Here is a 127,197-nt window from a genome sequence, read left to right on the forward strand (position 1 = left end):
TCCCCCTGGGCTGGCATAAGTGGCCCACCCCCCCTTATTGGGAGAGAGACTTCTCCCCCAAAGATTATGCAGAAGCCTCAAATGAGACATACAGGACAATGGTTGCCCTTCTCAAGATGCGTCCCCACCTTTCTTCCAGAATAATAATTAGCATCTAAATATAACAATGATCTGACTGGGGAAGAGGCACAGAGACCTATAGACTTAAGCTCAAAATGTGAGGATCTCTACCGTGTTCGTGCCCATCAGAGAACAGAGGGCTCATAGAGACGCTTTCACAGCCGAGCGGGAGGCTATGCATGGGCCCAGCAGCATGGGCTTCCTCTCGTCAAGACCGACATAGCTACCGCCACTGCTGACTGTCCGATTGGCCAGCACAGATGGATGCTGAGCTCCCAGTTGGATACTATCCCTTGAGGAGAACGGCCGATGTCATCAGACCCCTTCCAGGCTGGGAAGTCCAGTAATTCACTCTGAGCAGGATTGGCATATGTGCCTTTCCTGCTCACAGTGCCTCCATCAGCGTCACTGTTCGAGGACTCATGCGGCGTCTGATCAACTATACAACATTGCTTTAATGGAGACTCAGCCGTAGGCATATGACCACAGGACTGACCTACAGTCTGACCACACACCACTCCATTTAGAAGCTGCCAGCCTGATAGAGCCATGGAACAGCCTCTTGAAAGCGAGGATGTGCAACAGTTTAGACATGACACTGTGGGGTTGGGGTGCTAACCTTCAGGATGCAGTATATACCTTAAGCCAATGGCCATGGTATGGTGCTGTGCCCTCAGTAAGCAGAATATATGAATCCGGGAGGCGAGAGGTTGAATGAGTTGTGACCTTACTCATTATCACCCTCTAGTGACTTGCACGGGGCATTGTCTTCCCCATCCCTGCAACGTTAGTCTCAGTGAGTCCAGAGCTCTTGGTTCCCAAGAGGGGAGTTTCCACCAGGGGACATGGTAAGAATCCTACTTAACTTGAATCTATGCCACCTGCTGCTGCAATTGGTCTTTAGGTTGTACCGTTGTTATTGTCTCCCACTCATTCGAGATACCCCTCCTTCTCACCTTCTGCTGGTGGTGTGCACAGTGGGTGTCCCAGACTCTTCTCAGGCTATTGTTCTTTCACTTGCCCATTTACAGTTACAGCTGGGTGTGGCGGTATTGGGGGATGTCCCAGTAGGTCACCTGAGCATCAAGCACGTTCCTCTCAGATGCTGTTAGGTAACAGCCTGACCTCGTCACGATGATTACGATCAATTGCTTCCTCCAGTGTGGCCACTGCTTTCTTTGCCTGCATGTCTGCTGTCATGAGGATGGAGTGGTTGTGGGGCTCCTCAGGCTGGTAGTGGTAAGGCCTGAATGGGGGAAGGCAGTGAGGTGGGAACTCTCCTAAGAGCCTCAGCAGTTTCAAGATGAGACAGTCACGGAACAGATGAGTATGCTTTTTCTGGTGCTATTGGTTAACATAAAGGAGTTAAGCTAATAGTATTTTCCTAGCCAGATTGCACTGAAAGCTTTGAATTCTGAATTTAGTTTTATCCCTAATTTTCAAAACCCTGGCCGTTGAAAGGTATGTAAAATGAGAAAAACCACTGTGCCAAAAGGTAACAGGAGAGCCTGTCTGCTAATCCTTAGCCACAGGTCTAACTGTGGTTCCCTTGACTGGTCCCTCAGGGTCTTGGGAGTGGGGGGAGTCTGCTTTAGTATCTGTGAGCCATTTACTATCATACGTAAAGATTGTTTGCTGATTTGGGGGGAATTTCCTTTTAAGTCTAGATTTGGTTACTTTCATTATTTTATTATTTTATTGTTATTCAGAATGACTTGATGTACTCTTATGATAAAGAAAATAAGGTCTGGCAAACAGTCTTCTCTTGTGAGATTGTGGGTTATTTTAGATATCTGACCAATTGGTTTTCAGTATTTTAAGCTTCATTTTCGGATTATAAAAAATACATATGCAGCTTATAAAAAATTTAGCGTGTAATGAAGCAAAGGACAAATAAAAATGCAAATCAGACATAACTGGAAATAACCACTGTAAATATTTTACCTCAAACGTTTTGTCTATAGAAATGCATATTTTTAAAAAAATTAGAGCCATACTACACAAACAGGTTAGGGGTCTTTATATCTTAGTCTTCTTGAAAAATTCCTATTAAATTTCTGGTGAAATGGACAAGCTCTGACTGACCCCAACTAGATACCTCAGCTTGTCCTACCACCCACCCCCGTGGGTCTCTTACAACTCAAAACATGTGATGGCTGCTGACTGCTGAGCTTGGAGGTGGTTTCCCAGTTCTCAAGTTTCCTGACCTCAGCTCCTAGCAGCTCTGAACATCCAAGACAACAGGCTCAGACCGCCCCAGAAGCTGGCAAAGATTTTGACAAGAGAAAACACACTTAAAAAATAAATAAATAAAAGGTGCTATGAGAATGTGTGCAATATGAAAGTTATTAATTGAATGCTTAGGAGTGATTCCCTTCCTCTTGGCCAAAGGCAGGTTTGCAAAGGAAATGGACACTTTAGATACAGACCAGCCCTGATGTCCACATTTACACTCTGGGACACCAAACAAATGATCCTAATCCAGCCTAGTACCTGTGGAAACAACCTGGAGATCTCTCCTGTCTGTGAGCTCTGGAGAGCTACTGGGAGGGATTAGGCATAAAGTGACCCCAGGAGTTAACTCCTGGAAGGCAGAGAAGGAGCTTCGTTAGCCCCATAGCACAGTGGTTAAGAGTTCACAACTCAAACCCAGCTCTGTGTTTTTGGATGAATTACGTCACTTCCTTGTGCTTAAGTTCTTGTCATCATTTATTTTATAAAATGCAGGTAATACTGTATAGTCTTACTGTGGGAATTAAATGAGATGAACCTTTCAGACTAGTGCCTAGATGGCTGTTTACATATTATCATTAGCAACTAGTTACCCACATTTGTTCCTCCAGGGAAGGAAAGGAAAGGCTTACCTGTAATCTTAAGACATGTTTCCACCCCACTGACCCCAAGTGAAAATGATGTACTTTAGTTCATGTGATAGAGGTGGTCCTTAAAAAATTTTGCATAATTGGGGAGCCTGGATGGCTCCGTTGGTTAAGCGTCAGACTCACGATTTCGTCTCAGATAAGGATATCAGGGTCTTGAGATCAAGCCCTGGTTAGGGCTCCATGCTCAGCGTGGAGTCCTCTTGAGACTCTCTTCCTCTCTCTCTGTGCCCCCCTCCCCCAACCCCCGCGCTTACGCACGCGACCTCGTGCAGGCATTTGCTCTCTCTCTCAAAAAATAATAAATCTTTTAAAAAGTTTTGCATAATTGTAAGGAATAGAGAAAAATAGTTTGAAAGAAAAAAATAGTTTGCCCGTTTGAAATTCATGGGGTAAGGAGCGGCCTCTGAACAAGTGAGATCTACAGTGGTCCTATTATGCCATCTAGTGGACAGCAAGGGAAAGGTATGGTCTTACCTTCAAAGGTCGTAATTTACCCAAAACGTGTTATATTGATGAGGATAAAAACTCACTAATGGGTTCACTTGTTAATAAATTTCATTCAATTTTTAAACCAAAATAAAAGATCAGAATTCTAAACAATAAGTGCTAAAACTAAATTCCCGAAACCATTTAGGATTTATGTGATGTATGCTAGAAAAATCATCCACTGAAGGAAAAGAGAATATACACCAGTCCTTACTAGCATGAATTTTCACCGCCCACCTTTCCCATTCTTCTTATCCTTCTTCACCAACATTTTTATGCTTATTCTGGTACATGGACAGACACTCAAAGTATACCTTCCCAACACACCACTGGACCTTGACTGGTACCAGAGCCATTCTGCTCATTTTCCAAGAATGCAACCACCATTTAAAATTTTGCTGTAATCAAATTGAATATTTTTCAAGAATCTATGTGTTTGGTTTTGTTTTCAGTGTGTGTGTGTGTGTGTGTGTGTGTGTGTGTGTGTGTCTATGCTCTGTTTCCTTTTAAAGGCATTTATTACCTTTGTAATTTGTTTCCTCCTCCAGATACTTATGAGGATGAAGACAATGGCAAACGAATCTCCCCCAAAGGTGAGTAATAATAGCATACCTGTAGTACCCACAGTTGTTCTGAAACCTTCTCTTTAATATTATTGTAATCACTATTAACAACAACAGGTGTTATTTATTAAATTCCTAAGATGTACCAGACATTTTACTTTATAAGCCCTTTTGCTAATCTTTATATCAAAACTACGATAGATATTATTATCCCCATTGTTATAGACAAGAAAACTGTTGCTCAGAGAGGCTAAGTGGCTTACCCAGGATCACACAGCTAGAGAATGAGCGACAAAGTCAGAACCACGCTCAGGTCTCACTGAGCCCGAAGCCTCTGCTCCTACCACTGGACAATGAGCTTTCATTTATTCACTCACGGGATCTGCCAGACCTTGAGCCCAAGATTCTGGGGTCTCCTGAGTGCTGTCACCTCTATAGGACCTAAGACTTAGTCCCTAAGACCCTAAGAGCCCATGGCCAGTGAATCCTGGAGGAAGGGCTTCAATATGCAGATGACAAAAACGCAGCAAAACTCAGACTGGGAGCTGCGCTTTTGTCGCCTGCACTTCCAGCTTTGACTGAAGGACGTCCTCCAAGGTTTGCTGGTTCTGAGAATGCTGAGTCTCTTCCAGGAGCCGGGGGGGATACTGGGCGAATAGGACATAGTCTCTCTGGCCAAGAGCCCCGGGACCCATGGGGGAGACATAAGAGGGCTCACCCAGAGCAGCTGCAGTTTGTGTCAGAAGAAATTCTCCCTTGTAGGGTCTAATGATGTGATTGTGGGTGAGCCCACCACCTCCACAGCCCCTCTCCTCCTCTGTCTCCCAGGATAGGATAGAACACAATAGAGGTGCCTGGATGGCTCCATGGTTTAAGTGTCTGCCTTCAGCTCAGGCCATGATCTCAGGGTCCTAGGATTGAGCCCCTGGTTGGGCTCCGTGCTCAGCAGGGAGTCTGCTTCTTCCTTTCCCTCTGCCCCTCCCCCTCCCTCTGCCTCTTCCCCTCCTTTTAACTCTCTCCCTCCCTCTGCCCCTCCCCCTGCTTGTGCTCTCTCTCTCTTAAATAAATAAAATCTTTTGAAAAAAAGAATAGAACACAATAGAATAAAGTAGAATAGAATAATAGAATAGAATAGATCAGATGAGGACATCATACTTGTAAGGGGAATGTTGTTCCATAAACTTGTTTTCACTTCAGAGATGTATTATGTGTGTACACTATGTTGGATGTAAAGTTGGCATCTCTCTGTGGCTGCACTCGAAGAAGTATGGAAAACTCTGGTCTAGACTAAACTGGGGGCATCCTCCACCCCCACCTGTGGTACCAGGAATGAAGGAAGCCATGTGTGCTGACAGTCCCCAGCAGGGAGGTGGCATCTGCCTATTGTCAGCGCTGGGAAGATCATTTCTCTTTCCAGGCTCAGGCAGATCCTTCCTGAAGGCAGGGAATGGCCTAGGTGACCTTGAAATAATGGTCAACCTGTGGCCAAGTGTGTGAGAGGTCCTCTGTCCCAGCCCTGTGCCTGGCTGAGGGTCCCCTTCCCCTCTGGCTAGGCCTGCAGGAGAGGGGAAAGCCGCCACCAGGGCCTGGTCATTATTTTACCTCAGGTGCCAGTTACCTGCGGGGTGGCCGGAACTGGCTGTCAGGTCTCTCAGTTGCAGCGTTGCCCTCCCCCTCAGCCCTGCGGGCCCCAGACCCTGAGTGCTCCATGACTGCCAGAGGCCTCAGAGCTGGACCCACCCCTGGTCTCCCAGGGGGTAGCTCTGGGCTCTTTGCACCCCTCCGCCCTTCGTCTGGGGCAAAAGGAGGAGCAGCCCTTCTCTTCACACAGTGGGGTGGGGAGGGGGAAATGTGGTCAAGGGCAAGGTCTCTGTTTCATCCCTTATAGCCTTTCAGCAAGACTGCCCTTCCTCATCCTCACTGTCTGCTCCCCGGTGTAAGGGGGTCTGGGTTGGATGACTGCCCTACAGAGGAGACTCTGGGTGTTATTGCGGATGTCCCCGAGTTCCTTCTGGAGGAAGGCAGTGAGAGGCACCTCTGTGAGCCCTCCACCCCTCACCCTACCATGTCCTGGGACTGGAAATTAAACCAGGTTTGCTGCAATCTGAGAGCACTCTGTCCAGCTGCCTTACAACTCTCCAGCATCAGGCGGGGCCCCTGGAGGTCTGCTCCCCGTTTTGCTGGCACAGCCCCCACTGATCTGCTCTGGGGAGAGCTCTTGGCCCCAGAACGCAGCTTGGGAGGCCTCTGGGCAGCAGGTCAGGGAGTTCCCACATGTGCACTTACTGCTCACTGATCTGTAACTGTGCCACCACCCCAACCCTGGGCTCCTCTAGGATTCCTGTGTCCAGAAAGCCCTCGCTCCCCATGCCCTGCTTATGCCCTTCCAGGCCTCACCCCAATCCCTGCCCTTGCATTGTCACCTGAACAGAAACTTGGTCCTGCACTCAGATTCCTGTGGGAATCTGCTGCTCAGCCAGTCAGCCAACAGAACTTGGCCAGATGATTATTCCTCTCTCATCTGTTTCTCATCTGTAAAATGGAGCTAAAGCTCTTTGCAAGGTTATGTGAAGCTTAACTTTTGACAAACCGGCATTCCAACAGGCACGAAGCAGGGCTCAGTGTTTGGTGGAGGTTGCTGTTCTCCTCAGTGTCTAGCAGCCCCAGCACATGACAGGTGCACAGTGGCATGGTGCACAGTGGCATGACCGGTCAGCTAATGAATCAGTTCATTGGAGAGAGAGGCAGGATGTGCTTGTTCCTCTAATTTCCCATGGGGAGAGCAGTGACAGAGGCTACCAAGGGAATGGGAAATGGGCAGTAATCAGAGGAGAGAAAAGGGGCAAGGGGAAAAGAATGGAGAGAAGAAGGATGGAGGCCAAGAAGGTTGTCAAGCACAAAAAGACGACCATTTTCTTGGGGGACAAGGAGTAGGGCTATGAACACCATGTAGACATGTCTTCTCAGTCACGCTTACAGAATTTTGAGCTGGAAAGGGAACCTGAAAAACACAGACCCCCCCCCCCCCAGGTGAGGCACTCCAGATCCTGGGAGAGTAGGAGTTAGAGATGGGGGAGAATGGGTTCTTGGGGACAGGCACTGCCTGGGACATCTGGCCATCCCCTCTCCTGTACAGCAGGCCAAATTCTTCCCTTTCTTTCTCCAAGGCTGCTCCAGCAGGGAGTTTATCTCAATGGAAACCTTTGAGGAGCCTGAAGGTGCAGAAGAAATGGAAAAGGAGAGCAGCGCTCTGAGTGTAATTTATTTTCTTCTTACCTCTTTCATTTTTCTCCTTCATTCCTATTCATCAGCTTCTCTTGCCTCTTCCTCTCCCCCTTTCCTCTCTCTCCCCTTCCTCTCTTCCCTGTTTTTCCTGATTCTCACCCAGAAGGACCAGACCTAACCCAGGAAGCTGAGGTCACTGGATCTTCAAAGTGCCTCAGACCCTCCCAGCCTAGCACGGCCCCGTCTCCTTAGCAATGCACTAGTTTCTGGTCATAAATATGGGGCTCCTGCTGGGATCCCGAGTGGCCCCCGTGGGAGAGCTAGGGTGGGCCTCAACCTGCCAGCGGGAATCATCAATTGCGCCTGGGCACTCCTCTGCACTGCCAATTCTGAGGGTGCACCACTGTCCCCTCCCTTACAGCTATCCGGACTTTTCCAGTTGGACGACAGTTATGAAACGTGTTCCTCCAAACCTGTCCTGGAAACAGGAGAAAGTATCCAGGGGAAAGAAGAAGTTGGCGATGAGGACATGTGAGTGTGAAAGAGGAAAGAACGGGAAGCGGATCTGTTAGCCATCGCTCCTCTGACTCTTCTTGGAATTTCAGGACAACAAACAAAACTAAGCCAGTGTCCACTGGCTTGCTCGCCCCTGCGGGGGAGACAACTAGTTTGCGGGCAAAAGCAGTGCGGGCGAGGGAAGGATGCCTGAGGACCCTCTCCCCAGAGAACAGACACCGGTTCCAGACCACCGCGGCTCCCGGCTCCGCCGAGCGACCCCAGGCGGCCTTCGTTCTGGGCACAGGCTGCGGCGGGCGCCGGGGGACGGGCCCACCCTTAAATAGGGAGCAGCCAAGGGGCCTCGGACCCTCCGCATCTGCCACCGTGGCGGGGGTTGGGGGGGAGGGGCCAGGACCGCCTTCCAGGAGCCTGAGGAAGGGTCCACTGCCTGCCCGCGGAGCCCACCCTCCGGGTGCGGGCCGCGGAGAACCTGTGAGCCGCTCTCCATGCGCCTGCGCGAGCTCGGGGCACTGGGCACAGACTGCCGCAAACTCCGGGGCTGCTCCGCACGCGCCTGCGCGAGCGCCGGGATTCAGCGCAGACTCCCGCGAACCTCGGAGCTGTTCACACGCCTGCGCGAGCGCGGGGACTGGGCGCAGGCACACACGAACCGCGGAGCTGCTGTACACGCGTCTGCGGAGGTTAGTGGAGCCCAGCCCTGGAGGGCTCCGCCCAAGGTTTCTCAACGGTGGCACTCTGACTTTGGGGGCTGGATAATTCTTTGTTGGGGAGGGGAGGGCTGTCTTGTGCATTGTAGGATATTTGGCAGCATCCCAGGCCTCTTCCCACAAGATGCCAGCAACATTCCTCTCCCACCCGCTCACCCAAATTATGACAATCTTTCTAAAAAATGCCTTCAGACATTGCCAAATTTTTCCTGGGGTGGGTGTGGGGAGATCTGTTGAGAATCTCCTGTCCGAGCCTTGGAAGAGCCGAAAGTCTACGGGGCAGCCCTGTGCTGTTCTGAATCTCCACAAGAATGTTCCTGTGGTGTTTGTGTTACTTTGTTCCAGAATTGATCCTTTCAGAGAGGGTTGGTTCCAAGTTAATGTCTGAGGTATTTCTTTTTAGATTTTTCGGTTTTAAAACTAGTTTCAGTTATTTTCAGTTATTTTTAATTTTTCATTTTATTAGTTAATTTTTAGTTAATTTCTATTTTTAGTTTTCTAGTTATTTTATAGCTTTAAAGTTACTTGTTTATAAATTGTTTTCAAGGTTATTTAGTTTTTGAGTTATTCATTTTCAGTTTCTTATTACAGTTATCTTAAGAGTGATACATTTCCAAACTAGCTTTAGAATTATTTTAAATTATCTTTATAATTATTAATATCTGAGTTATTTACTTTTATAGTTATTCTGTTTTTTAGTTATTCGAGTTTTTGAGTTATTTATTTTTACAGTTATTTAACTACTAAAAATTCACTGTGAGTTTTAAAATTATTTTAGAATTATTTTCAGAAGAAAGTGTTTTTAGTTATTTTAGAGTTTTTTTTCCTTTGTTAGAGTTGCTTATTGTCGTAGTTATTTATTTTTAGTTATTTTAGATTTGTGGTTATTAATTTTACATTATTTATTATTATCTTTTAGTTATTTGGTTTTAAATTATTTTCAATTGTTGCATTTTTGAGCATTTACTGAATTTTTTATATTCAGAGTTTTTGAGATATTTCATTTTGAGTTATTTTCAGTTATTTATTCTCAATTATTACTTTTCAGTTACATCTTTGCCACTTAAAAATTTTTTATGTTCTGTATTTTTACTTATTTCATTTTGAGATTTATTTTCAGAATTATTTAATATTGGAATTAGTCTGGGGGATCCAAACAAGAGACATGACATCAGTTATTTTAACAGAGAGAATTTAGTATAAATTTGTTATCCAGCTATTGAAGATTTTAAGAGGGAAAAAAAAATGATAATGTGATATCATGGAGATGTTAACTGCAAGAAGCAGCCACCAGCCCAAGGGCTGAGGGAGCAAAGGGAAGAGATTGGAGGTGGCCCTGCATAGCTGGGTTTGACTCTCTGAGGAAGAAGTGCTGCCCCCCAGGACAGGTGTCCCAGGAGCTGGAAGTTGGTTTGGGAGCTGGATGCAGAACTCTCGGTGCAGTCAGCTAGTGCTGGAGTCTCTGAAGAGCAGGGGGAGGGATGATGAGGCTGGTTATGGAAGTATTGGGAAAATGGCATACTGTAGCCACTGGAACCAGCTGTTGTTCTCACGGTGCAGACTAGTTGCTGGGGGGATGCTGACAGGAACTCAGGCGCACAGAGGTCCCTCTCCCCTCTTCCATCCTCTGGTCAGTCTGCTTTATTGGCCAAGCCTGACAGGGAGCAGCTGGCAGTGGAAGTGAGTGGCTCCAGGCCACAAAGCAGAGATTAGAAGGGTGGGCTGAAAGCCGAGAAATCATGGTGAATAACCAGCACACTGACCTCTGGAGCTGTTTACTTGAGTTAGTTTTGGATTTAGTTAGTTTTGAAATTGTTAGCGTGATTTAATTTCAACTTTTCACTGAATGTGGGATCTGGTTAAGTTTTTGGTTTCTGGATTTGTTTCTGGAATGGAGTGGGAACTTTTTAAACACCTGAGGACTGTCTCCCATGTGACTCAAGAAAATCGCTTCAGAATTCAAGAAAACAAGAAAACAAAAATAAGTATCTCACCTTGTTCATAAAGAAGCCCTTTGACTTTGTGGCCAAAAAAGGGCAGAGACTAAGGGACAGACCATCAGGGAGAGGCTTTTCAGCAAAATTGTCCAACAGAGTGTTATTTGAAATTTTTCAGAAAGTTGTGTTGTGGAGCTACCTTCTTGTGCCGCTTTCCTAACAACAAAGTATCTTTCTCGACGATGGAGTGTGTTTCATATTTGTAGACTACAATATTGATTGTTTAAACACTAAAATAAAGTTCTTTCCAAACCCATAGGAAATCTTATTTCCTTCTACTTACATTATTTCCAACATACATTATTTCATTTTGGCCATAGAACATTTATTTATTTGTTTGTTCATTCTACTCAATACCTATTTCCTGAGCACCTCTGTCCTCAGGAAAGTGCTGGCATCAGGAGAGACCAGAAAGGCATGAAGATGAATGAGAAGCTCTCAGTACAGTTGAGGGAGACAGATGTGGAAACATCATCACAACACAGTGTGATACATTCTTTGGGGGCACAGAACCCTGCCACTGACTTCCTGATGTAGTCAGTGATGACGTGATATCTGGGCTGGGTCTCCTGGAGCAGGCGATTTCTCCAGGTGGAAAAGGAGAAGGACATCCTGGTTGTGCACAGGCACAGAGGCGTGGAGGAGCAATGCATGGCAGGGAGGATGCGTTGACAGAGGCCACTGGGCCACAGGGTTCAGAAAAGCACTAACGTTAGGGTTGGCCCTGGTGCTTGACAAATAGGACCTCAGTTGGTCCTCACAGCCAGTCTGCAAGAGAGTTGGAAGCAATCTCAAGAGTCAATGCTCTTCCTGGCCTTCCTGTTCCAATCACAGCCTAGAAGGTCCTCTGACTTGTCATTCCTGGAATTCTTCAACTCATTTCTGGCTTTATCCTTGGTCCATTCACTTCTCCCCACTTACCCTTGGAGGTGAGTCCCTCCCTCCTTTATCTTTTGATTCCTGCCTCTTAAACATCCGTGGGGAAGGAGGAGGGTTGAGACCAGCTGTGAGGTGCAGGTGCGGCCAGCTGCAGAAGAGGCAGACAAGAGCAGAGGGGAGCCGCTGTGGGGTCTCCTAGGGTAGTTCTGCAGACGAGCATGGTGGCAACTGAGCTCCTGGTGAACCAATCATAACCTGCAACTGCAAACAACACCCCTTGAAAGTTTGTGGGGGTGCCTTCCCAAAGTGGGGAGCCTGCCTTACAACCAGCCAAAGCTTGTGAATCAACAGATTGAGATTTTTAAAAGCACACAGAGCCCTTTGCTGCATTAACAGCACTGGACATGTCTACCCAGTCAAAAGAAAGTATAGTCTTTCACAATCTATGATGGCCTATTTTCATACTTTTCTATAGAACACATTCATTCAGTCTTGAATATGTCTCTCAGCATACTTCTCTGCTTTGGCTCTCTGGTCGTCTTATCAATCACCATATACATGTCTCAATAAGAATATGTAAGAACTGGAGCTGGACAGAAAAATCTTCTAGATTCTATTAGAATTGTCAGAAAACCCATCACTTGGATCCTCTTAAACACTTTGATCATTGACTAGCCATGTGCCCACTACAGAAACAGCCCCAAACTTTCCCAATCCTTTGGACATCAGTCATTTTGTGAATCTGCAGAACCAGCCACACTTGGTGCTGGTAAGGTACGAAGTGCCTACCCCCCCCCCCCAGGCCTCACATGAGGAGCGTCTCCAGAAATCCTGCATCACAGATGGACGGCCAGAAGAACCATTTCAGGACCAGTCATCATTGCTGATGCTGCCCCCAGCTGCTCTATGGTAGCCTACTGTGACCTTCCACTCTGGCTCCTTTGGTAAGCGCCACACTGCTGCTCTGCTTATAGGTGTCCTCTGAGAGAAACAAGAAAAAAAATAAAGGGTGGCTTTTTATGTGAGTGAAACTTATGTCATCTTTCTGTTTGAGTAAATGGAAAAGAATTCAAAACCATCAGATAAAATCTTCCAGCCTGTTATTCAAGTCGTCCACAGCTTTATAGAGTTGCCCGTTGCCCACTAGAGGGACTCATTTCAACGTGTGCTGAGGACTGGGCATGCTGCGGCCTGACAGGAAGGTGCCCAGGCTGGAACCAGCCCTGGATCTTGGAAAGCGGCCTGGAGTCTGAGTCCACACTCGAACACTAGCCATGCCTTCTGAAATAATTAGACAAGTTAGAGATCCTCTAAATCAGCATTTCCCAGAGCATATTTTGCAAAATAGAAGAGTGTAAGAGTTTCATGAGTTAATCCCACCTTGAAAAAATTTTTTAATATATTTTTAAAATACTATGTATTCTATTTCTCATTTGGTTGATCCCAGTTAGTGAATTAAAAGATCTGAGAACTCTCATGAGGTAAGTCTGTATATTTTTGTTAAACATGATTTCCCAAACCTGTTTGACCACAGAATCCTTCTCTTTGTGGAATATAACATTCCTTGTATATTAGTAAGGGAAAAGCTGCTGCAACAGAGATCCATCCGTATAGTGCCTTAAAGAATATGTATGTCTCACAGAACAGCCTGGATTGTGTATGCAGCCTGCTCTGCTCCACACAGTCATTGGGTGTCCCAGGTTCTGGTTTTTCCACCATCCTCTAGACCTTAGTCCTTGTCTATGTTGTCAAAAGCTTGTCTCAGGAATGCCCAATTTCCAGCTTGCCGGTAGAAGAAAGAACTTGGAAGATTGCAATGTTTTAAGGCCTAGCCTACAAAATGTCACACAGTGTATTTTCTTATATTCCTTTAGTAAAAGCCTTCTTCCATGGCCACACCAAGCTATAAGAGGGGTTGGAAACCTAGCCAGGAGGCTGTTGCTCAATTGCAGCTTTGACAACTATGTGTCACTGTCACCCAATGAGCCTGAGGCAAAGCAGGGACTAGAATCCAGGTCTTCTAACTCCTAGGCCAGGATTACTACACTATCATCTGCTTCCTCAGACATGTTTCAAGAGTCCCAGGGTTACTGTCAGATGAGGATAGAAAACATAGCTTCACCAACTCTCTATAAAATATTTGTCAGTTGCATCTGTAATCTGGTATTTTTTATGTATGGATTAACTTTCGAATATGGCTATTTTTTTTAAAAGATTTTATTTATTCATTTGAGAGAGAGAAACAGAGCACAGGGGAAAAGGCAGAGGGAGAAGGGGAAGCAGGCTCCCCGCTGAGCAGGGAGCCCAACAAGGGGCTCAATCCCAGGACCCTGAGGTCATGACCTGAGCTGAAGGCAGATGCTTAGCCATCTAAGCCACCCAGGTGCCCCTCAAATATGGCTATTAAAGTAGAAAAAATTGTAAGTTTATATTATATTTTAATGTACCAGAGAACACATATTGTGGGAATGAACAAACATAAGAGGAACAGAGTAGAGAATCTTGAAATGGACCCAAATTCCTCTCAGAATTTAAAGCATGAAAAAAGACATTTCAAATTAGTTTTGAACAGAAAAGATGAATTATGTGTGAAAGTGGTGCTGGGACCACTGAATAGCAATATGGGGGGTGGGGAAGAAGGATAAGTTTTACACCAGCCCTTAAAATGATTCATATTGTTCAACTATGTGACTTAAAGAAATCATGAAAATCAAAACATTTAAAAATAATTTTGAATAGAGTAAAGCTTTTCTCAACAAAAATGAAAACAAGAAGCTATGAAAGAAAAATCTTGACAATACAGGCTATGTAAGAGGCAAAAACTTATATATAGAAAAAAGGAACAGTTAAAAACTCAAAACATACATTTCAAAACATATGGTAAAAGACTAATTTTCCTTGATATAGAAGGAGATTTACAAATCAATAGCAACAATAGAAAAATTGGGCAAAGGACATGAATATACACGAATTGAAAATAAATTCAAAATTCAACAAATATATGAAAAGAAGCAAAACAATGATACTCTTTTCATTACCAGACTGTCCAACATTTAAAACTTTGATAATACTTAGTGTTGGAGAAGATACAAGAAAATCAGCACTCTCATAGACTGATGGTAAAAGTATAAATTAGTACTAGCTTTTTAGAAGACAATTTATAATAGCTTTCAACAGTTTAAAATATGTATATGATTTGATCTAGCAATTCCACTTCTAGGAATTTATTTGAAGGATATATCCATACAAATGAACAAGGGATACAGATGTTCATTTTAACATTATTCTTTTTTTAAGATTTATTTTATTTATTTTACAGAGAGCATGCAGTGAAGAGGGGCATAGTGAGGGAGAGAGAGAAACACAAGCAGACTCTGTGCTGAGCACAGAGCCCAATGTGGGGCTCGATCTCATGACCCTGAGATCAGACCTGAGCCAAAATCAAGAGTTGGACCTTCAACGGACTGTGTCACCCAAGTGCCCCTTAACGTCACTTCAGGAAAACAAGTAGTGTGAGATGGGGAGCACCCTAAATGTCCATGATAGTGTTAAAATTTATTCCCAAATTGATACTTCTCTCTTCAAAGGGCAGAGTCAAATTATCCTTCCTTTGAGTGTAGGCTGTACTTGTGACCCTAATAAAGAGAATGTGGTATAAGTGATGGTAATTGACTTCCAAGACTGGGTTATCAAAGCATTTTGGCTTCTTCCTCATTCTCTCTCTTGGATTACTCCCTGTGGAAGAAGCAAGCTACCATATTGAGAGGACAGTGAAGCAACTCCATGGAGAGACCCATGTAGCAGGAACTGAAGCCTCCAGCCAACAGCCAGGTAAATGAGCCACCTTGGAATTAAGAGTCTCCAGCCCTAGTCAAACCTTCCGATAGTATTAGCTCCTGCTCATGTCTTGACTAAAACTTCATGAGAGACTCGGAGCCAGAAGAATCCAGCTAAGGTGTTCTGGAATTCATTACCAGAAGACCATGAGATAATAGATGTTGTTTTAAACTGCTAAGTTTTAGGGTAGTTTGCTAAACAACAATGGATAATAAGTATATTACATAATAAAAAGCTGGTTAATAAAGTATTGTACTGGTGTACAATCGAACCCTATGCGGTTGTTTAAAATAGTCTTCCGCCTGAGATGTACGAAACTAGAAAGAGCACTGTCCTCATACTTACAAGATCAAAAAATCTGGAAAATACGCAAATTCACTTTTCTTGGACCTGTGAAAGAGCTCAGCTCCTGGGACAACCATGTAACCTGAAATCTAAGAAAAGGCATCTACAGAGAGATGGGACTCCAGCACTTCCTTACCTGAAGCAGGCACTGCTATACACTAGCAAGGAGAATTTACTTTAATGGTCTAATATGAGCTTGCAAGAGAAAATGGAAACCCTGGGGGCCACAGATACCATGGAAATTTGCATCCACTTGCAGACTTTTCTCCAATAACCCCACTGGACACTCACAAAAAAGATTAGCAGGAGTCCTAAGAAAGCAACCTTCTTGTCACAGACTAGGAGAGGGGAACATCAGTTGGTGCAGGAAAAGCATGAAACCATGCTCAGATCCTTTTGCCCGTCCTTCCTACAGAACAATAACAGAACCAAGTGCTGGAGAAGGGGCAATAAACACTTACACCCTTAGGGGGCTGGTAAATGCAATTGCAGCTGAGGAAAGACAACAGAATAAAAACCAAATCTCTCATCCTCGGGGGAGGCAGGAATATGTGCCAGGCCCAGAGCTGCTGGGGGAGGAGGTACTTTGAAGACCACGAACAAATTCCCACCCCAAGACCTGGGGGCATAATGCCTGCCTGACTGAGGAGCACTCACCCTTCAGCCCCAGGCCAACTGACAACCATTGGCCAACAAGCAATAGTAGACTACGGTGGGGAGAGCCACAGTGCATGCTGAGAGGTTGTCTGACAGACACCAGGAAGACCTAACCTGAGGCTGGAGCAGACACTGAGGAAAACATTTGGGCAAACAAGTTCATACCCTAAACACAAGTAAAACTTGAGGAGTGAGAAGTGTGTGGTGTACCTAAGGGTAACTATAGCAACAAGAAACCAAGGATCTACACCGAAGAATGAAGACTTCTCTGACAAGAAATCATAATCACATGAGTAGGTGCAAAACTTTTCCCCCCTATTATTTATACCTCTAAAAAGATAATTGACTGCTTAAGTAAAAAATAATAACAATATGTTGTGGAATGTATAATAAATACAGAATTAAAATGTATGAAACAATAGAACTGAAGCTACGAGGGAAGAAATTGAAGTATACTGTTGCAAAAGTTTCCTTATTATGTGTGAAGTGTTATTGAATCATTTGAAGGTACATTGTGATACCTTAAAGTTATATACTATAAATTCTAAAGCAAACACTAAAATAATACAGTTATAACAAATAAGCCAAAGAATGGGATAAAATGGAATTTTAAAAATGCAGCTAATCCAGAAGTTGGTAGAGAAAGAAGAGAAACAAAACCAAGAAGAGATAGGAAAAGTAGAAAACAATTGCCAAGATGGTAGATAGAAACATAACCAATCTTATGGTCTAAACACTTCAATTAAAAAGGAGCGATTATCAAATGGATATTAAAAAAAAAAAAGACCATCCTTGTGTCCTGCTTTAAGAAACCCAATTTAAGTATTGTTAGATTAATTAAACAAGGAGGCCATTAGACTGAGGTGGCTTTAATGCCTTAGTAGTTTAGGCAAGCAAACCAAAATCTTTGCCTATAATGCCTCAAGGTTAGGAAACTGATACCTAAGTACAGCCAATCACAGACAGCCAGCTCGATTTTCTCAAAGAATGCAACCATTTCGGCTATAGCCAATCAAATAATTTCCTTGCTTTGCTTCCACCTCTTCTCTATAAAAGTCTTTCCACTAACTCCTGACAGTGGAGTGTTCCTAATCACTCCTGGTTTGGCACTGCCCTATTTGAATTGATTTTTGCTCAAATAAACAAAATTTTTAATATGCCTCAGTTCATCTGTTAACAGTATAAAGACACAAATAGATTAAAAGCAAAAGAATGGAAAAAGATATACCATGCTAACACTAATCCCGCCCCAAAAAAGCCAGAATGACTATGTTAATATAAAACAAAGTGGGTCTCAGAACAAAAAATATGACCAAAATAAAGAAGATCATTAATAAATTATAAAGTAGCTAATCCATCAAAAGGATATAGCAATCCTGTTTATACATCAATAACAGAACCTCAGAATACACAAAGCAAAAACAGAACTGCAAAGAGAATAAACAAATCCATAATTATAGTTCAATATTTCAACTCCTCTCTTGTAAGAATTGATAAAACAATAGAAAAATGGAAGAATATAGAATACTTGAATAACATTATCAACCAACTTAACCTAATTAACATTTACGGAACACTGAATCCAACAACAAAAGAATACACACATTGTTCTTAAGTGCACACAGATCGTTTATCAAGACAGACCTTTGTTATGGGCTGAATTGTGTCATCTCCTCTCTGCCCGCCCCCCCCCCATGTTGTGTTGACCTTAGCCTATTGATAGTGATGCTATGGGCTAGAAATGTCTGAGGCACTCACCTGGGCCATATTACTCATAGAGAGCCCCCACAGACATTTCTCCCCATAGGGGTCAGTGTTGTGACTGGACAGGCCCTTGTGGTTCTTATTATAAGAAGTACTTCAGCAAGAAACCATCAGGGAACTTTGAGGAACAAGATTTATTACTCACAAGTCCTAGAGGGTATATGGCATATCTGATGCTGGGTGGTTCAGTTTCCACATCAATAAAATTGGAATTTAAAAAATCTACTTTGAGGGGTGCCTGGGTGTTTCAGTTGGTTAAGTGTCCAACTCTTTTTTTTTTTTTTAAGATTTTATTTATTTATTAGACAGAGATAGAGACAGCCAGTGAGAGAGGGAACACAAGCAGGGGGAGTGGGAGAGGAAGAAGCAGGCTCATAGCGGAGGAGCCTGATGTGGGGCTCAATCCCATAACGCCGGGACCACGCCCTGAGCCAAAGGCAGATGCTTAACCGCTGTGCCACCCAGGCGCCCCCTAAGTGTCCAACTCTTGATCTCAGCTCAGGTCTTGATCTCAGGGTTGTGAATTCAAGCCCCACATTGGAGCCTACTTTTAAAAAAAGCGAAATCTACCTTGAAGAGTGCCATATGTGTTGCACAGTGCCAGGCACATAGTAGAGATTCCTTATATGGAAATAATAATAATAATGATAGCAGCAATAATACTATTGCTATTCTCCAACTCTCCACATCCTCTACAACCTTCAAAGTCTCTCCAAGGTCCAACAACCACCAGGTCATCTCTGACTATTCCTTTCCTCATCTAGTATAGCTCTAAGCAAAAAACAATTGATCAGTCACTCTGGCTATTATTGTATATTAATAAATATTGTTTCTCATCTAGGCATCAAGCAACTTGAAAATTTATATAATATTCTAGTTTAGAACACCTCTTCAGCAATAGTACAGCGTAGTGCTTAAAATCCTAGACTCTCAAGCCAAACTGGATTCACAACCCAATTTCTTTATTTATGACCTAAGTGATTAGGCAGGTCATCTAACCTCTCAGTGCTCAGTTTCCCCATCTGTCAAATGAGACAGCAACGATAACAGTGCCCAGATAGGGTGGCTGTAGGACTTAGATGGAGTAAGAAGAGTGTCTGGCATATACTCTCTGCTTAATTATTGTCTGTAGAATAAATTGGCCAGAATATTATGCAGGTAGTTGCTAAAATTAGATCAACTGACACACATTAATCTTCACCTTCCACCATAAAAATCCAATTTGGAAACACACTACTCACTGGTAAATTTGCTTGATTGGAGTGTTTAGAGGAACATAGTAAGATCAAATCATTGTAGCTAGCCTAAGTTGTTTTTCAGGAAATTGAGACTAAGCTGAAAGCCCTAAACGTAGGAATCAGGAGAGTATCCTAATATACTTCCTAAATGTGTATTCTTCACTGGGACTCACAGTCCTAAGAGATAGACCATCATTATTCTGTCTGATTAGTAGAGGAAGGAGATAGGACATGGAAAGGTTGCTTTTCCAAGATATTGAGGGTTTTTTTGTGTGTTCCAGGTAAGCTACCCAGGAGTAGGCAATATCATCCCTATTAAACAGCAGAAGAAACCGAGGCTCCAAAACATTACCCAAGGTCATACAACTGGTGACCAGATTCAAACCCGGCTCTCCCTGACTCCTAAGCTCGGACTCCTTATGGTCTCCACAAGGTGAGGTGGCCATGGGCATAAAGCAGGGTTACCTCAGACTTTTTGTGGCTACACACGGAGACAGTGTTCTTGCCACTGAGTTTTCAGACTCCTGCTCACCTTCATGACTGAGGGGTTGGTTTTCTCCTGGCTGAGAGAAAGGTACTCAAGATCTTAAAGAAAAATGGAGACCCAGCTTCTGAGAGAAGGAAGCTGGCACCGCCACAGATCCTCCATCTCTTGTGGGGAAATGGTCTCAGATGCCCTTCACCTCGGCTGGAGTAGGGGGAGGGGTGTTCCCCACCCCTCGCAAACACTGAAGGCAGAGGTGAGAGTGGCTGCTTTCACACAAGGGCCACTTCTGGTTTCCCTCCCCACTCAGCCTACACCTCAGGAGGGCATTTCAGCTACTTGTCATAATGAAAGTGACGTTGGTTTCTCTGCCACAAATGAATAAGGGGCAAAGAGAGGTATCTTTGTTCCTGGAGCCTGCCCTGGAATTCACCTCGTGCTACTGAGAAGACCGAGAGGGGCTGAGCGTGGCCGCTGAGCAGCAGCAGAGCCAGCTCCTGGTGAGGCAGCGGTGGTCTCTGGCTCTCCAGTCATGCCCTGGCGGCTTTCTGCAGTGGTGGTGCTCTTCCTGTCCCTGGCTGGTGAGTGACACCCGTGGCTTTCCGTGGTGACCCTGCTACCTCTGGTCCTATTCAATTCAAATGCATTCTAGTGCCACGGTCCAAGGGGAGACAGGACAGACCGGAGAGATCGCTGTACGGTTTCAGCTACTGTGGGTATTTGGCTTGGGATACCCCCTCATTACCTTAAATGCATGGGGCATACTTTCATTTTTTTCCCAAGGGCTTTCACAGTTTGGACTTGTTTTCCATGAGGCAGAGTAGATGTCAACTCCAGAAGATAGTGACACGGTACCTGGTTCCCGAATGGGTTCTGGGCACCTTATGAGCGAGAGTTTTGGAAATCACTTAGATTTAAGAGATGGAAACCTGAGCCAGACTTCAGAAACGGGGCTCTTGCTAAGCACATTATGCCTTGCTTTTCCTGTTTTTCTCAAACAGAAGGGCTATGTTTACATTATAGAAACAGTGAACTGTGAAGATGAATGGGATGTGGTCTGGCAAATTGTGCCATTTCAGGGAGGGGTAAGCCAAGGAGTCAAGATTTTTTTTTTTTTTAAATTACTATTATACTTGAGGTCAGAGAAGCTGTCTGGGAAACTGGGCTTTTAATGATTATTTTTTGTGCCCACCCCCTGCTTTCACAAGCATTTTCTCTCTAGGATATTGAGTCTCTTGTGCTGTTACCTAGTTGCTGGTTAATTTACAACTCCTTCTAGAGGCACTGAGTTGAATATGTGAGGCACCCACGTGGCCCCGCTTACACGCTCAATGGGGGGATGCAGAGGCACTGGATTGTGACATGAATTGTCAGGAAAGTTGGGTGAGGGTCAGGCCAGCCTAATCCTGGCTGTTTTAATTCTGCCACATTTTCAGAAATAGAGTTCCACATTCTTCTGGAGGCAAAAGGCGAAATCTAAGCTAATAAAAAAGCAAAAGATCTCAGTCTAGCAGTCACCCTCAGTGACCTATGAGCAGATGACTGGCAGATTCAGAAATGCAGTGAGCGCTCAATAAATTCCCGGGAAGGTGGAGAGGAAATACCTCCATTGACCTCTCCTCCCTGAGCTGCGGATTCTCCAGGGTGGACCGAGTGAACGAAGCGTGTGAAGGGTCCCTCATTTTCCAGATGAGGGTACTGAGGCAGGTTAACAAATTGCTCGTGGTCACTCAGCTAGCGAGTGGCAGCCCTGAGTTTTGCATCCAGGAAGCCTGGTTTCAGGGCCTTGCACACAGAGGTTCAAGACATACTTGTGGAATTGGAGATGAGCAGAAACCATCGGACATGTTGGTAGGAGAGACATAGCTTCTAGGTAAACTAGCTCTGTAATCTTTATCCACTCACTCTGCTGCCCTGGTCTCAAATTCCTCCCCCACAAAATGAGGGGATTTAAATTTGTATCAGTTACGTTTAGATTCAACTGCTCCTAATACACAAATAAGAGCAAAATAAACAAGATAAATGTGTGTTTCTCTTTCATGTGAAAACGAGTCCAAAAGAATCCGTAATAGGTCCGGTGTGGGAGCTCATTATCGTGGACTCTCCGTCCTATGTGTGACTCCCACCTGCAAGGTCTTTTCATGGTTCTAAATGTCTGCTGGAGCTCCAGCCATCACATACAAGTTGCAGGCTGGTTTGAAAAGGAAAGCAGAAAGGCAATAGAGAGGTCACGTAGGTGATGGAGCCCCCTTCAAGCAGCATTCCGGGAAGGCCCACATAACCCTAACACTTCTACTGTTCTGGCTCAAATGCAGTCGCACATTCCCACCCAGCTGGAAAGGAGTCTTGGAGGTAGGGTTCTTTATTCCAGGCAGCAAGAGCTCAGCTTAAATTTGTGGTTCTGTTACTAAGGAAAAAGGGGAGGCTGGATTTGGGAGTAGTTAGCCAGCAGTCTGTGCCACGGGGCTGGAGCCACTTCTGTATGAGGGTTCTCTTTGAATCTCAAGTCCCACAGAAAGTAACAGAGGTAAGATTTATATTTTTTTCCTAAAAGATTGAGGTTGAATTGTGAAACTGTAAACATCTTACTAAGGGCCCACCCCTGCTGCCTCACACATCCAGAAACAGTCTTCCTGCTGCACCTAGCTGGGGCTGCTTCAGCTCCTTAGGGAGGTGTCAGAGAAAGTATTTGAGGGCTAAAATTCATTTCCCTGCCCCTGGGTGTGGCCAGGGGGCTCCATTTACTTAGCACCTGTGTTTCCAACTGCAGACAAAGTGCAGCCTCCAAGACCTGTCAGGCCTGTTCCCAGCTGGCCCCTCACCTCACCTCCCTCCTCCTTATGTTCCCATCATGCTTACCCCCTTGCTGTTCTCCAGACCTACCAGGCTCTGAACACCTTGTATCCCTACCTGGGATACCACTTACTTTCTTGTCTGCCTAAAGAATTTGTCTTGGTGTTGGATGCCCCACCCCACCTTGTGTACTCAGGGCCCCCTTCTATAATAACGCTTGTCACACGCGGGAATGTGGTCCACTTATGTGTCTGCCTCATAAGGCTTTGAGCCCCTGAAAACAAAGACCCAGTGCCAGGCATGGAGCCTGGCTCAGAAGAAGCTCCTACATATCTGTTGAATTGGGTGTGGCAGGGAAACCAAACAAAGGCTATTTGGGAAGGACCAGCCATCCGGAAAGTACCTAGAGAAAAAGCCCTTGCATGGTCTCTGACTTTCCCAGGGCTGGCCTGGTGAGTCATCTCTCAGCTCCTTCTGTGGGTTGTAGGGGAATCCAAACCTTCTCCAACCTCTTCCTGCAGCTCATCATCTAGAGGAGTCCAAGCAATGGGTCTAGGTTCTGGGGTACTTGTTTACGGAGTCTTCTGAATCCTGGAGAGAAGACGACAGGGGATTTGGGGTGTAGGCTTGACAAATCAGCATGTGAACCCCTGGGCTGTGTTGAGTAGAGGAAGGGTTGAGACGGATTCTGAGCTAGCCCTGCCCTTGCTTCTGCCCACTGCTCTCTTTGTGGGTCTCAGACAGACTGGTGAACTTAACTAAACCTTTACAGAGTCAAAGGTCCTGTTTAAGAACTGTGACCCAATTTTGACAAAGATTGGTCATATATGTGTGGTCATATACATAGACTTTATAAAATATTTTTCAGAGCATTATTTCTATGAACTACCTATCATATGAACTTTCTAGAATGTATTATAATGCACGGCATACCTACTCCTGTCAGTTTTCCATCTAATTATCTGCCCATCTTTTATACCCCACACTTCTACAGGGAGATGGGAAGGAGAGGAGAGAAGCCGCAGAGGGGAAGGAAAAGACTATTAGAACAATATTTCCCAGTTCTATCTGGGAACACACTCTGGTTCAATCTGTAATACAATCTGACAATTTTGGTCCAGCCTCCTGCTGGCCCAGCTTTCTGCCTACCACAAAGCCACACACTATATCAAGACACCATGACTGCCCTCACCTCCAGCCACCCCACAAATACTTCCTGTACCCCAAGTATATCTTGATGGGTACCAGGAGTCATCTTGTCTTGTTTGGGAGGCTGTGCATTCATGAACGCAACGTGCTTTTCCTCCCTTGTTTGAGTTCATTTATCACTACTGAGAGAGGACTTTTCATTACATTATGAGAAAACGCCCCCTTTTAGAGGGTGTGTTACTCAGTTGAGGATATTCTACTCAGTTGAGAAAGGTTTGCTTTAGCTCATAAGCATAAACCATGCACAGTGAGATTTTATGAAGGATCTAATGATCCTTTTGATCTGAATGGAACAAAAGGAAGTGGTTTCCAGTCTCCTAGAGTTGTCTACAGCAATCTTTGCTTACCACTACAAGATATTCCTGGAGAGTACATCTGCGAGTGAATTCTCTTTCTTCAGAGAAATAGTATAAACCTAATGGAGTTTTTGTTGGGGTCATGATGGAGGAACCAGCAAGTCAGGTTTAGGCCAAATGAATTGTGAAAATAAATATTCCACAACTGTCAACCTTCATAACAATCTTGAAAGGAAAAATCTTGCTCCGAGGTCTACAGTGTAGGCATGAAGTTTCCACATACAGTGATTTTATGAAGGCTTACAAAGGAAACTTACAGCCCATAAAATCCACAACTCTCAAGTATCATACATTTTGAATTATCCAAATGAACATTTTAGATACAAAAAAAGACCATTTAGTAATAGTCTCACATAACTTAATGTCATTAATAAGCCTTTCTTAAAGGTTATTCAAAGCAATTTGAACTGGTGCTTTGTCTTTCTCATTTTTCAAGCCAGCTATGCAGAAATAATTCATAAGCATTACTACTGAGCTTGAAGTTAGAACTTTTCTTCTGGAAAATAATCACTATTTTATCATATAAGCTTTTGAAAGCCTCACCAAAGACCAGCATTATGAGGGTCTGGCAATTTGGCATCCCTGGAGAGGCACCCTGCTATTCTCTTCTCTGCTTTTGTCTCTTCTCACCATTCTTCCCAGTGATGTGTAACCACCTCCATCCACCCCAAATCAAAGGGCAGGCTTTGGTTCAGACAGGGGCTCAAGTTTCACCTCCAAAATTTACTAGGTGTCTCACCTCCAGAATATACTAGTTGTGGGATTATGGTCAAGTTGATGGGGTTTTTCTAAACCTGAGTTTCCTCATCTGAAAGGTTGATAAAGATAGAACCCATCAGAGGGTCTCTAAGAAGAGGTTGTGAAAGATGACCCTTGACCTGAGGCCTGCCATGTAGTAAGTGTCCAATAATTTAGACATTTCATTGCTATTATTATAGGAAAAGTAACCACTTAGAAATGTAATGAATGAAAGAGGGAGACAGTAAAGGAGTTTATGGATGATTTTGATTAGATGTGAAATTCAGGACTCTAAACACCAGCATAGAGTGATCTGCTTTCCCTTTTACTCATGTTTTCCCAAGTCACTGGCCAGCACTGGGGAGCTCCAGCTCAGTAAGTGTAAATACGATGGGCAAATACAGTGAAACCACAACATTGAAGAGACAGAGCCATCTCTCAGTGTGCCTGATCATAAACTCTCAAGGAACATCATTTGCATTTTCTTAGTTTTCCGATTTTCTATGTGCTTGGGAAGAGGCAAGAACAGAACTTTTCTGGTTGAAAAAGAGTCAGAGGCCTTCCACCCTTAAGAAATGTCCCAGGAGAGAACCTGTGACAATAACACACACTATAGGTATGCTTGATGGTCTAGGAAGACTTCACTTAAACCAACTTGTTTGAGCCTTACAATAATCCTAGAAGGTCTACAATGCTATCATCCTCATTTACCCATCCAGTTATCTATTCATCCAATTCAGATGCACTGAACACTTTCTATGCATAAGTAGTGGTGGTGAAAAAAATACACGCCATCTCCACCTTGAGGTTCCTTTTAATCTAGTGGGAGAGATGCACAATCCATAAATAAGCCAATAAATAAACATATAATCAGGGCTATCATTCTGCTGGTACACACTGTGTGGCCTGGCTTACTATTAAATATGTTAATATCATCCCCTTATATAATTACAAGTTGTGATTTGTGCAGTGCAAGCAATGAGTATAACACTGTGGTGGGGAATTGTGGGGTGGGGAGCTAGTTTATATAAGGATGTCAGGGAAGACTCTTTGAAGAGCTGGCTTTTAAGCGAACTACGAAGGACAGCCCACCAGATTCGTCAGAGCAATTATGGCTTAATTTTCTTTCCTACGTAAGAAAGCCTGGGCCGTTCAAAAGGTGAAGTGAAGAAATGACAGGAACTGGTCTAGCTTTACAAAAACCGACTGCAAAATAAAAGAAACGAATCTCCCATCATTGGAGGTAATTATGCATCAATTGGATGAACATGTGGCAAATATTCGTAGGTACAATTCACACATCAGATTAGGGTTTGGACTAGATGATCATTAAGACCCCTTTCAAACCCAGGATTGTATGATTGTATGCAAACTACACAACTCTGTGTAAGTCTTTGTTATCCGGAACTGTCTGGATTCTCATGGGAAGATGGAGAATGAAGGGGCATCCACACTTAGATATCTAGCTAAGCACGACCACTTTGCCGTGTTAGTGTCACACCCCGTACAGACAAGGGGGCTGGACACAGGAGAATATCTGCAGTATGATCACAACCCTGTAAAAAACATGGCAGCAACCCAAACTTTTAAATTGTGGTCTTGTGGTAGAATCTTTGGTCATCTTCATTGTTACAGCCTTGTGAATTTCACCCAACTCTAACTATATGCATATTCCTCATTAAAAGTAAATAGGCATGTTTGGAAATAATAAAATAAATCCTATTTATCTTCAAAAGAATTAAAAGTAGAACTACCATGTGATCCAGCAATCACATTTCTGAGTGTATACATATATATGAAGGCAGTAAAGTTAACTATCTCAAAGAGAAAAGTAAATACAGAAATGCATGTTAATTTGTAGTGAAGAGACATTAAAATGGAGGTAGGGGAAGGACTCACCAATGTGAATTCTTAGTGTGGTAACACTTTTGTTTCTTAATTTGCAGTGATTTTGCATTATGGCAGTCAAATGAGAGCCAATGTGTTTCCAGAAACAAGGGACTACCCACCTACAACAGCAGCAACAGTAGAGGCCCCAGCAAAACCTTTCCTGCAACTAACTCACCAAGTCCCTAGCCAAACTTTAGCAGCAGGATCAATGGATGGTCACATCACGTCTCAAAGAGCTGCCCCGACCTCCAGCTCTGAGCCCCCAACGACACACACAACAGCAAAAACTGTAGGAACAACTTCTTTGATAACTACAAACAGCACACCAACTACCAGCCCAACAGCCCACACCCTAATCACAACCTTGGCCACACTCAATAACTCACACACAGCTGCACCAGTCACTGAGGCTACAGTCGGCCCCAGTGCAGCCCCAGGTTCACCGCCAACCACCATCCCTCCAGTGACCCATATGACAGGAACCAGCCCATCCACTATCAGCCCCACAACTAGGAAAACCACCCAACCCAGTAACCAGACCGCCCTTCCAGCAACTTTGTCCACCCCACCACATAACAGCACAACCAGTCACAAGTCTGCTCAACCCAGTCATGCCCCCAGCCCAACCACAGCTGTACACAATACCACCCAAACGGCCTCGCCTGCCACCACAGCTTCCAGACCCACTCTTGCACCTCGGCCTTCGTCAGCCAAGACTGGAATTTATCAAGTTCTAAATGGAAGCAGGCTCTGTGTCAAAGCAGAGATGGGGATAGAGCTAATGGTTCAAGAGACAGAGTCGGTAAGTTGGGGCCATAGGACTGTAACACTGCCTTAAAGAAGTGTGAGTGCAGTGTGTCTTGCTAAGAATAGACATTCCCCTGCATCTTGTGTCTTTTAATGAAATAAACAGCTGCAAGCTCCTCTTTCTTCAAGGTGCTTCATTAAAAGATGAATCTGTTTTAGAATACATATAAAAATAGAAACTGATAGTGACTAGTTAGCAGAAGGCATGCACCAAAATTGTCACTTTGCACACCTCTCACTTTTAGCCAACATGGGCAGAACGTTGGGGTGTGTCCCATGTTGCCTCCAGCCCGGCCCCACACCTCCTGATGACTTTGAGCCCCAGCAACTGTCCTGTGAAGTGAGGGGTTTGGCTTCTATGGTCTCCATGGTTCCAGCCGGCTGTGACATTAGTATCAAAAATCCAGGTTAACAAGAAGATTAGAAGGGGTAGGGGTGGGGTAAGATTATTTGATTTACTAAAGGAATCATCACAAAAATAATACGTTCTTTTGTGGAAGTTTTATGAAACTTCCACATTCAGGTTTTCATTTGAAACAGAAGTACATTAGGCAGCAAGATCTTTCCTGTAGTACCTTGTAACACGTTTAATAAAAATTAAATTCCATGCAGGGTATCAGGAATAGACTGGCTACAAATGTTCTATTGAGGAATTCTTTCTGTGAAAGAACTCCTTCTTTAAAAAAATCTTTTGAACATAGCAGTTTGGAAGTGAGAAGTGTTTTCTGGGGACTTGGAAATTTTCAAGTGAACACGCACTAGACTTGAGTTTCAGGATCACTTACTAGCCTGTGCTCCTGGTTCCCTAGCTAGAGTTTTCTTCCATATCTCATTGATCTGATCTATTTTATTTGGTTTAGGTTTTTTCACCTCAGAGATACTTCAACATTGATCCCAACGCAACCCAAGCCTCTGGGAACTGTGGCTTCCGAAAATCCAACCTTCTCTTGAACTTCCAGGGCGGATTTGTGAATTTCACATTTACGAAGGTGAGGGCTGAGCTCCTTCATACTAACTGGCTCTAGCATCGCTTTCCCTTTCCCTCACCCTGGGGCCCAGTGGTGCAACCCCACACTTCACTTCAAGTTCCAAAGGAAACAGATCTCAGAGGCTTTTGAGATATTCCCTGATAAGAATGAAGGGCATGGAGATGGAGAGGAGGGAAGTGTCGACATCTTATGTTTGCCTCCTAACCCCTTCAGCCTCCTCCATGCAGCCTAAGAAGGGCTTCAGTGCCTCTTAGGGGAGACTTGGCCTTGGGGAACCCAGCCACAGGTGCCCTTTGCAAACCACCCAAAGGAGGAAGTTATACAGATCAACAGACCCATTGAAATTCCCGGTGGTCACACAGAAACAGGATTATTCTCAGACCAAAACCAAATGTCACGATGGGTTCTTTCCAACTGTGGCAGGCAGGATTCAGGGCCTAACCGGGCACTGGGTTCTCCAGACCATATCACAAAAGGGATGGACAACAGAGTGGAGTGGAAAGACTATGGACATGAGGTCAGAGAGTGTTGGCTGAAATTTGACTCTGTCACTTGTTCTTCTTGTGACATCAGGCAAGCAACTTAACCTGTCTGAGCTTTATTTGAACACTTGAGAAATGGGAGAAGGAAATTAAAGATCACCTCTGTAAAGAGCATTGTCCAGTACTTGGAAAGTAGATGTTCAAGAGCCAGTAGCTATGATTACAGTGACTCAAGTGGGTATATGTCTTGGGGATACAACGTTGGTCATCCCACTCTCAAAGGAGAGACTTGTCCCTGCTTCTCCCAAAGTGTGGTTCAAATAGGCCAAGTAAGATCTGGGGAGCAGGTTCTGAGATGACCCTTGCAGCTGGGACTTGGTGTGGGCCTCCTTCCTACTTGTGGAATGTGACCCCTGAAGTTAAAGGGGTTTTGGGTAGCAGAACTTGGAGAGTAATGAGCGTAGACATTGGCGTGAAACAAGTCAAGACTGGCTCTCAGGGGCGCCTGGGTGGCACAGTGGTTAAGCGTCTGCCTTCGGCTCAGGGCGTGATCCCAGCGTTCTGGGATCGAGCCCCACATCAGGCTCCTCTGCTATGAGCCTGCTTCTTCCTCTCCCACTCCCTCTGCTTGTGTTCCCTCTCTCGCTGGCTGTCTCTATCTCTATCGAATAAATAAATAAAATCTTTAAAAAAAAAAAAAAAGACTGGCTGTCAGCCATAACACTGATTAGCTACATGATCTTGGACTATTTGGGGCATGTTTTCTTGTCTATAAAATGGAAATAATTACTTGGGAGGATCAGAAGTGGTATATGTAAACTGTCTTGCACCATGCTTGGTACATAACAATGTTCAATAAAGGGTGTTGATGTTCTTAACTTAGTGTCGAAGGCTTTATCCTCCTGTGCATACGGTTCTCCTTAAGGTAGAAATGCTCTTGAGAAGTCAGGGGTTTTCTTTCAGTATCAAATGGGAAAAACATATTCTCTCACCCCAGAAGAACATTCTGGAAAGAATATGTGCTCTACTTCTGGACAACCGAGGTTAACCTACAGAGGGGTCAGGAATTCTTTTAAAGTCATGTCAGCAAAAGAGCAGAGGGTACAGGCATAAGTATCTATGCTTTAGTTCAGGGCTTGATCCCACCCAGACTACTGCCTGTGTGAGTAACTGTTGGAAGGAAGGCATTCAACTCCAGGGTTTGTCTGTAGCACGCAGTGGTCATTGCCTTAGGCAGGCCCACAAGCAGGAGTTTCTTTGGCACCTTTCAACGTCTCTTTTTGCTCATTTCCTCTGTCTCCTTTCCAGTGCCTTCAGACTGGATTCTGTTTGATCAAACTCCACCCAAGGGTTGAACCCCTGCCTTTTTGGAAATCTCTGTACCTCCAGAGGTATGGGCAGGAAATGAATACTGAGATAGAACTAGAAGGACCAGCAAGGCCTTTCTCTCTTCACCCACCTTCTGGAAGGAGCAAGGAGAGTCACTCTCCGTGGCCCCAAGTTTGCAATAGCTGCTTTGCCTGAGCCCTGCCAACCAAAGTCACCGTATTCATTTCATTCCCCACCACCAATTCCTCAAGCACCTACCTTAGCTCTACAACAAGAGGGAAGCAAAGAACCTTATAGAGAGTAAAAGTTCCCATCAGCCTTAGTTCTTCAGAAGTTCCACATTTTAAAAGAGAACTTGTGTAAGCTGAAACAGTGACCACAAATTCAAAGATTATAGGGGTTAAGTATAAAACTTAAGGAGAGAAGTAGGCCAGTAAAAAATTTTTTCCCTTGAAACAGGTGGTCTTTCTTTTTTATTTTCCCACTTTTGATGAAGACTTCATCTTCCCATTAAGTCTGCGTAAGAAGAACATTGGAGAATGAGATGACAGAGGCAAGCCTCAGAAGAGAGGAGACACGAGGCAGGGGTGGGGAGTGCCTGTCCTCCCTAGAGGGGGCAGCCACTCCTCAGCTCTGGCTGGTGGTGCCAGTGGCTGGGCTGGCATCCCTCCCTGGGGACTGTCACTGTCTTTTATGGTGGACATTCATTCTGGGTGACTGGGTGTACATTCTGAGTGCCTGCTGCCCTACTATGTCCGTTGTTGAATATTTTACATATCACCTCTCTCAGGTGGTCACAAGAAACCAGTGTTGTCAGATCTTCTGACCATTCAAGACAAGGCAGAAATCCAGATCTTTTTATTTTTAAATGTTGGCAACACATTTTTTTTTGAAAACTTGAACAAAGCTGGCCAAACAGAACACAGTTGTAAGCCAGATTTGGTCTGTGGATGCTCTGCCCTAACAGGTGGTCTGTGTGAAATGCATTTAGGCAGGAAAGCCATCCAGTTTCTTCTACAGGAGAAAGGCTTCAGCAATTCTGTCAGCCACTTTTCAAAATGTTGCTACTCTCTAGACCAGTGCTTCTCAGCAGCAACAGTATTCATATTTGGGGCCAGATAAGTCTGTGATGGGGGCTATCTTGTGCCTTGTGGGATACTGAACAGTATCCCTGGCTTCTACCTACTGGATGTCAGTAACAACACCCAGCCCCATTGGTGACAACCCCAAATGTCTCCAGACATTGCCAGATGTCCCCTGGGGGAAAAATCACTCCTGGTCAAGAAGCACCATTCTAGAGAAAAAGAGAGTCTTGGAAAATAGTTTTTGTTAGTTATGACCTCATAAATATTACAAATGAGAACCAGGTTGGAGAATGGTAAGTGGATGCTGGTGAGCAAGCCTGAATTAACAATTTATTAGTAGGAACTTCCTGAGCATCTACCGTGTCCTGAACACTGAGCTGGACATTATGGGAGAAAATAAAGGAAATATAGGTATAGTTCCAGGTTTCAAATCATGGACAATAATATGTAATTTTTAAAATTGAAATACTGCCAATGACAGAAATGTAAAGAAAAGTCTGCCTCCCAAATTGTCCCTTGACGTTGTTCAATGGAGACCTAAATTATCCATGTCATTTCTATGTGACCGTGGACAAGTCTCTAGCTCTTTCTGAGCCTGTTCACTCCTCTGTAAGATGGGGCCAACCACCACCTATTTTGTTGGGCTGCTGTCAAGGTGAATCAGGCTAGTGGACATGGCAATCCTGAGTGTGACGTCTGGCCCATAGTGGCTTTAGGAGAGGTGGGTTTCTTGTCTCATTTCTCTTATTTCATTTTTTAAAGAACTGAACACCTTTCCATGTCAGTGTCTCATTTGATTAAGGTGACAAACCGAAAGTTGTTAAGGCTCTCCAGGTGCGAGACAAGTAGACCTCCCTTCCCCCACTCCCCACAGCTTCCTTCCTGCTAGGGTAGTTGGTCGTAGAACATCGTTCAGTAACTTTGTGTAGTTTATTTTTCCAGCTCAACACTACCCCTGGCTCTCAGGGCGGCTCAAGGCTTCCACCCCTGACTCAAGGATGGGACATGGGAGAAATCATTGGTGGGGGGGACACTGGGCCAGGCAGCGTTCTGGCCAGCCAAGGTCTGGAAAGCGAATGCTGCCCACCGCCCTGGTGTTTACCCAGAGCCTTGCAGGGGTATTTGGAGCGCTTTTAACTTAGAGACTTCAGAGAACTGTCATCAGTGTTCAAACGCGAATACCCTCAGAGTGCACTATTTAGAGCTTCCCCGGTATGCTGTATTATTTCATGCCCTGTTTTCCCCTATGCTTTCCCCTCAGCCTGGAATGCCCCTCCCACCCCTCAGCCCCTTTTGCATTCATGCTTTAAGATGGCTCGATTATCTTCACCCTGTGAGGTCTCCCCACTGCCCCAGCCCCCACCTCCATCCCAGGTAAAACTGGGAGACTTTCTTCTTTTGGTTTCCTGGCCCTCCATTGGTTGTTCCCGACCTCCATTAAGGCACTTATTGCACATTTTGCTGTCTTGAAGGCGTGTCTGTGATTTACTCACAGCGCCCAGTCCTGACTTTGTACATAGTGTATCTTTAGCAAATTGTTTGATGAGGAAATGAATGAATAAAGGAATAAATCTAAATTTCACAGAGACTCTTGGCCAAGCTGCCAAAAAGTAGACCAGCAGCTCTAAAGAAACAGTCTCTTTGGCTTCCCTTTGCTATATACAGAGCAAAGGTTTCTTGACATAGTCACAACAATGCTGAGCAAAAAACGCCTGATTAATGTTGAAGACCAAATCTACATCCTGAACATCTGTGACTATGAAACTCCCACAATGCATTTTGCTGAAGTTAGGACGAGGACCCTGCGCCTCAAGGTCGTTGATATGCCTTCCGGGGCAGGTTGATTGGCTGGTTTGCTCTGGACCTGGGCCTTTGCTAAGGAGGGTGTTTAGGTCCCTTGGGGAATTAGGGCCCCTTTGATGAGCTATTGCCAAGCTCTTAGATACTGGCGATGAGGAGCCACTGTGTCAGCATCCCATCTGTTGAAGGGTGGGATGGGACTGGTGCAAGTGGTCCGTTCCCATGGACACACTGTAAGAGCTGAAGTACCACAGTTAGCTGTTAGGGGTCCTCAGCCCCTTTTGGCAATGCTGATGGGAACACAAAGGATTTTCACTTTGTTTTCAAGAATCTGGCATGGTAGATCTTTGTCACTTGCCAACCCGAACCCCAAGAAAAACATCTGGCAGAGACTCACTTTGTGGGCATCAAAGGAGAAAGCAGAGACTATAAACTGCATAGTAGGTAATGTTAGTTTCAGAGGTAGAATTTAGTGATTCATCAGTTGCATATAACACCCAGTGTTCATTACATCAAGTGCCCTCCTTGATGCCTGTCACCCAATTACCCCATCCCCTGCCCCCCCCAGCAATCCTGTTTGTTTCCAAGAGTTCAGCATCTTTTACAGTTTGCCTCCCTCTCTGTTTTCCTCTTATTTTATTTTTCCTTCCCTTCCCCTATGTTCATGTGTTTTGTTTCCACATATGAGTGAAATCATATGGTATTTGTCTTTTTTGCTTAGCATGATATCCTCTAGTTCCATCCACATCATTGCAAATGGCAAGATTTCATTTTTTGATGGCTGAGTAATATTCCATTGTATGCATATACCCCATCTTCTTTATCCATTCATCTGTCAATGGACATCTGGGCTCTTTCCATAGTTTGGCTATTGTGGACATTGCTGCTATAAACATTGGTGTGCAGGTGCCCCTTCAGATCACTACATTTGTATCCTTTGGGGTAAACACCCAATAGTGCAATGGCTGGGTCATAGGGTAATTCTATTTTTAACTTTTTGAGGAAACTCCATACTGTTTCCAGAGGGGCTACAGCAGCTTACATTCCCATCAGCAGTGTAAGAAGGTTCCCCTTTCTCCACATCCTCGCCAACATCTGTTGTTTCTTGACTTGTTAATTTTAGCCTTTCTCACCGGTGTGAGGTGGTATCTCATTGTGGTTTTGATTTGTATTTCCCTGATGAGAAGTGATGTTGAGCATTTTTTCATGTGTCTGTTGGCCATTTGTATGTCTTCTTTGGAGAAATGTCTGTTCATGTCTTCTGCCCATTTCTTGACTGGATTTTTTGTTATTTTGGGTGTTGAGTTTGAGAAGTTCTTTATAGATTTTAGATACTAGCCCTTTATCAGATATGTCATTTGCAAATATCTTCTCCCAGTCTGTAGGTTGCCTTTTAGTCTTGTTGACTATGTCCTTTGCTGTGCAAAATCTTTTTATCTTGATGAAGTCCTGATAGTTCATTTTTGCTTTTGTTTTAACCAACTGATTTGCTCTGCGACTTTGTTTTTCATTGATGCTGGGAACTGGGAGTTGACAAGCTGTGGCCCCAAACCAAACTCAGGCTGCCAGCAAAAAATGTACAGTCTGCAGCCTAAGAAGGACTTTTACATTTTTAAATGGCTGGTGGTGGTGGAGAAGATTGCATGGCACATGAAAATCATATGAAATTCAAATTTCAGTGTCCATTAATGACTTTTTTTGGAACGTGGCCACACTCGCTTGTGTACATCTTGGTCTATGGCTGCCTCTGTGCTACAATGGCAGAATTGAGTGTCAGCTGCACAGAGCCATGAAGCCTAAAATATTTATCATCTGGCTCTTTACATAAACAAACTTGTCAACCCCTTTTATAGAATAAACTTCAGTCCTACTACCATTCAAATTATGCAAATTCTGAACTTCTGAGTCAAAAAATAAATGCTTTGTTCTAATTTAAATAAAAGACAATTTCAGAGTGCCTGGCTGGCGCATTCAGTGGAGTGTGTGACTCTTGATCTCAGGGTTGTGTGTTCGAGCCCCACATTGGGTGTAGAGATTACTTAAAAAGAAAAAGACAATTTTATTTCTATTCTATTATTTCTATTTCTATTCCAAAACTCTACAGAAAAAGTGGGCACAATTGTCTAGATAAGACTCATTTGGTATCAGTAACATAAAGTATACAAAATTTAGAATCTCAAGGTAACTAAACATCTGCCTGCACTTCTGTTTGCGCGAGTTCACCTAACAAATGCTTTTCCTTTATCCTAACCATGGACGTAAGCTCAGGCCTGGGGACATTTGGCTAATAGAAGGAAACCTGGGTGTGGGCTCTGGACTCTGTCCTGTTGCGTCATTAAGGTGAACGCACAGTGGGGCGCCTGGTTGGCTCAGTCAGTTAAGCATCTGCCTTTGGCTCAGGTCATGATCTCAGGGTCCTGGGATCCAGCCCCACTCCAACTCCCTGCTCAGTGAGGAGTCTGCTTCTCCCTCTCCCTCTGCCTCTCTACCTGCTCATGCTCTCCCCCCACCCCCAAATAAATAAAATTTTAAAATCTTACAAAAGGTGACCTCACAGTGAGTGTGAGCACTCTGTCATCCACTTTGGGAGGGCTCACTTTTGGCATTAACCCTATACAGCCCTGGTTCTTGAGGAACAGGAACGGCTCTTCCTATCAGGACCTTCATGAGCATGTGACTTGTGCAGTCAGCTGGGCCCAGGCTTGGTTTAAGCTTTGTTGTCACCTCTTGAAATTCTTCAATGATTTTTGAACAAGAAATCCTACATTTTGGTTTTATAGCAGGCCCCACAAATGTTGTAGCTGGCCCTGTTTCCGATAGATGGTTAAATACGGACAACTGCATTTCATGAAATGTGAAAGAAAGCTCTTGCACAACGAATTTTTTTGTCCATACTCACATATCCCATGGAAGAAAATGTAGGGCAGGATCCTGTAGACCAGATTTTGCTTTGTGTCATCTACAAACAATGTGAATTAGAGGTAGATGCTTAACTCCTCTGAGCCTCTTTGTTCTCAGCTACAGATTGGGCTGATAATATGTATTCTGTCTCAGGGGCTGTTGTGAGGATCAAAGGGGGCAATGTAGGTGAAAGCATGCACTTAGTAAACTGTGAAGCCTTTGTAGCAATACAAAGCCTTTCCTTATGTGAAGATAGATCAAGGAGATGCCACAGGAAGGGGAAGATTCTAGGAGGTCTCCTATGGAGCTCGGAGCTGGCCTTACCACTGTTCTCCTGCTGCTCCTTAAAGCTATCTCACACTGCAACCCATGCAATTTCAAAAAACAAAGTCATGCTCATGTCACTATCCTGCTTAAATCTCATCAGTGGATCCTCTCTGCTCTTAGAATAGGGCAGGGGTCTTGTATCAGTGACTTTGGGCCCTGAGGTACAGGTCTCTTACATGCTAAAAAGGACCCCAAATAAAGAATAATCTGAATAAATGGTTTGTGAAAGTGACCAAAGAAGGGCCTGGGTCACAGATGTTCTCTCTAAAACAAATGGATGGTCCAAGCACATTGTTCACCTTGCCTTTGAGACCCAAGACTGAGCACCATGAAGGAAGGATCCACGTCTTATTGTTCGTCCAGGACCTAGAGCAATGTCCGGTCTAGAGTGGATATAAGAGAGGTTAAATTCTAGATGTGGAGACAAGAAGCTTGGGGGGGTCATACCTTCCCCTGTCACCTATTAGGGCTAGGACCTTGGGCAAGTCAGTGAGCCTCTATTTCTTCTCAGAGTGGCTGTGAGGATTACATAAGGCGTGGCAGAAAAGTGTCTGCTCCAGTGCCTGGCACAAGGTAAGAAGCCAGCGTGTGGTAGGTGCTGTTCAGTGAGTTATAGGATCTAGAGTTGAGTGTATCAGTAGCAGTTACCTTACTAAAACAGTTTGTATTTTTAGAACCCTTACATTGTGCAGGGAATCATTTCATATACAAATAATACACAAATGGACTTAAATGTAGTCAAGATTATTATTGTTAAATTTCTTTATGACTTGACTTGGAGCTTCTAAAGGTAATTCTATTTCGGATTCTGATTTTCGTTGCTCTTCCGTTTTTTGCACCTCTTACTTGTGGATAGTTCTCTCTTTCTTTTTTTTAAGATTTATTTATTTGAGAGAGAGAGAGAGCATGAGAGGGGGAAGGGTCAGAGGGAGAAGCAGACTCCTGCTGAGCAGGGAGCCGGATGCAGGACTCGATGCCAGGACTGCAGGATCATGACCTGAGCCAAAGGCAGATGCTTAACCTACTGAGCCACCCAGGTGCCCTTGTGGATAGTTTTCTAATGAATGTTTACAAATAACTAAATCGCCTACTTTAAAAAACCCCAAAACCTCCTTTTTCAACTTACCCTTCCATATCTCAATTCAATTCCCTTTAGTGTTTTACACCCTTAGTCTCTCAGGAGGTTATAGAGCTGTTTTGTAATGGTTTGTTTGTTTTGTTTTTCCAAAAGGACAATCCCTGAATAAAATATGGGACACTGCTTAATATTTCTGAACACAACCTCCTGGGGTCCTCTTCTAGAGAACACCCAGCGATCTCAGAGTAAACCATTTGTTTCCAGAATTCCTCATGGTGGCCCCATCTAACCATTTTGGAGACATGAACCCTTTAATCTATTAAAGCAACTGATACCCTCCCCAGGAAAATGCATGAAAAATTTTGCACGCGGTTTTTCCCAGAGAGCTGCTGAGCCCCATGAAGTCCACCCATGGTAGCCTTAAAGATCAGTGGCTCAGGGTACTTGGGTGGCTCAGCTGGTCAAGCAACCGACTCTTGGTTTCAACTCAGGTTGATCTCACGGTCATGAGATCAATCTTAACATGGAGTCGCTCCACACTCTCTCTCCCTCTGCCCTTCCCCTCTGCTCTTTTTCTCTAAAATCAATCAATCAATCAATCAATCTTTAAATGCCGAAGCTCTTCCTGACTGTAAAGAAAAAAAAAAAAGATGAGTGGTCTCAGTTTGAATCTCTACCCTAAGATATACATTACTAGTAAAAGCATAATGTATACCCCTCCAATCTCTCCACCTTCCAGATGTACATGCATTTTAACAGGAAGAAACTTGGCCCAACTGAAGGGACTTTGGACTGGTGGAATATGAATTTTAGGCTCTAGCAACAAATATGCAATAGAGAAATTTGGGACCAGGAGTAAGCCATTACTTATTTATTTATTGCGTGGTGTATTTATTTTTTTGAAGTTTTCAGACACAATTATGGTTCCATACCAACATATCCCCAAATCCCCATATCAAGGATTGAATAGCTGGAATCCTGCCTAAACAAACTTTGTAAAGCAGGATCATAAGCACAAAAACTGATGGCTCAAAGGTTAACACACTGCTGTTTTGCAGGATGAAAACTCGTATTATATCAATGAAGTGAGAGCCTATTTGACAGTCTCAAATCCAGGTAAGTAGTTAGAGAAGGCCACTCCAGCAGCAACGATACTGTGCCTCTGGTTAGCTCATTTTTCAGCCCATTGAATTTGCTAATCTTTGATGCAGCTTTGGAGAAACAGACTGAGAGAGTAACCAGGAGAATGCACTCCATCTTGGCATGCTTCCATTCGCTCATCTGCTCATGAAGGAGGCTGGACTACATTATGTCAGAGATCATCATCAGCAACTCTGAAGAGTTTAGTGACTTTGGGAAAGATTTGCTAGTGATGGTGCAGTTTCTTCTGTACTCTTGGAATCATGCCTTCATTCTACAAAAATGGGGTCAGTGCCAGCGAGGTGCCAAGCCCTGTAAGAGGCAGTAGAAATCCATATTAGCCAAACATATGATCCCTGCTGTCCTGGAGCTTACGTTCTAGAAGTGGGGAGAGGACCGTAAACAGACACATTAAATTATAGTAGACAGTTAAGTAGTATTAAGTTCTATGAGCAAAGCGGGAATGGGGGTGGGAGAGGACTGGAAAGATATTTTTAGGTAGGGCCTTTGGGAAGCCCTCAGGGTCTCTCTGAAGGGGTGAGACTCAAGCAGAGAGATATCCCCATTTGGAGGCATCTGGGCCTGGGGAAGCTTTTTTCAGGTGGCAGGTAGAACAGATACGCAAGTCCTTAGAAGTGAACATGTGCGTGTGTTCAGGGAGTGGCGAGCGCCACTTGTGCCTGAGAGAGAGAGCAGAGCAACAGATCAGGTCTGACGCATGTCCAGCCAGAGCATGTAGGGCTTCCGGGTAAGGCAAGGTGAGGACTTTGGATTTGAGTTTAAAGCGTAAAAGGATGCCATTGGAAGGGTTATGTAGGGAAATGGTAGATCAGATTTACACTGATAAAGATTCAGTTTGGTTGCTATATAGAGAATGGCCCACAGTGGGGCCAGTCGAGAGAACTGCTGTAAGGTTCCCATCCAGAAAAGGAATGCTCCCAGTCAAGTCGGTGGGAATTGCTCAGAGGGCTCAAACATTTCTCTGGAAAGCCCAGACTTCGATAACAAACCATTGCTGGGCACCCCCTCTGTGCCGGGTACTGTACCAAGAATTTTCATGTCTATTTCCCCCTTTTTAAAATTCTATCTTTTGACGGGCTTAAGCTTATCTTATTAAGGAACCTATACTAAAGAAATTTGACAAGAAATGAAAATGTGGAGAAATGTCTATCTAAAACATAAGATATATTTTATTGATATTGTTCAAGAGGATGTTGACCATGATTATTGGCTGAAAGTAAGTAAGATGTCATAGTTGACAACTCATTTTCATACATAGTACCTCACTTAGATATGTGTACTCTAGAGGCTGGGGAATAAATATTGAGAATGCTAACACAAATTAGCTGATGTTATCACAAGGCATGGACTACATTTGAGCCAGGAGAAAGGTAGTAGTGTCTCAAGAGGCAGGGGAAGGCAAAGTCAGACCAGAAGCTAAGTTAGAGGCTGAGAAAGGGGATAAAACAATTCTAGGTCCCAAAAATCCAGGCTCAGCCGTGGCAGGAGGAGCTGTAGGAGCCACGGTGGTGGTCATTTGCACGTCAGTGGTGGCGGTGGCAGTGGCAGTATTAGTGACAGTAGTTAGTTGTAATTATAGTGGTAATGACCATTGTAACGTTAGTGGGAGTGACTGTAGCGGACTACCCTGGGATATAACACGTGCTGTAGTGGTCTACATGGATAATTCAGTGCATGATGTAGGACATTTGCATGTACATATGCAAGAGTCTACAGTAAATTGTACAGTGATGGGCAGGAAACACAATAGTGTCGTGGTTAGGATAGCAGGCTCTGGAGTGAGATTGCTTGAGTTCAAATACCACTTACTAGCTGCAGGCTTTAGGCAAATGTTTTCAATTCTCTGACTCTCCATTTCCTTGTCTGTAAAATGGAAACAGCAGAACCAATCTTAAAAGATTGTATGAAAATTAAACAGGACAGGGGCGCCTGGGTGGCTCAGTCGGTTAAGCGGCTGCCTTCAGCTCAGGTCACGATCCCAGGGTCCTGGGATCAAGGCCCACATCGGGCTCCCTGGGGAGTCTGCTTCTCCCTCCGACCCTCCCCCCTCTTATGCTCTCTCTCTGTCTCAAATAAATAAAATTAAGAAAAAAAGAATTAAACAGGACAGTGCATGCAGAGTACTTGCGTGGCTCCTGGCACATAGCAAGCTGACCCTTAATGTGGAAGGCTACCTTAGACACAGGCAAACACACCCACAGAGGCAGGAAAGGAGGGAGACTTTCAAGCTCCCCCATTAACAGCCCATGGGTATTCCTTTCAGGCACAACTTTGGTGAATTCACAAAGGTCCATAGTCTGGTCCTCAATCGTGGGAGCTGTCAGCACCCCCTTTGTATTCTGTCTCTTCAAGGAGACACTTAAACCAAGGTCATGAAACTGATGTATAAAATCCAAATGCAAACGTGTGCGTTTATCGGGCAACTATTTCTTACAGTAATTGCCAAGGGGACTAGACAGCAGCGTCCCCTGGCCAGTGAACTTTCTCCCATTCAATAAGCCAAAGTATAATCAGAAGGGTGTTGCGTGAATGTAGAATTAGAGCAAATGGAGTTAATTATACGATGAAAATGTTTAACCCCATCTGCCTTGAAGCGTATGCTTCCCTAAAAAGGCTATACCTCTCATAAAACAGTGCCAGTCCTTGAGCAGGTCTCTCTCTCCCCAATGGCACTCAGGTGGGCAGAGATGAGCCTCTCCCTTCTCTGGGTTCCCATGGATTAACTTGTCCTTCTGCTATCTTAACACAGTCTGGTACCATGCAGATGTTCTACGTGGTGACTGCGTATGTCTGTTCTGATTGATTAAGGGTTCATGTGACTGTCACAGAGAGCAACCCTACTTCTCTCTTTTCTGAGGTTCTTGTGGGCATTTCTCTGTAGTTCCCAAGCCCTGAAGATAGTCCCCACCCACTCTGCTCCAAATGAAACAAGACAGCTGAAGAAAAAGTTCCTAAAAGTTCTCATTTCAATGTTATCACATTCTCACTTAGGTGAGTTTGCCCCCATCTACTTTATAATACCAGAAAAAAGTCCCCGGGGAGCACCGAGAGTGGGTCTTCATGAAGAGAAGGCAGACCTCGTTAAAGCCACATCTAAAGGAAGGCCATTCAACTGCACATGGGCCACCCAGTAACAGCTGATCCTCAATGGATATATGCCAACAAGTGTCTATATTTCATCCTTCTGTTCTCAGAGACAGTTTACCAAGGAACGAAAAGTTCTGTGGTGATGTTTGAGACTGTGGTTGGGCATTCCTTCAAATGTGTGAGTGAACAGAGCATCCAGCTGTCAACCCGGCTTCAGCTGAAAACAATGAATGTCCAATATCAAGCCTTTGATTTCGAGGATGACCACTTTGGAAATGGTAAGTCAAGCCTTGATCATGTCGCAAACATAAACTTCAGAGACCCAAGGGTAGTTTCAAGTTGTTTTCTGTGTGTGCAACTGTCAAAAGGGACAAGAATCCCATGAGCTTCCTACAACAGTGTGATTCCCCAAAGCGTTTAGGGCCAAATTTCTCTGGCCAACTTTCCCTCCTGCCTTTCCTTTGAGTCAATACCAACCTCAAAATTTGGACACTTTAATCCGTTCAAGTCCACCACTCTCCCACAGCAGGATACATTCTCCTTGTATGACCACAATACATAGTCTGACTCCTCAAATACACACACACATACTCAATCAAAAAGTCAGAACATACCACCTGCAATGTTCCCTTTCCAAGCTGTTGAGTACTGGGAAACTCAGGTATAGTTGGAGACTTTAAAGATCCTGAGTAGTAGTAATATCTGAAATTCAAGATTTCAGAATAGATTCTTTCCCACTTATACAGGGAAAAGAGAAAATTGCAATAATTCAAGATAGAAATATATTCTGTTGGGCCCCCTCTTCTCAAATTTGAGCTCAATTCCCCTGACTAGAGCTTCCTTGCAGCTGGTGTTAGTTTCTATGCAACTTCTGCTTTGAGTTCTAGCCACGACAGAGGGAAGCAGGTCCTAGGCAGAAGGCCAGGGACAGACCAGGGTGACTTTCTGAGAAAGCCCTTTCTTCTCTTCTGGAAAAGTGGGATATAAAGATTCCTACCTATGTCCAGGAATTGAGTTTCAGTTTCTAAAACATTCCTCTCATAATAACTAGGAACATTATGAGTACCTCTCAATTTTCATAAATAGTTTTAGCTAGAAGTTTAGCTGTAAATTAAATTTCTGTGATGTGAATCCAACTTCTCTTTGAGTTCCATTATAAAGTTGAAGATGTGCCTACACAAAACTTTTGATATACTTGCTGGGAAGCACTGAGTAGAGGAAGGATTAAAGTGTTGCTGGCCTCGGCCTCGGATTTCTGTAGGTTTTGTCTGAGTCTTCAAATCTCTGCCTCCGTTTTGGACCTTTACCACAGTGCTAAGATAAAAATATTAAAATGTCTTAGTAAGCGTGGGCCCCACTTTGTCATCTGGTCTCAAAACTTCCAATTTGGGGAAACTTAAAAATTCATGATGAAGGTTTGAAAAGCCTCTGTAATTCATCATGTGATCTTAAAAAATAAGGTACACACTCACTCTTCCTCCTCCTCTGAACTTCTGTGAAGCAGGAAGTGAGCAGGTAGGAAACCTAGTAGTGGCAGAGGTGAGAAATAAAACCTTTCAGCAACATACACCTGGCCTCTCAGCAGCACCCACAGGAGATGTAGACAATTTATCTTTTCATTTTTTTCCCTCCCTTCCTCCCCCTTTCATATAACTCTCAACCTCCCACATTCTCAATCCATTTGAGGGAGTGAAAATCCCAGAGCCTGTAGAAGGTTTCTCTGGTACCTGGAGCCCGAGGCTGTCCAGCAGTAACCTCTAAGAAGCAGAGTCTGGCGAGAAAACTTCGGCCATGCAATTTGGCGCAGATGTCTGTTGCCGGAGTTGGGAAAGCATGGCCCCAGAACTTACCCAGGCTTACAGTTCTGATCCTGACTCTCTAGACCAAATCGATGTTTCCCAAAGTTGGATCTGTCTTCCAGCTGCAACAGAATCATCTGGGCCCCACCTCCAACCCACTGAATCATAAGTTCCTGGGTGTGGGGACAGGGTATCTGCAATTTAAGAGAGCACTGCACACTTCAGATTATCGCATTGACTTTCCCTCCTCGTTTTCACCTATCGGTGTGTCTGAGGCAGCAGGTGGGAAGCCCAGCAGCTCCCCCCCGTTTCCTTCTCTGCATGGCTGAGGCAGGTAGAGGCAGTATCACTTCCCAGCGTTGTGGCCAGCCTGTAACACCTGTTACTCTGACTTCAATTGCAGCGGATGAATGCTTCACTGACAGAAACAGGAGAGAAAACCCTGTGGCCGTGGGCCTGAGTATCGCAGTACTGCTTATCGTTTTGCTAACAGCGTGTCTGGTGGCCAGCAAGAGGCCCAGTAGAGGATATGAACGCATGTAAAGCCCCACCTTCTTCAAAATGTGCAAGGTTAAGGCCTTGGGAATTCTGGCTTCATATTCAGCCTGAAGTGAAGGGATCCATTTTTCTAGTTGCCTATCCCACCCTCCCGATCTGATTAGAAAACCTGGCTTTCCGCCGCTAGGCCTTCGGAAGACTAACAAAAACGTAGCCCCATCTACTTTCTCCTATTGGCACAGGGAGGCTGTGCCATAGGGGCTTGAATTCCACCCTCCACACCTGGTAGTACAGGTCTGGCTTTGAGAATTAGGGACATGAAGCAGGGACAGGGGGAAGGTGCTTGGGAGAAGGAGAAAGCAAATACCTAAAGGGAGAATTATAAGAAAGACATTTTCAAAGTGCACTGATTTCTTTTACACATTTTTAAGAGTCTCAATATCCAGTTTTTCAAAAATTTTAGTTTTAAAAAAACAATCCATTTCAAAATTGATTCTAAAGTGATTTTAAATTCCCGGTTTTTGCCCAATTCCTGATTTACTTGAATTATAGAATGGTGTTAACAGACTATTATTTTTAATAACTAGATAACTAGATAACATCCCAACATTTCATTTTTTTTTTTTAATGTAAAGCACACACCAGAGATCTTGGCAAACAAGAGGCCCCATAAATATTAGTTCTCCAATTTCTTCACCTTCATCTGTTGTCTGTCTCCTTAACATTTTTTTTTTTCCTGCTTTGTCTCTGTTTTTCTTTGATCCTTAGTTTATCCTTGTAAATTTGTTAATCTGGGCTATTGTGGGGAGGGGATGTAAGCAAAGCATCAAAACAACCAGGGACTGCAAACAGGGCAGGTAGATCTACCCCAGATTATTACCCACTTTCCTCTTAAGCAAACATTTACCAAAAAAAAAAAAAAATCATAAGCCAGGAGATTCCTGATTGAGAGAGATTAATATATGGAGGAAAAATTCTATCAAATATGGCTTAGAATGTTATTCATTCATGGTTTTTTATTATGTTGTTTAAAGAGGAGTATTGAGGAGGCAGCTGGCTGAGCCTGTGACTCTAGATCTCACCTTGGATCTTGAACTCAGGGTCCTGAGTTCAAGCCTGACCTTGGGCTCCCTGCTGGGTGCAGAGCCTACATTAAAAAAAAAAAAAGTAGGAGAATTGAGGGGTTTTTTGTTTTGTTTTGTTTTGTGTTTTTTGGAGAAAAGGGACAGTATGGGCTTCTGGATGTTTCTAACTGCTTTTACGAGCAGAAGTGTTCTTGTTCTTCTATAGTCGCCAGAGGTGCCATCCCTTGTTTTTTAACAGGGAGTTTATGACACTTGGCAACAGCTCTATAACCACTGCTTATCTAGGGCATGTTCTGGCTGTCTCTGCAAGGATTTTAGCTCTCTCCACTTTCTCAGAACTGAGGGGGTGGGGAGGGCACGCAGCAGCTTCAAGAGCGTTTCAAGAGCCCCTAAGACGTTTGGAGTGTTAGGACATTCCTGTTTCCTCCTTACAGCAGGAAATGTTGAAGAAAATCTGGGCTGTGAGGACCCGGTGTTCCCCAGAGTGACTCAGGTTTACCAGCGAGGGCTTGCTTTTGGAGAGATGCCATCTCTCTCCAACTCCAGCAGGCCCTCCAGCAGGTCCTTCCAGCAGGTCCCTCCAGGAGGCATCAACAAATACTCGGCTCCCCACTGCCGTTTCCAGCTCCGCCTCAAGCGTACTGGAGGGCTTCTATACCGCAGAGCACGAGCTGCTTATTCACCGTGCCACTGACCACCCTGTAGGATGACTAAAGGAAGCTTACTGTTGTAGTGTGTGGGAATTTCCATGGGAAAAGCCGTGGAGTTAAAATCAAGAAGAGAGGGGTAAGGCAGTTCATATAAGTGCAATTCTCCTTTCTACCGTCTTCAGTGAGTTCTTTGGAGTGGTACCTGCAGCAGTCTTGTTATCTACACCCCCCCCCCCGCTAATTATCTTTCAAATTGCCGTGAATTAACATTCTAGTAAGCGCAAAGGGCAAAGGTTTCGTTTGGAAGATTAGTAAATAAAGCCCGGATGCGTTCCTGCCCCGCAGCTCTGCCCACTTTGTGCAGGGACTTCCGGGGAGGGTCCCGGATTGCGACTGCGACGCGCTGCTGGTCGGGAAGTGGCCTCCTCCGGCCCGGATTGCTCTGGTGCTACTTTCAGGGCTGCAGTTCCAGGGGTCCGAGGCTTACTGCAGAGCGCTGCTGGTCGCATTCTGGCCCCCTTCCGAAGGCCTGCGGGGGGCGTCTGCGAGCCTCTCCGGCCTTTAGTGCACCTGCTGCTTGCGGGTCCCGCGGGTTTCAACTCCATTTTTCTCTTCCGACGAGGGTAGAGCATCCTGAATTCACCCCTCCCTCTACAGCCCGCCTAGAGACCGCCCACCTGGAGATAACCTACATCATTTTGATGTATTTCCTTCGCATAAATATTGTTTTACAAACCGAGCATGCGGAGTACACAATTTGGAATCCTGTTACCTGTACATCATAAGCATTTCTCTATGCTATTAAAGGTGCAAACTGTCATTATTGTGGCTGCTCTGAATACGCTATCAACATTATATAAAAATTTACTAATTATTGTGTTGAGAATTTTTATTGTTTTAGGTTTTCACAAATATATTGTGATTAAAGAATTACATATGAATTACAAAACAGATAAGACATTGATTAACCAATGTGTATAAATGTGTGCCTGAATTTTGGTTTTGCCTCGTAAACTGTTTAAAATGGTTATAATTTATTCTGCAGTACTGATTCTTAATTTTTAAGAAAAAAATTGAAACGAAATACACGTAGATGGTTTAAAATTTGTTTTAAATATTACAGAAATATATGAAATGAAAAAGTAGATTTAAAATAGTGACTAGAATTTTCCTCACAGAATTTTCCTTCCTCATGATCTAATAGATTGGGGGGCAGTGTTTAAAATCACGAGTAGCAGTCAAGATACAATCTAATGCAATAAACTGTTTAAACTGGTGAACAAAAAAGAAACAAGATTCAGAAGAACAGTTGAGAGGACAGCAGAGCTAGGCTCTGGGCACCTGCTTCCCCCAACACACTCACCAGGAAGCCATATGATGAGAGAGAAAAAAATCTCGTGAACACTTACTACCATTCCTAAAACTGGAGAGAAAAAGACTGGTCATTTCCTCTCTTCTCATCTAGGAGTAGTGAAAATGGCCACTGGGAAGAGTAGGCAGAGTAAACAGAGACTGAGGGAGGTGAACTGGGGAGCCAAACCCAAATCACTGGATACCCCCAGACTGTAGCTAAGTCCCAAGATACAGAAAAGAAGATAGAATCCAAACAGGTAGTTCAATGGGAAACATTAACTGATCTCAGACACGGGGGAAAGAAAGACCCTAATTTACCCAAATGATATTAAAGGAAACGCAATGTCATGGATGAGATGCTCAAGAACGAGCAAGATGAGGGTCCCGCCTGGCTGGCTCAGTCGGTGGAGCGTGCGACTCTTGATCTTGGGTTTGTAAGTTTGAGTCCCACATTGGGTGTAGAGATTACTTAAAAAAAAAAAATCTTAAAAAAAAAAAAAAAGAATACGCAAGATGAAAACAAGCTCTATGACCACTATGCAAAAGTACTGCAGCAAAATAACAGAAGAATAATATTAGATCAAAATATGGCTATAGAGTTTTAGCTTTGCCAGATGAAAAATGTTCTGGAAATGGATAGTGGTGACGGTTGCACAAAAATGTGAATGTACTTAATGTCACTGAAGTGGACACTTAAAAATAGTTAAGATGGTAAAGTTTGTGTTATGTATCTTTTACCTCAATTAAAGGAGGGAGAGTTAGAAAGGAATATAGTTGACAAAATACAAAGAAAACATAACTTCAGGAACAGAGAGAAATCCCTGACAATTGGTTTTTGCTGAGAATCATTTAATAAGAGCGTGAATTCCATATAACCAGAGCTCATGGATGAAATGTTATAATGAAAGAGTGAGGTGAAAGGGAGATTTCACTCCTACAGGTGAACAAATTGAGTATCAAAGTAACACCCAATAATAAATAGAAATAGTAAGAGGCAGAATTGATAGAGCTGAAAAGTGAATTATCTTCACAGAATAACGGAAATAAGCAGTTAATGCAGCTAAAAATTAAGATTATGACATTATAGGGCAGCTGCTAGGTATGGAAGATATTCAGATCAGCTAAAGCAAGGATAATTGGTGCCTCTGACGTAGCAAGTTCAAAAACAGAAGGAAGATAAATTTGATGGTTTCCGAGATTTTCTTTAAGATAAATAATTGAAGTTGCAGATTGAAAGAGCATAGTGTGTCCCAGGAAAAAAACTGACACAGAAGGCTTAGCATTAAGATACATCCAAATTAACTATAGAACTTTAAAGATACAGAAAGAATTCTTTAGACATATGAATTCTCCCTCCCCTCCCAAAAGAGCAAATCACCTATAAAGGGGAAAGTTAAATTTGGCCTCAGATTTCTTTACAGTAACATTTAAACTCAGCAAATAATAAACCAATGTCTACAAAATCCTAAGGGATAGAAAGTGTGACCCCAAATTATTATTATTAAGACAGCAGGCTGATATCCTCAAACATGAAATAATTCAAAGGATATAACACCAATGAGTTCTTCTTCAAGATAGTGCTTGACAATGAAATTTGATAAGAGCAGAGAGAAGCCACATTATAAACAAGGATATAAACAAATATCTCTCAGAAATAGAGAAGCCACATTTTAAAAAAGGCATTTTATCTATTTAAGTAGTTAAATATAAAAAGCATTAAACGACCATGGGTCTGTAAATCTATCATAGAGTTACACCTTCTTGTATATGAAATGATATATAGACATGGTTATTCATGACAGCATTATTTATAATAGCAAAAGATTGAAAACAAATGAAGTGTCCATCAGTCTGGGACAAATACACCCCACAACAGAATAGAGTTATAACAAAGAATGAGAACATACATATTTGTGTATGTATAGGAAACTTACCCAAAATATATTGTTCGGGCACCTGGGTGGCTCAGTTGGTTAAGCATCAGACTCTTGGTTTCAGCCCAGGTCATGATCTCAGAGTGGTAACTGAGCCCTGCCTCTGACTCTGTGCTCAGTGCAGAGTCTGCTCAAGATTCTCTCTTCCTCTCCCTCTTCCTCTCCCTCTGCCCCTCCCTCCACTTGCTCTCTCTCTCTCTCAAATAAATACATAAAATCTTCAAAATATATTGGTAAGTGAAAAAAACATAATGCATGATAATAGTGAGAAAAGGAGGAAAAATATTTTTTTTCATTTTTGCTTGTATGTGAAACATTGGAAATATATATAAAAAGCCAAGTAGTTACAACAGGGGTGGGGGAACTAAGATGGGGCAAGGATGAAAGTGGAACTTCTCAATGTACAGCTATTTGTAGTATTTTGACTTTGAATTGTGAATGTGTTATATACTTGAAACAAATTTTTTCTTAAAGATTTTATTTATTTATTTGACAGAGAGAGAGACAGCCAGTGAGAGAGGGAACACAAGCAGGGGGAGTGGGAGAGGAAGAAGCAGGCTCATAGCGGAGGAGCCTGATGTGGGGCTCGATCCCAGAACGTTGGGATCACGCTCTGAGCCGAAGGCAGACGCTTAACGACTGCGCCACCCAGGCGCCCCTGAAACAAAATTTTTTAACCATAGGAATGACAGTTATCAAATAGAATTGAAATAATGTAAACCCAAACAATGATTTAAAAAAATAACATATCTATTCAAATTTTGAATTTGGAAGAAGAGAGATGGAAGGGAATCTGCTTGAGCTCATCTTTCAAAACACTTCAATAGATAATGTCTAAATTGGAAACACAGAGTTTAGAAAACACATAATGTCTGTCATTTACTTCATAACCCTCTTAATGCATTTCATAATCCCTTAGTGTGTATTTATAATCTCTTTTTTAACCTTAAAGGGATCTTTTATGAAACAATATCTCCTGTGACAAAGATACATTTATTCGAAGTTCGGTAATTGTCCCAGTTTTGTTTTAGCTTTTTTTCTTCAATGAAATCAAGTTAAACGAAATACAGCAATTTTGGTAAAATAGCCCTTGCGTGATCCTATATTAATACAAGTACTTGTATTTATTTTTCTGCCCATCTGTGCTTGTAGTTGTATAGAAGGATGCCTGAAGTTATATTGGTCCATGTTTTAGCAAGAATAATTTCTGGGCGGGTAGTTTTAGGTGATTGGTTTTGTGAGGGGTCCCAGAGAAGGGCGGTCCAAAATGTCCCACAACGGCATATTGATTATTTTGAATTGGGAAACAAGGACACTCATAGAACTTCCTCTGTCACCATGAAAGCAAGAAATAAATCTCCCCTATGAAAGCTACCCTCCCTGTGCCAAGAAGTAAAAATACCTCCTTATCACCAGAGAAAGGAACTTTAAAGCCAAGAAGGCTATAGAAACAAACCCTGCTATTTTTTACTAATCTGCCATCTCAGCCCAAATTCTACTTAGAATTCCTTACAAATTAAACCTCCCAAACATCTGTTTTCTTTATCCTGTCAAATCTTCACAAATGTATTATCTCTTTGTCTAAAATGTGTCAAAACTGCCTGCCTTAGTCATCTTTGGGTGTCAATTTCATTATTGGCTCTCTGTGCATACATAATAAAATTTAGGTTTTTTTTCCTCCTATTAAACTGTAATTCTTAAACCAGTTGGCAGAATCTTGGAGGAAAGAAGAATTTTCTTCCTCTCCTACAGTTTTTACTTTTTTGTGAGCTTTTGTAAATCATGTTAATTATTTATAATGAGAAAATACAATTTTTTAAAAAATAGGATGATGTTTAAGCATTCATGTGAGTGCATGCGTGCAAACACACACACACACACACACACACACACACAAGAAGCAAATGCCTTCAAGGTTTGCAGTGATTCATTCAAGTGGAAGGACTGTGGTGATTAGAAAATTATTTTCTTTGTGTACTTTTCTGCATTTTAAAAACATTTAAACAATGTGACATTAAATAGTATAAACCTGTATGGAGGGTAAAAGTTGCTCTCTTCTCCCATCCCACCCCTTCCCCAGCATCTTGCCTATCTTTTTATTTTAGGCACACACCCACATTTGTTTGAGTTCATGCAACCCTCCGCAGACCGTAGGGAACTTCCCTGCTAGCACACTGAGATCTACCATATTCTTTGTAGTGGCTGCACGATATTCTATGGTACGGATATGCCATTTTAAATTTTTGATAGATATTTAGATTGTCCGTTTTGTTTTCATAAAATGAGATTATTGTAACATACCTTTGTGTACTTACATGAATTATCGTGAGTATAAATTCCTAGTGGTGGAATTATTTTAGGGTATGTGTTTTACATTTTAACATTTTTGCATTTCTTTCCAAGTCATTTAAATCAAATTAACTTCTTAATTTGTTGATGTTCTTTTTTATATAAGAAATAGATATTAATATATATATATAAAACAGGGGTGCCTGGGTGGCTCAGTCGGTTAAGTGTCGGACTTTGGATTTCAGCTCAGGTCATGATCTCGGGGTCATGGAATGGAGCCCTGTGTGGGGCTCTGTGCTCAGCGGGAAGTCTGCTTGAGATTCTCACTGTCTCTGCGCCTCCCCCTCTTACGTGTGCGTGCTCTTTCTCTTTCCTTCTAATATAAATAAATAAATATTTTAAAATATGTATATATACGTAACAAAATTGTTTACTCCAAAAGGGCTTATCATGAAAAGCAACATTTCTCTGTCCTTCCTTTAAGAAACAAAGTACTTTTAACTAATTTTAATAATTTCTTATGGTAACTATCTCAATAATTCTTTTTAAAAATGTTAAAAAGCTTTCTTATTTTTTAATTTATTAGCTTTAAACTACTTATTATGGCAGATAAAGACTTCATACTCTCACACCATTCCTTGTATGGTTATAGCATTGTTTTTTGCTAAGTTAATAAGGTATATATTATCATAATTATGTAAATATTGTCCACTCCCATGTCAAATAGTGCAGGACAAGCACGGTTCTTGTCTTAGACAGATTTGTTGTTTCCTGGAGTCTCTATCATTCGCTCGCCCCTGGTCCCTCCCGATTCTTTTTTCTCTGACCTCAAGTGAGAATTGATCCTTGATTCATTTTTATATTGTTTCATGCAAGAATCTCATGGATATATTCTCTTATCTGTCCTTTTTCTTATGTTATCCAAATATTTGAAATTTTGATTAAAATTTTTCTTTGCATGCTGTTTAAAACTGAGATGATATGATGTTTTACCTTATAAATCCTTGCCCTCACCTTGTTCTTCTTCCATCCCATTCTCCCCTTAGCCACCTATAGGCAATTACTTTTAGTGGTTTATCATGCATTCTTATCCTTCCAGGTTTTAAGTAAATGCAAGCACATATATCTTCATTTCTTCTTTATTTACACAAAACATTGTAGTACTATATGCATTTTTCTTTGCATTGCTTTTTCCCCCCTTAACATATACTGGAGATTTTTCTTTTCTTTTTTTTTTTTTAATTCAAGTTGATGCACAGTGTTACAGTAATTTCAGGTATACAGCATAATGATTCAACTTCTCTATAGGTTATGTTATGCTCACCACAAATGTAGCTACCGTCTGTCACCGTACATGCTATTATAATATCATTGACTCTATTCCCTATGCTGTGCCTTTCATCCCTGTGACTTATTCATTCCACAACTAGAAGCCTGTATCTCCCAGTCCCCTTCACCTATTTTGCCCATCCCCTCAACTCCTTTCCCTCTGGCAACCAATAGCTTGTTCTCCATATTTATAGGTCTGATTCTGCTTTTTGTTTGTTTGTTTATTCATTTGTGTTGTTTTTTTAGATTCCTGATATGAATGGAAATAATATGGTATTTGTCTTTCTCAGTCTGACTTCTTTCACTGAGCATAATACCCTCTAGGTCCATCCACGTTGCTGCAAATGGCCAGATCTCACCCTTTTATGGCTGCATAGTATTCCATTGTGTGTGTAATACCACATCATCTTTATCCATTCATCTATTGGCTCTTATCTAATCTTGAATAAGATATAGATATAGTTTTCTACTTATTTGTATTCAATCACATTCCTCTTTTCCTCAGGGCTCTTCATCTTTCTCCAGTTGAGACTGATTACATTTTAAATGAACTGAATGAGCACTCTCTAATGAAATAAAGAAAAAAGTTTTGACGAATTTACAAACTTTCATTTTTCAGCTCTCATGAATATTTAGGTCTGTTTTCTAGTATTTTTAGCTCATTAAAAGCAATTCAAAAGAACGTTAAGTATAGCAAAAATGTTTTACATTTTTGAAAACATGGATAAACATCACATGTTTTCAAGGGATCGTGTGTAATCTAACAACAGTCTCTTTTACGTAAACACATTCTACTTTGCAGAGAGCACACCTGGAAGAAAGCAAGTCTAACAATTATTAAATATCTAATAATTGCCAAAAGGATAAGGTTATCTTATTTAATCCTTCAACAATTTTATATATTACTTGCTTACTTTATGAATGAGGAAATGGCAAGGTTCAGTAACTCATCCCAGTTCACACAGTTAGTGGTGGAATTAAAAGTCAAGGTGGGTTGTGTGTCAGCTATACTCCAATTAAAAAAAAAAAGTCAGGCTTGGGTTTGACTCCAAAGTTCATATACTTCCCCCTCTAACCTGCTTTCTGGTCTGTCCTCACCAAACCTTACCCGCTATGTTGTATTTTTTTCCTCTCTCTCTCAGTGGATGAGTGTTCGTCTGACTACACAATTGTGCTTCCTGTGATTGGGGCCATTGTGCTTGGTCTCTGTGCTGTGGGTTTGACTGTCTATGGAATCCGCCTAAGACGTGAATCATCTGGATACCAGAGAATCTAATTGGTGCCCTGGGGAAAAGAAAACAATGGAGTCTAGTGAATTCTTTCATCGGTTCCAGGATGTTGGGGACGTCCCTTAGAATTAGTCCTTCCAGAGATGTAAACCACCATCTTTCACAAAACCCAAGTCATCCCTGATTGAAGTTCAAGCAGCAAATCAATTTCTGCATATTTTTGTTCATTTTATGAAAGATCTAGTGAGCTGTTTCAGAGTATTTTCCAATTTTCTTCAAAATATTTTAACCATTCTAAGTCAGTCTTTGAGATAGATTAAATTAGCATAATGTATGCAAAGTGGTATATGCTTCCAAGTTATAAACTAAAATGTCAATTGTAATTAATGCTCCCTGTGCATATTGGGGATTTTATTTTATCCTCCATCTTTCCCATTAAAAAAATGCCTCTGCTTTGTCTACAAAATGGACTTCTAGTGCATTTACTATCCATGTTTTATATGATATACCTATGTCTGATGACCTACTTGCTTCCTTTTCCATTTAAAAAAAAAATCATCAAAAAACCCGCCATATCACAGGTTGTCTAGGTTTGATGTGACACCAACAAGAGGAGCAAATCAACTTATAATCTTGAGGCCTCCTCCTGCAGAATCACTAGAGACTAGGAGTTCGGTGGCTATGGACAACAGAACTCACTAATAGGCAAGAAACAATAGCCCTTAATTTTTGAACACATCTATGCCAGACACTAGGCTGAGTTTAGATACAAGCCATAAAATTCTCACAACTTATAGTTGAGTAAACTCAGGCTTAAGGAAATTAATCACTTCCATGTCGCCCAGCTCACAAGTGGCAGAGCCAGAATTTGACGGCCAGTTGGTCTGGTGGCAAGCTCTCTGGACTTTTCACTACACCAGTGACACTGAGCGCTGCCTGAAGCCTCACCAACACATGCTCCTTTTTCACAGAGAAAATGAATTTCTCCAGGATCATGAGAGATTAGAAGACACGAAAGGAGGACTTGATAGGTAATGAAATAGCCAATCTTTAATAAAGGTCTCTACCGTCTTGAAGGAGACTGAGGGGCTCTGAAAAACAAGAGTTTCTCGTTTGTATGGGATTGTGCGGCTGTGGCTCAAAAGATAAAGGAATGCAGGAAACTTCTCAAGTCATTGGAAATAGAGAAATCTTCTAACCGCCAACCAACTCTTCTTCCTTGAATGTAGATCCCCCCCTTGTGGTAACTTGCTTCTTCTGCACTTTTACAGCCACATCTATTCTAATTCACTTTATTCTGTAGAGCAACCCGCCAAGAATTGTACTCCTGCTTGTTCTTCCAACTAAAGGAAGGAGCTAAGTCTGCTAACACAAAAGACCACATACCCCTAGCATTCTTTAGGAAAGGAATAATTCAGGTCACCCTGGAGGACATGTTGACTTTCCTGACTTGTTCTCTTATGAGTGAATAGGGTTGGCAAGATCCTCGGTTTAGTCTTAATAGAGTATTGGATTGTATTAAAAGTTTTTATAATAAAAAACTTTATTTTGGGGATGAATTTATGTCATTCGTGTCTTATGATTTGATTTTCCTGCTATAAAAATTTTTGTTTACCATCGTAGTTGTGGTTGTTGCTTGAATAGATAAGTTAAATCATCTTTCTATAATTATTTTGTTCTATTCTCTACTGTCACTTTACTACTAACTTGGAAGACCTATTTGAGAGAATCTGAATTTTTGAGAGGAAAACCACATCCAAGTTGTAAATTAAATCTCTCAACTCTTAGACCAGACTGACTAGATTACTAGTTTACTTAAGTGCTGCCACAGTTTATCCATCCATTTATTCAATCAATGAACCAACATCAATTAAGGACTTACGAAATATCAGACACTCTGGTAGGGGCTGAGATAAATGAGAAGTCCTGTATTAGCTGTATTAGTCCTGGATAGATAGGTAACAAATTAACCCAAAACTTAGCAGGTTAAAACAACACACATTTATTATCTCACACAGCTTCGGATGCTCAGAATTCCTGGAGCAGCTTAGCTGGGTGGTTCTGGTTCAGGTTCTCTCACTAGGAGGCAGTTAAGCTGTCATCTGAAAGTTTAACGACGGCTGAAGGATCTGCTTGCAAGTTCACATTCTGCGGCATATCTATAGGAATGCTCACAACATGACAGCTGACTTTCTCCAGGTGAGTGATTCAAGAGAGAGAGACTGACCACCTATTCACAAAAGTTACATACCATCACTTGTATTGAATTCTATTGGCCACACCAACCATCTCTGGTATAATGTAGGAGTGAAGACCAGGAGAGGTGGAAATCAAGGGGGGCCATCTTGGATACTGGCTACTCCAGGTCCATTGTCAAGGTTGAATTACTGGTTTACTTTTTTTTTTCTTTTCTTTCTTTTTTTTTAAATTTTTATTTTGTTATATTAGTCACCATACAGTACATCTCCAGTTTACTGGTTTACTTTTTGGGAGCAATTCAGGTAAATAAATTCCAGTATGTACACTAAGAGAAGTGGCTTACTATGGAAACTATACAAAGGGTAATGAGGGCAGGGCCCTTTCCAGCCTGCTACCAACTCTGCCCCAAGTATGGCACCTCCCCAGGGGAGCAGCCTCTCACAACCTCTGGTGCTGACAGTTCATTGACCAGTCGAGGCTCAGGCATACTTGCCTTTTCACCAGCGCTGGCTGTGGGCCCATTGCTCTACAATGTTAACTGATAGCTTTGCCTCAAGGATTTGTTAACTCTTTACCATAATATAATCCAAAGAGATCTGGACCACACAGATATCCCACAGGACATCACTCTGAACCATTACTTTGATGACATTATGCTAATTAGCCAGGACAAGCACAGAGTGATTATTCTGTTGGAAGCCTTGGTAAGACATATGTATTCCAGGAAGTAGGAGACAAACCCGATGAAGCTTTAGGGACTGACTAGTTCACTGGAGTGTTTAGAGACCCAGGGGGTCAGAGGCATGCCAGATATCCCCTCCAAAAAACCATACAGCTATTTTGCATCTTGCATCCATCCCACAAAGAAGAAACCATAGAACCAGGTAGGCCTTTTTAGGGTCTAGAGGCAACATTCCACAGCTTGGAATATTCCTCTGGCCCATGAGCAGGAGAGGGCAGTACAGCAACTCCAGGCCGTGATGCAATCCGCTCTGCTGCTTGAGCTATACAATCAGGCAAACCTCATGTTGGAGGTATCAGTGGTGGGTAAGGGTACATGGCATTTTTGGCAAACTCCCGTGGGAGAATCGTAACACAGGCCCTGAGTATTCTGGAGGCCATGCCATTTGCTGGAGAGAAATAGATGCCCTTTAAGATACAGCTCTTGGCATGTTACTGGGTCCTGGAACACTTGACTTTGGGACACTGTTACCACATATCCAGAATTGCCCATGTTGAGCTGAATTCTGTCAAATCCACTAAGTAATGAAGTCAGTTGTAGAATGGGTAATAGGACAGAGGTCAAGAAACTATGGCTCTTGGTTTGGTCACCCATTTTTGTAAATAAAGTTTTGTGGAGTATAGCCATACCCATTTGTTTATGTATTGTTTATGGCTGCTTTACAACAGCAGAGTTGAATAGTTGTAATAGAAACTGGTCCACAAAACTTAAAATATTTACCATCTTCCCATTTATAGAAAATTTGCCAAGCCTTGGGGTAGTTATATGTTTAAATTTATGAGAAACTGCTGAAAAGTTTTTCCAAAATGGTGTTTGTCTTTCTCTAACTGGCTAATTTCACTTAGCATAATGTCTCTCCGGGTTCCTCCATGTTGTCACAAATGGCAGGATTTCTTTCTCATGGCTGAATATTATTTCATTGAGCACATTTATCCTGCATCTTCTTGGTTCATCCAGTCGATGGACACCTTGGTGGTTTTCAGATCCTGGCTATTGTGAATAAGCCTGCAATGAAGATGGAAGTGCAGATATCTCTACAAGGTACTGATTTCCTTTCTTTCAGATACATACCCAGATGTGGGATTGCTGGATCATGTGGTAGTTCTATTTTTAATTTTCTAGGGCACCTCCATACCGTTTTCCAGCATGGCTGCCATTTTACATTTCCACCACCAGTGTGCAAGTGCTCCCTTCTGTCTACATCCCCACCAACATTTGTTATCTTTTGTCTTTTTGATGATAGCCACCCCAACTGGTGTGAAGTGACATCTCATTGTGGTTTTGATTTGTATTTCCCTGATGAGTATTGATGTTGAGCACTTTTCACATGGCTGTTTGCTATTTGTATGTCTTCTTTGGAAAAATGTCTATTCTGGTCCTTTGATCATTTCAAGTTGGGTTGTTTTGTTTTTGCTATTTTTTATAATTAATAAACAGCATGCATCACTTTGTTTTATTTTTTTTTTAAGATTTCATTTATTTATTTGTCAGAGAGAAGGAGAGAGAGAGCACAAACAGGGAGAACAGCAGGGAGAAGGAGAAGCAGGCTCCCTGCTGAGCAAGCAGCCTGATGTGGGACTCGATCTGAGGATCCTGGGATCATGACCCTAGCTGACAGCAAACACTTAACCGACAGAGCCACCCAGGTGTCCCTATTTTTTGCTATTGAGTTGTATGAATTCTTTGTATATTTTATATATCAACCTGTTGGCTTGTAACCCTCCTGGAAGCTTCCCAGGTGCCATCTAAAATCAGCCCACAATGTTCTCTTGCATTACGGTTCTTTTTTTCTTATTGGTTTGTGGGAGTTACTTATATAATAAGGAAAGTAGCCCTTCATCTGTGATAAGAGTTATAAAATTATTCTCAGTTTACTGTTTCCTTTTTCCTATGTATGTTTTGCTGGATGTGAGGGCCATCTGGCTGCGACATCTGTCACCCCATTGATCGCCAGGGTTGGTTCCGCTGATCTGGCTGGCTAGGCGGGTGTCCCCTTCCTCCTCACCGCTCCACGTGCGTCCCTCCCGAAGCTGTGCGCTGGGTGGAAGAGGATGACCTTCCCGGATAGAGGTGGACTGTTCTTCCGTCAAGGGTATAAGAGTAGCTGCGCTCCCCTGCTAGAACCTCCAAACAAGCTCTCAGGGTCCTATGTATGTTTTGCTGTGCAGATTTAAAAACAAAACAAAACAAAACTGAATTTGATTAATTTTCTTTTATAGTTTGAGTATTATGTTACACTTAGAAAAACCTTCCCTCTTTTAAGATCTCTCATGATGTTTTCTAGCCTCTTTTATGCTTCCATCATTTACATTAATCTCTTATTCTTTTAGGACTTATTTTGATTTTAGGTGTGAAAAGTAAGGATTAAACTTTATTCCCCAGAGAGCTAGCCACTTGTCCCAATACCACTTCTTGAATTATTGAGTCTTAAAATCTAGAATGTATGTTGAATTTTACTAATGACCTGTTAAGCATCTATGAATGTAAGATTTTTTCTTTTAAACTATTAATAAGTTTAATTAATTAACTATATGAATATTGAATCATTTCTTGTAACATCATCCATTTCATCCAAGTTTTCAAATTTATTTGCTTAAAGTTGAGCAAAATTAGTCTCCTACAAATCTATAATTTGTTTTCTGTATCTGTGACTTTTTCCCACTTATTTTTTTTAATCATGGCAAGTGTGCATTTTCCCCCATTTACTTTGATTAAATTAGTTAACTACATTATTGATTTCTTTTCTAAACATCTGGATTTATTAGTTCTTTAATACTGGTTTTCTTAATTCATTATTTTCTTTTATTGTTACTAATTTCTTTTTTTAAATGATTTTTTATTATATTATGTTAGTCACCATACAGTACATCCCCGGTTTCCGATGTAAGGCTCGATGATTCATTAGTTGTGTATAACACCCAGTGCACCATGCAATACGTGCCCTCCTTACTACCCATCACCAGCCTATCCCATTCCCCCACCCCCTCCCCTCTGAGGCCCTCAGTTTGTTTCTCATAGTCCATAGTCTCTCATGTTTCATTCCCCTTTCTGTTACTAATTTCTTTATTCTGCTTTCCTTATGTTTATTTTTGTGTATTTTAGCCCTTAAATTGGATGATTATTTTACTTCCACTATGAATTTGCTTATGAGCCCTGCTTTAACTATGTCCAAATAAGCGTCTCTATGCAATGTTTTCATTTTCTAGTTATTCTGTAATTTCGGTTTTGACTTCCTCTACTTCCCAATAGTGCACTAAAACACTTATTTATTTTTATTTATTATTATTTTAATTTTTTTGGAGAGAAAGAGAGCGCTCCCTAAGGACAGGAGGGGGTGGGTGGGGGAAAAGGAAGAGAGAGAATCTCAAGCCGATTTCGGGCTCAGCAAAGAGCCCCACCCTGAGCTCCGTCTCTGGAGCCTGAGATGAAGCATGATCTGAACCAAAACCAAGAGCTGGAAGCCTAACCCCCTGAGCCACCTAGGCTCCCCTCAACTAAAACACTTTTTTAAAAACTCGGGTATTTTTAACTTTTTAAATTTTATTTTAGTTATTTTTTTTCCTTTCTTGAGAACACTAGAAAATTGTGTGTTTTGCTCTTCAGCCCATTTGACTTTTCCCCCAGGACTCCGCCTCCACCACTTTCTCACGGCTTTAATGATAAAGGTCAAGAGGCGGGTTCTCCTTAAAGCGCGAGGAGAACGAAGGAACCCTGCGGGCCAATAGAAGAAACGGCAACCCAGGACCCTTGGGTGCTAAGGAACGTGAGGGCGGACCCTGCGTTCCGTAGGCGCCACACCCGAGGGGCAGGAGAAGCAGGGACCACACCCCCGCGGGTTCATGGCCGATTGACCAATCGTCGCCCCCGACGCCCTGCTCTGTTCTTTGATTGGTTTTGAGAGAGACGCCCCCTCCACGCTAGAGAGGCCTAGCGCCTGACTCAGACCCGGACGGTGGCCCGTGGAGGACAATAGGCTTGCGAACCAGAGGAAAGGTGGAGCAGCGAGTGGGAAGCCGCTGGTGTACCCAGGAGTCGGAGAGCAACCGGGCTGTGGGGACATGGCCGCAGCCTCTGCGGTGTCGGTGCTGCTAGTAGCGGCGGAGAGGAACCGGTGGCTGCGAGTCCCGAGCCTGCTGCTGCCGCCTAGGTAACGTGAGGTGGAGGGGTGATGGATCTCTGTCTGGGGCGGGGGGCAGGAGTGGTGGTAAATGGACTCCTGCATGCCGCGAGAGGCGCTCAGGGACCGAGGGTGGAGGGGGTGGACGGGACCAAGAGAGCACGGAAGGAAAACCCCGGCCCCTTTCGGGGTGTTCTGCTTTCAGTCTGGACATCGGGAGGGGGACATCTTCACACCCGGTGCTTGCTTTTCCTCCCCTTTTCCCATATCCGCCCCGCAGCCCTCTGCCTCTCTATTTCCATTTTTGAGGCGCGGGGGAGGGGTTGAGCTGGGTCGGCCACATCCACACTCCGCTCACTACCGCGGAAGGAGCGACGTCCGCACAGCTGCTACCGTTAACATGGTGCGTTCTCGGCGTTCCCTCTCTGGAAGTGGTGATAATCCCGGTTCTGGTGAAGCCCAAAGGGGTCAACGACCTGCCCAAGCTTACCAAGTAGTAAGAAATGGAGCCAGGACGCCCTCAAGCCCCTTCTCGTTCAGCTATCCCCGGTCAGGTGTGTCCAGTTCAGACTCTTGGAGTTCTTTCTCATTGTTGGAATGGATCAAGTTAACAACTTCTGTCAAAAGTTCTTGGAGGCAAGTTAACTAACCTGACTCCGGATCAGTTTCAGATTTTGAGCTATAAGCCTTATAGACAATAACTTTGACGGTGAAGACACTCTCAGGTTCCCAGGTAGCAGGCTTCTCTAGCTTGCTTTGCCTCTTCATCCTCCTCCTTCTCACCTTCTCCTCCATTCTGGAAAGACGGCATAGCTAAGTGCCGAAGGGCGCTCAGACTGCAGTCAGAAGCCAGGGATCTCAGCTTTGCTACTCGCTAGCTGTGTGAGCAACCTTGGGCGAGTTACTTAATGTCTCCGTGCTTCAGTTTACTTACCTAGGAGGAGATGATACTATTCCTAGAGGAGATATTAGTATCTAGGATTGTGTGAATTCAATGCATTAATAATACATGGAAAGAGGCTCAAACAACCTGGTGCCTATGAATCAATCCATGAATGCAGCCTTTGCAGACTTCCATTGGGGTCAAGTTTTTTACTTGCTTTTGTTTTCTACAAGTTACTGTAGAGGTATTTAGATTTCAGTTACTTAATTGTAGGACTAGCCCCAGAGTAAAATAAGATAGTTGGTGAAAGCAGCATTAGTGCTTTTCTCTTTCTCCTCATTTTTCTTTTCTTAGGTTTCCAGGGCTCTTCAAGATATTACACAGACCCATTTTCTCTCTCTTCCCTCTCCCTCTCAAATCTTCCGTACCGTGTACAGAACTGTTCTCAAGTAGCTGTCATCCTGGAAAATGTTAGAGTTGTTAATGGCGTAAGGAATTACAAATCTTACCGTTATAGTGGGTGGTTACATGTCTTGTAATGATTCTCTAGTAACTCAGAGAAAAGAAATCTGGTGGTGGAATTCTAGAAATGAGAATAAACTGATAAAGAAGTTACCTTGAATTAGGGTGGAATTATGGAAGGAACTTCTTAATTTTGTTTTTTAAGCCATTGTTTTAAGTTGTAGCTTAGATAATGGTGAAAAATGGAATAGGTCAATCAAAACATTGTTGGGATAGAGGATTATGTTAAGTGGTGTGTATGTATGTGATTGCCGTGACTAGAATGGCAAAGAAAACTTTAGTTCAGCAGTGGCCTTGAAACTTAATCAGAGTCTTAAGCTGGATTTACCAAGAAGCAGCCATTTAAACTTTAACCAAGATCTGACAGAACACAGGCCACATTCACTTTGGGGACAAAAAAGTATAATGCCTATCTGGTGTCAGCTAAAAAGAATACATTGGGAAAACAACAAATTGCAGAAGGAATTCCACCTTCGTCTTTCCCATCCGTATCTGGAAGATCTGGCAAAACTCTGGTTATACAGAACTTCCCATTTTAGATATTTACAAAGCAGGTGATAAAAAGCATAATGTAGCTTAGATACTATGCAACTATGTATACGTAGCTTGTATATACTGTTTATATAACTAGGTAACTGAATAGGACTAGCATTTCACTGGGGTGGAGGTGCAGGAGGTGGGATTAGTGGGTCCCACAGTCATTGGCCTCTGAGGTACACTCAGTCAGACACTGACATCCATCCAGGGCTGCTGGGAAGACCCACAGCTACGGCACTTGAGTTCCACAAGACGGCTTCCTCAGGAGGCTACTGCTTTCCCACATCTTTCCAATTCCACTGACCTCATTCTCTTGAGCTTTTAGGAGAAATATCATTTTTCCTTATCTTTAAAGGTATCTTCTAGTTCATAGCATCTTCCCCTCACATTCTTCAGATAGGGTGTGTATGTATGTGTGTGTGTGTGTGTGTGTGTGTGTGTATATTTATTTATATATATATATAATATATAAAATTTATATATATATATATTATATATATATATTTATATATATAAATATATATAAATTTTATATATTTTATATATATATAATATATATATATATAAATTTTATATATTATATATATATATAAATAAATATACACACACACACACACACACACACACACATACATACACACCCTATCTGAAGAATGTGAGGGGAAGATGCTATGAACTAGAAGATACCTTTAAAGATAAGGAAAAATGATATTTCTCCTAAAAGCTCAAGAGAATGAGGTCAGTGGAATTGGAAAGATGTGGGAAAGCAGTAGCCTCCTGAGGAAGCCGTCTTGTGGAACTCAAGTGCCGTAGCTGTGGGTCTTCCCAGCAGCCCTGGATGGATGTCAGTGTCTGACTGAGTGTACCTCAGAGGCCAATGACTGTGGGACCCACTAATCCCACCTCCTGCACCTCCACCCCAGTGAAATGCTAGTCCTATTCAGTTACCTAGTTATATAAACAGTATATACAAGCTACGTATACATAGTTGCATAGTATCTAAGCTACATTATGCTTTTTATCACCTGCTTTGTAAATATCTAAAATGGGAAGTTCTGTATAACCAGAGTTTTGCCAGATCTTCCAGATACGGATGGGAAAGACGAAGGTGGAATTCCTTCTGCAATTTGTTGTTTTCCCAATGTATTCTTTTTAGCTGACACCTGATAGGCATTATACTTTTTTGTCCCCAAAGTGAATGTGGCCTGTGTTCTGTCAGATCTTGGTTAAAGTTTTGTAACCTACTCTATCAATAGATATCATGGAACTTAAAAATTGTTTTAGACCTTAATGAACTTCCTCCTAGATAAGACATCTCAAACAAGTCATTTAGCCTCCTGGTTCTCCATTTCTTATTAATACAAGGACTCAGCTTATTGTGTACTTTGAAAACTGAGAAGTATCTTCAAGAGCACCTGTTGGAGTCTCCTGTCTTCCATGAAGACACTGAAGTTTGAGTTGGAAAGTGAAAATTGGATCTTGAGAGAGGGAAAAAATCTTAGATGTTATCATGGTTACCATACCCTCCAAGGCTCAACCCCTCTGACAAAATCTTAGTATTCATGTTTTTGCATTAGGGGGCCATAATGAAAAAAGACTGGAGAAACACTGATGTAAAGAGACTTGCCTGGGGTCACCAACATTTGGTCGGATTGGTCGGAGAGGGCTCTCCTGGCCCCATCGCCAGCATTCTTTCTGCTACCTTTTTTTTTTTTTTTTTTTTTAAAGATCCTGTTTATTTATTTGACAGAGAGAGAGACAGCCAGTGAGAGAGGGAACACAAGCAGGGGGAGTGGGAGAGGGAGAAGCAGGCTCCCAGCAGAGCAGGGAGCCTGATTCGGGGCTCGATCCCAGGACTCTGGGATCACGCCCTGAGCTGAAGGCAGACGCTTAACAACTGAGCCACCCAGGCGCCCTTCTTTCTGCTACCCTTGATCAGCTCCTTCTCTTTACTTCTCTGGGCTTAATTGTTCAAACCTGTCTTATCAGGGTTAAATTAGATTGGTATTTTTCAAGCTGTAGTTTGACCAGTGTATTTTATTTAATAAACTGGAACAGACCAGAGAGTATCAAAACGCAGGGAAAATCTTTTGTCATGAAACTTCTGTTTTGTGTGTGTACCAGCATGTGACGTCAAATACAGTTTTTACTTTGGGTTCTAGTCAAAAGAGTTTGAAAAAGCTGAACTGGATGTTCTTGAAGTACCTTGACTTTCTAATTGTTGGTGACTCTGTGGCCAGATGCCAGGCTCTGGACAAGCAGGTTAGGGGATCTATTCAAAGACACGCGGTGCCAGGGAGAACAGCCAGAACTGTAACTTCCGGTTTCTAGAGGAATTTTCTTCCCGCTTTCCCTAGAGGAAAGTGTTACGAAGTCACTGCGTAGGCTTCAGGCTTAACCAAGGTCATATCTGGACTTGGTTTCAAGTTTTTAAAATTTTGGTTCTTTTGAAACAACTGATCTTGTGTACCCTGTTTAATTATAATTCCATTTGGATTCACTTGATAGGAGATGCACTTGGAAGCAGAGATCCATGAAGTATGCGACGACCACAGGTACTGTCTCTGCTCTCCTTGGCTTCGCTTCAGATTGCGAAATGTCAGATTCCTTAATTTGCGTATGTAGAATCAGTTCTCCTAGACTTTTGAAGTTTGGGATTTTCATGATCATTTTCTTAGTAAGTATTGAGTCATGGTTTCCACCTCTTTTTATGTCAAATCTCTCTTGTTGTTGAGTCTAAACTATATACAGAAATAATTGAGAACATTTAAATATATTTTTGTTATTTCTGCCTCTTTGATCATCTTTAGTGCAGTGAATTGCAAAGGCATAACTGTGATGGTCTAAATCAGTGTTTTACAACAGTTCTGTTAAGTAGCAGAATGTTTTTTCAAATAAAATGTTACATGGAATTCCCAACTCTGAAACACATATAAGCGTAACTGCTGGTTGATTGGATGCAGCTTCCTCCCCGCGACACACTCATGCATACATCATCTCGGTAGCTCCTGTGACAACTCAGGCTCTAGAGATCCCTACAGAAAAACCTTATTTTAAATTATATAACCTTCTTTTTTGAGAACAATAACTACGATAAACTGCCAGGGAACATTTATTTCATGTGTGATGATGGAAGTGCATTTGTTCATCGTGATGACTCTGGTGCCAGTGAACTGGCACGGTCCTCACTTATATGGCAAGAGAACCACACGTCCCTGTGTACGTGTACAGGGGCTAGAGGCAGTGGGGCGGAGTGACTGAGAGTTCCGATTCTGGAGTGAAGCTGACGTGGGTTCAAATCCTGGATCCACTATTTCTTTTAGCTGTATTATTTCAGGAAAGTAGTATCTCCTTGAGTTATAATTTCTTTACCTTTAAGATTGGTGTAATATTAATAGTATCTACTTCATGGGATTACTGTGAGGATTTAAGTCCAGAGTGAGTCTTCAGCACAGGTTCCGAGGCATAAGTACTTACGAAAGATTAATTACTATTAACTATGATGGGGGCTTGGGGCTATTGACTTTTGGCATTTCAAAGCATCTTTTCATTTTAAAGTTGAAAAAGCTTGATAATTTAAGAGTTGATGTTAATAGGGGCATCTTGAATTTCAGTGAAGAGAAAAAAAAAAGGCATTAATATTAGTTAAAATGGTTATTTGAGGCCCTGCTATGTTGATTTTACCAAAACAAACGTTTATCGGCTGGTTAATGTCATGGAATGTTTATTTTGCTTTCTCATTCTTTGCTCTCCAGTAACGTTTACGTATGATTTTCACGGTGTTTTAAACAGGACGAAACATTGCCAAGCTCCTCATTGCAAACCGAGGAGAAATTGCCTGCAGGGTGATACGAACAGCCAAAAAAATGGGTATACAGTCCGTGGCTGTGTATAGTGAGGCCGACAGGAATTCCATGCATGTTGACATGGTACGTTGTTAAAAACTGAAAGTCAAATTTTGTAAGTGATTGGATTTTTTTATTGTGTTGGTATTTTACTTCTTTATGTGGACAGTTTATGTTTGCTGTGTTAACAGGGCATAAGTGGGTAAGTTCAGTCATCCCCGTGGGGAACGTTTTCCAAACATAACATCCGTTGAACTAAACAGTGTGTTTGGTTGTGTAGTTGACTTACGGGCAAAGTCCTGTCTCATCAAGGGTTGGTTAAGACAGTTCAGAGACAGATCATACTTTGAGTAGCGCATATCTGGGTCCCCAATGTACTAGAAGGATCCAGGTTCCAGTCTTAGCAATTACTACTTACTGGCCAAGGGATCTTTGACAAGTCACTTAATGTTTCTGAGCCTGGGCTTAACTATAAGATTATAACTAAAAGGATCCCACTCCCCTGAGTGTTACCCACTTGTTACTAGCTATCATTCACCAGCCAGAAACAGCCATGGATGAATTCAACTCTTGGTCTTCCCTATGCCTGCAGCAAGGCTGAGCAGCGACAGAAATTCGTGGCTTTCAGCACTGCATGGCAGGCCCGTGGGCTCCCTGGCCACTTTTCTCTCATTCTGTGTAGTGACCGACTCAAACCTGCTTGGCTCCATTCCAGCCTCCGACTATCCCTTTATCCACCTATTCTCAAGCCATGATCCTGATTCACAGAGGAGGAGGTGCCCTTCTTCTGTTTGCTGCGCCTGCATCTGGCCTTGTTCCGTCCAAGGCTAGTTGTCTTCCTGGGCTCTGCAGTCCTCCTCTTACCTTTTTTTAAGCATCTTCCAGCTTCTGCTTTTCTCGCTGGATACTCTCACTCTGGATCATTTCGTCTCCTCCTAGGGCTTCGCTAAACACTTCCAAATTTCTATTTCTATTTCTAGCTCAGACTCTCTTTTGAATGTGATACAGGTCCTTCCAACTGCCCACTCGACATCTCCGCGTGGATGTGTCACAGCTACCAAGCTAACATGCCTGAAGTTGAACTCATGACTTTGATTGGAGTGAAGCTGCTTTTCCTTCAGACTTCCCTAACCCAGCAGATGGCAACACTGTTGCCCAAAAAAGCCATAATGCCAGAGATCTGGGAGTCTTAGAACATCTTCTGTCTTCCCACCACTCTGCATCTTTCCCTTCCCCAGTTAGGCAGTCACCTGGCACTGTTTATTATTATTTTTTTAAAAGGTTTTATTTATTTGACAGAGAGAGAGAGCAAGCATGAGCAGGGGAGCAGCAGGCAGAGGGAGAAGCAGGCTCCCCGCTAAGCAGGGAGCCCGACGCAGGGCTCGATTCCAGGACCCCAGAACCATGACCTGAGCCAGGTCAGACGCTTAATGACTGAGCCACCCAGGCGCCCCTAGTGCTGTTTATTCTGTTACCCAAACACTTCTTTCCACTTCTTTCTGCTTCTACCACTGGCACCGGTAGTCAGAGCCGCCATCACCTTTGCCGGTCCGGGGCCACAGCCTCCTCCAGGTAGTCCCCCTGCGTGCATCTTGACCACCTCCATGGTATGTTCCACACTGCAGCCAGGCCAGTAGCCCAAAACCAGGTTTTTCTCATGGTGCTTCTCTGCTTAAATGCCTTAGACCTTTTTATCGTCTACTGGATTAGCGAGAATTTAACAGATGGATAGTATCGTTGGTCATAGCGTGGTTAATAGTCAATATGTTGATGGAAAGGTATGTTGGTGATACCATTTCAGGGGTTGATTAATGAGGAGCTATTAAAATGTCGTATCCTTCGTCCAACCCTGTACACATTCCTCTAGATCTCAGTCCAGAGACACGCTCGCACTTATGTGCAAATGAGGCGTGTATGGGAATGCTGCCAGCATCCGGCTTTTTGCCATTATGACCTAAACGTCTGTTCAGAGAGCTGTGGGACCGCCATCCTGCGGAACATTATGCGATTGTTATAAAAACTGAGGTAAACGTATGTGCACTAGCAAGAAGAGAGCTCCCAAGACATCCTGTTAATGAAAAAAGCGATTACAGAAGTTTGATCCTGTTCTCATAAAAACTAAAACTGTATGTGTTGTGTAAATATATACAAATAAATAGGAATATGGATGTGGAAAAATATGTCCCAAATCGATCATAGTAGTTCTGTGTGGAAGAGGTTTGAAGTGAGGGAGGGGGCGATGCCTTTGTGTCATTGTTCACATTCTTTAAAATAAGAAGGGATTTGTGTTTTTGTGAAATTAAAAGTTTAAGAACAAAAAAACAATACCCAGAAAACCTCATTATGTGTTCCCTTGGGAGAAAATCCAAAGCTTTCACCTCCCAGGAGGCCCCCTGAAACCTGTGCTCCCTGGTCTGTCCAGCCATGTCTCTGGACCCTGACCCCTGGCTCACTGGGCTCCAGCCGCACAAGCCTCTGTCCCTCAGATGGGCCAAGTTTCTCCCCAGCTCTGGACCTCCATATATGTTGCTCTCTTTGCGTGGGAGGCTGGCCCTCCCCTCCATTCCTATTCCCAACTCCACATCCTCCCTGCATTTGCCTGGCCAAGTCCTGGTCGTCCTGGAGGAGCCCCTGCCCTTCCCTCCCAGCCTTTCCCTGAGCACCCTCAGGCCTGATCAGTCCCCCTCTTCACCTGCATTGTGTCCTTTGTGTTTCCTTCATGGCCTTTATCACAGTTGTCATTAAGTGTGTAGATGTATATCGATGTCTGTCTCTTCCCTCCAGGCAGGGACATTTGTTTACCGTAGTGCAGGCAGCTCCCAGCTCAAAGCACAGCACGGAGCAAGCACTCAATAAGTCTTTGAGTGAATGAGTGATGTTTTCTATCCCGTCTGCTTTGAGGGCTGCTGTGATTATGTGAAAGTTTTAAAGGACAGTATGAAGTAGTTCACAAATGTATAGAAAGAGCATTATCATCATATCAGGATAATTATAAACTTTAGTAAACTTCATAATTTTATTTCTTGCTGTATACAACAGTCATATATTTTGTCTCTTGTCAAATTGTACACTTTTGGCACTAGGTGCATTTAAGATTGTTATTGTTACCAATGATGATACTATGATTAATGCCTGTTGCTTTCTATCCTAAAGACATTTTATTTCACTCTAGTGTTTGGTTTATACATAAAAATCACGTTTGGGCATCCTCTTCATGCGAAAGATTCCAAACTGGCTTATTTTGATAGCAGACGTGAGCTGGTCCTTCTGTTCCTTAATTCTTGCATTGTTCTTGGGGAGCCAGTCTTTATTTATGATAATCAAATGACCCTGAAGCAGTTCTATCGTTTTTTTAGTGTGTGCTAGCTGTGAGATCTTTTAAGCTTGTAATGTTCCTTAAACAGGCAGATGAAGCGTATTCCATCGGCCCCGCTCCCTCGCAGCAGAGCTACCTTTCTATGGAGAAGATCATTCAAGTGGCCAAGATCTCCGCTGCCCAGGTAAGAGTCATGAAGAGATTTACAATGCAAAAGGAAGAAGTTTTGTACAGTTTACACAAAAGCACTTACCATTTTCAGAACTCATTCTCCATTTTTAGCCATTCCCAAGATGTTTACGTTTGATCACTCGTTGTTGTATACTAGATATGTCCCTTATTCCTCAGTCGCTTCACCTTCGCACTGAATCCTTTGCACTTTAGATCTTTTGGAAAACAGGTAGAGGAAGGGTTTAAATTATAAATTCAAATTAAGAGGGAATTCCGTCCTTCTACCATCAAAACCAGAGCCTAGGAATATCGTCGGATCCTTTGTGGGAAATAGATGGTGCTATAAATTCCAAGAAAAAATATAATCAAGCAAGAAATCTGTGTACCTTTTGACTTTCCAGTCCCATTCTACTCCCAAGTCCCAGTCCACTCCCAAGTTTTCCAGTCTCCCAGGTTCAAAACTCCAGTATTATTACATCAAAATAAAATAGGAACCGACTTGTGTGGAGTCTTCATTTGAAATTTCTTCAGAAGTAGTTCTTTTTTTGGAAGATTTTATCTATCTATCTATCTATCTATCTATCTATCTATCTATCAGAGAGAGTGTGTGCACAAGCAGGGGAAGCAGCAGGCAGAAGGAGAAGCAGGCTCCCCACTGAGCAAGGAGCCCAATGCGGGACTTGATCCCAGGATCCTGGGATCAGGACCTGAGCCAAAGGCAGACGCTTAATTGACTGAGCCACCCCGGCGTCCCAGAAGTAGTTCTTTTTAATCACACAACCAGACCTTATGATTTCTCATCTAGATTTCTGATTCTCAGCTGGTTTCCCTCCTTCTAAGTCCATTACCTATCCAGTGAGTTCTCCATACTATTTAGACAAGTGTTTCTTAAACACTAATTTCATTATTCCCTGCTCTTTTTTTAAATAACCTCACCCTTTCTCATTCTGTCCCCTAGTGAGTAAATCTTCAGTGGTTACAGGTTAGAGTTCAAACTTGTTAGCCTAGCATTTAAGAGTGTCCATAAAGAAATATTACAGTTAAGAATGTTGTAAGTGGTGGAGAAAAATAAAGCAGGATAAGGGGATAAAGACAGGTTAGGAGATACTTTAAAATAGGGTGGTCAGTAGAGGCCTTTCCGAAGAGGTGACAGTTGAACAGAGACCTTGACTGATGAGGAGTCGGCCATATGAAGAATTTGAAGAGCGAGATTCAGGCAAATGCAATTGCCAAGACGCTGAGATGAAAACAAGCTTGGTGTTCACGGGTCAGTTGTATTCAGTGTGGATGGAGTAAAGGCAGTGAGGCGCTGTCATTCAGGATCCATTCAGGAATACTGAGATTCCATTACATATTTCTTTTTTTGTTGTTTTTAGGAGAGAGTATTACCACCTTCATTTTACAGATGTAAAATCTAATGCACAGAAGGTTACATGATACCCCAGATCATCTAGTCTCGTTAATCAGAAAGCATGGTCCATGGCATTGATTGGGAGCTTAGTAGAAATACAGACTCTTAAACCTCATCTCAAACCACTGTAATTTACATTTTTATGCATAATTTGCATTTTTATTAAGATCCCCAGGTACCTTGAAAGCAAAACTTATTATTGAAAGAGAGGATTAAACAAGAGTCTCCTGACTTCCAGCCCTATGTTAGACCAGGCTGACCAGAACTTTGTTGCCCTGCATTTTGGTAAAAGGGAAGATATTATTTAATCAGAAATTTCAATTAATTAAAAATAGTTTCTTGTAGAGGCATCTGGGTAGCTCAGTTGGTTAGGTGGCTGCCTTCGGCTCAGGTCATGATCCCAGGGTCCTGGAATCGAGTACCATGTCTGGCTCCATGCTCAGCAGGGAGTCTCTTTCCCTCTGTCCCTACCCCTGCTCAAGTTCTCTCTCTCTTTCTCAAAAAATTAAATCTTTAAAAAAAAGTTTCTTGTAGGCCAGCCAGCTTCCTTATTTTATCATTGTTTTATAATCAGATATTTCTAATCAGTTATTTCCTCAGAGGTGAAAATCTCCCCCCCCCCTTTTTTTTTTGAGAGAGAGGGAGATAAAGCAGGGGAGGGGGGTGGAGGGCAGGGATTGGCAGAGATGGAGGGAGAGAGAATCTTAAGCAGACTCCGCACTGAGTACAAGCCCGACCAGGGCTCAATCTCATGACCCTGAGATCACAACTTGAGCTGAAAGCAAGAGTCAGATGCTTAACCGACTGTGTCACCCAGGTGCCCCTAAAATCTTCTCCCTTTTTAATGATTGCTGAGACCATTTTTCAGTTTAAATAACAACCCTGTAGCAAGTGAATGATATGTTAATTCTGGGGAATTTATTAACTCTGTGTCTATCTCGATTAGTCTTATGTTACATGCTATACTAACAAACGATGAAGAAAGAATAAATAATTTTCACACACTTTGCCTGGATATTCACGATTTGAGATGGCTTGTAAACATGACCTGTAATGTTTGTAAAACAAAGAATAGCATCAGAAAAAATTAGTAGTATGGGACTATTATTGGGGATAGGGGTTGGAATTAAGTCAGAAAACTTAGGCCAAAGAAGCCTACTTCAGTTCTTCCTGGAATCCTGATCAAAAAGGAAATTTGGTGGGTTATGATTGACGAGGCTCTCTAATGAAAGGATACTTGTTCGGGGAGCAAACCTTGCTTTAACTTTAAAGAAGAAACTTACTGATCTTTCTGATATAGGACTTTGAGTAACATTAGTCTAGTGGTTTTGAAAGAAGGTTGCCCAAAATGTAGAACTGTCAATGTAGCCGTTTTGACTTAGGCATTTTTACAGATGCTAGAGTAACATTTGCACATGAGCCGAATCTCTCGTGGTTTGCCTGCTGACATGGCTAACTGGAGAGACTCTAGAAAATGTAATGGTTCTCTAGTTCTCTTGATTGTCATTTGTCTCAGACCTTCTCTGCTTGGGAAAGATGGAGTAGTGAGTGCTGGCTGGAGATTAGAATCGCCTGAGGAGCCTTTAAGAGACTGTTGCCACAGTGCCTTGGGGGAGGGCGCTGTGGTTACTGGAAGAGAGCATATAGGGGTCTCGTGGAATACTAGTGATATTTTGTTTCTTGAGCTGCCTCCTGGTTACACAGGTGTATTCAGTTCATGAAAACTGTTTATAAAAGCTGTATACTTACGACAGGCACTTTTCTGTATGTGAATTATTCTTTAGTGAAAGGTTTAAAAACACTTTTATCCCCTCAGTTGACAGCATTAGTTCCTGAGCATTAATGTTTTGTGAAGTGCTCCAGTTTCTTTTAACCTACCACAAGCAATGAATAACTTTATTACAGGCATTTCAAAATCACTGATAGGTAACTTTAATGAATATTGCAAGTTATTTAAATGCTGGTCATCTGTGTAATTGACCAAAAGGAAATCCATATGTTTAAGTATCGGAGATGTGGACAGGAAATTCTGGGTAATAAGAATTTAAAGAGTATGGCTTGTTCTCTCCACCAAGGAAAGGGCACCTCTCATTTCTGCTTGGGAGCAGAGCCGACAACAACTTTGGATCTGTACCTGTGCTTGAAAAGTACAGCAGAAAGGTTACAAACTAAAAGCATGGAATAAATTATTTTGGCAGAGATTTAAGGATAGGAGATGACGGTTTCTGTCTTTATTGTTAATGGCATGTTAGTACTATGGAATGAAGGATCTAAACGGGCTTGCCATCCTGGGACCTACCAGGGTGAACTGGTGGCTAAATACCTGCCCGATGGCTAGAGAAATTAGCCCCTGGTAACAGTAGTAGTATTGAGTTTTCCTTTATTATATATTCAAATGCTCAAGTATTTGGATTTGGCTTGGATATATTAAATTGTTCTTCCTAAGATAAACTAGTTAAAACTTCTTGAGGTCGTTACCATAATGTGTGGCTGGATTTTTTTTTTTTTTCAAGAAGGTAGGTGCTTTTCTTTTTAGTTATGAAGGGAGAATATCTAGTTCATCAGAGTTCTATTGAATTAACCATCTGTTCAAAAGAAGGGAAGCTAGCAACACTTTGAAAATGAAATTAAGGAAACTGTTATATTCACAATAACATCACAAATACTTAGCACTAAAGTTAGCAAAATCGGTTTAAGATCTATGCATGAAAACTGTAACACATTGCTGAGAGGAATTAAAGAAGTTCTAAATAAGTGGATAGATATATCATTGGAAGAATCAGTAGTGTTAAGATGACAATTCTTTCCAAATTGATCGGTAGATTTAAGGCAATCTTGATCAAAATCCCAATTGGGTTTTTTTTGGTGAATATTGACAAGCTGGTCCTAAAATAGTCCAAAGGTCTAGTATATAGTGAAAACAATTTTGAGGGGTGCCTGGCTGGCTCAGTCAGTAGAGTATGCAACTCTAGATCTCGGGGTTGTGAGTTCAAGCCCAATGTTGGGTACAGGGATTACTTAAAAGAAAATCTTTAAAAAAAACAATTTTGAAAAGACAATGAATTTGTAGGGCTTAGACTCTCGGATTTCAAAACTCATTATAAACCTGCAGTAACCACAACAGTATGGTATCAGAAGGAAAAGTACATATATCAGTGCAACAGAATGGAAAGTCCCAAAATAAACTCACACATATATGGTCAATTAATTTTTGAACAAAAGAGCTAAAGTAATTCAGTGGGAAAGATAGTCTTTTCAACAAATTGTGCTGGAACACAAATTGGATATTTATATACAAAAAGATAAACCTAAAATCAGCAATAAAAAGGAAAGAGGTGCTGATACATGGTAAAAAATGGATGAATTTTGAAAATATTGTGTTCAGTGGAAGAAGGAAGCCAGTCACTGAAGACTGTATGTATTGTATAATTCAGTTTATATGGAGTGTCCAAAATAGGCATATCTATGGAAACAGAGTAAATCAGTGGTTGCCTAGAGCTGGAGATATGTAGGGAATGGAAAATAACTGCTAAGAGGCATGGAGTTTGTTTCGGGGGTAATGACAAGTTACGTTATTAGATCTTACTCAGTGTCTTAGATTACGGTAATGTTTGCCAACTCTGTGAATAATACTATAAGTCATTGGGTTGGCTAAGGTTATGGTATATCAGTTGTATGTCAATGAAGATGTTTTAAGAATGCAGTATCACTATGTACACACTAGAAAGGCTAAAGTCAAAAAGACCGATAAAAACTGAGGGCTTCAGAGGGGAGGAGGGTGGGGGAATGGGATAGGCTGGTGATGGGTATTAAGGAGGGCACGTATTGCATGGTGCATTGGGTGTTATACGCAAGTAATGAATCGTGGAACTTTACATAAAAAACTAGGGGTGTACTGTATGGTGACTAACATAATTAATAAAAATTATTATATAAAAAAAAAGACCGATAAAACCACATGTTGGCAGGGATATAGAGAAACTTAGAACCATCATGCATTGCTGATGGAAATGCAAAATAGTTCAGCCACTTTAGAAAATGGCTGGTTTTAAAAAGTTAAATATATACTTACCATATTTGACCTAACAATTGCACTCCTGGGTATTTACCAAGAGAAATGAAAAATGCGTTTACATATGTTACTTGTATATGAGTGTTCATGACAGCATTATTCAGAAAGTCCAAAATTGGAAAAAAAAATCCAAATGAATGGATAAATAAAACGTGTGCTATCCATTCAGTGCATCAACAAATATAAAAAGGTCTATAAAAAATGAACTACCCAGGCACCCGACAAGGGTGAGCCAGAAAATGTTATGCTAAGTTAAAGAAGCCAGACACATAAGACTGTGGACTATGTGGTTCCGTTTATATGAGATTTCTAAAAATGGCAATTATAAGAGACCAAAAGCAGGTCAGTAGTTGCCTAGTTCTGGGAGCAAGGATTAATCAATTATGCGTAGGGCACAGAGGAACTTATTCAAGTGACGGAAGTATTCTACAACTGGATTATAGTAACAGTTGCATAGTTGTATAAATTTGCTGAATAAATCAAACTGTAAATGAGTGAATGTTATGTACTATAAACCATAAAAGAAAAAAGCTGTTCAGACGTTGGAAAGACTGGGATGTAGACCTGTCTCGCTCTGCCTCGCATAAATAATATTTGACATTTCATGTAAAATTACTAAAATTGAACTTTGGTTTAAAAAACATCAGACTGATCAAACTGACATCTTAATGTGATTATCTAGCGTTTTGCTGTTTGCTGTCACTAAGATGTGGGTGTTCTATTCATATGAGTTTCCCAGATGTCTGAAGCGTACCCCTTTAATTTTGAAGCATAACTATTCTTTGGGGTTTTCTAAAAAGATTTTATTTATTTATTTATTTATGTATGTATGTATGTATGTATGTATGTTTGTATTTATTTAGTTATTTTAAAGAGAAAGAGAGGGCACGCACACAAGCCAGGGGAGGGGTGAAGGGAGAGGAGAGAGAGAATCTCAAGCAGACTCCACACCAAGCATGGAGCCCCATGGGACTCCATCTTACAGCCCCGAGATCATGACCTTAGCCGAAATCAAGAGGTGGTTGCTCAACCAGCTGAGCTACCCAGGCGCCCCTAAAACATAATTATTCTTTGAATATGTATGTTTTGAAATAGTATTGGCTAAACTTTTTCCTTTTTCCATTGTCTTGGTTATAATTATTATATATTCTTACTATTTTAGAAGAACAAAAATACCATCAGGGCTGTTGAGGTTGGAGAGAAAGTTGCTTTATCCCTCACTAAATCATGTAAGACTGTTCTGCTTTTTGCTTTCCACTGTATCCTTCCTTTTTGCTGTGAGTATGTTTACTCTTAGGAATCTTACTGTCCTTCAGGTATTGATTTTCCTCTTCTGTGGGCTAGAAAGCCAGACAAATACATTTCTTAAAACTCTGAGTAAGTTGCAAGTGACTAGGTTAACATGTGAGGGGGGGGGGTCCTCTTTCACTAAGTATATGTGGACTCTAATATATGGTTTTTTGTTTGCTTCTTAGCTTTTTTTCTGGAAAGGTGATATTGGCAGATAGTGACCTGAAGATAAATGGGGTATTACTGTGCTAGTGTGTTCTTTCCAGTTTTGGGTACCATGGTTTCAGTTCTAGGCCAGCTTTATATGGAGACAGAGTCAACAACCCACCCCACTGCTACTCTGGAGCCCTTTATTCCTGCTTGCAAATATTCATTGACACTCTACCCTAACAGCAGTATTATTTTTAATTAAAATAATAGATTCTTCTATATGATCCAGCAATTTCACTTATAGATATATACCTAAAAGAATTTAAAGCAGAGACTCAAACAGGTACTTGTACACTGATGTTCATAGCAGTGTATTCACAAAAGCAAAAGGTAGAAACAATCCAAACATCCATCAACAGATGAATGGATAAGCAAAAAACCAAAATGTACAATATACACAGTATTCTCTTATTCAGCCATGAAAAGGAGTGAAATTCTGATACATGCTACAACATGGAAGAACCTCGAAAACATGATACTAAATGAAATAAACTAGACACAAAAGGACAGATATTGTACAATTCCATTTATATTAGGTTCCTAGATTGGGTATTCATAGAGACACAAAGTAAGAAGTGGTCAGGGAATGTGGAATTGACATTTAATGTGTACAGAGTCTCTGTTGGGGATGATGACAACATTCTGGACATGGATGGCGGTAATAGTTGCACAACATTGAGAATGTACTTTAATGCCACTGAACTGTACACTTAAAAGTGGTAAAAATGGTAAACTCTATGTCGTATATATATTACCACATAGATTTTTCTGGTTCAGGTCAGGCTTTGGTACTTTGGTATGAATGTTTCAGATACCTCTTTGGAAACAGATTTTTTTCTTTTAGTAATAATTTTTATTATGTTATGTTAGTCACCATACAGTATATCCCCAGTTTTTGATGTAAAGTTCCATGATTCATTATTTGCGTATAGTGCCCAGTGCACCATGCAGTATGTGCCCTCCTTACTGCCCATCACCGGCCTATCCCAGTCCCCGCCCCTGAAGCCCTCAGTTTGTTTCCCAGAGCCCATAGTCTCTCGTGGTTCATTCCCCCTTCCGCTTAACCCCCCCTTCATTCTTCCCTTCCTTCTCCTACCGATCTTCCTATTTCTTATGTTCCATAAATGAGTGAAACCATATGATAAACAGATTTTGATAGAGCCCATAGTGTACTTACCACCAGCGTAGGGAGAGGCTTCCCCAGAGGAAGAGGACGTCTCCTGCCTCGCACAGCGTGCCAGTGGAGTACTAGTAAGTTTGTCCTTTCATTTTCACTTCTAGGCTATCCATCCAGGATACGGTTTTCTTTCAGAAAACACGGAATTTGCCGAACTGTGTAAACAAGAAGGAATTCTTTTTATAGGTCCTCCTTCATCTGCAATTAAAGACATGGGTATAAAGAGGTATTAATTTCTATCTTTTAAATATAACCGTAAGAAGGTCAATTGAAATGGTTTGTTTAACCTATAAGAGACAGGGTAATTAGAATCTCCGGTTGTCCTCAGTGTAAGTTATTCAACTGCCACTCCCCTGAGTTACAGAAAATGTTCATCTAACTAGCGTTTCTAATCAATATATGAATTAGTTTTAGGGATTAAAAAGGTGGGATAAGCTATCACATGAAAAACTGGATTCCTGGTTATCATAGAAAAACTAATATTTTAATATTTACGTTAATATTTGTTGTCTCAGACTAGTCTTTTCTTCACCAGTGGGACGTTTTATTTTAAAAAGTTCCATTGTATTTGTAGATGGGGCTGTTTTTGTGTTTCTCTTGTATGAAATAATTCTTGGAATTGGGGCATCTCACCTTTTTTATTCCAAAGCACGTCCAAATCCATAATGGCTGCCGCCGGAGTGCCGGTGGTGGAAGGTTATCACGGCGAGGACCAGTCGGACCAGTGCCTGAGGGAGCAGGCGGGGAGGATCGGTTATCCTGTCATGATTAAAGCCGTCCGTGGTGGAGGAGGAAAAGTAAGATTGTGTGCGCTCCTGTTTTCACTTCCGGCTAGTCTTCTTAGTTTTATTTAGGTTGTGGTCATAACTGTCTTGCCCTGTTAGGGTATGAGGATCGTCAGATCTGAAGAAGAATTTCAAGAGCAGTTAGAATCGGCACGGAGAGAAGCTAAGAAGTCTTTCAATGATGATGCGATGCTGATCGAGAAGTTTGTAGACACGCCAAGGTGGGTTCAGCTATTTTTCTGACTCAGCTTTTTAAAACCAAATTATAAAAGAAATGCATGCAAATTATATAAAATATAAAGTTCTAATAGTGCATGAGTACATTAAGTTCCCCAGTCCCACCCCCTGACGTAACCACTTAGTATATATGGTATGCACTCCTCCCAGCATTTTCTACATGGATAGAAATATTTATATACATACCACAGAATACAAAATACACACACAAATACAGTGAGTACAATCTTACATAGTATCGTATGCTAATATGACATCATAGCCATCTTTCCATGTCAGTAAATACAGGTCTGCCTTATTCTTTTTATTGGGCTTAATGGTTCCGTGATATTGATGTACCATTAATTTATTCAATCCATTTCTTATTGTTTTTTTTTTTTTAAGATTTTATTTATTTATTTGACAGAGACAGAGAGCAAGCATAAGCAGGGGCAGTGGGAGAGAGAGAAGCAGGCTCCCTGCTTGGCAGGGAGCCTGATGCGGGGCTCGATCCTGAGCCGAAGGCAGATGCTTAATCGACTAAGCCACCCAGACACCCCTAATCCATTTCTCGTTGACGGAACTTAGGGATTTTTTCAGAATAAAAAAAATCCTTGTAAGAAATTTAGTTTTATCTTACAGACTCTATAAACATCAGTTGAGATGCTCAGAGAATGGGAATAGATACTAAATTGAGTTGGTAGTGGTATGTTAACAAATAATAATACTAACATCTCACCCATATATCACAATTACCATTTGCCACATTCTAAGCATTTTACATATACTAAATAATTTTGCCATCCTACTTCTAATCTAATTCCTGCGACAGTCCTGTAGGTAGGCCCTATTCCCATTTTGCAGGTGAGGACCCTGAGGAACAGAGTGGTCGTATGACTTGCTTGGGGTCTCCCAGCTGGGAAGTGATGAAGCTGAATGTGGATTCAGAATTCACACTCTAATCATTGTACTAAACTGCTTCTCTTGGCACTGCTCTAACAGATGCCGTGTGAATTTCTAATTTTTTTATTTTCTGGAATTTTATTTTCATATGTATTGCTTAAAATAAGATACTGACTATAAAAGCTTCTTGTTTCAAAGATTTTGTGGTAATTATATATAAATACACACACATACTATATACACACACACACACACACACACACACACATATATATATATGCTATAAGTCAAGTAGCTTGATAAAGAATAAATCACTTGGGAACCATGAGCAGAGAGGACTCACCTTGAAGGTAATATGCTAAAGCTTCAGGCCTTTCCCTTGTGTGAGCCTCTTCTAAAATCCTGTACCTAATTTTGTATTCTCCTTAAAGACGGCCCCCAAATTGCTTTTGTTTCAAATGCTGCAAAACTTGGAACTGTCCCTGAACATGGCATGGTAAGTTAAATTCATTTAGATTTGATAGTTTAAAAGTCTGCCATGTATTAGTGGGAAGTAAGGCCAAAATGGCGGCCGTCCTCTGTGGAGGGCTCCCTTTCACAATATGTTTCAAAAAAGAATAGGCTGATTGTCCAAATTGGCATGTTCTTGTTATCGTGGAGATGTCAGCTAGCTATTTCAGTGACTGTAACTCAATGCCTACAACGTTTTCTGAAGATGTAAATTCTTTACATGTGAAGTGTTAGCTGTATATTACCTCATGTTGTAATTGGTTCACCCAGTAGCTGGGAAGCTCGTGGGAATCAAGGACCTGATAGTACATTTCTTTTTATTTTCCCCTCTGTATCACCTGGCATGCTACTTTCTTCATGACGGGCATCAATAATAATAGTTTTTGAAATATAGAAGTAATATAAATACATTGTAAACATGGAAAATATAGAAGATGGAAAACAAAGTCACTCATAATCTCTTTCTCCTAATATAAGTAATAGTATTTCTGTATCTATTTATTCTGCATTTTTTAGTAATATCATGATAATTATACTGTTTTGTATGTGGCTATGTAATCAGCTGTTGAGTGAATGGAATGCCGGAAGATTGTCAAGGTGGTGCTTATAACTCAGAAAAGTACACATCAAGATGTTTTATAAATCTACTTAGAACTATTGAGCTTCCCTGAAAGGCTGAGATAGACACAGTCTTCAAAGCGTACTATTTTGGAGGATAAAAAAGGAAATCAGGTTCGTTTTGCAGTTCACATTCAATATGTATTCTAGATGGATTAAAAATGTAAATAGGAAAATAAAAACTGTAGAACTCTTAGAAAATATTATCAAGGCATTCTTAGACTCAGCTGCACCTGTCTGTCTGGCCAGGTCCCAGCAGTGGCTGAACTGGAGCTGCTGGGGTCGGGTGCGTCTCCTGGTTCTCAAACAGCCTGCTGCAGAATCTCTAAGTTAGAGAAGGCAGCACAGAAAAAGGATCCGTCAGAAAAAGGAAAACAACAGAAGCCCTATGATCACTGCAGAAATCATAACAGAACACAGATCCGCAAAAAGTTTCCCTTGTAAGCCGCCAAAGGAACAACTGTTTCCAATTTCTGAGAACTCAGAAAAGAGCTGTGTTGTGCCCCTCTTATGTGTTCCGTTCAGAACCTAGAGTCCGTGCTCTACTGTCTCCTTCCCTGGAGCAGCTAACAGATAAGTGGAAGTGGAAGTGGCGACATTTTACAATTGGAATTTGAAAAATCATTTCGTTCCAACTTGTAAAGAGCTTAGAAGTTATCACTCACATCCAAGAAGCAAGTAAAAATCTGAACAAAATGAGTCAGTGAATTTTAGAGTGAAGGCTGGACTGCAGGTGAATACAGTGAATCATAGCCAAGATCCGCTCGGCCAGAGCAGAAGCCGCTGGAGCCGGAAACTGATAGGAACACTTCTACGGGGATTTTGATAAATTACTGGAGTCTGGATGTGGACTAGCTTGATAGTGAGAAACTCCTCAAGGTCCAGTGTTAGGGGAACCCCAAATTTTCATGAGTTTTTCCTTTAAGAACACCACCAGTTGCTCACAGTGAAAATCCAGGAAAAATTCCATACCATTTTGGGGCAGAGGGAGGAGAAAAATAACCATCTGAAAGAGGCCCAGAGTGGTCTATTCTCCCTAACAAAAGCCAGCTCTCCAAGGGAAACTTTGCCAGCACCTCTTCTGTCTTGTGGAAAGGGCAGTTAGCCAACTCTAACCCCCTCTAGCCTTCCTGTCTCATATAACGCGAGAAAAAATGCTAAGAAACACTTCTGCGTGCACCTCGCTGGCTCAATCAGGGGAGCAGGTGACTCTTGATCTCAGGGTTGTGAGTTCAAGCTCCACGCTGGTCATACAGCTTACTTTAAAAATAAATATCTCCCTTTCCCGCTCGCCCTGCTTGTGCTCTCTTTCTCTGTCAGATAAATAAATAAAATCTTTAAAAATAAACACACACATACACACACATACATACATACAAACGGATGGTGCTCAGGAACATAGAAGCCTGAAGCACACAGGAATACAGGCTCACTGGAAGACTGAGATTTCATCATTAGATCACAGGATGTTTTCTCTCTCCTGCACCCTTCCACCACATCACCAGGGCCCCAGTATAATAACAGGGTTTCAACTGAAAGAACTGCAAGACATAGACTCTATTTAAGAAGAGTTCTTAGTCAAAGGCAACAGGAAAAACAAAACAAGGACACTAGAGGAAACAAGCCCCTGGTACCAACAGCTACTGTAGACGTTAAACCCAGCATCCTAGCCAGATTCACGTTAAGCGTTGCAGTAAAGGTCTGTGTTTATCTTAGTTACTGTAAAGTGATACCTCATGTCTGGCTTTTAACAAAAAAAAATTACAAGGCATGCGAAAATTGAGGCAAGAAAAAGCACGGTGTAAGGAGACAAACGTCAGAACCACAGATTGTGGAATTAACAGATATAGGGTTGTTTCAAGTAACTGATTAATATGTTAAGGGCTCTAATGGAGTGAGTAGACAACATGCAAGAACATTTGGGAAATGTAAGCAGAGAGATGGACACTATGAGAGAAAAGTCAAAAGGAAATGCTAGGAATCAAGAACAATGTAACAGAAATGAAGAATGCATTTGATGGGCTCTTCAGTAGACTGGACGCCGCTGAGGAAAGAATCTGTGACCTAGAACATATGTCAGTGGAAACTTCCCAAACTGAAATGCAAAGAGAAAGAAGAATGAAAACCAACATAATATCCAAGGTCTGTGGGACAATTTTAAAAAGTGAACCATATGTGTTATTTGAATACTACAAGAAGAAAGAAAGGAGCAGGAGAAATATTTGAAGTAATAGTGGCTGAAAATGTTCCAGAGTTAATGACAAACACCAAACCACAGAACTAGTATGCTCAGAGGACACCAGGCAGGATAAATATCAAAACATTTTTTGAATCATATTCAAACTGCAGGAAACCAAAGACCAATAGAAAATCTTAGAAAAAACATGAGGGATAAGAACATCTTACCTATAGAGAAACGAGGTAAGAAATATATCAGGCTTAAGCAAGAATAGGGGGAAATGAAATATTTATAAAGCATCGAAAGAGAAAAAGATAACGTCGAACTCTGTGTCCCGTGAAATTATCCTTCAAACCAGAGGGAGAAATAGACTTCCTCAGACAAAGTTGAGGGACATTGTCTTCAGAGACTTGACTTGCAAGAAATGATAACAGAAATTTTTCAGAGAGAAGGAAAGTGATACAGGTCAGAAATTTGGATCTCCATAAAGAAAGGAAGAGCATTAAAGAAGGAATAAATGAGGCTAAATTTTTCTCTTCTCAATTGATCTCACAGACAATGGTTTGTCCAGAGTAAGAATAGCAAAAAAGTGTTTGGTATTAATAGCTTAAAGATAAATGAAAAAAGGAGGAAAACTCAGGCAGATCCAAAAGGAAAAAATCAGCTTCTATTATTTTGTCAAGAGAATGTGTCAGACAGGTTGGAAAATGCTAAAATTGAACATTGAGTAGAAATGGTATATCAAGAAACTAAAATCTTCCAAGTGGTTTAATGAAGTGGCTTCGTGAGGTGAACAAAAAGGAACAGAAATGAGCTGTTGTGCTAACAGTACATTTACAAGACCCTTCCTGGTTTTTCTTTTATCATTATTTCTTCTTTTTGACAATTTTTATTTTAAAAAGTCAACAGAAAAAACATTTGCTGGTCACTCGTTTCTACATCCTGGTGGTGAAAATGTGAGGTGAGCTACAGAGCGAACGTATCAAAATAAACCTACTGAGAAGAATGCTTTCATGTTCACCAAGTGGTCTGTTACCCTAATTTTCCCAAGTGTTCTGTGCATTTACTCTTAATATGATTTCTCATAATTTTACTATTTTAGATTCAACATTAAAGTGCCATTTTTGTTTTTATGATGTAATATTAGTAATATTTTTAAAAAATTAATGATTTATATTAATTATGGATGAGCCATTGTCATTTTTAGTCTGCCTGAGTTTATAAAATCTGACCATAAGAGCTGATTTTTAAAAATCTCCTGATCATGGGGCTCCTGGATGGCTCAGTCGGTTAAGCAGCTGACTCTTGATTTTGGTTCAGGTCACGATCTCAGGGTCTAGGGATTAAGCCCTGTGTCCAGCTCCGTGCTCAGTGGGGAGTCTGCTTCAGAATTCTCTCTCTCCCTCTGCCTCTCCCTCCACTTGCTCTCTCTCTCTATAAATGAATAAATCTTTTAAAAAGTAATTAAAAAATAAAATAAAAATCCCCTGATCATAAAAAAGTTTTCATTGGCTTTTTGAGAATACATGAAATGTGACTATAATTTGTAATTTTGATGTGAGATAGTCAGTGTTTTCCTTGCCAGTTTGTACTTGTGACTTGCCCCTACTCATAAATATAGTCTCCTGTGTTTTCTTAATTCCTAGTCACTTCATGTATGTAATTTTTTCCCCTAGAATGTTTATTCTACAAATGGAAACTTTCTGATTGGGTTTTTAAATAGGCATGTAGAAGTCCAGGTGTTTGGTGACTACCATGGCAATGCTGTGTACTTGTTTGAAAGAGACTGTAGTGTACAGAGGAGACATCAGAAGATCATTGAGGAAGCCCCAGGGGTAAGGACCTAGTAAAGAAATTTACAAGCTTCTCTATAACACAAACCTCAGTCACTCTGATTTTCACATCAGAAATCTGTGAAGGTAGTGTCTCCTCCAAAGTCCTGCTGAATACCTGCTTCCCAGTGGTAGTATAATAATAAGGCCCCACTGGTGCTTTGGGGGTGAGAAGGGGGTTGATATCCTCAGGCTACCATACTGAGAGCACAATAGGGCCATGATCCTTCTGGATGGGATCTAGGAAAATGTACTCTGATCCAAGTAGAGACTGTCCCTGACTTCATGATGGTTCAACTTAGAATTTTTTGGCTTTACGGTGGTGCAAAAGTGAGAATGTATTTAGTAGAAATACTTCGTTTTGAATTTTGATCTTTTCCCGGGCTCTGTATATGGTATGATACTCTCCTGGGCAGCAGCAGTGAGCCACTGAGCCACACGGTCAGGAGGGCAAACAACTGATAGGCTTAAAGTCATTCTTACCCGTACCCGTTCTTACACTCTCTGTACTCAGTATTCAACAAATTACATGAGATATTCAGCCCTTTATTATAGAAGAGGTGTTGTGTTAGAGGATTCTGCCCAACTGTAGGCTAATGTAAGTGTTCTGAACACATTTAAGGTAGACTAAGCTAAGTTAGGATGTTTGGTAGGTGACATGTATTTAAATGCATTTTCAGCTTCGATATTTTCAACTTATGATGGGTTTATCTGGATATAACCCACTGTAAGTTGAGGAAGATCTGTATCTGATTTATAATGAGCAATTGTATAATATTTTCATGTAGATTTTAAATTGTAATGGGAATGTTTGAGGAATGGATTAGCCTAGTTCATTGAATATATTTTTTATGAAGATTCTTTTATTTTAACTGCTGTTTCAGGTGTCCCTAAAATACATTAGTATCTTCCTGCCATATAGGTTTATTGTAAAGGAGAGAGATTTGCTCTTATTTGGCAGCTTTTGCCCCCTCGGAATTGTTTACACCTCTTTGGGTCTATCTCTTGATTGGTTTAGATTGTCCTCTGGGTCAAGGCCTACTGCTAGAATTACCTCTTTTTGGACTTAAATTTCTCTTGAGTCTACCACTACCATAGGCTTCTTTCTTGTCCAAGCTTTTATACTTTTTTTTTTTTTTTTTTACTGTAGGTGCTTCTAAAAAGTCAGGGATCTGAGGTTTCTGGTTAATCAGTTTGTTGTTCTCATACTGTATTCAAACTTTAATTTCTGTTGCAGAGTATATGATATCGTTCAAAGTAAATGTCAACAACAATTTCAGTAAAGCCTTATTTTCAAGCAGTGTTTGCTTAAATGTATGTCTGTAGAGCACTGTTCTAAAATGTTACAACCTTTGCCTACTTTTTGATCTACATTTTTTTTTAATGAACCTTTCTTATTAACTTGGAATCTTAAGGTTAACCATTATTCCAAGATAATTCTTGGGCACATGGCACAGGTTGCTCTACCATCTTTAAATAAAATCGTTATGAACTATCATTCGTAGTTTTTGTATTGGTACATGTAATTAGACATATAGTCATGAACGTTCTTATGTCGGTACAAAGGAGATGGATACATCATTATGCTGAATAATATCTGCAGTTCATAGAAATTACTAACAGAACCATTAAACTTGGGTATGGGGCTGTTGACTGTGCTGTAGGGTGTGTTTCTTGATGAAATGTATAGCATTCGCTATTTATCCTTATTATGTCTTTAATGTAATATTTGATACCTAGAAATGCAATGTTGGATCTTAATGGAAATTTCCAGTAGGGCAAAGAACTAATGGAAATGTATTTTAAATATTTTTCATAGCCTGGTATTAAACCTGAAATAAGAAAAAAGCTTGGAGAAGCTGCAGTCAGAGCTGCTAAAGCTGTAAATTATGTTGGAGCAGGTATGCTAAGATTTACTTTAAATAGAGGGGAAGAAGTAATCATTTGTTTATGTTCAGAAGGCAAAAGAAACTTACAACTTGTAAATCATTGTCTTTCAAACAAATTATATCCACATTCAGAAATACATTTTACATTGAGACCCAGTATATACGCATTAAGTATTTATGTCTATATATATGTATGTTTGGAAAAAAAAATTCACTAAACAGTACTTACCCTAATTATGTGTAATGCTATTTGATATTTTCTATCCCATTTTAAAATGGAATCACTAAAATAATTTCTTTTGCCTCTTTTAAAATTAGTAAACTTTAATTTTTTAGGTTCATAATGAAACTGAGCAGAAAGTACAGAGTTCCCATCCCCACACTTGCACAGCCTCCCCAACTATCAGCATCCCACACCAGAGTGGTTCATTTGTTACAATCAACAAACCTACAGTGACACATCATTATCACCCAGAATCCATAGTTTACATTAGGGTTCACTCTTGGTATTGTACTTTCTATGACATTGGTGTGTAGTATACATTTGGAAAAATGTATAAGGACACGTATCCACCATTGTAGTATCATGCAGAGTACTTTCAATGCCTTAAATGGCCTCTGTGCTCTGCTCTTTATCCCTTTCTGTCTTTAACTCCTGACAATCTCTGATCTTTCTGTTGCCTCCATAGTTCTGCCTTTTCCAGAAGATCATATAGTTGTAATCATACAGTTTGTAGACTTTTAAGATTGGCTTCTTTCACTTAATAATATGCATTTAGGTTTCCTCCATGTCTTTTCATGGGTTGATCATTTCTGTTAGTGTTGAATAATATTCCATTGTCTGGATGTACCACAACTTATCCTGTCACCTATTGAAGGACACTTTGATTGCTTTCTAAGTTTGGCAGTTATAAATAAAACTATTACAAAAATCTACGTGCAGAGTTCTGTGTGGACATAGTTTCGGTTTATTTAGGTAAACACCAAGAAGTTTGATTGCTGGATCATATGGTAAGAGTATGTTTAGTTTTGTAAGAAATTGCCAAGCTTTCTTCCAGAGTGGCTGTACCATGATGCGTCCTCACCAGCAGTGTATGAGAGTTCCTGTTGCTCCACGTCTTCACTAGCATTTGGTATTATCAGTGTTCCATTCTATAGGTGTGTAGTGGTATCTCATTTTAATTTGCATTTCCCTAATTGCATGATTGGAGCATCTTCTCATATGCTTACTTGCCATCTGTGTTTCTTCGTTAGTGAGGTCTGTTCAGGTGTTTTGCCCATTTTTTAAATTGGTTTGTTTGTTCTCTTATTATTGGGTTGTAAGACTCCTTAGTACATTTTGGATAGTAATCCTTTATCAGAGGTGTCTTTTGCAAATATTTTCTCCCAGTCTGTGGTTTGTCTTCTCATTCTCTTGACATTATCTTTCGCAGAGCCTAAGTTTTTAATTTTAATGAAGCTTGGCTTATCAATTATTTCTTTAACGAATCGTGCCTTTACCGTTGTACGTAAAAAGGCATCACCATACCCAAGATCATCTAGGTTTTCTCCTGCTGTCTTCTAGAAATTTTATGGTTTTGTGTTCTAGATTTAGGTCTATGGTCCATTTTAAGTTAATTTTTCTGAATGCAAGATCTCTGTCTAGATTTTTTTTTTTTTGATGTAGACATGCACCATACGCCATTCCAGCACCATTTTTTTAAAAGACTGTCTTTGCTCCATTGTATTGCCTTTGCTCCTTTGTCAAAGATCAATTGACTGTATTTATACAGGTCTATTTCTGGGCTGCCTATTTGCTCCCCTGATCTATTTGTTCTTTCCCCAGTACTTCATTATTTTGAATACTATAGCTTTATAATAAATCTTGAACTCAGTGTCAGTCCTCCAACTTTGTTATTCTCCTTCAAATAGCCAATATTGAATTGGCTGTTCTGGGTCTTTTGCCTCTCCCTTTAAAAGACCAGAATCAGTTTTTTGATATCCACAAAATATCTTGCTGGAATTTTAATTGGGATCGTGTTGTGTCTATACATCTTGGGAATTGGGAGAACTGACATCTTAACAACGTTGAGTCTTCCTATCCATGCACATGGAATATCTCTCCATTTCGTTCTTCCTTGACTTCTTTCATCAGAGTTTTATAATTTTCTCATATAGATCTTATAATACATTTTTTGTTAGATTTATGCCTATTTCGTTTTGGGGGTACTTGTGTAGATGGTATTGTGTTTTTAATATCAAATTCTATTTGTTCATCATTGGTATTTGGAAAACAGTTGACTTTTATATATTAACGTTGTTAATATGTTATCACTTTTTAGTTCCAGGAAGTTTGTTTTTATTTTTTTGTCAGTGCTTTTGTATTTTTTTGTATTTTGTATTTTTCTACATAGACAAGTCATCTGTGATGAGACAGTTTCATTTCTTCCTTCTCAAAGGTATACACCTTTTATTTCCTTTTCTTCTCTTACTGCATTACTAGGACTTTCAGTATGATGTTGAAAAGGAGTGGTGAGAGTGGACATCCTTCCCTTATTTCTTAGTGGGAAAGCTTTTAGTTTCTCACCATTAAATATAATATATAATATATATAATATAATATAATATAATATAATATAATATAATATAATATAATATAATAATATAATAATAATATATAATAATATATAATATAATAATATAATATAATGTGGGTTCTTGTAAATCTTCTTTATCAAATTAGGAAGTTCCTCTCTATTCATAGTTTGTTGAGAGTTTTTATTATAGTGAGGTATTAGATTTCATCCAATGCTTTTTCTGCATCTAATGATACAGTCAGATGATTCTTCTTTAGCTTGTTGATGTGATGGATTACATTAATTGTTTTTTAAATGTTGGACCAGCCTTCATACCTGGGATAAATCCCACTTGGTCATGGTGTATGCTTATTTTTATACATTGTTGGATTTGATTTGCTAATATTTTGTTGAGGACTGTCGCATCCATGTTCATAAGAGATATTGATTTGTAGTTTTTTTTGTATGATCTTTCTCTGGTTTTGGTATTAAGGTAATGCTGGTCTCATAAAATGAGTAAGGAAGTATTCTGCCTTCTATGTTGTGGGAGATATTATAGAGAATTGGTATAAATTCTACCTTCAGCGTTCAGTAGAACTCACCAGTGAACCAATCTGGGACTATTTTGGAGGTTTTGGAAGTTATTAATGATCATTTCAACTTCCTTAGTAGATATAGGCCTATTCAGATTGTTTCAGAGTGATTTTTTCTTGTGTGACTCTTGGCAGATTGTGTCTTTCAAAGAATTGGTCTGTTTCATCTAGGTTATCAAATTTATAGGCATAGAGTTGTTCATAATATACTTTTAATATCCTGTTAACGACTGTAAGACCAGTAGTAATTTCCCTTCTTTCATTTCTTATATTAATATTTTGTCTCTTTTTTTTTCTTAAACAACTTGGCTAGAAGCTTATGTATGTTATTGATCTTTTCAAAGAATTGACTTCTGGTTTTATTGGCTTTCTCTATAGATATTCTATTTTCAATTTCATAGATTTCTACTCTATTATTTCTTTTCTCTTTCTTATTTTGGAATTAATTTGCTGTACTTTTTCTAGTTTCCTAAAATGGAAGCTTAATTTTAGATCTTTCTTCTCTTCATATATATGGATTCAGTGCTATAAATTTCCCTCTAAGCTACTGCTTTCAATGCATCTCCTAAATTTTAAAAAGTTGTATTTCTGTTTTCATTTAGTTTAAAATATTTTTAAAACTCACTTGGGATTTCTTCTTTGACCCATGTGTTACTTAGTACTGTGTTATTTAATCTGCAAGTATTTGGGAATTTTTCCCCAGCTATCTTTCTATTCCTGATTTCTAGTTTAACTGATTTTTAATTTAATTGTGGTCTTCAGAGCAAACATTGTGTATCTATTCTTTTAAATTTGATAAGGTTTTTTCTGTGACCCTGAATGTGGTCTGTCTTGGTGAATGTTGCATGTGAGTTTGAGAATATGTAATCTGCTATTGTTGGATAAAGTAGTTTATAGACCTCAATTATATCCAGTTTATTGATGGTGCTGTTGAGTTCAACTATGTCTTTACTTTTGTGCCTGCTAGCTCTGTCCATTTCTGACAGAGGGGTGTTAAAATCTCCAGCTGTATTTGTGGATTCATCTGTCTGCATTTCTCAGTTTTTATCCCATGTGTTTTGACACTGTCTGCTCAGGTGCATACACGTTAAGGTTCGTATGTCTTTTTGGAGTATTGACCTTTGTCATTTTCCTTTTCTCTAAAGAACTTCCTTTAACATTTCTTGCAGGTAGATCTACTGCCAATAAATTTTCTCAATTTTTGTTTATTTGAAGCAGTTCTTATTTCTCTTTAATTTGGAAGGATAACTCCACAAGATAACAGATACCAAGTTGATGATTTTTTTTTCACTCAGGACTTGAAGTAGCACTCCGCTCCTCTTGTTTGTATGGTTTCTGAAGAGAAGTCATATGTGATTCTTATCTTTTCTCCCTTATAGGTAAGGTGTTTCCCCTCCACCCCAGATTCTTTCAGGATTCATTCATTCATTCCCTTTTATTTTCTGTACTTTGAAAACAATATGCCTAGGTTTAGGGTTTTTTGGCATTTATCCTGCTTGGTGCCATCTGACCTTCCAGAGGTGTGGTTCAGTGTCTTGACGTTAATTTGGGAAAATTCTTAGTCATTATTGCTTCAAATATTGTTTATGGAACTTTCTCTTGTATTCTTCTGGTATTCCCATTATGTGTATATGTTACACCTTGTCTAGTTGTCCACAGTTCTTGGATATTCTGGTTTGTTTTTTTTTTTTTTTTTCAGTCTTTTTTGTCTTTGCTTTTAGTTTTGGAAGTTTCTGTTGTCATATTTTCAAGGTCAGAGATTCTTTCCTTAGCTGTGTCCAATCTACCAATGAGCCCACCAAAGGCATTCTTCATTTCTATTACAGTGTTTTGATTTCTAGCATTTCTTTTTGATTCGTTCTTTGAATTTCCATGTTTCTGCTTCTGTTATCCATATGGGCTCTTGCATCTGTCTTCTTTTTCCATTAAAGCTCTTAGTGTACTAATCAAAACGTTTTTAAGTTCTTTGTCTGATTATTCCAATATTTCTGTCATATCTGAGTCAGGTTCTGATGCTTTTTCAGTCTCCTTAAACTATGTTTTTTGCCTCGTCGTATGCCTTGTGATTTTTTTTCTTGATAACCAGAACTGAGGTGCCAGGTAAAAAGAAATGTGGTGAAGAGGTCTTTAGTCGTGTGGTGGTTGGCGTGGGGAAGGGGAGGTGTTCTGTGGTCCTAGGATTACATCTAAGTTTTTTGGTGAGCTTGTGCCCTGAACTGTGAATTTCCCCAGTGCATCTCAGTTTGTTTTTTGCTTGTTTTGATTTATTCACTTATGGGGGACAGGATGGCTGGAGTTGTATATTTTCCTTCTTCCAGTTATGTTAATTAGGCTCTGAGGAAACCCCCATAGTTTAGGCTCTAGTAAAATAGTTCCCTTGTGGACAAATCGTGTTCAGAACAGAACAGAACCCTGGCATACTTCACATGATTCCTTTTCCCCTTCCGCTGCTAGAGGCTCAAGGGGATTTTTCTCCAGTATTCACAGTGAGGACCTGATAGAGCTTCTGGAAGTAAAACGCAAAAGTATGGGGGGCTGTCCTTGGAGTTTGCAGCTCAGAGTTGTCCACACTGAGCGTCCAGCAACTCGTCAGTTACAGCCCAGTTTTTCCTCCTCTGGTACTTGTTCCCTTAGAAGTTTAGTTCATGGGTTTCTGTTCCAGTAAGTTGTGAATCTCTGTATTTGCCTGTCTGTCTCTGATTAAAGGGGCAGCAGTTTGCCCTGTGACCTCATATCTCTGATGGATCCTGAGAAAAATTGTTGATTTTTCAGTTTATTTGGCTTTTTACTCTTGTCAGGTTAGAATGCTGACTTCTTAGCTTCTTATGGACCAGAAACTGGAAATCGTCCCTAAATTTTTACAAGGCACTCATGACCTACAGTTTGAAATATAGTCTAAATTATATGGAACTAACTTTCAACTAAGTGAAAAAAACTCAAACACGAAACACTACGTAGTATATGATTTCATTTATGTGACATTCTAGAAAAAACTATGATTTCCTGGAGCCAATGACCTGGGGAAGAGACCGACTACAAAGGGGAACAAGGGAACATTTTGGATGATGGAAATGTTTTGCATTTTCATGGTAGTGGTGATGGTTCTATGACTGTATTCAATTGCAGTTGAAACTCAACATGCTTCCCTCCTTAAAATGGATAAATTTTATTATATGAAATTATATCTTAATAAAGTTGGGAAAGCTATAGCTTTAGTTGCTAAGCAGTCTTCCAGTGGATCACCGGCAAAAGGACTTTGAGACCTCCAAAGCCCACAGTCTGGAGGAAAAAATGTTATTATATTTTTTCTGCTGGGTTAGAGTGAGATAGAATGTCCCAGTGTGAGGTTCCAGGGCTCTTGGTGCACCGAAGCCGTGACACATCGTCCAGCCACGTTCTCCTCGCTGCAGCAGTTGAGACTGCTCATAACTTGGGCTTACCATTTGCTCAAAACAAACATACTTTTCTATTACCAGATTTCATGTGGCTCTCTATTTTTTATTAAGAATCATTTGTTACTACAGGGGCGCCTGGGTGGCACAGCGGTTAAGCGTCTGCCTTCGGCTCAGGGCGTGATCCCGGCGTTCTGGGATTGAGCCCCACATCAGGCTCCTCCACTATGAGCCTGCTTCTTCCTCTCCCACTCCCCCTGCTTGTGTTCCCTCTCTGGCTGGCTGTCTCTATCTCTGTCAAATAAATAAATAAAATCTTTAAAAAAAAAAAAAGAATCATTTGCTACTACAAAATGTGAGATATTTTCTTCACAAAATGCAAAATGTTTACCACTGAATGGAGGCAACATTAAAAGTTGATGTGATTTGTTTCTCTCACTGGTTTCGGGAGACAAGCCATAAGAGACTCTTAACTATAGGAAACTGAGGGCTGTTGGAGGGGAGGTGGGTGGGGGGATGGGGTAACTGGGTGATGGACTTTAAGGGGTGCACGTGTTGGAATGAGTTGTATATACCTTATATACAACTGATGAATCACTGAACTCTACCTCTGAAACTAATAATACACTATATGTTAATTAATTGAATTAAAATAAAATATTTAAATTTATATATTATAATATTTTAAATATTTAAAAATGTATTAATAAAAAGTTGATGTGATACATCATAGAAGATTTGGATTTCTACTGATTATATACTACTGAAATGTGACTGTTGTATTTTATCTTTTAGGAACTGTGGAGTTTATTATGGACTCAAAGCACAATTTCTTCTTCATGGAAATGAACACAAGGCTGCAAGTGGAACATCCTGTTACTGAGATGATCACAGGAACTGACTTGGTGGAGTGGCAACTTCGGGTAGGAATATTTTTTTCTGTTAAAGATCAGTCTTGGGAATATATTGCCTGCTAGCCTCCTCACTTTGGACAAGGGTTCAATTCTTGGTGGTTGTCATGAGGACAGGAAAATGGGAAGTTAAAGATGATATTTCATTTGTTGCTGTGACATTATTGTCATTTTATGGACTCAGATTTCTAACCTGTCACTTACCATCATTTCTCTTCGGCATGGGGCAGCCTCAGGCGAGGGGCAGGTAAGCTGCTGCCACTTAGGCTTTCTTGTGACCACATTATCTCAACATCAAAGCCTCGTGCTGTACCTGAGGCCACATTATTCTGGGCTGGGCCATCATTTGATTTTAGAGGCAGGACAGATGCTAGCTCCAGTGAAATGATCTAAGGAAGAGCTGGTGATGGTCTAGACCAATTGAGTGAACCACATGAAAAGTGCTGACTTACACACTGTTGCTGGCCTGTGGTAGGATAAGTATAGCCCATTCAGAATAAGTGTTTAGAAATTTTTATAGCATTTTTGACATTGCTATGATATGTCAATGTAACTGTATGTTACAAAAGTGTAAGTCTATAATTGTTCCTTTGTTATAAATAGTTTGAGAAGCACTGGCCTGAACTAGAGTTCCACAAAGCATATTCCTTCAAATAAGAATAATATCTTAGTCTGTTTTACTCTCATTCTTGAAAACAATTGATTTTATAGCCTTTTTTAATATGAAGAACATGTTTAAGTACTATAAATACTTTTGATTCCTGTAGAATTCTTGGTTCTCTATATATTCTGAATCTAAATATTTTTGTGTGTTGTGATGCTAAAGTCTTGATTTTGATAATTCTGTCTTTTCAGAACGTCTGTGGACAATAATATGATGTTCCCTTTGCTGGTTCCTTGGGGATGATTGGTGGTTTTAATTGAACCATAAGATTCTTTGAGGCCTCTGTAGCCTTGGGAGCTAATGAAAACCAAGCACATCAGGCTAGTAAGTGTTAGTAAGTGATGGGAAAATTGTAGCAGATTTAGAAAGTTTTGGAAAGANTGCTTCTGTTTCCAGAATTCAAGGAAAGGGGGGACATTTTTCTTTTCTGAAGCAGTAGCTGAGAGAGTCCAGAATTTTTTTTGATTGATTGATTGATTTTTAGAGGTGGTGGGAGGGGCAGAGGGAGAGGGAGAGTCTCAAGCAGACTCCACAGTGAGTGCAGAGCCCGGTCGGTGCAGGGCTCAATCTCACGACCCAGAGATCTCGACTTGAGCTGAAACCAAGAGTTGGATGCTTAACTGACTATGCCCTCCTGCGCCCCAGGAGTCCAGAATTTTGGAAATCATGATGGATAAAAGGTTTCTAGGGAAGGAAAGAGAAAGCTTTGGACATAAGGGGAACCAGTAGACTTTTATTTCTTCATCTCAAGAAATTGCAAGAGCTTTGAAGGCCCTTTAAAAAGAGAAGTAGGCTTTCTTATCTGGGGAGGAATTCTAGAACTGATGGATACCACTGGACCTCATTTACAATGTTCAAGACATTTTGGAGTCTGGCTTCCAGGCAGAGGTAAAACAAGGGGCCTCGCCATTTGGTGAGTTAAGAGTTCAAGCTCCAGGACCAGCCTCTGGAGTCGAGGGCTCCCTAGAATGAGGCTGCAGTAATGTCAGCATCTCGGCTGCAGACGCACATGGGGAGCCATGTCCGGGGGAAGCTGGGGAAACATCCAGGGTCCAGGAGTTCCAAAGAGTCAGTGTCTAAGCCTCGGCGAACTCACGTGGCACAAAATTCCAAGGCATGGTTGGGGCCTGTCTTTCCTGAGCCCAGATAGAAGCCAACCTGAGAGGAAAATAGGCAAAGATAAGCCAGGTTGAAATGGGGCTATACAGTCAGAAGTAAGGTCACATCTTGAAATACGGACACATGGTCCTTCTTTTCCTTGTTTCTATCAAGACAAATAGAATTCTTTATTAGAACATTAAAAAGTATTTCATTATAAAGGATAAGAATGTAATGACAATAGCTGCACTTGTGTAGTGCTTACTGTATGCACTTTTCTCTGAAGCATCAAGAGGTTAAGAAACAGAACAGAGTAAGTATAGACAGAATTTGAACCTGGGCAATAGGGCTGCAGAGTCTGTGGTTTGAAACACCACATCATAAAGGCATTCAGTGTAGTCCATTTTCCTTTCGTTCTTAATTGCTGTGGTTCCTGATTTTTCTTATCTACAGATTTTTAAAGAGATGACGCCTTTACCTCTGTTTCGTGCTTACCTGCTTAGTTCCAAGTGGTGCTCAATTACGTAGTTTCTTCCCCTGTATCTTTTCCTTTCTCAGTTTGTCCTTTTCTCATCTTGGAGGAAAACTTAAGGAGAGAGTAGAGAGAGAGAGTGACAGCATGTCCTCCAAGAGCCTTTTCCAAATTATACTAGTCGGAGAGAGAGCTTCGTATTGGTACACAGTACTCAGCATAACTGTAGTAATGGTAAACAATGATGGTCATCCTGTTTGTAACCTGGCGTCACGCGATAGGAGTTAACATAACAAAATTGGAAAACCATCACGTTCCTCTTCTTGTATTGCTTTATCACTCACTTGTGATGCAGGTGACAAAGATGGGGGCGCCTGGTTGGCTCAGTCGATAGAGCGTGTGACTTTTAATGTCAGGGTAGTGAGTTTGAGCCCCACATTGGGTGTAGAAATTAACTTAAATAAACTTAAAAAAAAAAGGGTTAACAAAGATGACGAATGCCACACTTTAGCCATAGCTCTGAGTGTAGTCCGAAACACCAGCTAATAACTATAAAAAAAAAGATTGGTTTCGTAACTGAGCACTGATGTTTTAAATGAAAACAGATTATCTTGCCAGTAAGAAATTTTAATTGTAATTACATTGAAAAAACACTGATCTTTATAAGTTAGTCATCAGTTCACCTGCTTTTTCTACTTAAAAACTCTAGAAACCCATTGTAATTAATACATTATTTCCAAGCTGCATTTGTTTTTTAACCTATTTTTGTTTTTGCCTCAAACTCGGGGAGGTGGATAAAATAATAGTTTTTATTTGGCTTCGTTATAAAGCCCAAATGTACATTTTCCATGGAAAAAAGGCAAGACCATCAACTTCCCAAGTCTCATTGGTTCTATAAGGGGGATTTTCATAGAAGCACATCTTCTTTTACCAGATTGCAGCAGGAGAGAAGATTCCCTTGAGCCAGGAAGAAATAAGTCTGCAGGGCCATGCCTTTGAGGCGAGAATATATGCAGAAGATCCTGACAATAACTTCATGCCCGGGGCCGGGCCGTTGGTGCATCTCTCCACCCCTCAGGCAGACCTTTGCACTAGGATTGAAACTGGAGTGAGACAAGGTGAAGTGAAATAAAATGAAAAGAGTTGGTCTTTTTGAACTTTCCGTGATTATTTCCAGATGGTGTCTTTTCCCTGTGTCTTGTGGAAATGTTGAGGATGTTTTAGAATAAAGGACTTAATTGATTTCTCATTAATCTTTATTTTTCTTTCTGGAATAGTTATTTAAAAAAAATAGCTAGTATTTTTAAACAATACGCCCTTTGTTGAACTGTAGCAGTACTTGTTCAAACCTAAATAACAAACATTTTGTGCGTGCTGTTTTATATTTCTACTCTGCCTAGTTCTGAAAGTGATTTAAGTCACTGATCCCCACTATGCCCAATGCCCTCTGCCTTCAAGGGACTTAAAGTCAAGCTGGAGAATTAATATATAAATTCAGTGCAAGCTAAACAATAATAAAAGAGATAAAGAGAAATAAAAAAATAACAGCGCAAGAGCTCTCATAGTGTATGATTAACAACAATGGTCATAACAATTATTTAGCATTTACTCTATACTGTATACCTTGTTCCAGGTGACTTTTTTATATGGGCTGCTTTAACCATGAGAACTGCGAGTAGGTGTTACTATCATCCCCAGATGAGGAAACCAGGGCACAGAGAAGTTAGGTGACTTGCCCAAGGTCACCCTTGGAGCCAAGATTCAGACCCAGTCTCTCTGGCTCCAGAGTCCATGCTGTGAGCTTTCCTAACACCTTGACTTTAGTTGCCAGAGAAGTTATCCTGATGGTGAGTGATGAAAAGCAGTTCTCAGGATTAGAGGTTATGTTAGGCCCGTATAGCCGGGACACATTTCGAAGAGGAAGTGTGGAGTGCATTTGAGTAGGCAGACTGAACAGCACACAGAACAGTGAAGAAAGGAGAGCCTAACTCCAGGTGTGTTGGAGGAACTCTAGGAAAACGTGGGGCTGGAGAAAAGGGGTCAGGATGGTGAATAGTTGGAGGGGCAGCTGGAGGTACAGGTTGAGAGCAGATCACAGTGTCTTGAAAGCCAAAATGAGGGGTCAGGACCTCTGGAGGACAAATCGGAAGACTTTTGAGAGCTCTGGCTAAACCACAGCAAGATTTAATAGTCAGTAAATTTTTTGAACTTAACAGCAGGACACTTTAGACGGAGAATAGAGAACACTCGCAATGGAAAAGAAAGACTGTTCAGGGCAAGCAAAACTTTGCGTAACTTATTACTGAAGGTGCTCAGGATAGCAGAGGTGTAATTCCGAGAAGGCCTCCCAGATTCATATCTCGGCATTCTTATCTACTCCAAGAAGCTTCCCCAACCCTCCTCTTCTGTGTTCCCTGAGCCCCTTGTGTATTCCTTGGTCACTTTCCTTATTATATTGTTTTTACAGTAACCTTTTACTCCTTGTCTAGTTTTCCCATTATATTGTAAGTTTCTTCCATGTTATATTTGCAGCGCCTTGCTCAGGCCTGGGCCTAGAAATGTTCAGTATGTGTTGGTGAGTGATGGGGTGGATAGGTGGGTGGTTGATGGATAAGGGAGTGTAATCTAACCCCTTGATTTTATAGATGAAGATCCTGGGGTTCAGAGGGGTCAAGTGACCCGCCAGAAATCACACAAAGGTCCTAGCACAGTATTCTTTATAACATACCACATCCTTTTGACTTGAACCATTTTTAACCTTGAACCATGAGACGTACGTGGTTCTGTTTGTTTGTTTGTTTTAACTACTCCAGCCAGAAGCTCGGGTAGAACGGGCAGGCTTACAGCTGGGTCTTCGTGCCCATGGCCCTGAACTGACGGGTGTGTGGTTCAGATTCTTGTCTCTAAGATTCCGTCTTAGTAGTGATGGCTGCTAGTTGTTTATTGGTTCTGCTGGGTATGGCACGTGGCCTTCCATTGTCTATCCTCCCAAGAACCCACCAGGATCGTAGGATTATTATCCGTATTTTTCTGATGAGGAGACTGAGGGGTGGAGGGAAGGGAATGCTAAGGGCAAAAGTGATTGTGACAAGAGAGGGTAGAGGCAGTTTGACTTGACTTCCAAAATGAGAAGGGAAAAGCGGGTTCAGAAGAAGATAGGACGGGGAAAGCCGGCCTGTGTGTCATTGGATCAGTTTTCGGGCCTGGTGCCCTTGGATGGCCATACTCTCCTCAGACTTGTGGTAGTTTTTAAACCTCTGCGAGCCTCAGTTCCTCATGAATAATACAGTAGTAATGATGTCTATCATCCAAGGGCTCCTGAAGATTAAGTGTGAAATGAGCATAAAGCCCCAGCAGAATGTCTTGCGTGCCATACTTTATCACTTTGAGTTTTGACTTGGAGCGGTTACTGTGGTTTTTCAATTTCAGGAGATGAGGTTTCGGTGCATTATGACCCCATGATTGCGAAGCTGGTCGTATGGGCTGCAGATCGCCAGGCGGCCTTGACGAAACTGAGGTACAGCCTTCGTCAGTACAATGTGAGTGCCCTGGGGCCATGTTGGGGACCCTGATGATCTGTGTATCTCCTCAGCCAAGTATGTCTGTCATGCCTGGTCAGCCTTGGTCAGCTTATTTCCACCAATTACCCAGATGTCAGGAACAAACTGATTTCACATTCCCATGGGTCAAAATAGAGTTTAATGACTTCTTGATTCAGCTAGAAAAGAAAAATTGCAGGGCTAAAACTGTTAATGTCAGTGTTATACTTCAGTGAAATCTGATATTAAATTCATATTCATTCTCTTAGATAAGGCCAGCTACACAAGTGTGGTCTACAGTCTGGTTTTATTTTCTCCAGAGGAAAATAATTATATTCAGTTTTATCCATTTAACAGAGTTTGTTGCTTTTTTGTAGCACATTAATTTCCTTGGTGCAGTAAGCCCCAGACCACACTGATGTTGCTTCATAGAAGAATTTCTTATTAACCTGTGACATCCGAAGTGTTATACGTCATTAATTTGACCAAACTTCTCATCCCCCACCTACACTGGTCTCCTTGCCATTCCTTAGACACACCCAGCGTGGAGCCATGTGTTCCTATTCTCTCTTCCAGAATGTTCTTTCCCCACATGATCACAGGACTCCCTCCTCACCATCCTCAACTCCTGCTCACTTCAGAATCCTTCCCAGGCTGCTCCTTTTTTTTTTTTAAGATTTTATTTATTGAGAAAGAGAGAAAAAAGAGTGCACACAAGCACAAGTGAGGGGGAGGGGCAGAGGGAGATAGAGAGAAAGAATCCCCAGTAGACTCTGCCCCCGACACAGGGCTTGATCTCATGACCCTGAGATCATGACCTGAGCTGAAACCAAGAATCAGACGTTTAACGGACTGAGCCACCCAGGCGCCCGTCCATTTTTTTTTTTTTAATTAAAGTATAGTTGATATACAATGTTATATTAGTTTAGGTGGACAACAGAGTGATTCGGTTCTATACCTTACACAGGACTCACCACGATAAGTGTAACTACCATCTGTCACCAAAGTTATTACAGTATTATTGACTATATTCCATATGCTGTAGTTTTTATCCCTGTGACGGGTTTATTTTGTAACTGGAAAGTTGTACTTCTTGATCCCATTCATCTGTTTACCTTATCCCCTCACCACCTTCCCCTCTGGCAGCCACCGGTTCTCTATTTCTGAGTCTGTTTCTGTTGTGTGTTTGCTTTGTGTTTTAGATTGCACATGTAAGTGAAATCAAATGATACTCATCTTTGACTTATTTCACTTAGTATAATATCCTCTGGGTCCATCCATGTTGTTACAAATGGCAACATTTCATTCTTTGTTAGGGCTGAGTAGTAGTCCGTTATGTGTATGTACCACATCTTTATCCTTCATCTATGGATGGACACTGAGGTTGCTTCCATATCTTGACGATCATAAAACATGTTGCAATAAACATAGGGTGCATATATCTTTTCTAATTCGTGTTTTCATTTCATTTGGGCAAGTAGCCAGCAGTGGAATTACTGGATCATATGATATTTCTGTTTTTAATTTTGGGGGGAACCTCCATACTGTTTTCCACAGTGGCTGTACCCATTTACCTTCCTACCAACAGGGCATAAGGATTCCCTTTTCTCCACGTCCTTACCAACACTTATTATGTCTTGTCTTTTTTATACTAGCCATTCTGACTGGTATGAAATGATATCTCATTGTGGTTTTGATTTGCATTTTCCTGATGATGAGTGATGGTGAGCATCTTTTCATGTGTCTGTTAGCCATTTCTGTGTCTTTTTTGGAAAAAAGTCTGTTCAGGTCCTCTGCCCACTTTTTAATTGGATTATTAGGGTTTTTGGCGTTGAGTTGTAGGAGTTCTTTATATATTTTGGATATTAGCCCCTTACCAGGACATATCATTTGCAACTATCTTTTCCCATTCTTCTGCCATTACCTTTTCATTTTGTTGATGGTTTCCTTCCCTGTGTAAAAGCTTTTTAGTGTGGTATAGTCCCAGTAGTTTATTTTTGTTTTTGTTTCCCTTGTCTGAGGAGACATATCTATAAATATGTTGCTAAAGCTGACATCTAAGAGATTACTGCCTATGTTTTCTTTTAGGAGTTTTATTGTTTCAGGTCTCACATTTAGGTCTGTCATCCATTTTGAGTTTATTTTTGTGTATGGTGTGAGAAAGTGGTCCAGTGTCGTTCTTTTGCCTGTAACTGTCCTGTTTTCCCAAAACCAGTTATTGAAAAGATGGTCCTTTCCCATTGTGTATTCTTGAGCCTCCTTTGTCATAGATTAATTGACCATATAAGCATGAGTTTGTTCTGGGCTGTCAGTTCTGTTCCATTGATCTTTGTATCTATTTTTGTGCCAGTACCATAATGTTTTTATTACTACAGCTTTGTAGTGAGCTTAAAACCAGGTCACCCCATTTAAAATAGGGCCCTTCACTCTTTTCTATCCCCTTAACCAGCCTTATTTTTCTTCATAGGGCCTGACATCATATTAGATATTTGTTTATAGATATTGTCTGTTATCTGTCCTTAGAATGTAAGCTCAGTGAGGTTTTGTTCCTCATCGTGTCCCCAGTACCTGGATCAGGGCCTGGCACCTAACAGTGCTCAGTAAATGGCTATTAAATGAATGACTGGATGAATTAATTAATGAACCCAAGACTCGGATAGCTGGTTTTACCCTTGGTCCCATTTATTGGGCATATGTGGGTTCATTTTATACCTTTTCATTTTTTTTTTTAAAGATTTTATTTATTTATTTGACAGAGAGACAGCCAGAGAGAGAGGGAACACAAGCAGGGGGAGTGGGAGAGGAAGAAGCAGGCTCCCAGCAGAGCAGGGAGCCCGATGCAGGGCTCTATCCCAGAACTCTGGGATCACGCCCTGAGCCGAAGGCAGACGCTTAAGGACTGAGCCACCCAGGCACCCCACCTTTTCATTTTTATATCAGTGTGTAAAGTTCGGATTTTAGTGTCAGAAGGAAGTTCCTTTTAGGTCATTTGATCCTCTCCCCTCTCAGTGTAACAATCCTATTCTCTGTTTGCAGTCTTCCTATTTTGTGGGAGTATTCTGAGCAGCAAGCCTTCAATATCTTGCAAATAAATCTCATTTAAGTTTCTTAACATTTATCACTTTCCTAGCCCGAGTCAATTAGATGTCTCCATACTACCTACCAGAACATCATTTCCTATGTCCTCTGTATCATAAAGAGTCAAATGTAGCTACTACATTTTAAAGTGTATCATAAAATGCAGTTGTAAGTGTCCAGTCCACATAGATAGTGATGGTGAAGTGGGTTTTTCTGTTTTGTTTTGTTTTTCCTACAAGTGGTCCTATTGCCACCAGGTGGTACCTTAGTGGGTTTTTTATTTTCCTTGAGAGTTGTCCGTAGTAGGAAATACTTCATACATAGAGCAGATGCCATAGAAACGATTTTCTGAACATGTCGTTTTCCCCACTCACTGGGGACGTGGGCTTTATTCTCTTCCCAGATTGTCGGACTGCACACCAACATTGACTTCCTCCTTAGCCTGTCCGGCCACCCAGAGTTTGAGGCTGGGAACGTGCACACTGATTTCATCGCTCAGCACCACAAAGAACTGTTTCCCAGTAGGAAGGCCACAGCCAAGGAGTTTTTATGCCAGGCAGCTCTGGGTCTCATCCTCAAGGAGAAAGCCGTGTCTGACGTTTTCAACATTCAGTCACAAGGTATGGAATGCTTTTCTCTTTGCTCTGCTTGTTCAGAGTCTGTGACTAAGCATTGGAGGTGCTTTGCTTTCTTGATGCCGCTCTCGCGTCCCTTTTCCTCCTCGGTGATCGACACCGCCCTCTGCTAATGTGGTTTTTAGGGTGAAGTAGATTCGAATAGCATGGATGTGCCCGTAAACACTTCCCAACCCGTTGAATGTAACTGAACTAATTGCCTAGCAGCGTTGAGATGGATCTTTTTTCAACCAAACACTAGTTCTTCCTACACCCTGTGCTGACTCCTTCCGAAGCTTTTTCAATTCGCTGCTCCTCGAGGGCCTACGTTATTGTACGTTCTAGACCTGTGGCCACTTCCTTGGTCCGAGGGATGAAGCAGCACTGGAGACTCTCAGATTCTCTTGGGTTACCTGAGATTTATCGTTGCGTTATTTCCTCCTTTTCCATTCTGTGATCAAATTTCTGACGAACTAGAGACCGAGGTACTTCCTCAAATCAGAGAATCTGAGCACGGGAGGGACTAGGGCAGAGATTCGTCACGGTTGCCACACGCACATACCCCGCTAAGTTGTTGCTCAACCTCTTCTTAGCACCTCAGGAAGCTAGAAATTCGTAACGAGAACTCATTAGTCTGTTATGGTTTCAGTCAGTTCTTCCTGTAAAAGTTCTTCCCTCTAAATTGAGCAAAATCTGAGCTCTCCCAAACTTGCTCCAGAATATTTACTGCAGGCTAACTCTGACCTTTGAAGCAAACAAGAAAAAAAAATTAATCCACTTATCTCTTCATTATTTTTAGGATTATTATATTATAGGATTTTATTGTTAGGATCTTTAATTTCTAGATTCATTCAAGAAAGTTATATTGAAAGCTTAAAATATGTAACTACAGCTTTAGGAGATGTGTGCTCTATTCTCATTTTGTCCTTTTACACGACAGGAGATGCCTCTAAATACGCCACACGGCGTTCCTAAGCCTGAACACAGCATGGTTAGAATCAAGTAGCTTCTTTTTTCTTTTTTAAAGATTTTATGTATTTATTTGAGAGAGAGAGAGAGCACGAGGCGGGGAGGGTCAGAGGGAGAAGCAGACACCCCGCTGAGCAGGGAGCCTGACGTGGGGCTCCATCCGGGACTCCAGGATCACGACCTGAGCCGAAGCCGGACGCTCAACCAACTGAGCCACCCAGGCGCCCCAGAATCGAGCGTCCTCTTACTCTTTCCTTCCTTTTTACACTTTGTAACCGGCACACGTACGAGCTTCAGAAGCAATGGCTTCAGCTCAGCTCTGCTCTGACTCCTGGATGTCGTCCAACAGAGGATGAGCGCACTAGCCTGTGGGCGGGACGGGTGACGCAGAGGGAGGCGAGGCGGGAGGAAAGTAGTGAGTGGTGGACATTTTGGTGACCTGGAATGCATTTGCCCAAGAAGGGGAGACCACTGTGCCACTTACGCCCCCAGAGGAAGTGCACTTAGGCTGCAAATACTCTTGATTTTTCAGAGAAGCTGGAATTTTTCATATGACATTTCCTGAGATGTAAATGAAAGTATCTAATTTAAATTTAAAGCTGTAGGGACAAAGAAGACACATTTGGGCTGCCAGCACAGGGCCAGTGTTTTACGTTTTTTTTGGTAGGGTATGAAGTCAGGCTTGATGTTTGTAAATGTGTTGCTGAATTTTAATTTTTTTCTAGATCAGTACTCGCCTTTTGCATCCAGCAGTGGAAGAAGACTGAATATCTGTTACACCAGAAACATAACTCTGAGGGATGGTAAAAACAGTAAGTAATGTTTTATTAAAAGAGGAGTGTGCTTCATGGAAGTAGGTCACATTCACCTGGAATAAAAGGATCCACCAGTCACGGATCAGTCAGTTACATTTTTTAACTCCCTAGCTTAACCACTGGTAGGAACACCAGGATTGATTGGCTTGGGTGGTACAATGAGTGGTATTTTTCTTCTTTTTCCTTTTTCTATATTTTGTAAAAATTTGAAAAACGTGTCATAAAATATACATAGCAAAATGACTAAATGAAATATGCCAAGATGTTAGGTGACCGTTGGGTAGTGGGACCTGAGGTGATTTGTGTCCTCTCCCCCCAACCCCACAACCCACTTCTTTGTACTTTCTTTGCCTTGCAGTTTTTCTTCAGCAAGAATGTACTACTTTTAAATAAGAAAAACAATATCCAAAACTACTCTAGGGGGTAAGATTACCCACCACTCAGGCAGTGTTTCGGGTATTGAGGGGTTATTGAAGGGGGTTATTGAGGAGCTATGATATATTAAGTGCCCAATTGGGCACATGTAACTTTTTATCTTCACCAAAATAGGGGCACCTGGGTGGCTCAGTTGATTAAACGTCTGCTTCAGCTCTGATCATGATCCCAGGATCCTGGGCTCGAGCCCGGTGTCTGTTGGGCTCATTGCTCAACAGGGGGTCTGCTTCTCCCTCTCCCTCTGCCCCTCCCCACCACTTGTGCTCTCTCTCTGTCTCTCCCTCAAATAAATAAATCAAATCTTAAAAAAAGGGGCACCTGGGTGGCTCAGTCGTTAAGTGTCTGCCTTCGGCTCAGGGCGTGATCCCAGGGTCCTGGGATCGAGCCGCGCATTGGGCTCCCTGCTTCGTTGGGAGCCTGCTTCTTCCTCTCTCACTCCTCCTGCTTGTGTTCTCTCTCTCGCTGGCTGTCTCTCTCTCTGTCAAATAAATAAATAAAATCTTTAAAAAAAATTGAAAAAAATCTTTAAAAAAAATTATCTTCACTATAATTGAATGAGGGGGAGTCCCTGCCATACCTGTGTATGGCCGATGAAACTGAGGCAGAGAAGGTGAAGTAACTTACTGAAGGTTAGTGACATTGACATCCAGCCTCTCTGACCTTGACTCCTGTGCTATTTTTACTTTTCCAGTGGAAAATTGATTTTTAATGGCAAACTAATTTGAGTAGGCTGAGGGTGGGACTGATTTATTGTAATTGAAGCCAGGAGAGACTGACATCAAAAATTTTAAATTTTTTATAAATTTGTGGCTGGAACAATGTACCAGAGGGATCAGAATCCCTTGATAGCAGTATCCCTCCTGCTGCAGGACAGTTTGCATGGGAAGCCAGATGGGGGCAGAGTCAGAGCTGGGAGGGCTGCATAACCTTGAATGTGAGGTGTCATTGAACTGTGAAAGCTCCATTATAGAAACGTGCCTACCAGGTAGAACAGAATCCTCCTGCTGGTTCACGGCAGTACCCTCCTCCCCAGACAGAGTAAGATCTTCTTTATCCCAACTCTGTGTAGACATCTGTTCGGTTTTTAGCAAATTCCTTTTTCACAGAAGTTGATTGGGTTACAGCTCTTGAGATATTTTTTCATCCTGAGCCTGGATGGTCATTACCTTCAATGTATCGAGTACATGGGGAAAAAAAAGTTTGCAAACATCCCTTACAGAGTAGCACTCTACAAATGGTTAGCCTGTCCATTTTATGCTGCTGTGTTTAATCATGTCATTCTAAAAACAGCCCCTCCAAAATCAGGGCTTATCTTACATTAGACTCCTATATACTGAATATAAGTATCAGTAGCAGTAAAGTTTCAGTGGCCTTTTCAACCTAAATTAAACAGAAAAATCGCACATGTGATTAAGATTCTGATGAGCCAACTGTGTTATTTGGTATGGAGAGCTTCACCAAGGCACTTAGCAGTGTTTTGAACTACAGTGCATTTCTTGGAAATTTTTAAAATTTTTAATTAAAAATGAATACATTATTGAAAACCAGCATGATTGCTGTTCACTACCTCCTTCTGGTAGTCTTTCCAACGATAACCCAGGCCCGAATGTAACAGCGTTCAGAAATGTTCTGGTGGGTCTCTGATAAATGCTAACTGACAGTAGCTATGGCTTAGTGAGTACACCAAACAGGAAGTTTAAGGGCCCAGAAGCAGTTATGAACCTAAAGTAGAACCAGCTCTTAACGATCTCAGTGAGAATGATCAAGTATTTTAAATACTTAAGGCTTGAAAAATATTCCTACTTTGCTGCTAGTGGCCATGCCTCACAAAACCCTGCCCTACCCTCAATAATAAGAATAAGAATAATAGCTAAGATTTATTGAGTGTTTTGTATATGCCAGATACTAAGTGCTTTCCATGGGTTATTTAATTATCGTTTTCAGACCAGGCCAATGAAATTGATGTTATTATTAGTGTCAGCTTTATAAATGGGGAACCAAAGCTTAGAGAGATTAATAATTTTCTTAAAGTCATTCCAAAAGTAATTGGTGGAGCCGGAATTCGAACCCACACTCTGGGGTATATGCACTTACCTAACACTGCACCATGCTACACACTTCCATACCTTATTAAATATATAAGAGGATGGGGTGCCTGGCTGGTTCAGTCTGTTGAGCATGCAACTTGATCATGGGGTCGTGAGTTCAAGACCCACGTTGGGCTTAGAGCTTACTTAAAATTAATTAATTAATTTTACAAATAGAGAAATAAGAGTATGTTTAACGTTCTCTTGTGGAGATCTAGAGATAACTAGGGGAGGGAGGAGCAAGTTCAGTTACCCTGTAACATATGAGAGAATTTATTCTCTTTGGTGCAATTGTAAATGGAATTTTCTTTATTTCCCTTTCTGCTATTTCATTATTAGTGAATAGAAATGCAGCAGATTTTTGTGTGTTGATTTTCGTATCCTGCAATTTTACTGAATTCATTTATTAGATCTAATAGTTTTTTGGTAGAGTCTTTAGGATTTTCTATGTATAGTAACATACTATCTGCAAATAGTGACAGTTTTACTTCTTCTTTATCAATTGAATGCCTTTTATTTATTTATTTTCTTGTCTGATTGCTCTGGCTAGGACTTCCAGTACTATGTTGAGTAAAAGTGGTGAGAGCGAACATCCTTGTCTTGTTCCTGACCTTAGTGAGAAAACTTTCGGCTTTTTATCATTGAGTATGATGTTAGCTGTGGGTTATCGATAGATGAATGGATAAAGAAGATGTGGCATATATACACGATGGGATATTACTCAGCCTTAAGAAAGAATGAAATCTTGCCTTTTGTGACAACACAGATGAACCTAGACAGTATTATGCTAAGTGAAATAAGCCAGAGAAAGACAAATATCATATGATTTCACTTGTATGTGGAATCTAAAAAATAAAACAAGTGAATTAACAAGAAAGAGAGAAACAGACTCGTAGAGAACAAGCTAGTGGTTGCCGAAGGAGTGGGGGGCAAGTGGATGAAATGGTGAAGGGGATTAAGAGGTACACACTTCCAGTTATAAAACAAGTCAGTCACAGGAATGAAAAGTACAACATAGGGAATATAGTCAATAATATTGGAATACACTTATGGTAAGCATTTCCTAATGTATGTAATTGCTGAATTAACTATGTTGTATACCTGAAACTAATTTAATGTATGTCAACTATAATTCAAATTTTTAAGAAAATTTTTTAAAAGAATTTATAGAGTTTTCCTGGCAATGTGTTTACTATGATTCTATTGGCATTCATGTCAGCTAAATACTTTTCATATTTCATAAATAGAAAAAAATCCTAATCTGGTATAATTGGATGCATTTTCTCTTAAGAAGGGTTAAAATAATATTGGCAAGATGTAGGTTGGAGAAGTTTCATTTACTCATATGTTCATTACAAAGTTTTCAAAAAAACAGATGTCTGAGTAATTTGAAGAGGAAACAAATGATGTCTTTGTCCCTACTTTTCCCTCTTAAGGAATTTACCATCTAGCAGAGGAGAAGTGGGTATGTTGGGAAGATAGATGGTGTGGTGGTTAATAATGCAGACCTGGGGGGCACAGTTGGTCAGGCGTCCAACTCTTGGTTTGGGCTGAGGCCCTGAGGCACCTAAGGGTCGTGGGATCGAGCCCCGCATCAGGCTCCACAGTCAGCACAGAGTCTGCTTGGGACTCTCTCTCTCCCTCACCTCTGCTCCTCCCCACTGTGTTCTCTCTGTCTGTCTCTGCTCTCTTTCTAATATAAATAGAAAAATCTTTAAAAAACTAAAATAAGCTAAAAATAATGCAGACCCTGGAGTTAGGCTCTTATGGGTTTGATTCTGGTTCCTCTGTTGTCTGTGACCCTTGGGCAAGACACACACTCTCTGTAAGCATCAAGTGTCCTCAGCTATGAATGGGAATGATAGTGATAATTACTTCCTTGAGTTGTTGTGGATACTAAATGAGAAGACACACAGAAAGCTCATTGTGCGGCGTATAGCAAGCAGTCAGTAGACATTAGCTGTCGTCATCATCATCATCATTATTATTATTAAACTACCCCCTCCCTACTATTGAAACACAAAGTGGATATATGTGTCACATGTTAATTTAAAAAAGTTGGGAAAAATAAAAAAAAAAATTTGTTAAGTTGGTTGCAGAACAATATGTATAAGAATATACTATTTTTATTAAAAAATATAAGTTTGTGTGTTCTGAAAGGACTCACATTAAAGAGTTTAATAGTTGTTACACTGGGCAATAGAGAGGACTTCCCTTTTTAGTTTATATACTTCAGTATTTGACTTTTGTGAACAGTTTTATTTTTGCACTTTTTTTTAAAACTGCTGATAAAGAGAAAAATCACTCTATGATAAAACTGGATGAGGAAAGAATCATAATGGTGTTTTATATGCAAACGTCTATCTAGTTCAGAGAAGAGTAAATTCATTCTAGCTAGACAGACTTTTCCCAGGGACCGTGAGTGAGTGTGACGTGAACACAGGGCGAGGTTTCAGTTGGTGTGACTGGGGACTGGCAACATAGTGAAGGAGGGGCATGAGCAAAGAGGCCCAGTACGGGGAAGACTGGAGGCGCATATGGAGAACATCAACTGGCCCATTTTCCCATTTGGTTGTAATATAGGACCATGTAGAAGAATGGTGGGAAATAAAACTGAGAGTTACAGGGCCTTCAATACCAGGCCAAGTATTTTGAATATCGTGGACACACGCTAGGAAGCATTAGCTGGAAGGGCTGAGACAGGAAGCAGGAAGTCCCAGGAAGACCTCAGCGTTACCCAGGCCTGCGGCCTTCCCCCTGAATCAGGTTTGAGTGATGGGAATGAGAGGAAGAAATGAATACAACAGATGGGGAAGAATTTGGCAACTTTGTAGTGACTGTCGCATGTGGAAAGCAAAGGAGAAGGTAAGGATGACAGGTTTTCAACCTGGATGACAAGGAAAATAGTAGTGCCAGTCATGGAGCTCCCAGGGCGGGAGGGAATCCAGGCAGAGCGGGGAGATGATTTATTGGACCCACCATGTTCACTTTAAGGTGCCGATAGAGCATCCAGCTGGGAATGACTAATCAGAGTTCTGGAGAAGGAAGGTCAGGGCTGGAAATAGATTTGAGCTGGCAGCATCAAAATGGTGGTTAAAGTATCAGGAGTCGATGAAATGACTTTGGTCTGCATTCTCTGTACCACAGAACTTTTGATTTCCATTTCCTAGGAAGGTCTTTTTTTTTTTTTTCCTCTCCCATCTCCTAGGAGAGTCTTTAACCAATTCTGTGTTCACATAATACTATGAAATATATTGTATATTATTTTTGTATGGTCTGTTACCGTTTATAAAGCACTTTCACATTTATTAAATCATTGTTACATTCTCATGCCCATTTAATGGGTCAGAATGGACCAGGAAATCAGGACTCTGAGATCTGAAGTGACTTAGTCAAGATCACAGAGGGGATCATGGCACAGATGGCAGATTTGGGTCTTAAACCAGAATTTCTCTCTCCCAATCCATTGCATTTCCTGCTTTAACACTGCAACTTTTCTTGTTGAAGGAAAAATATCTAAAATATCCTACAACATTTAAAGAGCTAAAATTCTATTTTTAAAAATTCCAATGTATATTAATTTCAAGTGTACCATGTAGTGATTCAGCAATTCTATACGTTACTCAGTGCTTATCAGTGCTTATCAAGATAAGTGTACTCTTAATCCCCATCACCTGTTTCATCCATCCCCCCACCCACCTCCCCTCTGGTGACCATCAGTTTCTTCTCTGTAAGAGTTAAGAGACTGCTAAAACTCCATTTTTTAAAAAAGAAAACTTTGAAATTCACCTTTATTGGAATCTACCTATAGATTTTTTTTTAAATCTTTATTGTCAGGGAGTTAAAAGATGTTGATATCCCTAACAGCTGGTTATCTTTTAGGTTGAAAGAGATTTGTAGAATATCAGTTACTGAATAAATGAATGTCTTCTAATTTTTCTTCAATTTTCCCCCCTTTTCCATAAAGATGTAACCATAGCTGTAACATATAACCATGATGGGTCGTATGGCATGCGGGTAAGTCTTACTGGTTTTGTTCTACAGTTTAGAACTAAAGCTGATCTCTCTCATACCGAGGAGGTTCTTTTTTTTGCACTCTGGTTTCTCCTAAGCCAGTGACCAGTATGACTATAGTTAAGAGGATGTCATGTGCTTTTATTTCAGACCAATTTGGGGAAATTACCCCCTTTACAGTTTCTGATTGTCTCCTCAATTTGGCTGTGGTTCTCTTAAGAATGAAAACTTCGTAAAAAAAAAAAAAAAAAAAGTAATGATAGCTTTGAATCAGATGCCTGACAAGTCTCTAAAGTATGTGCATGTATTTACATCTAAAGCAGCTGTTCTCAAACTTTTTGGTCTCCAAATCCACATACACCCTTAAAAATTATTAAGACTCCCCGAAGAGCTTTTGTTTGTGTTAATTACATATATTAATATTTACCATTTAGAAAGTTAAACCGAGCATACTTTTATTTCTTACTGTTCTTTTTAATGTCTATTTTTAAAATTATATGTAAAATTTACCATATTAAACATTTTGGAGTGTAAAGACATTAAGTACATTCACATTGTTTTACAAGCATCACCACCATCCATCTCCTCTTTTCTCCACTTGCCCCCTTCCACTCCCCGCTCCCCCAGCCCCTGGCAACCACGGTCCTACTTTTCTATGTCTATGAATTTGACCACTTTAAGTACCTCATATAAATGAACTCATTCAACATTTGTCCTTTTGTGATTGGCTATTTCACTTAGCATGTCTTTAAGGTTCTTCTGCGTTGTAGCATGTGTCCGAGTTTCCTTCCTTTTTGAAGCAGAATGATATTCCATTGCCTCTGAATATACCACACTCCGTTTATTCATTCGTCTCTTGATGGAGACTTGGGTTGCTTCCACCTTTTGCCTATTGTGGATAATGCTGTTATGTACATGGGGCACAAATACCTCTTTGAGACCCTGTTTTTAATCCGTTTGGGCATATACCCATAAATAGAATTGCTGGATCATATGTTCATATTCTATTTTAAGTTTTTGAGGAACTATCATACTCTTTTCCAAAGTGGCTGCACCATTTTACGTTCCTACCGACAGTGCACGAGGGTTCCCTTTTCTCTGCATCCTCGCCAACATTGATTTTCTGTTTCTTTTTTTTTCTTTTTTATAATAGCCATCCTAATGGGTATGAAGTGTTATCTCACTGTGGTTTTGATTTGCATTTCCATAATGAATAATGATGTTGAGCATCTTTTCATATGCTAATTGGCCATTTGTATATCTTCTTTGGAGAAATGTCTATTCAAGTCCTTTGCCTCTCTTTTAAATCAGGTTGGTTTTTTTGGTTGTTGTTGAGTTGTAGGATAAACTGAGAAAATTTAAAACCTAAGATTATACAAGCATACGTTCCATTAGCTGTCGGGGTAACATTATCACATATCCTGCAGTCTCTAGAAAATCCCACTGTATATTCATGAGAGAATGAGGTAAAAAAGGCAAGTAACATTAGTATTATTATGAAGCAATTTGACTTTGTGGACCCCGAAAAGGGTCTTGGGGACCCCAAGGGATCGGCAGGTCATACTTGGAGAATCTCTAGTCAAAATGTTCGTGATAATCCTCAATTAAAAGCAGTCCATTACTCTGGCGAAATGAAATGTGGAAATGGATTTTTAAAAAAACCAACAATGTGAGAACTCAACCAAATTCCTATATAATAAGGTACAAATTCAGAGAGCAGAATAAATCATTTTTAATGTGAGCCAAGAGACTTTAAGTCCTTCAAAAAGGACTGATGGGGGGTATGCAGTGGATCTGCCAATGCCGTGAGATACCATCTTGTTTCACTGAGATTCAGAAAAACTGGGAAGTCTACCTATTTTAGTGTATGAGAGTTGTAATTCACATTGGCACCTCTGGTTTGGGGACCCCTTCTTATTCCCTTGGTAAAGTCAACTACAGGTTTGTTCTAATCTGCTCTTTGAACTACATCCACAAATTTAGAACGCGCTTGTGTAAATCTTTAAACAAAACTGTTCCCGATCTAACCTTTATGTCCTGAGAATTTCACAAACATTCAAATGGCTGTTTTAGTAGGTTACAGAGCCCAGTAAATGTCATATTTAACTTAGGATAGATGAGAACCAGCATATAAATACTGCAGAGTAACCTGGTTCACCTTCGCCTCTGTAATATATTTGAAAAGAATAGCCACAGGACTTTGACAATAACCTCACGGGAATTGAAATGAAAAATAGAGAAGATTTAAATGGATTTCCTGTGTGTAAAGGAATTTTTTTTCTTGAGTGTATATGTGAGAAGACATTTTTTAAAACAGAAATGTTTCATGTCCCTTTGTCAGCTTCCTTGAAAGATCAAGTGTGAAATCTGTGCTTTGGCATTCTCTCTTACAGTAAGAGAACTGTGGCCAGTCTCCAGCTAATTTATCTTCTTAAACTCAAAACGGAAACCCATAAATTTGATCTGCATGTTGGGGAGATAAAAGATATACCGTTTAATTACGTGGTTCTGGCTTTTTTCTTTACTAACATTGGCATAGTAAAACCAAATTTGACTCCAAGTACTCAGAAATGAATACTAACGTGTAATATAGTCAATTGAATTTTTAATGGTCTTGCTTAATTTGATTTGTATTTCATGTTTTTATGGTTATTCTTAAATGAACATTTATCTGTAGAGCACTACCTGTTTTTTTTCTTTTAATTATCTTATATTGTTTCTATCTAGAGTACTTTGTTTATGAATCTTAGGGGAAAGTTCCTACATGGCTTTCAAAAAAATATAGTTCACCTGTTACCTTTTGAAATTATTAATAGAAAAGAATTGAGTCTGATTTTATTAATTCTGTAGGGCTGTTTATTTATTTTAAGGATCTTATTTTTCTGTGTTTTTCAGATTGAAGATAAAACTTTCCAAGTCCTTGGTGTTCTTTGTACTGAGGGAGACTGCACTTACCTGAAATGTTCTGTAAATGGAGCTGCTAGTAAAACTAAGCTAATTATCCTGGAAAATACTATTTACCTGTTTTCCATGGTAATGTCTCTTTTTTATAATAACACTGTTGAGGTTTGGGAGAACATTACTTGACCAGAGGCATCACACTGAAACATTAGAAAGACCCTGCTTCCTTCCGTCACTGCTGTGACCTTTTCCTCTCTGTCCCCCTCTCCACTCTGTTTCTTTGCCACAGTCCTGCCTTCCCTAGTTCTTTTGTTCACACAGCTCCTCACTGATAGACACATATCCATTTTCTCCCTTTAATTCTGAAGCACATCCTTACACTCTTCTTGTCAGAGAGTATCTCAGTGCCCAGTGTGTGGTATTTTCTCAGGGATTTGGTGCCAACCCCGTCCTCCTGGCACTTGGAATTCTGGGGATTTGGGAGGAGGTGACCACTGAGAGAAGAGTCTGTGGACCCCATATTCCTTGTGGAGAAGGGGGGCAGTAGGCAGGTAGTGGGGGTTAATGGTGGTATCTTGGCAGTCAAAGGATGGTTGATGGTTGAGGCAGGCATGGCATAGATTCGGGTAGGAGCATGTCTCCTGACTCGTTGCTCCCAGTTAGGAGCCTGCCGCCTGATGAGCCAGTAGTTTCTGCACGGGCAGGGAAAGAAAAAAAAAAAACGGGTTGTCAAATACACTGTGGCCTCTTCAGGGTCTTCTCACATTTGAGATCCGTCTTACAGATCACACTCCTTTGTGATGAAATGCCTTTAGTATTCCGGTAATTAAACTGCTTACTGTATACAGAGTCAAGGGTCATCTCACTTGGGCAGGCTCTCCTTTCCAGTTACTCTGTCCTAACAATATGGTGGTGGAGGCAGAATGAAGGAGTGGTGACGAGTAGGAGTTCTGGAATGTGAAGCCGCTTTGGTTCAAATCCCGGCTCTACCTCTGAGCAGCTGTGTGAGCTCGGGCAAGTTAAACTCCCTGGCTTCAGTTCCCCCTTCTCTAAACAGGAAAAATAACAGTACCTACCTACCTCATAAGCTTGCTGTGATGATTAATGACTGTACACACACACACACACACACACACACACACACACACAGTTCCTGGCTTAGACCAAGCACTTGATAGTGGGATGCTGCTCAGTATGGCTTTCAGACAGTGGCTGTCTTTTATCAACAGTTACATACATTAATTCCTTTAATGCCCTGTGAGGCCTGATGCCATTACTCCTGTATAATGGGAAACCGAGACTGAGAGGGGGTTAGTAATTTGCTTAAGGTCACAAAGCTAGATTAGAAGTCTGGTATTAAAGATGACTAATAATTAACAAATAGCTTGAAAATAGTCACTACCTTAGGTATATAAATAAAACTACAGTGATTTGATCTTGATTTCATTTCCCGTTTGTTTTCTGTTTATAGGACGGAAGTACTCAGATTGGCATCCCAGTCCCCAAATACTTGTCTTCAATGAGCTCAGGTGAAACGCAGGAAGGTACCAGAGCTCCTATGACGGGTACCATTGAAAAGGTAATGACGTGAATATATGTAGAAGGGTGCTCAGTAAGGCTCAGTAAATGGCATATACGTCATTTTTCCGTCTCCAAATCTTTCTCATTGGAAATATCCTGTTCAAGAAAACAAGAGACTGGGGCACCTGGCTGGCTCAGTTGATAGAGCATGTGTCTTGGAGTTGTAAGTTCAAGCCCCATGGTGTGTGTAGAGATTACTTAGAAATAAAATCTTAGAAAAAGAAAGAAAACAAGAGACCGTGTGATAGATTCAAGTTCTGTGTTCAGTCTTCAGTGAAAATACCCATTTTATGATACTGTTATTTCTGAAAGTGGGAATTTCCATCAAAGTACAAATCATCTAAATTTGTCTTTTGGTGATTAAAATGGAGCATTCACCAAGCATTATCCAAAAGGGCTGTTTTTTAATGTTAAATTTAACAGCAGACAATTTATCACGAAATAACATTTTTTCTAATGTACGTAATTGCATGTATGTTAAAATAAAATTGGAAAGACTGGTACTGGTGAAGAACTATGAGGTTTGGTGTTGAATGCTGGAGGTATTCAGAGTTAAGATCCATACTGAAATAACTTCACATCGTGGTGGATCAGTAGTCTCCTTTTTATACACTTGAATATAGTAAAGTCCCTTTAAATGCATCTAAGTAATAAAAATTCAGCTCTGTATTCTTGGTACCCAAAAAGAAGAAGAAAATAACCATTTAAGTAGTGGAAGGGATTGCACCCACCATTCCCCTCCCCAGATATTTGCCCCAGAGGGAGTATGAGCTCAGAGACTTGGATCACTCAGTCTCCATTCCCATGGACATTCCATAATGTGGGCGTCCCTGCACATCTGTGGGTAGAAGATGCACATTTTCCCCACAGCTGCCCCCGAGACCATGGATTTCATCAAGCACCATCATAGCATCACCCAGCATTGGGTGATTTGGGGGCTTTCAGAGGTGTTTCTCATTTTTCACACTTTGGGCTCTACACATGGACTTTAGAATCTAACTCCACTGTGTGATATTTCCAAAAACTGCTTCATCACCATGTTAACCAAGAAGACAGTGAGACATGGGATATATGAGTTCATTTATACATGTAAAAAGGAAAATAGAGATTTTATGCAGGTTTGCCAATAAGTTTAATTCTTTCACATGAAGATAGTCTACGCATCTACTACACAGGGGCCTCCAAGCTTGGAGCACTATCCTAGACTACCTATAAAATCTAGAAAACCAGGCATGACCCTTCACCCTGCCTATGACATTGAAGTATATTGGTTCTTCCTTGCTGGTGGTATGGTTTGTCTGTACATGTGTGAAGACACAAAAGGATCTCAAGATATATGAAGCATATTCATCAATTGAAGGAAAACTAGATGGTTTAGGGATGGAGGTGAGGAGCTAAGCAGTGCTCCCCACTGACAAGAGGGCCAGCAGCACAGATTGACGTGTAGGTCTCTGATTTGCCCCCGCGCACCTGTCTGTGGCAGATAAGACAACCACATAGATCCGTACCTCTGCTGTGTACATTCATATGCCAGCTCTGAGCCACGAGGGACCTCCGTGTTTTTAAATATTAACCTGTCACTCTTAATTCGTAGATATTTGTGAAAGTCGGAGACAAAGTAAAAGCTGGAGATTCTCTAATGGTTATGATTGCCATGAAAATGGAGGTAATGAAATCACAAGTTCACTTGCCAATTAAACTTGGGAACTCTCAGATCAATTTTTTTTTTTTTTTGCCTTATTTCATAAGTTCATGCCATTTTAAATATTAAGAGCCACGGGTTGATGAAGCATCAACTGCGGGACATAAAACCAAACACCCTTCTTTTAAATACGTTTTCATTTTAATTTTGTGAAACTCAATTCTGATACTGAAATTAAAGAAATTATCGGTAGCTTAAATTCAGGCTGTCGCCCAGCTGATTGTTAACTGTCGCTGTTCTGGATGCCAAGCGTCAGTACCAGGGTGGAAACGTCTGTCAAACTAGATGAGCTGCTGAGGCTTTTAAATGGTTGGAAATTGTAGGCCAGTAGTTCTTAGCCTGGCCACATATTACAGTCACCTGATGGGGAGAGCTTTTCAAAAGTCCTTCCCCAGACTGCCTGAACTGGGGTCTCCTCGGGGGGGCCAGGGATCGGTAGTTTTTAACAGTTGCTCAAGTGAGACTCTGCAGTCGGGCTTGTTGCGAATTACCAGTGAGGCCAGAGCTTCCCGGTCAGTGACCTGGGCGTGTTACAGGTATGTCAGCACAGTGACTCCTCACAACCCAAAGCACACCATGAAAATGTTCTTTTCTCTGCACGCTGTGGTATAAAAAAAGCTCGAGAAACATCAAAACAATGGCTTTATTTTTCACTTTTCATCTCTCTTGCCTTGCCACGTGCTCAGTCTTCATCGGCGTTGCAGTCATTGTCGTGTCTTGTCCCTGCAGCACACCATCAAGTCTCCAAAGGACGGCACGATCAAGAAGGTGTTCTACAAAGAAGGTTCTCAGGCCAAAAGACACGCTCCTTTAATCGAGTTTGAGGAGGAGGAATCTGACAAAAGAAAAGCAGAATAAACTCCGTCGAAGAAATGTCCCCTTCAGCAGTATCTTCAATATAGCATCTCTACACCGAAAAGAGAAAGTGCCTTTCTGCTTTCCTCGGAGTCTAAAAAACAGCAGTTTTACTAAGATTGTATGATTATGCTAAAACTCATTTTTATCTTTGAGAATCATGTACTGGGGTCACCAATACAATAAATTATCTCAAAATATTTCATACTAATAAATTGAGTTACACTTTTTTATTGGAAGCTAATATAGTTTGTTTCTGCCTCAGATTTTATACACTAGAGTGTCTTTTAGGAAGGCGGGTAGCAACTTGATCAAAAGAGAAGGACTGGAAGAGAAAAGGTTGTTTAAATTATTTCCCACTTAAAATCATGATGAAAACACGCGTATTTCAGAGACAGAAGCAAATCTGAAAACATGATTGAGTTGAACGTGATTTTCCTGGGGTGCCTGGGTGACTCAGTCGGTTAAGTGTCCGACTCTTGATTTCTGCTGAAGTCATGATCTCAGGATTGTGAGATCAAGCCCTGTGTCTCGCTCCACGCTGGGTGTGGAGCCTGCTTAAGATTCTCCTGGGATGCCTGGGTGGCTCAGTCAGTTAAGTGTCCAGCTCTTGATTTCAGCTCAGGTCATGATCTCAGGGTCCTGGGATCAGACTCTGCATCAGGCTCACGCTCAGCTTAGAGTCGGCTCTCTCTAAATAAATAAAATCTTTTAAAAAAAGAAAAGAAAATGAGTAAGGTGTGTTCTACATCCAAAAACACATCTGCCCAACTGAAGTAGGGGGTACTTGGGGGCTGTAAGAGAATTGTGTGAAATTTAGGTTGGGGCCAGACTAGCTGGCAAAGAAGAGCCCTTTTGAATTTTATCTTGCAAGTAGCAGTTACACTGAATTATTTTTTAGCAGGGAAAACTGATTTGTAGAAAATTTGTCTGGCTAGTAGAGCCCCTTTAAGAAACTTTGACATTATTTCACAAGGCTGAACATTTGCATACCCTATGACCCAACTTCTAGAAGTGCACTTGTGCACTAAGAATGTTCATAGCCACATTACCCATAACATTGGAAACAATCCCAGTTGGTTGGCAGGAGAAGGGGTAAATAACTCGGGTATGGCACACAGCGGAATACTATGTAACAACAAAATAGACTAGAAACATCAAGGCGTGTGTTTTGGAATCAGAATTAAAGACAGGGATTAGCTTCAGGTATTAATTAGGCCAATGGTTGAGACAGGTGAGGTATATAGAGATAGACGCAAGCTGCTGCTAATGTTCTCCTCGGGCTGAATGGTTAGGTTGGTTATGTTTATCATGCAATTATGTTTCATAGCTAACATGTTCCGTAGAACGTTTTCATAATTCAATAATATTTTTAAAAATTTCATCTGGCAGCAATATGCATGTGGATGGAGGAGGAAAAGACTAGAGCCTGGAAAACCAGTTAGGAAGTTCTTACAGATACTTAGGCGTGGGGTAATAAAGGACAAGGCCATCTCAACCAGAACTTTTAAAAACTCTACTTTTAGCAACAGAGGCTTTGCCCCTATCCAAGCAAAACCCTCTACAAGAGGGAAAAGCAAAGGTGCTCTGGTGGAAATTTGGAGTTGCGATTTTCTCCCTTTCATCTCTTTCACGGAACAAGATCAAGCTCTCAATTTCCTTGTTACTTGACCGTGTTGGGCATAGGTAGTAACGTGCATAGAAGGAATTTAAAGCCCGCTAGCCCAATTACCCACATATTGGTGGGATTCTTCGACAGCATTGCCCACCGTGGTGCTGTGTGAGCCGAGTTCCCTCGCAGGTGACTGCATCTGTTCCTTCTAAGAGCATTTGCCATATACCGGGGCCTCTGGAAACCAAGATGGTAAGAAATGGTTGTTGCTCCTGCCCTAATTAATGGGAAACAGGATTCAGCTGTGTAGAAGAATGTACTCTAATTGATAGTATGACACACCTGTGCCCTAGGTGCCATGGCGGGGCCAGGTGGGTGGTGTTATCAAGTCTACTTTGGGCTGGGAGGCTGAGGGAGAGGTGGTGACATCTGACCTGGGCTTTGGAGTACAGCCACTCGCAGGCAGAGAAGGAAGGTAAGATAAGGCCGTCGCAGGGAGAGGGACTAGCAAGGGCTAATAATAACAGTAAGGCGTGAAAGAACACACGGTATTCGGTATTTGGGGCACGGAGCCATCCAGCTCAGGCTGGATCACCAGGGGCGCAGCAGAGAGGGGCTCCTTTCCAAGCCCAGCAGGGAAAGGACTTGATTCTGGTCTGGAGGCAGTTGGGAGCCCTGGAGATTTTCAGACAAACACGTTTTTCAAAGTTGTTTCTGTCCCCAGTCTGGAGTACGGACTGGAAAGTGGAGAGAGACCTGAGACAGTGAGTCCAGAAGAGGCACCAAATACGGCTGGCCGAGCTGGATGGGCCGGGTGGGAGCACAGGGCTCGGTACACACGTCCACGCCTCAAGAGTAGCCTTTGTTTGGGATAACCTCGGTTTGCAAGCACGGGTCAAAACCTGAGCTGTATGATTGGAAGAGCGCAGTTTGCTCCCTTCTCTCTGACAATGGCGTTCTGGATGCATTGTGTTCAAGTCTAGAATAATGAAGAAAACAACAAAAGAAGAGCCCTGACGCTTGCTTTTTAATGTTCTGCGAGGCCACATAGCATTGTAGTCAAAACAGCCTCGGGAGTTAAAATTCTGGCATTCAGACCCTCGCCTTGCCACTTACTAGAATGTCTTGGGGAAAGTCACAGTCCCAGTGTCCTCGTAAGTGGGGGTGGTGACACTACCTCACAGGGTTGTTCTAGAGATTAAACGAGAAAATGTACAGGTTGCCTTTAGCACTGTGCCTAGAACATCATTTATTCGCAACTGATAGTTATTATTAATTTTTCACTGTCGTCGTTGCTCCAGAGCAATTAAGGAACTGCTCTAAATTCAGCTCGGCTGCTTATCCTTGCCGGCAAAACCCCCAGGTGCTGGGGTGGTGGAAAACCCCACCTGGACATGCATCACTCTGTCCCCTCTCTGCACTCACTCCCCCAGCTCTAGCCCGCTTCAGGGTGGCCCAGGCGCTGGTCAACCACAGGCAGATTGTGGCGCCATCTGGGGAAGGCTCTGTGGTCCCCTCCTTCTGCGACAGTGGGCTGCCAGCCTGGCATGTCCTAGAGGCTGCGTGCTGATGGGACAGCAGCACGCCCAGAAGCAGCTTGCTTCCTGCACGAAGGTTGGGCTAGACTTGCTCCATCTCCCAGTTGTCACACGTGTGGATGGCGCTGGAGGGGGGACCTTCCTTGTCCGGCTTCAGTCTCTGTGTGAGTGGACGTCACCCCTCCCGCGGGGGCAGCCGAGTAGGGAGGTCTCTTACTTGGACTGAACTCATTCTCTGTTTTTTTCCTCCACGACTGGCTTCTCTTCTCACCCTTGCACTTCACCATTCTTTAACCCTCAAATAGTTCTCCGAGGAATATGAGAAGTTGAAACGTGCATCTAGGTTCTGCCTACACATGGCACTTCTGCTGTGGTTAAGATATTTTACGGTGTTGATAGTAAGACCTCGCACTTCTGTCGCACCTTTCGTCAGGGGATTTCTAAAAGCACTCCTAGAAATTCACACCAAGCTTCAAGATACCCAGGAAGAGGAAAACGTGATTTAAACTGTGCGGCGAGAGGGAAGGAGATGGACGTCCCCAAATGCTTTGCTCCTTGCGCAGAGCAGGGAGCTTTGGGTCATTAGTGCCTTCCCGCTAATGACACACTGCTCCCTGAAGGCGGGCCCCAGGGAGCTCCTGCCTTGGGGGAGGGATTCTACCCCAGCAGACTCTAAGGATAGGGTGTCCCAGGAGGCTCGGCCCATGCTGCGCGGCTCTGAGAGTCGCAGGCTGGGTGGGAGCAGTCTTGCCCATCCGCCCCCAGCCCCTGTGAATAACCCTGGGGACACCATTCCTTCTGGACCAGGGGGTGCCTGGATTGTTAGCAGATCATAGCCAATACCAAAGATTACCCTGTCACTCTGACATTTGTCTCGCATATGCTGGATCATGGGAATCGGAAGGCCCTGGTGCCTCTCACTGGCTCAGTCTCCTGCAGTGAATGGCAGGTACCAGGAGCACCCGGCCCTTAAACCTCCAAGTCAAAGCCCTGACCTAACTCCCTCCCTCCTAAGATGGCTAACGTCATTCTCTGTACAGACCACTCCTCGTTAGCTTGGTGCTAAACCCTTTGTTTAGATTAGAAATAAATCCTCATTCCAAATCCATCACCCCCCCCAAAAAAAAAAAAAAAACCCAAAACAAAAAAAGCAAAACAAATAAAAAACCCCACTAACAACAACAACAAAAGATAACTTGGGGCTTCTCTGTCTCCTCAGTTATTCTTACTCCTTTATCATTACCACCTATGTCATAAAAGCATTGTGGTTTTGTTCCCATTCCTGAAGGCAGGTGTCACGTTAGTCATAATTCAGACTGGCATCCCATCTAAGTTCGTTCTCCTATTGCCCGTCGGGCCCCACTGAGACCTTCCATTTCTGATGTGCCATTCTAAGCAGGCTGCCTCATCCACAACGGGCAACATTTGCCCTCAACCTTCCTTCCTCCTGTCTAGGGACCCATCACACACCTTAACCCAGAGTCATTCCACAGTGATACACTATGTCGAACTACTGAAGATCCATGTGCAAGATAAGTCCCAGGTTATTTTTTGTGTGTAAACTTCCAGTGTTTATGTGCTTAAAACCAAATACAACTCTATTATCTCATTTCCTACCTTCTACCATAAAGGTCAAGTTCTGCACTTTGCTTTTTTTAATTTAACCGTGTGTCTTGAGAGATCCTTCCATAACCATCTACGGGGAGTTTCCTTATTCGGTTTCACAGCTGCATGGTATTATTCCATTTGTTCCACTGAATGGGCTTCACTTATTCAACCAGACACTTAATTGGTGGACATGTAGGTTATTTTCAAAGCCTTGCTATGACAAAAAAAAAAAAAATACAGTGAAGAAGCTGACAATATTTCATTTTGCACATACACAATTCTGTTACGACAAATTCCTAGAAGTAAATTCCTTGGTCAGAAAATAATAATTATTAAAAAATTAAGCAAAAACACCTACATTTGAGGGTAGTGTTACCGTGCCCACCGTACCAACTCACGTTTATAAAGCATTTTATGATGTGTTGATATTTTATCACCAAGGGAGGAATCACCAATATTGTCCTAGAAATTTGAGGGAATGGAGATTATGAGAGTGACTTCCACATAATACTACTTTTCATAGTCGTTGGAACCGAAACTGAAACCAGGACTTTTCATTCCAAAATTCCCTGCTTTCTATGTATGATGCCGCCTCCGAAAGTAGGAAGGCCGGGTGAAAGGCAATTTTACTCCTTCAGAAATGCCCATTTTCTGAAAGCATTCCCTCCTTGGCTGAGTATCTCGTCACTCTTTTAGCTCTCCACCTGGAGAACTTACTGGTACCATGGCCCCCATGCTTGCTTGGCCAGAGAATCACAGTTAAGCTACTTGACAGGCCGCCCTACTTTAAAAAGTCAGTGCAACTTAAGGTGGAATTGGAACTGGGAATCAGAATTGGAAATTAAAACCATTTTGTTCAGAATGGGAGTTAACATTAACCCCTCCAGGGGCACCTGGGTGGCTCAGTTGTTTGGGCATCTGACTCGATCTTGGCTCAGGTCTTGATCTCAGGGTTGTGAGTTTGGGCCCAGCGTGGAGTCTACTTAAAAAAACAAAACAAAACAAAACAAAAAAAACAACACCCTCCAGACAGACTGATCTTTTGGTGGCCTTATGTCCAGAATAAAATCATTCTCTTGAAACCTTAAGAGAAATACCATGTTTCACCATCGACGAGAAACTTGTTAATTTCCCAGATGAAAATTGTGGGATTGGGGGAGGGTAGATAGTAGAGCAGGCAATGTGGTCTAACTTTCAGAGATTTTTACTTCATTAAAGGACTTTGGAAATATCTAATATTTGGGAAAACTTAGATTCAATGATGGTTTAGTTTTCTTGAGTAGAAGGGTAAAATTTTGCCCTTCTTGTGGAAAATTGTGGAGACAGATTAAGAGAAAAAGATATGACCCATGAAGGCCAATATCTCACTATAAAAACTGAAAGGAGTTGTTAATTTAAAGACAACTTCCAGGGACGCCTGGGTGGCTCAGTCAGTTGGGCGGCCGACTCTTGATCTCAGCTCAGGTCTGGATCGCAGGGTCCTCAGCTCAAACCCCACATGGAGCTCCACACTGGGCATGGAGCCTACTTAAAAAATAAAAATAAGGACAACTTCCACAGAGAGCAAACTGGTGGTTGCAGGAGTGAGGGGGTAGAGGGAGGGGCAAAATGAGTGAAGGGGAGTAGGAGATCTAGTCTTCCGGTTATAGGATGAATGAGTCACAGGAATGAAAGGTACACCGTAAGGAATAGAGTCAGTGATGTTGTAACCGTGTTATATGGTGACAGACGGTAGCAACACTTGCAGTGAGCATAACATAACATATGAAAGTGTCCAATCACTAGGCCTGAAACTAATACATGTCAACTAGACGAAAATTTTTTTAAAAAGGTAATTTCCTCATCAACTCTTCTTTAAATATTTTATTTCTTATATATTTTGCAGACTTTTATTATTTGCCAATGCAATTCTCCTTTCAAAAAAAATCTGACTTACTTAAATGAATGTATGAAAAGGTTAAAAACTACACAGTGGAATCCATATAAGACAACTTTGTGGGCAAAAGAATTTGTCTCTTCCTCAATTCACAGAACATACACACATGCCCTGAAATTTGATTTTGTTATTAAAACAAAAGTGGTTTGATCTCTTAGAGACACTAATAGAACCCAGAGAAAAATACATCAACACCTTACTGGTGAGTTCTTGATTCACAGTGAGAGACGCACCTGTCACTCTGATCCAGGCACTTCTATTCATTCGACTGGTGTGTTTCTCCTGGTATGAAAAGCACAGGGAAGCCAACTCGTAATGACAGGGGTTCTTGATGGGCAGGGACCCAGACAAAAGGAATTTGGTGCGTGGGACAGGATCTAACAATTTGCTGCATCTCTCCCCACAAAAGGAACGCATACCGATGGCTAAAGAGCCCCAAATGGTTGAAATCATCCTACCAATGTGCTCTCCTGGGATTTCCTACGTCCCTGTGTGTCGTCTGCTCGCCCCCAATTTGTTAACATCGTCTTCCTTTAGACTTATTAACACCACCATTACCCTATTTTCCCCAAACTTTCCGCATGATAAGGAGTCACCTGGAGTGCTTGACAAAAATAGATTTCTGAATAGAATTTCTAACAGAAAGGCCTGGCATTCTGTATATTTAATAAACACCCAGGTTATTTTTACCGGGGGGGTTGGAAACAATTAGTTCAATGTATCTCAGAACGTAATGTTCCTACAAAGTGCCCGCTCCTGACTCCATTGGTCTAGGGAGGGTCCTAGATGCACCGTTCCTAACAAGCTCCCCCAGCCTCTGGCCAGGGCACCAACCTCATTTTGAGTAAGAAGTGGCAGTGGTTTTCAAAAGGCGCTCCTGGGCCAGCGGCCAGGCAATACCAC

The 127,197-nt window shown here is 41.5% G+C and overlaps 3 protein-coding genes across 5 annotated transcripts in view; all 3 read left to right on the forward strand.

Moving 5' to 3' along the window:
• The window catches only part of MCF2L2 (MCF.2 cell line derived transforming sequence-like 2), a 253,980-nt gene extending 241,406 nt beyond the window's left edge, over nt 1-12,574 (forward strand). Inside the window, exons 27-30 of the mRNA XM_040621737.1 lie at nt 7,219-7,307; nt 7,698-7,807; nt 7,882-8,475; nt 12,181-12,574. Coding sequence (XP_040477671.1) covers nt 7,219-7,307; nt 7,698-7,807; nt 7,882-8,475; nt 12,181-12,265 — 878 coding nt within the window. The 3' untranslated portion in view covers nt 12,266-12,574. The remainder of the gene's footprint in view (nt 1-7,218; nt 7,308-7,697; nt 7,808-7,881; nt 8,476-12,180) is intronic.
• Nucleotides 12,575-19,933: 7,359 nt separating this feature from the next.
• LAMP3 (lysosomal associated membrane protein 3) lies at nt 19,934-55,520 on the forward strand. 3 transcript variants are annotated; one of them, XM_040621545.1, is made up of 7 exons: nt 19,934-20,284; nt 26,746-27,491; nt 28,357-28,485; nt 38,546-38,603; nt 41,843-42,013; nt 43,938-44,104; nt 53,815-53,944. In XM_040621545.1, the coding sequence occupies exons 1-6, from the start codon at nt 20,236-20,238 to the stop codon at nt 44,075-44,077; spliced, it is 1,293 nt and encodes a 430-aa protein (XP_040477479.1). In that variant the 5' UTR covers nt 19,934-20,235; the 3' UTR covers nt 44,078-44,104; nt 53,815-53,944. The 3 variants fall into 3 exon arrangements, with proteins under 3 accessions (XP_040477479.1, XP_008703498.1, XP_008703499.1); XM_008705276.2 differs by lacking the exon at nt 53,815-53,944 and having other exon boundaries at nt 19,935-20,284; nt 43,938-46,587; XM_008705277.2 differs by lacking the exon at nt 43,938-44,104 and having other exon boundaries at nt 19,939-20,284; nt 53,815-55,520.
• Nucleotides 55,521-60,810: 5,290 nt separating this feature from the next.
• Nucleotides 60,811-119,800, forward strand: MCCC1 (methylcrotonyl-CoA carboxylase subunit 1). Its single transcript, XM_008705280.2, has 19 exons — nt 60,811-60,989; nt 65,410-65,456; nt 66,694-66,830; nt 70,151-70,246; nt 78,498-78,619; nt 79,043-79,190; nt 79,278-79,399; nt 85,328-85,439; nt 87,256-87,337; nt 94,661-94,788; nt 97,945-98,128; nt 100,440-100,549; nt 104,031-104,247; nt 105,936-106,022; nt 112,515-112,564; nt 115,457-115,594; nt 116,934-117,041; nt 118,638-118,709; nt 119,475-119,800. Exons 1-19 carry the CDS (start codon nt 60,901-60,903, stop codon nt 119,601-119,603), a joined length of 2,178 nt encoding a protein of 725 aa, XP_008703502.1. The 5' UTR covers nt 60,811-60,900; the 3' UTR covers nt 119,604-119,800.
• Nucleotides 119,801-127,197: the final 7,397 nt, after the last annotated feature.

Source organism: Ursus maritimus, unplaced genomic scaffold (assembly GCF_017311325.1).
Source record: "Ursus maritimus isolate PB19 unplaced genomic scaffold, ASM1731132v1 scaffold_4, whole genome shotgun sequence".
In the NCBI taxonomy this organism is placed as follows: Eukaryota; Metazoa; Chordata; class Mammalia; order Carnivora; family Ursidae; genus Ursus; species Ursus maritimus.

What these genes read in the sequence shown, in the direction of transcription:
- LAMP3 (XM_040621545.1), top strand. Translation starts at nt 20,236, where the DNA reads ATGCCCTGGCGGCTTTCTGCAGTGGTGGTGCTCTTCCTGTCCCTGGCT. An exon ending in TGAATTTCACATTTACGAAG is followed by an intron (nt 28,486 to 38,545) that starts GTGAGGGCTGAG and finishes GCTGTTTTGCAG; the next exon opens with GATGAAAACTCGTATTATAT. An exon ending in TTTGACAGTCTCAAATCCAG is followed by an intron (nt 38,604 to 41,842) that starts GTAAGTAGTTAG and finishes TTCTGTTCTCAG; the next exon opens with AGACAGTTTACCAAGGAACG.
- MCCC1 (XM_008705280.2), top strand. Translation starts at nt 60,901, where the DNA reads ATGGCCGCAGCCTCTGCGGTGTCGGTGCTGCTAGTAGCGGCGGAGAGG. An exon ending in ATTCCATGCATGTTGACATG is followed by an intron (nt 66,831 to 70,150) that starts GTACGTTGTTAA and finishes TTCCTTAAACAG; the next exon opens with GCAGATGAAGCGTATTCCAT. An exon ending in ATGGGTCGTATGGCATGCGG is followed by an intron (nt 112,565 to 115,456) that starts GTAAGTCTTACT and finishes TGTGTTTTTCAG; the next exon opens with ATTGAAGATAAAACTTTCCA.